This window comes from Vicia villosa, linkage group LG4 (assembly GCF_029867415.1).
Source record: "Vicia villosa cultivar HV-30 ecotype Madison, WI linkage group LG4, Vvil1.0, whole genome shotgun sequence".
Lineage (NCBI taxonomy): Eukaryota > Viridiplantae > Streptophyta > Magnoliopsida > Fabales > Fabaceae > Vicia > Vicia villosa.
The window spans coordinates 115,901,912-116,046,090 of record NC_081183.1 but is presented as its reverse complement, the minus strand read 5'-3'; the positions used below and the strand labels follow the sequence as shown (position 1 = coordinate 116,046,090).

Here is a 144,179-nt window from a genome sequence, read left to right as displayed (position 1 = left end):
ACTCGATTTCCAACATAACATGCCGTACTAACCGCATCCGCCCAAAAATATTTAGGAAGATTTGCATCACTAAGCATTGTTCTTGCAAGTTCCACTAGAAACCTATTTTTCCTTTCGACTACTCCATTTTGTTGTGGAGTTCTTGGTGCTGAAAAATTATGAGAGATACCATGTTCTTCACAAAATTCTTCAAACGATGCATTTTGAAACTCTCCACCATGATCACTTCTTATGGATACAATCTTTAATGATTTTTCATTTTGGATTTGTTTTGCATACTTCTTAAAGGCTCTAAAAGCATCACTTTTCTGCACAAGAAACAAAGTCCAAGAATATCTAGAATAATCATCAACAATAACTAAAGCGTATACATTACCTCCGAAGCTTCTTGTCCTTGATGGACCAAATAGATCCATATGCAACAATTGAAGTGGTCTTGTTGTAGTCACCACATTCTTTGGTTTAAAAGATGATTTGGTTTGCTTTCCCTTTTGACATGCATCACATAGTTTATCTTTGACAAACTTTATCTTAGGTAAGCCAATAACAAGATCATGTTTGGTTAACTTATTTAAATGATCCATATGAATATGGGCTGCTCTTTTATGCCATAACCATGATTCATTATTGTTTACCAAAAGACATTTTACTTTCAAAGATAAATCATTTAAAGAAATCATAAAAATGTTATTAATTCTTGTACCTTTGAGTTTTACCTCATTGGTGACTTCATCGATGATCAAGCATTCTTCCTTAGTGAATTTGATCTTGAAGCCTTTGTCACAAAGTTGGCTAATGCTTAGAAGATTATGCTTTAGTCCTTCAACATAAAGAACATCTTCAATGGATGTGAAAGGTGGTGCACCAACTTTGCCTTTGCCAAGAATTCTTCCCTTATTGTTGTCTCCATAAGTGACAAAACCCTTGGCCTTTAACCTTAGATCTGAAAATTGGTTTAGGTCACCCGTCATATGCTTTGAACAACCACTATCTAGATACCATAGGTTTGAAGTGGTCTTCAAGCATGCCTACAAAACAAATTAAGTTTTATTAGGTACCCAAGTGGCTTTGGGTCCATCATAGTTAGTTCCTTTCTTCACCCATACATAATGTCCACTAGGAACACTAAAGTTCCTTACATAACAAGCATTTGGTGTGTGACCAATAATACCAAAATAAAAACAAGTAGGTTCAAAGTTACTTCTATATCTAGGAGGATAAGATTTCTTCTTAACAAAGTTCTTCCTTTTAGGATAATGTTGCATTACTTTAGGCTTGATCACTTTCTATTGAATTGGTTGGTTACTAGCCTTGACAAAGATAGTCTTGTTGGATCTTGGTTTATCAAATTTAGAGAAACCAAGTCCGCTCTTATCATTGGAGTATCTTTGTGTGCTAAGAACATTTTCCAATCCAATTTGCCCTTTTTCATATCTTTCTAAAACACGTTTTAATTGGACAATTTGGAAGGAAAGTAATTCACAATTCTTGCATGCAACATTATCTTCTTGAACACTAATCATTTTTTCTTTGTCATCTTTATGTTCTACTTCAATTATCTTAACTTTCTCTTCTAAAGATGATATTATTTTCTTTTGAGATGAGATAGTTTTATAGAGAATTTTGCATTCTTTTAATAATTCATCAATTGCACCTTGTGCACCATTATCAAAAAGAGAGTCATCATAACTAACCTCGCCTTCTTCATCGTCGGAGTGGTGTGATGCCATTAGTGCTAGGTTTGCACTTTCGTCACTATCGGAGTCCGATGAGGAACTTACTTCATTATCTTCCCATGCTATGTAGGCCCTTTTCTTTTTGAATTCCTTCTTGCCTTTGAATCCATTCTTCTTAGAAAATTTCGGACACTCCGGCTTTATGTGTCCTTGTTTCCCACATTCATAGCATGTTACTTCTTGTGATGAAGTGGATGCTTCTTTATCCTTATGCTTTGAGAATTTCTTCCTTTTGACAAAGTTAGCATTATCAATATTATTTTTATTACCAAAAAATTTGCCTAACCTTTTTACAAGAAGCAAGAAGTTTTCATCTTCATCCGATGCATCTTTCATTTTGCTTTCTTTTGAATCTACTTTTAATGCAATGCCTTTGGATTTCTTCTCTAAGTTCTCATGCTTTTCCAATCTTCCAAGTTCTGTCTCATATTCTTGAAGTTTTCTAAATAGTGTTGCGGAAGTAAGTTTTGATAAATTCTTCTTTTCGGATATCGCCGTCACTTTTGGTTGCCACTCCCTTGTCAAAGATCTGAGCACTTTAAGATTAAGTTCTTCGGTAGTAAGAGTCTTACCAAGTGCCTTCAAGTGATTTGTCAAATGTACGAATCGTTTTTGCAAATCGAGAATAGTTTCTCCGGGCTTCATTCTAAACAGTTCGTACTCTTGGCTTAAAGTATTCAACCTTGATCTTTTAACTTCAGCGGTACATTCATGAGTTTCTACAAGAGTATCCCAAATTTCCTTTGATGTTGTACATGTTGATACTCGGAAGAATTCATCCATACTAAGAGCACCATGAAGAAGACTGATCGCCTTTTTGTCAGCAAGAACCCTTTTTCTATCATTATCATCCCATGACGCTTTAGGTTTCTCGGATCCAACACCATTAACGACCGTTGTAGGAACATGAGGACCTTGTAGGACAGCCTCCCAAACTTCTTCTCCTTGTGCTTCTAGATGAGCCTTCATTTGGATTTTCCAAAAGTCAAAATATTCACCACAAAACAATGGAGGCTTGTTGTTAGAACCACCATCTTTGAAAACCGGTCTTTGATTTGCGGAAGCCATTCTGGATCTTTAGGAACAAGTTACCTATAACTTGCTCTGATGCCAAATGTAAGTATAAGAGTGCGCCTAAGAGGGGGGGGGTGAATTAGGTTTTCAAAATTTTAATGAGAATACTTCTAATAATTTTTGGTTAAGTGTTTGAAGGTTTTTGTAAGGTTCTTTTCTTTTCTTTGGTAATGGTGATGAAAGCGATAAAGTGCGGAAAAGTAAAGAACGCAACGATATATACTGGTTCCCCTCACAATCCGAGAGTACTCCAGTCCCCTTTCAAACACGAAAGAGATTTCACTATAGTTAGAATTATTGTACAAGCCTATGCCTACTATCTAACCTATAGGGTGATCAAAGGTTCTTAACACCTTTAAGATCAATCAACACTAATGTGAATGAAGAACAATCCTCTTCAAACACACCACTTACTTCCAACAATCCTGGATAGTAAGGAGATAATTTTCTTTGAATTTTTACAAGAGATTTAGATGAAGTTTGTATAGCACTATCAATCTTGGATTGATCTTCTTCTTCAAATGAACAATTCTCAAAATGAATATAAGTGTTCACAATGTATGCATGAAACTTTGAATGGATTTCTCAATGAAAATGTGTATAGAAAGTTTCACTTGAAAATAAGATTTGATGAACACTTGGAAATATTGAAAGATGAAGAATATATGGTTTATGAATTGTTAATGAAGAAGGTGAATAATGATTCTGAAATATGTAGTATTTATAATGTGTCAAACACCTCTTTGAATGGTTATTTTTTCATGAAACAATGCAATGATCAAGTGGTAAGAAAATGGATTTGTTTGAATAAGATCATGCAATGAAAAAACACACTGGTTCAGTAGGAACCGGTTCCTACCTGGGACAACCCGGTTCCTGCTGAACGTTACAGCAGAAATTTCAAATTTTGAACTGAGGAACCGGTTCCCACCTAGGGACAACCCGGTTCCCCATAGTAAAACACAGAGAACTGAGAACTGAGAATGTTGGGAACCGGTTCCCCCATAGGGACAACCCGGTTCCTAAAACCTTTATTTTGAAATTTAACTTTGAAAAAAGGTTTTAAATGTTCTTTTGAGGGATGACACTTTGTAGTATGTTTATGATATGCATGAAAATATATTTGTGAACAATTATATGTCAAAGTGAGTATTGTTTATACCTTTGACTTTTTAGCTTGATTCTTGAATCTTCACAATTTCTTCAAGACTTTGAAATGATGTATTTTTGCTTGATACTTGAAATTCTTTTTGCACATCCTTTATAAAAGCTTGATGTCCATATTGTCTTCATCAAAACACACTATGCTTGAGAAGCTTGCATTTACAGATACACCGTAAATACACCGTAGGCCACAACACAGCAACAAATACTTGCACAAAAATCAAAGTTTTAAAAAACTATTAAAAAAATAAAATAAGTATGTTGTACCTATACCAATACGGTGTAGGTGTCAAATATTGGTGTACAAATATCTTTTTTCATATATATATATATATATATATATATATATATATATATATATATATATATATATATATATATATAATAGTGACTGACTGACATAAAATGATTTTTTTACCTACCTGCCACTATTCTGAAATAATAATACCAATATGCCCCATGTTAAAATTAAAACACCAAAATGCCACACTTTTAGTTCACGTCCGTCCAGGGGTTGGCCGGACCGGTGAAGACTTTTTTTCCCCAGTTGGGGTCCGGCCAGGGGTTGGCCGGACTCTAACTGACCCTTTTTTTTTCGTTTTTTTTTTAAAAAAATGATTTAAATCAATTAAAATAAAAAAAATAAAAAAAACAAAAAAAAGGCTCAGTTAGAGTCCGGCCAACCCCTGGACGGACCCCAACAGGGGAAAAAAAGTCTTCACCGGTCCGGCCAACCCCTGGACAGACGTGAACTAAAAGTGTGGCATTTGAGTATTTTTTTTTTCATTTCATGGCATTTTGGTATTATCTTTTCATTATTGGGGCAGGTAGGTAAAAAAATCACATAAAATTAGGATTAATCCAGTTAACTAATATTTTTCTGTTAACTTTCCTGAACTGTATTCAGTTTCTGATTGTACTCATAGAGTACAATTTATTTTTGAAAAGTCTTTAAACGAAAAAAATAGTAATGATAATTGAGAAAGCACTATTTGAAATAACTTTGACCAGTTAAATAATAAGGAGGCATATGGGTCCTCACGTAGTCACATTAATCTGATCCTTGCAAAGATTCGAAGAATGATGAAAAATTAATCATTGTAAACTTTACCTTTAATTTTACTATTTTTTAATAATAAAAAGGAATATAGAAAAAATTTAAAGGTTTGTGGGAGAGCTTGATCTTGGATGCATATATATGTAGCGTAGATTTCGAGGCTAGTATTAGCCTCTTCTTAGATTTAAGGTATAGATTGAAGATGAATAGAGGGGAAAGGTGATTATTATTCTACATTATTCAAATTCTACTGCATATAAAGGGCCAAAAGAATATGCTAATTAAGATATATCAAAGAAGTTGTTTGTATACAGGTAGTGTATTCATGGTATAAAATAGTTTTTCATCATCATCTAATAGAATTTTATCATTCAGCTATTTATGTCAATATTTATATAAAAGAATTGTGATTGGCAAGATACACGTTTATCATTGGTTAACAACATAAAAATATTTTACACTGTTAGTCCTCTTTTTTTTTCTCTTGTAGAGATTGAAAATAGTGCATTGACGGTATAAAATAGTTTTACACCATCACTTAATAGGATTTTATCATTTATCTATGTCATATTATTATTTTAAAAATAAAAATGTGATTTGACAGAATACTTATTATTTATTAATTAACAATATAAAAATATTTTACACTAATGCACTTTTTTTTTTTTTAAAGATTAAAATTAGTATAATGAAACAATAAAATTAGTTTTACACAATAAAACAATTTTCTTTGTGATTACTATCACGGTGACAATATAATTGATAGGTGGTTATTGTTAGGAAACTGTGATTAACTTTTTCATGGTCAAATTTTTGAAAGAGCAAAGAATAATAATGTATAAACATATAAATTTAATAAAAAGTAAAATTTATAAAAAGATTAACATCTCATAAAAAAAACCTCAGAATTCAGTTGCACAAAATATTTATTGGAACTTTTGCTCTGTTCTATTACAAATAAAAACAATTATGACTTTAATCAATAAAATAAGAAAAATGAATGGTTATGATTTAACATGTCCTCAAAGTTTTCATAACTTTTCTTATTTCAATTTACTATTTTTTATCTCTTTTGTTTATCCTTCTTTTCTCTCTTCTTATTGATCAACATTCTCTCACTTAAAGACATCTAATTTCAATCAGTTTTCATATCTTGGTCATACAACAACCTTTCTTAATCTGTTATTCTAGCAGGTCAACTGAAGTTAGGCACAACTTTAATTTGGCGATTGTCGCCACCTTTATTAACATGTCTACTGGATTCTCACTTCCTTGAATATTGTTCAATGTTAACACCTCATCCTCCAGCAAAAATCTGATGAAGTGATAATGAAGAGCAATGTGTTTTGTTCTCGAATAAAATGTTGAATTATTTGCTAGATCTATTGCATCCTGACTATCAATATACAAAACACTCTTCTCTTGTATAAAACTCAACTATGTTAACATTCCTTGAAGCCATATCAACTCTTTGTTGGCTTTGTTTTTGCTACATACTCGACCTCTATAGTGGATAAAGAAACAATACTTTGTATCCTCGATATCCAACTAACTACTCCAGTACCAACAACAAATATATAGTCGGGTGTACTTTTTTGGCGATCAACATCACCAGCAAAGTCTGCATCAACATAACCTTGTACTTTTATTTCTCATTTGCCAAATTACAAGCATTTCTTAGTAGTGCCTTATAGATACCTTAAAATCCACTTAACTGATTCCCAACGAGCTTTACTTGGATTTGGCATAAACTTGCTAACAACTCCTAGTGCATGGCCAATGTCTAACCTCATACATATTATTGCATACATAAAACTTCCAATGGTTGAAGCATACTGAATCTTAGCCATAAATTCTCTTTCTTCCTTAGTCTTAGGTGATTGATCCTTAGATATGCGAAAATGACTTGTCAAAGGTGCGCTAACTGGTTTGGCATTGGCAATGTTAAATCTTTACAAAACACGACTGATATGCTCTAATTGAGATAACTACAAAACTCTTTTTGCATATCTCTCTTGATTTGCATACTAATGATCCTTTTGAAGGACCTAAATCCTTCATGTCAAACTCTTTTGACAATTACATCTTTAAGCTTCTGACTCGTTCACATTTGTATCTACTACCAACATATCATTGACATAAAGTAACAAATTGATATAATTGGACTTATATATCTTGAAGAAACAACAATGGTCAGGATATAATTTCTTGAAACCTTCCTTGTGCATGAAGCTTTCAAACTTCATATTCCATTTTCTTGGAGCTTGTTCTAGGCCATATAGGCTCTTCCAAAAATCCTTCAGGTTGGCACGCCAATTTCTCTTTCCCTTCTTCTAAAAATCCTTCAGGTTGGTGCATGTATATCTCCTCAACTAAGTCTCCATGAATATGTGCGGTCTTCAAGTCTAATTGCTCAATATGGAGATTTTCACTAGCAAAAATACTTAACACATACGTGATAGTATTGAGCTTTTACCATCAAAGCTGAAATTTTAGTGTAGTTAATTCCTTCCTTTTGCTCGAATCCTTTTACTACTAGTCGAACTTTGTAACGCCTAGAGACATCATGGTCCTCCTTTACTCAATACACCCATCATGGTACTTCATATTTCCTTTCATCGCAAGCCCCCACTTACTAGCATTTGTAGTCTAACATGCTTCTTTATAATTTTCAGGCTCACCTCCATCAGTCATCAACATGTAGTCCATGTATCTCTTATTGGGAACATAAGGTCGAGTAGACCTTCTCGATATAGGAGTAAGAGTTAGGTGCTCTTGTATGTTTGACGGTTGTGTGATACTTAATTTTATTGATTCCTCTAACTGGGAACTTTCAACATCGAGACTTTCAAGAACATCGGCCACCTCTACATACGTAGAGTCACCTAATTTTAAGTTATTGGTGGTTGTGTTGTGTCTATCTTTGTACACAACTCTTTCATTTAAGATCACGTCTGTAGCATCCTAATTTTTTCCGGGTATTTTAATTTTTCAAAAAAATAGCATGTTTCCTCATTTTATTTCAAAGTATCAAGTCTGACTAATTTTGCATAAACGGTTAAACCGAGTTGTTTGTGAATTTTTATTTATTGTGAAGTTGATAAGTATTGTGTTTGGTTAGCTGTCATTGCACGTATCATCGCAATATTCTCGTTTTTCTATTTTATTTGTTCTATCTGTGCTTGTACGTTAGGACATTCCCAGTCAACTTACTTATTTTCATTATTAATTGATCCCAACAACATATTAATTTTAATCTTGCATTGTTTAGTATTATTTATTAATATATGGATTTAAAAAAGAATGGGTGTTTTTATTTGATTTTTAGTTTTTTGTTGTTTTCAACTCATCACAAAAGGAAAAAAGAAAAAAAAAAGCGTCCCTCTTTCATCCCTCTCTCTCTCTCTCACGTTTCTCACCTTCACCATCTTTCACATTTACCCATTTCCTCCACTACCTCCACTAATTCACCATTACACACTACATACACAACTTGACAGCAAAGGCAAAAATTGTCTGACAACGAAAAATCCTAATGCTTTGGTATAAAATCAACATTATCATTCATAGTGAGGGGGATTTTGATAGAAAAATAGGCTGCCAAAAACTGGAGAGAAAAAGGAAAACAAAAAGAACCAACTACGCAGAAGAAAAAAATTGTTATTGCAAATCATCTTTTTATTTTCATCATCCCATAGTCGATAGCCAAATCCATCCTTAACATAACCAATGAAAAATCACTTCTTTGATTCAGTATCGAGTTTATTTTTGCCTTTATCACTAATGTGACATATGCTAAGCAACTGAAAACTCTAAGATGTGAGAGTTATAGCTCTTTTCCACTCTATACCTCTTCTAGTATATGTGCTCCAATGGAATCAATGGACCTTGGTTGATGAAGTAAGCTGACTTATTGACTATTTATGCCCAAAATTGTATGCTTATAGCTATCTCAGCCACTGTTTTATTCATATGCCCCGCTAAACCACCGTGTTAGGGAGTTTTTGGCATAGTTCTTTCCATTTTGATCTTATACTCATAACATAACTTCTTGAATCCTATGTCTTCATATTCACCACCACTGTCGATTATGAGATTTTTTATCTTCAATCTTGTCTCATTCTTTACCATGGTTTTAATCTCTTGAAAGCCTCAAATACTCCAGACTTATGTTTCAAAAATTATACTCATACCTTCCTAGAGTGATCATCAATAAAAGTCATGAAGTAATTATTTCCACCAATTGATGAGATAGTTGTTGGAACCTAAACATCATAGTGAATAAGTTGAGCCTCTTTTTTTTAGGGGTTCCTCCAGTTGTTTGAAAGTTGACTCTTTTCTACCTTCCAAGTAAATAGTCTTCACACATGTCAATTTCTATTGAATGAAGACTTGGTAGTTTTCTTTTTGAGTCATTAAGCTTCGTCTATTCCTTACTCATATGTCCTAATCTTTGTCATTATAGATTAGTGCTTTCATTTTTTGCCATTCCAATCAAATGGCATGCTTTTTCTATCTTGAAAAGAGTGCCACTCTTCTTACCTCGAGCAATCGTCACTTCACCCTTTAAAATTATCATCATGGAAGATATTGTGTAGCATTCCCTTGCCAACTGGCCTACGAAGATTAAGTTCTTTGTCAAGTCAGAGTAATGTCTAACATTTTCAATTTCCCATACAGGCCCATTTAACTTAATCTTTACTTCACCTTTGCCCACAATCTCACAACATTTTTCATTATCAAGGTAAACTTTTCTAAGGTTTCCAGAGACATAATTCTTAAAAATTCTTTCTGGGAAGTAGCATGGAAGAATTCGCCAAAGTCTAATAAATGAGACTCTTCCTTATTCTCCAAAGGACATATCAAAGCATCACCTCTTCCTGAGGTTGAAGTAACATTTGCTTCATCTTTTGCCTCTTGATTCTTTGATGGGATTCTACACTAATTTTTGCAGTTCCCCTCTTTTCCATAATTCCAACATTTGATAGTCTTCAAATTATGGAAACTACAATGATTTTTAGATTTGGATCGTTGGTCCTTTGATTTACCATGTCCATATCATCTGTTGAATTTCTTCCTCTCGTCTGTATATGTAATGCTTAAAAGGGTGATGATTCGCCCAATTCTATTTTTGTCGGATCTCTTCATGGAGAACCAAATCATGAACATCATCAAATTTCATCTTTGTACTTCCCAACAAGCTACTCATATCTGGTACAATAGCAATCCAACTATCTGGTAGGGAAGACAACAATATCAATTCTCATACATCATTGTCAAATTTGACTCCATCTAATCTCAGTTGGATTGTGACAATATTGAGTTCATTGATATGTTGTGCAATTGACGCGTCTTTTGTCATCCGAAGTGTAAACAACATTTTCATCAAATGAACTTTCAAGATAACGACAATTGGCTTTTTATATGTTGAAGGCTTTTTATACATGATAGAAATAGCCTTCATAAGACTAGTGGTGGTATTCTCCTTTTCAATGTTATAAGCAACATTCAAGATAACAACAATTGGCTAACCCCATCTTCCTTTATTGAATTTGGCTCTTTTCCATGAGAGGTTGATGTAGTTTTTTCTCATACACAAAATCATGATCTACATCTTCCAAATGGTAAAGTCTACACCATCGAACTTTTTTATTTTCACTTTTCCTTCTTGTGCAACCATATATTACTCCAAATCGAATCTGTCTTTCTCATGATCATCTTTGAATTTTTTTTTGCAAATTTATGTTTTTAAGAACACCTCTGTCAAAAATTGGTAACGCCGACCAAATCTTGCACTATTCACAAAAAAGTTACTACTCATGTGAATAATACATTCATTAGAAAAAATTAGCAAAAATAACAAAATGGCTCTGATACTAGTTGTTACGATACTATAGAGAATTTTTCCATGGTTGGATTTATGGAAGAGCAAAGAATAAGATAGAACCACACAAAATTAATAAAAAGTGAAATCTTTAAAGGGATTAACCTATCCTCGCACACCAAAAAAAATCTCACAACTTAATTAAACTAAAATACTTATTGGAATTTTTCTCCATGTTTCTCTCTTCCTTATTGACCAACAATATTTTATGAGATACTTCTACTTTATGCTAATAATAAGAATTACTTAAATTCAAGTAAGTATTATGGCGGGATTGGAAAATGTTTATCATAGAGTTCGGGGTGTAAATGTGAGGATTGTTCGTAATGATGCAATTGAGTTTATTTAGTAATTTTATTTATTATAGGTGAAGTGCTACTTGTGGATGTTCTATCAATGAATTATGTTCCATTTCCGGTCACTAGTGCTTGCGGTACCCCAAATTGGGTGAGCACGTTCCGTTTATAAATGCGGAGGATCTTGTAGGTTGCGATCTTGGCGAGGGCCTCGATTTTGATCCACTTTATGAAGTAGTCGACGACGACAATCATGTATTTATTTTGGTATGAACCTATAGGGAAATGTCCAAGGATATCCATCCCCCACCAGGTGAAGGGCCACAGTGAAGAAAGCGACCTGAGCTCGTGGGGGTGTGCTAAATGCATGTCCGCGTGGCGCTGACATCTGTCGCATTTCTGGATGAGGGCTTTGGCGTCTTGCTGCATCATCGGCTAGTAATATCCTACCCGAAGAGATTTCTGTGCTAAGTATCGTCCCCCCAAATGTTGGACGTTGATTCCTTTGTGTACTTCCCGTAAGATGCAGGGGCTTTGGATGCGTCGGCACATTTTAGCAACAGAATCGAGAAATCCTCGTCGGTAGAGTTTGTCTTCGACTAGAATGTATGAGCAGGCTCTCTGTTTGGTCGGGGCAGCCTCCTTTTGGTCGGAGGGTAGTTCTCCCTTTGTGAGGAAGTTGTAGACTGGGGTCATCCAACAATCGCTATCCCCTACTGTGTGCACATCAAGTGGGGCGATGGCTTTCTTGAAGCTTGGTCGAGGAAGGGTTTCTTGGATCACATACTTGTTCCCTTCATTCTTCCTTGTACTTGCGTGTTTGAATAAGATATCAGCCTTGATGTTATGCTCGCGAGGGACGTGTTCGACCTTGGCTCGGTTGAATTTTCTCATGCGTTCTTTGACCAGTTCCAGGTACTCAATGAGGGTGTCGTATTTCGCTAGGTATTCTCCTTTAACTTGGGAGGCGAAGAGCTAGGAATCAGTAAAGATTACTTCCCGAGCGCCAAGGTCTTCGGCGAGGCGAAGCCCTGCTAGGAGAGCTTCGTACTCGGCCTAGTTGTTGAATGTTGGGAAAGACAGGATGAGGGACACTTCGATTACGATACCCTCTTTGTTCTCAAGTATGATGCCTGCCCCGATCCTTGTCGAGCTAGAAGCTCCGTCGACGAAGATGGTCCATACGTTGACTCCCGTGGTCGAGAGGTCGATCAATTTCATTTCAACGACGAAATCGGCCAAGACTTGTGCTTTGAGGGCTTTTCTGCTCTCGTATTGGATGTCGAACTCTGATAGTTTCAACGATGTATTCTTTCGGCTATATCTGGTCGGGCCAGGAGTTATTATATTGGTTGGTCGGTCCGGACGATGATGGTGTGAGCGAGGAAGTAATATCTTATTCTTCTTGCTGCATTGATAAATGCTAATGCCACTTTCTTGATCTATTGGTACCTGACCTATGGTCCTTGAAGAGCTTTGCTCTTGAAATATACAGGCTTCTACCCGTCAGGGGTTTCTCGAATGAGAGATGCGCTGATGGCTTTGGCCGAGACGGTTAGATAGAGATATAGCGTTTCCCCATTCTCTGGTTGTGACAAAGCTGGTGACTGCGAGAGATATTTTTTGAGATGGAGGAGAGCTTGTTCACACTCGTCGGCCCATTTAAACGTATCTTCTTTGTACAAGAGCTTAAAGAATGGGAGTGCAAGCTAGGCTGATTTTACCACGTAGCGAGATAACGATGTGAGCATCCCATTAAGAGTTTGGATTGACTTTTTTGTGCTCGGAGTGGGGAATTCGAAAGATGCTCATCATTTATCGAGGTTGGCTTCGATTCCTCGTTCTGTTAGATAAAACCCGAGGAACTTGCCTGCCCGTACCCCGAAGGTGCATTTTTTCGGGTTGAACCTCATTTTGTACTTCCTCGCCTGATCGAAAACTCAATTGAGGTGAGCCGTGTGGTTGACCTCTTCTCGTGATTTCACGATCAGGTCGTCCATATAGACCTCGAGGGTGTCCTCGATCTCGTCGTGGAATACTTTGTTCATCATTCGTTGATAAGTTGCCCCGACATTTTTCAGACCGAAGGGCATCACATTATAGTAGTAATTACCCGACTCAGTCATGAAAGTCGTGCATTGTTTGTCACTTTTTGCAATGTGTATTTGATTGTAACTTGAATATGCATTCATAAATGATAAAAGTTTATAGCCAGTCGAGTTGTCGACCAGCCTATCAATTTTAGATAACAGATATGCATTTTTGGGACATGCCAGGTTAAGATCAGTATAATCAACACACATACGCCATTTTCCATTATTCTTTTTGACAAGTACAATATTTGAGAGCCAAGTTGAATACTTGGCCTCAGAAATAAAATTTGCCTCTAGGAGGTCTTTTACAGCTTTTCGGTAGCCTCCACTTTCTCGGGAGACTGCCTACACCTATATTCAAATACTACCCTAGCGGCAGAATTGATGGTCGGTTAATGGCAGGCGACCTCGAGGTCGAGTCCAGGCATCTCAGCTACACACCATGAGGTCGAGTCCCCGTCAGGAATGGGGCGAGTAGGATGAATGGGCTTCTCGAACCCAGCAGATGGTCGGACCTCTTCTCCTTCCTTCTAGTTCTTCCGTTCGTCATTGGTGAAGCGTGTGTCGAGGTCGACTGATCCAACATGAGGGAGAGGCTTCTGCTCCTCCTGTACCTGTTTGTTAGTTGGTTGGGGGTGCTTGCTGGTGGAGATCGAGTGGAGCCCCTTAATTATTGCATCAAAACATCTTCTCATAGTTTCGATGTCGCTCTGCACAGTGATAACATGGCCACTCTTGTTGTAGTACTTCATCTTGAGGTGGACCGTAGAGGGTACTGTGGTCATCTCCACTAATGTTGGTCGGCCCAGGATGCAGTTGTACAGAGATGGTCAATTGATGACTAGGAAACGAATCTTGACTTGTCTTGCTATTTCCTTCTCCCCGAAGGTGACGAGCAATTCGACATAGCCCCAAGGTTTGGTAGTGGTACCGTTGAAGCCTTGGAGATCGGATCCCACGTAGGGGGTCAGGTGAGAGTCATCCAGCTGGAGAGTCTTGAACAGTAGGGAGTACATGATGTCAACGGAGCTGCCTTGATCGACTAAGATCCGACGAAATCAAAATTTTCCATTCTAGCCCGATCGAGCAGCGGGATGTTAGAATTAGGGGATCCCCCGGGAAGCTCCTCGAGGTAGAAAGTGATGGGCTTGGACATTCCCCAGAACTTTCTGAGGGTAGGGCCTAGGTTTGAGCTGACGTCGATCAACTCATAGAATTTTCTTTTTACCGACCCAACTGTCAGCTGACCGGTGAAGCTTCCCCCTAAAATGACCATTGCTGAGGGGAAGTTCTCTCAGGGGCTAACTGCAAGAAATAAAATTACTTAAGAGACATTATATAAAGATATATATATTAAAGTTACTTTTCTCTATCTTTTATAATTCAAAAATTATTTAAGATAAATATATATTGTTATATAAGTTGTAAGCAAATAATATACTTCAAAATTATAAAATAGTTCAGTTAATATATTTTTGCTTTTCCCAAGGTACAAACTCATGAACTCAATAAAAAAATATTACGTTATTTGACCTTATGATAAATAAAGATGAGTTTTTGGAGGTATCACATAAAAATAATGGTGATGTGGCAAATATTGAATATGTGGCATATGATGTGTGGTGATATAACCTGCCGCTTCAGATTTAAAATATTATATAGATATAGATAATAGAATAATGGACTTGTAAAAAAATTATTTGTTTTTGTCGCTTCTTTCATTTTAAATATGAGTGCTATTGTTATTTTTTTAACCATCAGTTCCGATCCACATAGTAAATCGACTAATCTAGTTTCATGGTTCGGAGGAATGACTTACTGGCCAAGTCTTGTTTCTACCAAGAATCGAATTCGGGTAGTACCCGAATGATTCGTCCTTAGTGGAAGCTTCTTTCCCACTAGAGCCCGAGTACTTTGGGAGAGTTCAAACCTGTGATCTGTAATAAAGAACACATATTGTATTTAACATTTTTAAATGTAAAAATTAATTTTAGGATGTGCCACATGAGAGTTTTAAATGATGTGACACAAGTAAAATAGAAATTGTAGCAGGAGAATATGAGCTTCTGCTTTTATATATTATAATAGATATTATTTATAAATGTCTCCCGTACTTTTCCACTTTGTAACATATGTCTTCTACTAAATACACAATTGATACCACTAAGATTGATATAATCATATGTTAAATCTATCTGCCTGTCTTTAGATTTATCAATTTTATTTTCAAATTAAAATGTTCTATAATATTTTTTTTTTACTCTCTTGATAATGTATTGTTAAGTGATTGTGTTGAAACTAAAAAGAGTAAAATTTCAACTACTCTTTTATAGAATCAAAGTGACTTAAGAAAATTAATAAACTTAAGGGTCTTGCTAACTAGTGCCCTCAGAGCAATGGTTAAGCATTCCAAAAAAAGAAAATATTTTATAGAAAATGTAATATTTCAATTTTCGAGGCATTAAATATGCAAATTATCGAGATAAATTTACTATTTTTAAAGTCTTAACCATTGCCCTGAGGGCAGTGGTTAGCATTTCCCTAAACTTAATTAACAAGTTCAATAATAACCTCTTACTTTGATCATTTGTAATAAATTTTCACATTATTTTTTTTATAATTGCATGTTCGCTCATCTCATAAAAAAACTGCATGCCTTTTCTCTCTTTCATATGCTATTCACTTTTATAAAAATAATTTAAGTAGTTAAAAACGATAACAACCTCAAAAAAATACAACTATAAAAATATGATCCAACCTATCCTATCAATCACTGAACATGAGTAGCCAATGTTATTCCAACGAACTATTTACATGTTGAGTTTATCATTTGAAATATAGTGTGTGTGATCTTCTAATTGGTATATTGTGATATGATCATGTAATTTGAAATAATTTTTACACTAACTATCAGGGATGTATTTCCTCACAATATTAGCATGATGTTGCTATATAAATAGTATTTGTATTATTCCATATGTATATCTATATAATTATTTTAATGTTATATAAAATTATTAGAGTTGTTGATTTTACAATGGATAAAATATTTCAGGAAATTAAATAGTTAAATTTATTACAAAATATAATTATTTGCAATACAAATAAGAAAATATCAAATTAAGTTGATCAATGTTTGCAAACAAACTCTCTCCCAATTTTACAAACCCTCTATATTTCTCTTCTCACATCATAAGCTAAATGTTAGTTTATTGTTTGAAATTATTGTAGCCTAATTCTTTGCAAAACTTTGTCTTAGTGTTTTTTTTATAACATATTGAATCGTAATAATTTATTTTGCATAAGCTTAAAAAACATGAATTTGGTTGTAGGGAATAAATTCCTTCTTTTTCTTAAACATAACATGTATTTTTTTGAGATACAACAAGGTCAAGGTCCAAAGAAAATAAACTAGATACTAGAAGAAATAACATAAGAGTAGTATATATAGGATTGAAGCGTCATACTCAACTCAGTAGGATGGTATTTGTTTAACAAATGTTTTGTTCTATGAAGCAAACTGCTGCTCAATCCCATTCTACCATCATCTTTGAGGAGAATACTGTAAACTTCTTTATTATCAATATGGAGTTCCACCTTTTAAAAACTTTTTTACAAAGTTAAATGCAAACCTTCATATACACTCCACAATTCTATAACACAATGCTCAGCTAAAATTATTAGGATCTTCCAACCATCTTGCTCATAATGTCTTAGCTTATGTTGCAAGTTATAGTGTATTGAGTCTTGAGGATTAGTATTAAAAATCTCCCCATAGTACTCAGTTAAAATTGTTAAGATCCACGTACTTTTAATTATATCACATTCTCTTAATACATGAATAATGGTTTGTAAAATACCTGAACAATCCTGTTTTTTAATTGAATCACTTGTATGTCTCATGTTTTTTAATTGAGCCACTTGTAGCCAAAAACATTTTTACAATATCTTCACTCTCTAAGTATTATTTTTATTTAGTATTATTTTTATTTATGTCATTATAAATCATATTATATATACTCTTCGACAAAATTTTGAAGGCATGATATATTTTGTTATGAAATTTGGTGTGGTTTACTTTTTCTAGTTTTTAAAAAGTCAATAATTTATATATAAAGGGATATATAAATAATTAATTCAAATTTTTATAAAGTAATAAAAATACCATATTACTCTAAGTAGTAATTAGTATTAAATTCACTATCTTTTTCTTTATAAAAATTATTTCATTAATTTCTTGCATTACTAAAAAAAATATTTCACATGAAAAATTCATGTTCAACTTTCCACTAAAAAAAAGTCTTATTGGTGACAAGATTGCATAGTAAATTGTATGCTTCATTGGTTGAGTATGATTTGAAATACATATAGTCTTATTTTTTACATATACCTATTTATAATTTTCAACATATAAAAACATTATTAGCACCTTCAAACAACACACGTTTATTTTTATTTTTGAAAATGTACATACCTTTATCTCTAACTTTATATATTATTATGGCTTAAATAGTCTTTTGGTTTCAGTAAGTTGGCGTATTTTTGTTTTTCGTCCATGTATTTTTATTTTTGGGGATAAAGTTCTCAAATGTTAAATTTCATTTGATTTTAGTTCCAAAAGTGAAAATCTGCAGGAAAATTTGCAAGTTTCATGCGGATTTCAATTTTAAGGACGAAAACAAAAAGGATTTTAACATTCAGGAATCATTTCCAAGAAAAATAAGATACAGGAACGAAAATAAAAAACACGCCAACTTACAGGGACCAAAAGACTATTTAAGCCTATTATAATTATTATTTTTATTATATATATATATATATATATATATATATATATATATATATATATATATATATATATATATATATATATATATATATATATATATATATATATATATATATATATATATATATATATATATATATATATATATATATATATATATATGGTTATTATTAGTTTGATGTCACACTTATAATATATTTTAAACATCATTTTTCATTTAATAACTTCAAGCCACATGGTTATAAATATTTAAAATTAAACTAAGAAAATATAATTATACATGTGCGCACTAAAAAAATGCAGACAGATAAATACAATTTTTAACATAAAAACTATTTTTATTTTCTCATTCCAACTAACATGAACGAACCTACTTAAGAGGATTCTTCAACCTTTTAACAATCATATTAGAATTTCTGTCAATCAAAATAACCATGAATTCATTCTTGAGTTCAATGATAATTTTGGACAAGATTTCAAATAATTGACTCCTTTTTTCCCGGGAAACAAAGTGTTGCTGCTGGACATGAAGTTCTCAATCTTCAAAATGCCTTGAGAGTTGACGTCATTGTAGCGGTGAAAAATTAAGACTAAGCCATTGGTTGACTTAACTCGTATTTTAGGGAAAGTCGCAACTGCGCTTTATTATTTCTAAAGGAAATGGAAAAAGAGCGAAATAAAATCCAAAGAAGTTTTTAAAACAAAACTAATAAAACAAACAGAATGGGGAGGTGAGAAAAGGGATTGTATTAGCACCCTAAACATCTAGGGTACTCCATAGGAACCTCTTTGAAAATGTATGTATTTGGTTTAAAGTTTATTGTTGTTATTTTGTTTATAAAAAGAATGGGGAGGTGAGAAAATAATTGCTTGGAAAGATTTCAAAGAATCTTATGCTTACGTACATTCTTTGTGCTTTGAATAATCAAAGCGTCATAATTCCCTTAGAAAAAGGTTTTTAAAAGATAAAGCCAAAGTGGCAAAAAAAGGTTTTTGAATGCTAAGTTTTAGAATTACAAAGCATAGTTTTAGATTGTTAAGTTTTAGAAATACAAAACATAGTTTTAAACTACTAAGTTTTAGAAATACAAAGCATGTTTTAGAATTGTTTAGTTTTAAAAATACAAATCATATAAGAAAGTTTAAATAAGTAAATATAAGAGGGTGAGTACCTTGACAATGTTAGTCAATACCATCTCATTCCTTTAAATTAAAAACACAAGCAACATCAATGTGGGATCAAGAAAGCATGTGAACATCTCAAGCAACATCATGTTAATCATTAGGATCATACAAGAGATAGGTTATATGGTATCATAATTAAAATAAAAACATGTCAAGCATACGCATCAAGATCAAATCAAAAAGCTATTAGGATTTCATGAGATTAGGGTTTTCAAAGCAAAGTGCACATTTTAACATGCTTTAAAAATTTGAAGAATCAAACAACTCATGGTGTGAACACACAAGGATCAAGATATCATGGTATATGAGACATCATTCAATGATTCAAAATAAAAGACTAGAGATCACACAAGAGAACTAGGTTTAAAAAAGACATGTTTTTTCTGATTTTTTGAATAAGAGAAATGTATTTATTAAAAATAGATAAATATTAAAATAAATAAAAATATTTTTGATCATTTTTATGTTAAAGGATAAATTAATCAACCAATGAACATTAAGGAAAGAAATAAAACTAATAATTTAAAAAAAATAAGGAAATAAATAAATAAACATAGAGGGTGCAAAACCGAAATAGAGTATAAAAATTAAAAAGATGAGTCAGGCCCAAGGCCAAGTCATGCCTACTCAGGGGGGCTCCAAACAAAAAAACACAATGGGAAAAAAAGAAGAAAAATAAGAAAAATAAGAAACAGGGGTTTGGGGCGAGGGGGATTCGAACCCCATACCTCTCGCTTCACACAAACACTTAAAACCAGCACATGACCACTAGGTACAATGCCATTGAAGTTTAAAAACAAATCCAATAAAATTAATATTAAAAACATCATGAATATTTGAAATTTTGCGCAAACAGCTTCATCATCTTCCTCGTGAAAGCTCAAAAATCATCAATGGAGGTTTAGAATTTTTGGCAAACAAACATGGCATAAGTGTACACTTCCTAAGCGAATATTCACAAGTATTTCAAATATGGCATTCAATTTAATTAATACTCAAAGAATAAATCACAATCATGCAAAATCCGTATGAACCCTAAAAAGCAATTTTGAAATTAAACATCCTACACAATCAATCAATGTCCCAAATCTTAGGGTTTTCATTCCTCACATTGAAACAAGCATGAATGGCACAAGAATAATTAAAAATTATGCTCATATGTTAGAGTTCCAAGTCAAGAAAATCATACCTTGTATGGAGAAATGGATACCTTGATTCAAGCAATCCCAATGGTGAAAAATGATCCCTCTAACACCCTTGATGCTCCAGGAATGTAATGTAATTGATAACTTGCATTGAAACCTTCGCAATTGCTCTGACCAACTCAACTTGCAATGGCCAACATGTGAGACCTGGATGGATCAATCTAGTGATTATAGATGCTATCTAATGCATATAGTAATCTCTATATGTTATATGAATGGCATTTCAATGCAAAAGTTGCAAGAAACTTGGGAGAAATGAGAGAATCAAAAACTTGGTTTTCAAGGTATGAAAATGGAGTTTTGGAAGGATTTTGGTGTTTGTTGTGTATTGAGATTCTGAGGCTTAATCTCTATTTATATAGGCCTTGAGAATGCTTACTAATGAAGCAAGAATCAAAAGCAAGAGCTTTATGGAGAGTTGATTTTATCTTGGCTCAAAATTCGGTTAAAGGTATATTGTGGTTCCAATGGTGTAGCTTGGCTTTTTAGAGTGGTTGTTAGGGTTGAGGGAGCAAGAAAGAGAGCTTCTTCAGGTTCAAGATGGAGTTTGATCAGATCAAAACCCTTTTATAAGGCTCCAAGCAAGATTCTTTGATTAAAGTGCTTCGTTTTCAAAATGGCAATGGTGACTTTAGTTAATAAATGGAATGAAACTTAAACAAAGCCTTATACACTTGGGTAATGCACCATGGACTCTTGTAAAACATCAATTATGTTAAGATTTAGAAGAAACATGGCTTGTGAAAGCAAGATTACATGTTTAGATTTGGTTTTTGAACATGGAAATGAATGTGGAATTGGGCATACAAACCACTCTAACATGGCTAATTCATCTCTTCGAAACTTGGTGCTCAAGTAAGATAAATTCATGCTCTTGGGGTCTTTGGAAAGATGAGATCACCCTCTACAACTTTCATGTTGAACACTTGAAGATATTCAACTTGTATCTTGGAGAAAACTAGCCATCAAAATTGAAGAAATAAGTTGTTTGACACTTAGAAATTTTCTAAGTATTTGACATTTCACAACTTTGAGACACCAACTTAATCACTTCATAACTTCAAATTCTTATGAGACTTTTTATTGATTATTTCCATAATATTGAAGTATGAAATTTCATCTTTAAGTACATCCCTTGGGCATGAAAAATGGTTTCTTGAGGAAGGAGTTACATGCTTGTAAAGTAAGCTAGATGAACATGGAAATTTTGTACTCAGAGAAATTTTCAAAACCCTAATTTCTCATCTTTGATTCTTTTTCTTGATTTTATTGATTAAATTTAATCAAATGAATCCACAAACCATATTTTAAGGATTCTTGACTTGAGAAGTCCATTGTTGACCAAATATCTTAAAAGTCAAACTTTGATTTTGGGCAGTTGACTTTTCATCTGATGAATTCCAAACCTTCCAATATCAATGGATCAAGCTTCTTTAGTCAATTGAGACATATGAGTGGGCTATAAGAAAGCATATACGAACTTTGAATCCTGTTTTAAACCATTAGATCATGTCATGGTAAAAAATTCAACATTCCACTAATTTTGGTCAAAACCCTAATTTGGTGCACCAAATGAATTAGAGGTTGATGATCTTGAATTGAAGCACGCTTGAACTTGAATATTGGTGAGGGGAAATCACTTGTTCATACTTAGAGGTTTGAATCATTTTGAAAGACACCACACCCTGATTAAATCAATTACTTTAGCTCCTTGATCCAACACACCTACCTTGTGAAAGAAGCAAACAAACAACACATATCTTTTGTATTTTGAGGTTAGTGATATGAAATGATGCATGTGGATATCTTGATGCTTTGATGAACGCGATTATTGTAACACCCCGAATTTAATTAATTATTTAATTAAATTATTAAGGATTTATTTATTGGAATTTAGTTGAAATTGGATTTGTCGGTATTATTTTAAGAGGCTAATTGGATTGATATGTTGATCGGAATTATTAAGTTAAATTTGGATTATTTAGTCGGTTAATCGAAGAATTAATAAGTTGATTTTGTCGAGGAAATAATATTAGTAATAATATTATTATTTAATTTAGTTTAGTTGTGGTGTGGTATATATAACGATGTGGAAGTGTACGATTAGTAGGCCCATTAAGAAATAATAGTAATGATATTATTATTTGATTTATTGGATTAAAAGGAAAAATATATTAGGTTTTGCTGAGCACAAAGAAAAAAGGGTTTTGGGAAGTTGTTGGAAACAGATCGTAAAACGAAGTTGCCGACAAAGAGGAACGAGGTTTTGAACGGAAGAGGAATCGACCGAGGATTTGCTGGGAAAAGGCAAAGAGGGAAAAGGCTTGCACTCGATCGAATATTAGATGTGATCTCCAATCCAAGGTAAGGGTGGGGTTTGATTACTATAATCGGGTGTATGATAATTTTTATGTGGGATTTAGGGTTGTATGAACTTGCTGTCAATTCTGTGTTTTTGCGATGAAAATTGTGATTCTGTGAATATCTGATGATGTATCGGTCAATTGGAATTTTGTTGTTTTGTTGTTTCTATTGCCATGTGAATCGATCGAATTAAATTTATCCTTCACTGTGTTGAAATACAAGTAATAGAAGTTCTGGGTTAGAAGAAAATTATAAGAACAAAACCAAGTTGAGGAAGATGAACAGGATAGGAGGCGGGGACCTCCAAAATTTTGGAACACCCCTAACAAGGAGGAGGAGGGAGCTTCAGGGGTCCTAGGGGTGGGGGCGGGCGTCTCCCTTGCCTTGGGCCCACCTAGTTGCTTTTTATGTTGGGTTCTGGCACGTGTTTTGGTCATTAGGATTATAACTCTTATAATTAAGTATTTTTTTTTGTCATGGTTTCCTGATAATTTTGTGATACAAGACTTATAATTAGGAATCATTAAGAATATAATTCAAGATCATGAAATTAGAAGTTGATTTAGCAGGGTGTGGGTTAGCAGAATAAATGGAATCAGTAGTTTCAACACCAGGTATATATTAATTATATCAGGAACAAAAATACTCAGTTTAATAATAGTGATGGGTAAAAATATATATATATATATATATATATATATATATATATATATATATATATATATATATATATATATATATATATATATATCATAAGAGTAACTAGTGGTAATTTTGGTGATGAATTGCTTAGAAAACAGAGATCATTATTTGGCAGTATAAGTATCAGAAGAGTTGCTAGTATCAGGAAGTTGGATTCTAACATAAGGAAATAATGCAAGAAATAGTTTTATTAGTAGAATAGTAGTCTAGCAGAATTATTGGTCTGTAATAATTAATTAGTGGTAGAGATAATTAGCAGAAGGCTAAGATAAATATTTGTGGTAGTAGAAGGTTGAAAACAGTCCCGAATTAGCCGAATAGCCGAAATAGGCGGTATAATTAGTTGTCCGAAATTTAATGAACATTGACGGGGTAACTAAGATTAATTAGTAGATAATTGTGGTTGTATTGCTTTGTCGAAATTATATGGAATATGCTGACTTACATGTACTGCTGGGTAAGTTGATTCGTCTGGTTTATGGACATTGTTGATTATAGGTCCTATGATCAATGTTGTGTTGTTTGTGTTGATTGGTTCAGTGGGTAGCCTTATGGCATGAATCCTGGTGAATATATGGTGAATATGTCATTGCTATGAATTGTTGTTAAATTGTGTTAAGATGTTGTTGTTATGTAGTTATTGTTGTGTTGTTGTTGATTAAGTTGTAGGCCTCTGGCCAGTGTTGAAGCGACGTCAAGTACCCTTTTTATTGGTACAGTGTTGATAAGTTGCTGTGTAGTGATGTGGATTGTTGTTGTTGTTGTGATTGTTGCATTCATTGCATTTGCATACTAAGTTGTCCTGGATTGACAATTTTTAAGTTGGAGCTATGCTCACCACGTTGGCCTGGACTAACAAAATTAAGTTGAAGGCTTATGCCTTGTTGATGCCTCGATAACCTGGCATGTTTTAAGTTGGGAGTTCTGCTCCAATGGATCCACATGCATATGCACAGTTGAGTCGCATTCGAGTTGTATATGTGTAATTGTTGTTGTTATTGCGTTGTTGATTGAAATTAGTGTTTCTATTAAAGTTGTTGTGGTTGCTATGTTGTTGTGATTATCAAGCAGTTGTCTTGTTGCCGTTACTAAGTCGATGTAATTATTAAGTTGTCATTTTGTTATTGTTGCGAAGCGGTGCATATTTGTATGATTATTATCTAATATATTGATTATCATACTTTTCATTGTATTTTTCGATGTCTCACCCCTTTTACTGATGTTTCCCCTACCATGGAAAATGGACAGGTACTCAAGTATAGCTGTGGATGTTGAAGTATTTTTATGAAGTCGTTAGGTTGCCGTTTGATAAGTCAAAAGGGTCTTGCTCTGATACGTAGCACTCGGGGGGATGAATGTTGTTATTAATTGCTGTCGTTGCTTAAGTCGCTGAAGTTTATGAATAATGTGAATACTTGATTAAGTCATTAATAATAATATTTGAAATTGTTTCCGTTGAGTTAAGAAGTAAAGTTGTTACTGTTAAAAATATGTTTCCGCCGTTTAGTTGATTCAATTGGTTTAATTGAAATACGTTGTTATGAGTTCATCCATGATCTAAGTGTTATGTATCTATATAATTGTGACTCATGTATGTTGTTTAGGTGAAGTAAATGTGACATCTCTTGTATGATTAAAATTTTCCGCATTATGATTTTATTAACATTCGATGGGTAGATTTGGGGTGTTACAATGATGATGATGATAAATTCATCCTTTGGGAGACAAGTTTTTCCCAAATCACAAGAAATACATGATTAAACTCTTTTGAATTCAATGGAAATGAAGTGGGATCTTAGGATCAACAATTGGGATATGACAGTCACAAATAAAACTATTTGAAATATATCAAGATAAATTATCAATCTATTTATTATAGTTATAATTAATTAAATATTATTTAACTAATTTTAATTAAAATAATTTGATTTAAAATTTAATTGTTCCTAATTTCATTAATTTTTTGTGTTAAAAATTAATTCTATATATGTTAAAAATTAAATCTTATTCTGTTAAAAATTAAATAGAAAGTAAACTCATGACTCAAATTGACTTAGATACCTCATCAAATAAATATTATAATACTTTCCTAATAAAGTCATTCATTATTGAAGATGTATTGTAAGCTTTACAATGATACCTTCATATTGAGATTCTTCTTGTGAATTTTGTCTCATTTGTTAATGAGATAAAAATGTAGTAGCAATATCATCTTAGCTTATAATTCCATCCTAAAGGTAAGATTGGTCAACAAATGATTGTATTGATGGAGAAACAAGTGTGAGTTGTGTAAGTTGCACATTGCTTAAAAAAATGAAGGTTGAATACTTTATAAGCACTACTATAAAATACACATTTAACCTTGGACGTGAAATTGATTTAACCTCGGTTACAGAGACGAGGTAACGAATGATGTCATACTAACTTGTTATTTAACCCCTCAATTTTTTAATAACCAAGGGGATAGTTGAAATGGTCATAGGTTCGATCCCCAGTAAATGCATTCTCTCGATTTATGACTAAAACCGAGGAGAATATATATATATAAATTACATTGTTACACAGAATATTAATAAAATAATTTGTTTAGAAACTACATTGTTTACACAAAATATTAAAGTAAAATAAACTGTCAATGAAGAACAAATTTTGATTCCTCGTTTAATATAAATCTTGAGGAAGATCAAATGTTGGATGGAAGTATATTTTAAGTTTGAAAATTTTCATGTTAAATGTTTCATTATCAATTTTTGATATTGAGAATGATTTTATAACAAACGTCTTTTAGAATTCACGCAGATCATTAATGACAGTCTTGAGCGTTGATACTCATTAAACGAACAACAAAGATTTGTGTAAAGACGATGAAGAAACTCAATAAACACACTTATATATCCTCTCGGTTATGAGTCAAAATTAAGGTAAAATGTGTTACATTTAAAATAAAAATACAATGAAATATATTTCATCCCAAACGCCACATTCTTCTCGGTTTATATTAAAAACCAAAGGGAAAAGCTTTTTTTATTTTTAAAATTTCATTGTTCACACAAAATGTAAAAATACTTTGTTTATAATAAATCCATATTTTGACAAATTCGATTCATCATCGTCGTTTTTATTCTTGGAGAACAAAAAATCTTTTTTGTTATCCAAATTTTGTTGCGTACCCCTTGCGTGCACATTCTTTTAAAGTTCAATGGATTGCATGCATCCAACTTCAAATAAGTTATCCGTTCCAACCATTGAAAAATTCTTTTTCTACACTTGCAATCTATCCCAGCAAACTTTTTCAAGCATCTTTAAGTTCTAAGATTTCATTATCTTTAACAAATGTTTTGATGGGAAAAAATTTCACAAGAAAGAGAACAAGATATATAGCGGTGGATGTAGATAGTTTCTTGTGGACTGATGTCTTGACAATATCTTAAGTGTTGTTACTTTATGAATGTAGGCATAGATTCATTGTTATAGCAGTGTAACAAAACCCCTCGGTTCTATTTTAAAATTGAGGGAAAAGGTTTTTCTTTTTTAATTAAAAAATAAAATAAGGAAACCCCTCAGTTTTACTAAAAAACCGAGGTAATATGTTTCAAGAAAAAAAATGTGAATGATAAAAAATTGAAAGTAACATGCCATGTTTCCATTTCAATTTTTTACCATTCATCATTTTTTTTATGCTTGCAATAAAAAGCATGTTTAAGAATAAATTTTTCAATGTTGTCAAAACCGAGGAAAGCAATGTTGTTTTCTTTGATTGACAACATAGGAAGGTTATTCCAAAAATACAACAACAACAACAATATTATGCGAGATAGATTGCAAGGAAAAAAATGTTTGGTTCAAGATAGAAGAACACATAACATTGAAGATTTTTCTATTTTGTTTTCCATTTCAATGAATGATGCGTACAAGTTTGGGGCGGCTGCATATAAGTTAGGTTTAGGGGAAAATCTGTTTAACGAGTATTTTTTTTAAATATGATTATTTAATCCCTCGGTCATAATGGGAACCGAAGGAATATATCATTTAGTTACAAATAAAAAAGAATGTCACCACCTTTAAAGAAATAAAAACATAACATGCATTAGCTAGGATTCAGAGCATGTCTTGAATTTTTTTCTCCTCAGTTATAATCAGAAATCGAGGGAATATTCTAGTTTTTATTTTTAGGGTTAAATATACAAAACTCCCTTTAATGTTAGCGAGTTTTGTTTTAAGCCCCTGTAAAAAAAAGTTTTAGATTTCCCCATGTAATGTTAAGAATCCATGTCTTTAGCCCCTCTGTTGACCAAATGGCATGAAATCATCAATTTTGCTTACTTGGCATATCCACGTGGATTTTCTTTTATTATTTATTTATTTTTTAAAATTCACGTGAAAATTATTAAAAAAAATTGAATTTTTTTATAAATAATTTTATTATTATTTTTATTATGAGAGGTAAATCAAAATTCGCTAATATTGTAGTGGGAAAATAACTTTTTTGTTTTGAATATAAAAATAATTATTATTTGAATTTTTTAATTAAATTACATTTTTGGATATAAAATATTGTTCTTGTTTTGAATTTATGCGTTTGTACTGCCTGCTGGCACTCTCTATTCTTGGTTGTCTTATTAAACCCCATAATATTCCATGAAATTATCATTTATTCAGTAAGGGATCCTTTGAAAGGTCATCACAAACCCCCAAGGAGCCAAATCCATTAGAACATGTTATCTGGTAATTTCGTCCTTCTTCCATAATTCGCTTGCGTGTGTCTCTCACCCCCTGTTAACTACAATCCATTTGCTTGCATCATGTGGCTTCCATTCCTTGATAGGCTGCTTCTTCTCTTTATGGAATTTATGACTTACCCTTTAACATTTATCACAATATTGGGGCCTCCATTCATACTCCACCTTTTGCTGAATTTTCTTTCCATTAATGTCCTTGATGGTGATCGTTTTACACAGCTCCTGTGTCACATCCACTTCCACCAAGATTTAGACATAGGTTACTCTTAGCTTACCCATTGTGCACTCATCTGTGAACATAGGCACTACGCCAAAAAGAGTTTTAGGCAGCGCCCCATAGACAACGTTTATTTCCAAAAGCGTTGCTATAAGTTAAAAAAACACGGAACGTATATACGAAATTAGTGCAAAAGCGTTGCTAAAAGGCCCACCTTAGAAAGCGCTTTCTTAAAGCGCTGCTAAAAGGCCCACTTTAGAAAGCGCTTTACCAAAGCGCTGCTAAAGGCCCACGTTAGAAAGCGCTTTCCCAAAGCACTACTAAAGGCCCACTTAGAAAGCTCTGCTAAAGCCCAACTAGAAAGTGAAAGCGCTGCTAAATCTATACTTTAGAAAGCGCTTTACAGAAGCGCTGCCTAAACTCAATTAAAATTAAAATTAAAAAAAAAAGATTATAATCAGTATCGTTACGTTCTAATCTCCATGTTATCGTTCTTCTTCTCTAAAACGATAAACCCTAGCATTTTGAATCCACGAATTTGTTCTGTACCTTAGCTTCTAAATCCACGAACCCTTCTGAATCCCACGAAACTTGCGAATTTCTTCTTTCTTCTCACAAAAATACCTTTAGCAAATTCGAAGAACCCTAATTGGACCCACGACACTGATTTTCATCTTCTGCAAAATGAAACTGCAATCTTCTGGATTTATATCTTCTTCTTCTTCGGCATTAGAGGTATGTCTCCTTTCTTCTGGGTTTATATCTCCTTTCTTATGTTTTCTTCTGCGTTCTTCTGGGTTTAGGCAATCTTCTGCAATCTTCTGGATTTATATCTTCTGCAAAACCAAGTTTTGTTCATTGTGTGAAATTCGGTTGCTCACAATTTGATCTCTAACTTATTATTTTGTATTTTTTGATATTTTTATTGTAAATTTTTCGTTTTTGAGTTGTTTTTTCTGCTTATGGTGAACATTGATTTTAGTTCTTCTGATTGTTTGAATTATTGAATAACGCTGTTTTGACTTTTTGACTTGAAATTTTCAATGAATTGTAATTGTATTTCTACTATTAATTGTTAATTTCTTTTGAGTTGGAGTCATGCCGAAACGTTAGAATAAAAAAGTGTATTTTGAAGTTTATACTTAATTCTTCATTTAGATATAGATGTAAAAACTTGTTTTTTACACTTGCATGTATGATTAAATTGTTTACCTTTTTATGTTGGTTATCTTGGTTTTATATTACATGGTTATTATGTGATGTTAAAAGTAGTTGATCACTGAATTTGATTACCTCTGTTTCGAGACATTCACAAATTTTGTGCATGCACTATTTAACCCTAAAAGGGTTGTTTTGTCTCCTTTTGGATTAACCATGCAAAGTTACGCCTTATATTTATTGGCTTGTTGTTTACTGTTGTATGATGTAAGCTCCGTTATGGACTTGATTGAATCTTTCGTGAGGTTGTTTTATTCGTTAAAGAATATTCATTTTGAACCTTTAGTGAAGTGATAATCATATTCAACTTATCTGTACATTGGTAATTGGACTTGAAATTTAATGTATCATTGACATTGTGCTTTGCAGGTTGTATATGGATGAAATTATCTTTGTAATCATGTTGTAAACGATAGTTGATTCGATTACTTATTTATGCTTAAGATACATGACTTGTTCTGACTAGTTATATTATATCCATATGAAAATCATAAAGTGAGCTCTTGTGGTAATTAGTTGTTCTTTTTCTATAGTTACATGACTAATTAGTGTTTTTGTTTTGCAGTTTCCCGGATACTAATAGCATGATAAAACCATGGTTTAATTCTTGTTTTTGCCACTTTTGAACATAATTGGAATATACCATGAACTTGTTCATAATTGATTATTGGTTTTGATGTTGTGTTTTGTTGATTAAGTTATTTTGAAGGAGATTTGGATGAAATTATTGAACAATTTGTTTTGAATGCGAAAGCTTAACTTATTTTTGGCATCTCTTTGTTTCCGAGTTTATGTTTGATTGTTTAAAAAGAATTCTATCGACTAGTAAGGGTTCGTGTAGTGGCTGCCCGGGTTTTGGTTTGTGTGATTATGTCTTGTTGTGAACTTGGTTTAACATGTTTCAAATTTTAATTAAACAATGGCATGAGTTTTGGTTTGAGTTAATATACTAAAATGTTATATATTCCGTCATTCAATAAAATTATATATTTGTCATTTTATATACTCAATTGATTATGGAATTAGATATTTGGAATTATATATTTGTCATTAGATACATATGTTTTTTTATTACAGGTTAGATGGCTAGTAATGAGGATCACCCACTTGATGATGAGAATCATTCGTGAAAGAGATAGAGGAATAAAATATGATGTGTATTGGAATGAGAATGACCAACTAATTGAGCCTAACAGTTCTCAATTGACAAGTTACACATTGGTGTATTTGTAAGGAGAGAAGTTTCAATTACTTGTGATAATTGGAGAAACAAGGAGTTGGATGACGCTAAAGACAAAATGTGGAGTGAGATACGGGTACCATATTTGATGTTATTTATTTTTTTATTATGATTACGTCTTTAAATTACTTATACTAACGCACTCTGTGTATGTTTTTCATAGAGGTCTTTCAACATTGATGATACCAGAAAATATTATTGTCTTCCATTGGCCGGAAAAAGACTAAGAGGGTTTAGATCTTTTTTATCAAACAGGTATCTTAGAGATGCCGAAAAAAAATTGTTGATGCAAAGCATCCAGATATATATGCAAATTTGATTTCACTTGAAGAATGGGATACTTTTAAATCCAAATGAAAAGATCCATTTTTTAAGAGCATAAGTGACATACATCACCAACGAGTATCAAGTCCCGCGTTTTCATACAAAAAAGGGCGTATGGGATATGCACGCTTACAACAAAAATAGTAAGTATCTATAAATTGCAATAAAATACTTGTTCATCATGAGTTATAATTGATCTTATTTTTTGTCTTAATGTGTAGTTAACAGAGGAGAATAGTTCTGAAACATCTGTTCTGGAACATGTTTTGTGGAAGGATGCCCGTATGGGTAAGGATGGAGTTGTGAAAGAAGATGTTCAACAAATTTTTGAGAAATGTGTAAGTATAACATGAATTATTTAATTAAATCAAAAGTTTATTAACATATAATATTCATGCTTTTTCGATATTCATATGAATTTCAGGAGAACCTGTCTAAGTCTATATCTCCAGATGAAAGCAATGATTTCAGGAGCATACGTAGTCGAGCATTAGATGTTCGTGAGTATTCCAGTCGAATGAGGGGTATGGGACATGGGTCACTCCAACATCCTTGAAAAAGATAAAATCTAAAGACAAAATCTCCTAGCAATAAAGAACTGCAGGCAAAGTTGCAAGCATTAGAAGCTGAAGTTCGCGAATTGAGAAAGGAAAAAGAAAGAGATCAATCAGAAAGGGAAGCTTCAGGTTTTAAAGATACTAGTGACAAAGCTAGTATTAATTGTAATGTTCAACCGAATATTCCCGAGGTAATTATATATATTATTATGAAATTAAATTAGTGTAATTTATTTAATTGACATATATATATATATATATACACACACACACACATTAACAATGTCATATTTATTATTGGTTTTAGGGCATTTCACCCTGTCAACTCTATTTATCGTCACCGACTTATCGGATGGTTGGCAAGGGAAAAGTGCATAACACTTTGGGAGAAGTACATCACCACCAACCGCTCCCTGCTGGATATTTAAAAGTATCAATTGATATTACTTTAGAGGGAGGTGTGTTATTACCAATACCAGACGATGTTTCAGATACAACATTGATGGGAGAGGCAATAGGTGTGTATGTTACATGGCCGTCAAGCCTCATTCGCGTAGATGATGAGGTATGCTTAAAACCATTATGAACCTTTAGGTATTCAAAGTTTTTACGAGAATTTTACGCGCATTTTTTACATGGTAATGTTAGACTCCTGCAAAACCCAAATCAAAAGATAAGGGGATTACGCGGCAAACTGAGTCATTTGCATCAAAAAAAGAGGTATAACACAATTATATGATATTTATGCATAGAAAATATTAATTATTGATCTTATACTTCACCTAACTAATTATATGATATTCAGATTCATGCTAAAGAGATTGAACAAGTCAGTAGGGGTAAGGAGCCTGAAATTAGCAACATTTCCACACAAAAAAAGCTTGTAGCTAAGAAGACCGTGGCTAGCAAAAAACCTACTTTTTCAGTATAGGTCATGTCTTCAGACATTATTAGGAATAACAGATATTCCGGATGGTGGTACTCTTCTTATACCTATGAAGGCATACATTTTTGGTTTTGAATACATGAAAGCAGTTGGTAAAGAGGATATGAATCAAGTTTTTAAACATTTGGAATTAGACCTCGGTGTTATCGATACATACATCAGGTATACTCCGATCAACTTTGTTTAATTAAATGAACAATTTATTTACTCATTTCAATGAATATAGTCTAATGTTAATGATATTTTTATTTAAGGTTTCTATATGACAAAGTGATGCGCCCGCGTGGATTGGAAGAAAGATTCGCTTTCTTAGCTCCAAACACTGTCAATGTAGGTTTATCAAAACAAAACCAGATGATGTCATAGTGTATGTACTCGATTTATTTGTGGCCAACAAAGATATAGAAAAGTTGTTCCTTTTACCATATAATACTGGCAACGGGTTAGATTTTCAACCTAACTTCATCTATTATAATTTTTTCGTTTTTTGACGTTGTGTAGAAACTTTCCATCTAACCTTTGCTTAATATTACAGTGGACACTGATTATTGGTTGCGATTGATCCTTTAAGTTAAATTGTATATTATTTGGATTCATTAGACAATGATTGGACAACATACTCAGATTTGAAGATGATGATTGATACATAAGTGAGACTTTTCTAAATATTTTTGTGTATATTTATTTATCTATGTGAGATTGTTCTAAATAGTCGTTTACATGTTATTATAGCGTTCTGCAAGCTTTTCGATCACAAAGAGATATTCAAGTACCAAAGAGTAGAGCCAACAACATTACATGGATTAGAGTGCAGGTATATTTTCACAATTTTGATTATATTAGTGATAATACTTGATAAAACAAGTTAAGGGGTATATCCTGATATATATCCGTATTTTCTTTCCATGTGTAGTGTCCTAGTCAGCGTAATGGTATAATTTGTGGTTATTTCACCTTGAGGTTTATGAAAGAAAATCTTCTTTGGATCGAATAGAGATTCCATCCACGGTATGGATTTCTAACATAGGAATTATTTTAATATTTCTCATAAAATGGTATAGTGTTTTAACTAAATCATATACTATGTTATATTATTATGTAATACTTTGACGAATTCAAGTGTGCCCATTACTCAAAAGATCAATTGAATAAACTTATGGAGGAATGGTGTCAATTCATTATAGAGTTGAGAATTTTATAAGGTATATTGTCTTTCCTTCATTGATGAGAATTTTGAGTATAATTTTCGAGTTTTGAGTATAAATTCGAATAAAGTTTTGTTTTATCATGGTATGAATTTCAATCTTTTGGTTTTGTTTCAGGTTATAGGTGCAGATGTAGAAGATAGAGCTAACAAGTTCATTGTTGTTGTTTTTTTAGAAATTCTCGAAGATATAATATGTAGATTTAACATCAATTTAGCATTTTAGAATTTCCAAGTTGTATCATCAATTTTCAAGTTGTTGTTGTATATATCATCAATTATATATATATATATGTAGATTTTTTGTATATGCAAATTTGGTGCATATTTATTGGATTGAAGCTACCAAATCTGGTGCAAAATGTGGTGAAAACCTGGTGTAAAATATGGTGAAAATATATTGTATATATTGGACAGCACTTTCTGTAAGTGAAAATAAGTTTTATATTTAAAAATTTCGTGAACATTAGACAACGTTTAAAGAGAAAAGCGCTGTCTGAAGTGGGAAAAAGCGCTGCCTAAAGTGGGGAAAAGCGCTGCCTAAAGTGGGGAATAGATAGCGCTTTTAAAGAAAAGCGTTGTCTAAAGCGATGCCTAAAAGATAACCAAAAGCGCTGCTAAAGGGGTACTTTCCAAAGCGTTGCTAAAGGGGTGCATAAGAGAGCGCTTTTTAAGTCAAAATGCTGCTTAAAGGGAACATATAGCAGCGCTTTTATATTAATCTAAAACGCTGCCTTTACTTATAGCAGCGCTTTAAAGCGCTGTCTATGCCCAAAAAGGCGCTGTCTATGTGCTTGTTTGGCATAGTGAGGGTTACCAATAACGCTTTCTATCTTTCCCAAGCTCTAAGCTCCCCACAAATGGAGAGGCAAACATGTTAGTTTATCCATATTGGGAGAGCACACATCATATCTCTTTCCAAAGATAACTCAGGCTTCCACTCCATCAATATCATATGCATATTATAAATTGTATAAGGGCCCTTCATCATTGCTGCATCCATTTCTTACGTCGTTTTAAATTTGAGGATGAAATATCCTTCCTCGTTGTAGTACATATCAAACATTTGGACGAAATTCCAGTATTTATGCATATAATTCTTCACAGCACTCAAACTCAAGGAAGGCTCAATGACGTACATAATCAGTGAGGTTTCTCAGAATAGCAACTATGAATAAACGATAATTTGATAAAATATTAGGGGGTTTAATAAGACAATCAAGAATAGAGAGTGACAGCAAGCACTGCAAACGCAAAAATTCAAAACAAGAACATTATTTTATATCCAAAAATGTAATTTAGTTAAAAAATTAAAATAGATGATTTTTTTTAAATCCAAAACAAACAAAAAAAAAATTTTTACCCCCTGCAATGTTAGCGAATTTTGATTTACCCCCTCATAATAAAAAAATTATAAAATTGAAGATTTCATGCCACTTGGTCAACTGAGGGGATAAAGACATGGAATTTTAACATTACAATGGGGGAATTCAATTTTTTTTTAGAGGAAATAAAATCAAAACTCGCTAACATTTCAGGAGAATTTTATATATTTAACCCTTATTTTTAAAACAAATAAAATGTGGCACGCCTTGACAACATACCTTAGTTTTTTGTCGAGTAGGGTGAAAGGTTTGTACTGAAATGTATTATTTGTAGTAGTGAAGTGAGAGGATTCATACACCCATTGCTTTAAGGTTTTAGGTGAGTATGTGGCCTTCCTCCCTCACTTGTTTGGTTAAGTCTTTGAATTCTAGGTAAGTGTTTGACATAATGTGAATGTTTTCCCATCAAGATGATCCATCAGTGGTATCAAAGCTAACGACGTGTCCTGTAGAAGTGTCTGTGACCTGGTAAGGGTCTTTGTCAACGATGATACAAATATGTGAATGAAAGAACTTTCGCTTGATGGGAAGCATATGTGATATCTTTTTTATTTGCTTGGGTGAGTCTTTGATCTTTAAGTAAGTGATTGACCCAATGTAAATGCTTTCTTCTCATGATGATCCATTATTATTAACTCGTAACAAACACAACATAGTAATTGGTTTGTCTTCGTTGGTAATCACCTCCGTTTCAAGTCTCATCAGATGAATAATTATTTTGTGGAAAATATTTGCATATCAAGATCAATAATGTTTCATGTCCATTTATCATTTTTAACTTTCCAATTCAAAGATGCCTATAGTGACATGTTGATGAGATACACACCCAGTTACTTGTGTATGTCTAAAAACTCTCGTCCAATGTTTAACTAGAAATGTCTTATTAAAAAAATTGCACACAATCAGTTTAATAATGTGCATTGCAAAGGACCAATACCCTCAACAATACAAGAATATATTAGTGCATTTTTAGGGTGTGGGATCCTCGATAATGCATTGAACATGTTACTTATTAAACATTCCCTTTCAAAGTATAATGTCTCTTGTCGTTTACACATGCCTCATGATTGAAAGCTTCACAAATACATGATGATGAAGACTCCTTAGAGTGAAAAGATAAAAAGCTAAAACACTTATCTATGTCATCATGTGTGATCAAGTGGGGGCACTAATGTTTGTTCTTTGATCAATCTTTTTATCTTTTTCTCATGATTAAAAAAATTTAATATATCTAAGTAGATAATTACTTGCTCATTTTGGGGTCATCATATGGACATCCTTTAAGAAAAGGATGAGGTTTTGATTAGAAGGAAGGGTGCCCCCAAAATCATTGGAAAATTATATGGAAAGTAGTGAAGACAAAATAGAGTTCTCTCCTTAGAAGAAAAGGATCACTTTGTGTATTAAATGTGAATGTAAAGTTTTCTCAATGTGACAAAAAATTAATCTTGATATAACTTTGAACTTGATTCAATGATTTGGTTTGCAAATTCCTTATCAAATTTTCAACAAAGCAGGAAAGTGAAAACTTGATGTTTTTCATTAGACTAATTAAAAAGACAATTAATTTTAAAACGTTTTTACCATGTAAGACAAACATTAAGCAATTCAACATTTAATTTGAAAGCTACACTAATTCACAATTTCAAGTATGTGAAAGAAAAAAAGAGTGGGGCAAAATTCACATTTTTCAAAAAAGGGGAAAATAAAAAGTAACACTTTTGTGTATAAAATCACTATCTTAATCTTATTTACACAAACCACGGGTATATTCCAGCAAATCTGTGTACGCTGTAAAGTGAAGTTGGAAAAAAAATAGTATACGGATAATTGCAAAAATCAAATCAAAGAATCTTTGAAGATCGACGAATAAATCAAACCATCAATAGAGAACACAATGACGACAACAAATAATAATAATTATTTCGAGCCAAAAAATTTAAAGTCAACATGAAAGATAGACTCAGAAAATAATATAAAAAAAACATGGCCATAGTTTAAATTACAGCCACAATAAAACTATGTTAACGCTATCACAATCATAATCGTGATTACATCGAAATATACAAGTTCGTATCTTAATCGTAACCGTAACTGCAATTTAATTAAATTAAAAGAATGCATGCTCAAATTATATTTGATCAAAAGCTAGCACTTGAAGATGACATTTGTTGACCACCAATGCCAAAAAGTCAAGTTTATTTCTAAACTATATATCAATAGAAAAATACCTAAAACATTTGATCATAGACAAATTGGTAATTCTTCATAATTTATCACATTAATTAATAGATCATGGATGATCTTTAGATTTTCACAGTCAAAGGATGAAATCTGATCAAAAAAGAAAAACTGAGAAGCTCAAATATCAAGATAAGATTAGATAAGCATGCATGGTTTGATTTCATATTTCTGGATTTTTACATTATTTTAAATATTTATGTCAGTCTACAAATATGACTAATCCTAGAATGAGAAAAGAATATTAAAGTTGAATTATATTGGTACAAAAAAAATATATTATGGGGACGTAGTTTGTTGAATGGAGCAAAAGTGTATGATACTGTATCTTCAAAATACATGCGCGTGAGAATAAGAATAAGATCTCTACGCATTATGTTGTAATCAGTTTAATTCTGAAAAAGTGAAAAATACATACATTTTATAATTTATAATGCTAATGTGACACGTTTATAAATAAATAGTGAAACTTTTATTTTTATTTTTTATTTATTTTTTGCTTTTTTTTTTCCTTCGTATAAGTATGACACAAGTTGAACTTAATTTTTCCATAAAGAGAAGGAAGTGAACTTATTTAGGTACATTAAAGAGAAGTTGGGGATGATCAATTAATCTTATTATACTTGATTAATGTTAAATAATAAACACTATGCCATATATGTAGACACATAATCTCTTGTGTTGTAGTGCAGTGATTAACACTACTATAGGATATAAGTGTGAGTGCTTTGGTTTAAAGTGATGACATTCTATCATCCTTCTTTTTATTTGTTACTACACCCATAGATAGAAATAGGCTCTGCCATAGGCTAGACTACCTGTGAGAGGTCTATAAAACTCAGTTTGATTTATCTCGTTGATAAAAATATAAGACAGATTCAAACGTTTTAAAAAGTCTGTTCTCTCCGCCTAAGTGTTTTATTTGAGATTTGCGCGGTTTTTAAGAAAATAATTAGATTTATTGATTTTAATGTTAAAGTTAATATCATTTATAAATTACTAAAGTATCTTTATTTATTATAGGTAGTGAAATTGTTAAAAAATGTGAAAGTTAATATATAAGAGTATAATAGTGGAAAAAAAATAATAAATATTGCATTGATATTTTAAAAAGACATAGAAAAAGGGCAAATAAGCGACTTATTATGATAATTTAAATATGCTGGTGTAAGGCTGATAGAAAAATTTAAAGGCCTATCAACCTATTTATATATAATTTTATATATTATATTAATTTATAAATTAAATTTACACAATTAATTTTGTAAAATATTAAAAGGTATATAAAAATTATAAACAATCATACTTGATGATTTCAAACTAATAATATAAAAAAAAGATTAATCTTTTTAAATAAGTATACAAATTAATTTTTATGAAATTTTAAAAGATATATGAGAATCATAAATAATTTTACTATATGACTTAAAACAATAATATTTGAAAGAAAAAAGAAATCTTTTCAATTTAGTGTACTTATTATTTTTTTTATAAAATTTTAAAAGATATATAAAAAATTGTAATCAATCATGATTTTGATGATTTAAAAACAATAATTAAAAAGAAAAAGAGATGAATCTTTTTAAATAAAATTATTTATAATATATGTATATAATAAAATTGAAAGTGATTAGTGAATTTATTTATAAAAAAATTTTGAAAAATATCACTAAAAATAACTAGGTTTATTAAAATAAAGTAATATTTCTAGCTTTTAAAAAAAATATAAAATCTAAAAGTAATTAAAATTTTAAATAGAATCTTTAAATATGCTTTTAAATAGGTTAATAAGTCAAATAGACTTTTAAAAAAGCTCAAAATAAAATCTTTAAATATAATATATCAAGTTTTAATTTTTTTTAGGTATGACCTATTTAAGTAAAGTTCGACCCAATCCGATTTATTTCCGCCCTTATTACACCCTAATATTTTATGTACCGATAAATATAATTTCTTGTTTACATGTATTTTTTGGATACCTCATTAATAATATAAAATTTTAATTAATTTAATTTTTTATAATAAAATATATCAATACATCCAAATTTAGTCTCAACTAAATTTATATAATTATTTTAACACACCTTATAAAATATAAATTTATATATTAAATTAACAACAATTTTAATTATAAATTAAAGAAATTAAAATAATTATTTGTTCAACTGAATTAATCACATTTGTATGCATAATTACATGTCACACATGTATATGAAATATTTAGCTATTGATTATTATGGATTATAGAAAGTGAAATGATATAACAGTGTGTATGACAAACAAGTGATCATGTATGAAAAAGGCTGATATACGGAGGATATTAATGCATTAGTCATTCATATATAAACTACTGTACAACATGACCTCCAACTTTCTAAGTGGGAATGTGAGAAAAACAGAAGAGAATGTTAAGAGGGTCCCATCCATTTAAAAATATAATTTTCAACAATTTCCAAGTCACACCTCACTGAAAAAAAGTGAAAATAGGGAAATTTTTGGGGGAGAGTAAAGATGGGTAGCGTGCTACTTTATACAATAAATGTCCCCAGAAACACATACTATGCTTTTCTCTCTTGTTCTTTCAGTCCTTTGCTTTTTTCTATTACAGTTTTTTTCACACTCTTTTTTACGTACTCACTCACACTCACCATATCATTCCAAACCAAACCCCCTTTTTTTCTTGGGGAATGTAACTTTTAATACTCCACTTATTTTAGTTTATGAATTTAGTAATCACTATTACTACTCATCATCAAGAGTTACTGGTTGTTTGCTCCTGAATATATTTACACATGTAAAATGTGTTAATGGTTTTGCATGAGCTCATTGCACCTAAATCTCAATTTTCATGAAGTTTTTGGGACATATATGTTTTTCTAGTTCTTATTATCCAAGGCACACAATATTGATTCACTTAGAGAAATGAAGCCACAATAATTGATAACAAGATTCAACTCAATTTTCATAATATGTTGAGCTAAAGTTCATTGATATAGAGAAATTACAATGATGGTTAACATTTTTTTAGGAAGAATATAACTCTTCGGGAGATCCTTCCTTTTTACTTAAGTCACTTTCGAAGTAGCTATAAACACAATTTCTTTATTTTTCATCTTAGGATTGAATAACTTTTTAATGAGGCGCCAAAATGAAGACCCGTCATCAAGACTCTTTATTCTTTCTATTGGTATCAAACAATTCATTCAACTATCATTCCTTAATTTCACTTCTTTTTCATTTCATCTCATAAAAATTCTATCAGGTAATTAGTAGAGGTTATGGATATAAAACTTAGATCCTAGAACATGCATCTTCCAACTATAGACTTAAAAAATTTATATATAACAATAACAATCTGGAAAACATATACTTTTAAGAGGAATGCTATTATGACACTAAAATTGTGACATTGCAGACTTACACCGTATTATTGAAGAGTAATTCAGTATTCAGAAGATGAGCATCAGAAGTTCTGATGTGGGCTGATCTTCTGATGGTTACTCAGAAGATGTTGTTGACCAGAAGATGTTATCTTCTGGGTCCCATTAGCTTAGCTGTTTATTAGTAAGGGTATTTTAGTATTTTGTAGTATTGTACTGTTTGTACTTTAAACTTGTTCACTAAGTTTAGTCTGTTAGGGCATACGTGGCAAGAATTTTCTTTTGTATAAATAGCATTGTAGTAGCTATCATTTATTATCAACAACTTTATTCTCTCTCATTAATCTTTGCGCCGTTATTTCTTTTGTTTATTCTCTTTGTCACCATCTTTATTCATTGTGCACTAACAATTAGTATCTAGAGCTCCGGTTACAAACACAGGGAAACACGAGCGAACGTGAGTTTGTGTGACTGTGTGATTGATTTTGTTTCTAGGAAACAAAGTTGTGTTGAATCACATTTTTCTTGGTTGTTTGTGGATTGGGAAACACTGTGAGTGTGAGTGAAATCTGATTTTTCTGCACAAGTTTAAAGATGAGTGGAAGCAACTTGAATACCAAACTTCCAGTTCTTGATGGTAAAAACTGGAATAGATGGATGATTCAAATGCGTGTATTATTTGGTGCTCAAGATGTTCTAGATCTTGTCACTGGAGGATATGTTCCGGTTGCAGCGGATGCAACGAAAGAACAAAGAGAAGCGCAGAGAGAGACGAAGAAGAGAGGTCAAAAGGCGTTGTTCTTCATCCATCAGTGTGTGGATGTGAATGTGTTTGAGAAGATTGCTGATTCTATGACGTCAAAGGAGGCGTGGGATATACTGGTCAGGTGTTACGGTGGTGACGTATCAGTGAAGAAGGTGAAGCTTCAATCCCTGAGAAAGCAATATGAGAATCTCAACATGAAGAACAATGAGAAAGTCTCTGAGTATATCTCTAGAGTGATTGTGATCACTAATGAGATGAAGGCTTGTGGAGAAACCCTTTCTGAACAAGTAATCAAAGAGAAGATATTGAGGTCGCTTACTCCTCAATTTGATTATATTGTTGTATCTATTGAACATTCTAAAGATCTGGAATCCATGAGAATAGAAGAGTTGCAAAGCAGTTTAGAAGCACAAGAGTTGCGTCTGACTGAGAGAACTTCTGAGAGAGAAGTTGAGCAAGCTCTGAAGGCTTCATTGAGAAAGGTTTCTCAGTTTTTATGAAGAACAACTTCTTGAAGTTGTATGATTCCAATCAGAAGTTGATTATGCAATCTGAACAGGGAATCAACAGAACATTCAAGGTGAATGTAGAAACAGCTGAAACGGGGTGTCTGAGTGCTGAAGACTCAGAAGGAGATAGTAAGCTGTGGCATAAGAGGTTGGGGCACTTGAACTATAGAAGCCTGGGGCATCTAAGTTCTAAGAAGCTCGTACGTGGCATTCCAAAGATTGTGAAGCCTGAGAAGTCATGTGAGGTATGCATGAAAGGCAAACAACCCAGATTGCCATTTGTATCAGAAGTTGCTCCAAGAGTAAAGCATGCTCTGGGAGTAGTGCACTCTGATGTGTGTGGACCATTTCCAGAACCTTCACCTGGAGGAAATAGGTATTTTGTGTCTTTTGTGGATGAGTTCACAAGAATGACGTAGGTAACACTTATCAAGTTTAAGACTGAGGTGTTCACAGAATTCCAGAAGTTCAAGGTGAAGGCTGAGAAGCAGAGTGGTCAGAAGATAAAGATTCTCAGAACGGATGGTGGAGGTGAGTATAACTCTACAGAATTCCAGAAGTTCTGTGATGATAATGGAATTGAGCATGAGGTTACTGCTCCCTATACTCCTCAACACAATGGTCTTGCTGAACGTAGAAACCGTACTTTGCTTGATATGACGAGAAGTATGCTAAAAGAGAATAAGCTTCCTCATAATCTATGGGGAGAAGCTGTTGCTGCTGCAGCATATGTACTCAACAGGTGTCCAACAAAGAGGCTGAAGGAAATTGTTCCTTTAGAGAAGTGGACTAAGGAGAAGCAGAGTGTTAGTCATCTGAAGGTTTTTGGTTCTGTGTGTTACAAACACGTTCCAGAAGCTAGAAGGAAGAAGCTGGATGATAGGAGCAAAGTGATGTTATTGGTGGGGTACCACAGTACAGGTGCATACAAGCTCTATTGTCCAGAAACTAACAAAGTTGAAGTCAGCAGAGACGTTATTGTGAAGGAATCAGAAGTTTGGGATTGGAGAGAGTCTCAACCAACTTGTGATGTAGAGATAACTTTTGAAGAAAAGTTAGAGTCAGAAGATGAAGAATCTTCTGAAGACGAGTCAGAAGATGAAGCATCTTCTGAAGATGAGTCAGATGGTGAATTTGATTCTGATCCAGATTCTGATGATGACCTAGAATCTGGTGGTAGTCATGATTCTGGAAGGGAAAACTCTGAAGACGTAGAGTCTGGAGGACAAGCTTTTGGAGATGATAATGAAGGCGGAGACTCTGGAGGTGGTGACTCTAGAGTAGTTGACTCTGAAGTAGCTCAACGGCCACAAAGAGTCAGAACAATATCTAGAAGGTTTGCAGATTTTGACATGTTGCAAGACACAGAAGTTGACTCAGAAGGAGATGTCAGTCAGTGTGCCATGTTAGTATATTTTGAACCAGTAAGTATTGAAGAAGCGCTCAAGAAGAAGGTTTGGTTGAATGCCATGAAAGAAGAACTTGAGGCTAAAGAAAGAAACAAGACTTGGAAGCTGACAGAACTTCCAAAGAAGAAGAAAGCCATCAACGTAAGATGGGTTTTCAAGGTAAAGCTGAAGCCAGATGGATCAGTTGGTAAACACAAAGCGAGGCTAGTGGCGAGAGGTTTTCTTCAGAAACCTGGACTAGATTACTTTGAGGTGTTTGCTCCTGTAGCTAGACATGAAACAATCAGAGTGGTGATTGTGTTAGCTGCAAACAGAGGTTGGTCCTTGATGCATCTGGATGTAAAGTCTGCATTTCTGAATGGTCCATTACAAGAGGAGGTATATGTGTCACAACCCTCTGGCTTTGTGAAAAAGAATAAGGAAGGGATGGTGTACAAATTACACAAAGCTCTGTATGGATTGAAGCAAGCGCCCAGAGCTTGGAATTTGAAGATTGATTCATTTTTCAAGAAGCAAGGGTTTTAGAAGTGTGAGATGGAATATGGAGTTTATGTGCAACATTCTGGAAGCAATATGATTCTATTGTGTCTGTATGTTGATGACATATTGCTTACGGGGAGTTGTCTAGAAGATCTGATGAAGTTCAAGAAGGTGCTGATGAATGAGTTTGAGATTACAGACCTTGGGAAAATGTCATATTTTCTAGGGATGGAGATTCTGTACTCAGAAGATGGTATCATTCTGCATCAGCTGAAGTATGAGTTAGAACTTCTGAAGAAATTCAAACTGGAGAATTGCAAAGCTGCTGTTACACCGTCAGAAACGAATCAGAAGTTGGACTCTGATTCTGAAGGTGAAGATGTTGATGCTACGATATTCAAACAGCTGGTTGGTTCTCTAAGGTATTTGTGTAATATCAGGCCTGATATATGCTATGCAGTTGGATTAGTTAGTAGGTTCATGAGTAAACCTAAGTGGTCCTATTACCAAGCTGCTGTCAGAATCTTGAGATATGTCAAGGGAACTCTGAAGTTTGGCATATTGTTTCCTTCTGGGAGAAAGGAAGAATCAGAATTATTGAGTTATTCTGATTCTGATTGGTGTGGAGACAGAGTTGATAGAAGGAGTACTTCTGAATATTTGTTCATGTTTCTGGGAGGTCCTATTTCTTGGAGTTCCAAGAAGCAACATGTTGTTGCTCTATCAACCTGTGAAGCTGAGTACATCGCAGGCGCTGTAGCTGCATGTCAAGCTGTGTGGCTTCTGAACTTATTAGAAGATCTGAAGATTAAGGTGAAGAAGCCTCTGAAGCTGATGATTGATAACAAGTCTGCAATCAATCTTGCCAAGAATTCGGTGTTACACGGAAGAAGCAAGCATATTGAGACTAAGTATCATTTCTTGAGAAGCCAAGTCCAGAATGGAACATTAGAAGTTGTGCACCGTAGCACTCAGAAGCAGATGGCAGATGTTCTGACGAAGGCGATCAAGACGGATCAATTTCTGCTCTTAAGGTATGGAATTGGCGTTGTCAGCTTTGATTGAAGAATATGAATTAAGGGATGGTATTGAAGAGTAATTCAGTATTCAGAAGATGAGCATCAGAAGTTCTGATGTGGGCTGATCTTCTGATGGTTACTCAGAAGATGTTATTGACCAGAAGATGTTATCTTCTGGGTCCCATTAGCTTATCTGTTTATTAGTAAGGTTACTTTAGTATTTTGTAGTATTGTACTGTTTGTACTTTAAACTTGTTCACTAAGTTTAGTCTGTTAGGGCCTACATGGCAAGAATTTTCTTTTGTATAAATAGCCTTGTAGTAGCTATCATTTATTATCAACAACTTTATTCTCTCTCATTAATCTTTGTGCCGTTATTCCTTTTGTCTATTCTCTTTGTCACCATCTTTATTCATTGTGCACTAACACGTATTTGATAAGGTTCATTTCTTCCTTGGCATAAATTTCAAGTTATATAAAAATTATAAATAAATGATAAAAAGTAGATTGCAACGTATAATTATACGGTGTAGAGGTAAGACTGAATGTAAGCATATCATTTCTCTACTTTTAAACATCAAGGTTGTAGTTTGATTTAGGGTAAGAGTAATGTTATTCATACACCTAATATCTACACCAATATTTACACCAAACACTGTTCACCGTATTTATACGCTAAACAGTATTTTTTTAATTAAAAAATATTTTCATGAACAGTGACATGTACGTGAACAGTAACAAGTTGGTTAATGAAATATAAAAAATTGGTTAATGAAGTGACCAAGTTGGTTAATAAACCAAAATGTTAAAAATAATTCAATAGTAAAACAAAGTTGGTTAATGAAAAGTAAAAAGTTGGTTAATAAAGTGATGAAGTTGGTTAATAAACGTCAGAATATTAAAATAATTTTTAATAGTAAGACAAAGTTGGTTAATGAAGTATAAAATGTTGGTTAATGAAGTTATGAAGTTGGTTATTAAACACTCAGATATTAAAAAAAAATAGTAATAAAACAAAGTTGATTAATAAAATATAAAATGTTGGTTAATGAAGTTATGAAATTGGTTAATGACACAATTTGTATCAAAATCTTTTAATCTAAACAAATTTTAAAAAATAAAAAAATTATTTATTATTATAATAATATTTTACTGTTCACGTTACTGTTCAAAAATATATTTTTTATTTTAAAAAACACTATTCACCGTATAAATACAGTGAATAGTATTGGATGTAAGTATTGGTGTAAGAATTAGGTGTGTTAATAGCATTACTCTGAAGGTAAAGGTAGAAACTTTTTACATGATGTGTCTTAGCAACACACTCTATATTATACATCCTCTGTTTTCCTCACCTAGGAGGGAGGCAGTTTGGCATTTGTTCTAGCTGAAATTTGGTGCTGCCTCATCTACGAAAAAAATTATGTGCGACACACGTGTTAATCAAATTATTCCAAATATAAGGAGGAGAGGAGGAGAGGGAGAGTTAGTTTTGTTAGTTGAAAAATGTTGTCCAATTATAAAATTTTGTTTATAGAAAATACTTAAATTAATTTTATTTATTAAAAAGAGTTTGAGAAAGATAATAGAAGAAATAAATAAAGAAGAGGAGATGAAGAGAAAGAGATAAAGTGTAAATTAAAAGTACCGGAGAAAAAGAGATAAGAGAAATAGAGCATGCACCAAATATTCATACATGTTTGACCAAACATTTTAGTTTATTTATGTCCTCAAGAGTTTTCTCTTGAGAGTTCCACTAAAAATGTGAGTTTTTTCCAAGTTATTGCCCGTGAACGTGCCAAGAGATTTTGAAAAACTAATCTTCAAACCAAGCAAAGCTTTTGACTTATTGACCTTGCAAGAAAATAGATATTTTAATTGGATGATCTCAAGAACCAAATATTAATTTTCATCAGTTAATCTCAAGAACCAAACAAACACTTCCTTTAACGATATTACACAAAGAAAAAAATATCATCTTAAGTGTATACTAGTGCAAGAAAAAATAAGTATTTTAACAATCCAACAACACCAGAGCTACTCTCACAGATATTTTTCACTCATAAATAACTAAGATAACTTCGTTAAGAAATAGATAAAAAAATAAAGTAGAGGAGAGTAGAAAGTAAAAAAGAATAGCTATAGATTCAATTTCTGGTGTTACAAAACAATAAGGAGAATCTCTCTATTTATAGAAGAAAAGTTGGCTCAAATGGACAGAGAACTATGGGCTTTATAATGACCTAATTGATTAACCCAAGGGTCTAATTGATTTAGAGCTTCAAAATAATGATAATCGTAATCTACAAGTGAAATTCCTAGAATGGTTATGTGACTTAATTGATAAGGAGTATTTCTAATCGACTAAGAAGCCTTTTGCCTTCCTCTAATCGATTAGACTAAGTCCTTAATTGATTAGGCAATGTACAAATGCTTCCAAAATGATTTGAAACACACTTGGTCAATTCCACACGAACCTTGACAGGTTTCCAAAGGTTTAAAGGTATTTTAGCAAATTCAAATAGGTTAAAAGTATTTTCAAGTGTATGTGTGAGTTGTCTTAGTAATTTGATATTTACTTTTATACCTTTAAATTTAATTGATCACCCAGACATAGAACTAGGAGAGCTTTCACATATCCTTTCTTCACAACCTTGAAGCTTTAATATCTATTTCTTGATTAACACTCCATTTGAGACTTGAATCTTCTAACTGATGAGGCTTGATATAGCTTATTTTATAGACACCATCATTAGAGGATAACTGAGAATAGATCATTAAGGAATTCACTGAACGATGATTGACCTTAAGTGTTATCACCATAGGATTTGTCTTTGACAATTTGATCTTATAAAGAATATCTTGACCATTGCTTCTTCTTGATAGATGAACACTTTACTTCATGTTGTTTGACATATAGTGTTGTCATTATCAAAATCATCATGAACATAATATCCATATCATGCACATAGTTGTAACTACAAGCACATATATCCATATTCTCTCGCGTTTTAATGATGACAATGCATATCTCAAATAGGTGGAAAAAACATAAAGAGAAGGGTAAAAGTTTGGAATGATTAAACTCCTTCTCACGAATATAGAGAGTATACATTACTCCATTGAGATTATACTTCTTTCCCTTTGATATTATCACAAAGAAGAGAAAAGACCAAATATATAAAAGGTAGGAAACAAATTCAAGCACATAGAACATAAATAATAAAACACTAATTTAGTATTAAATTTTAAAGACTCGGATACAAGAAACAATATGAATGAAAAATTAAGACACTTAAAAGTAGGAGACAAGACATGGAGAAAGACATCTATAACTACCATCATCATTCAATATTATTTTCCCCATTGCATGCTTCTTGAGAAAGGCAATCTCTTTTGATATTTTTTTGAAGAGAAATAGAGTTTTGTTGAGAGATTGAAATAAGTGTTGAGATCGACCTTTGAGAAGACACCTCTTCAGGAACTTCAACATCACCTACTTCTGTCTTTGTTGAAATATACTCCATTACTTTATCAACACCTTAAATCTTTATCTCTTTTAGAGACTCAAGTCCAAAGGAAACTGAGGAAGAATCATAAGGTTCATTTATCGTATTAAATCTAAATTTATCCAATATCTTAATGGTCAACTTCCCATACAATAGCCATGCTAAGTTTCTCTTGTTGATGTTAATAATGTGACACATCACTCTATATACCCAATTGGTTGAATAATTCAGAGTTAGCATCCACAATGTCTTCCTTTACGAGCTCTTCCATATGGTTTTGCCTTGGGAAAAGAATGTAAGTTATTAAGTGGTGTGCAACACAACACTCTTCCTTTAGCATTTTCACTTTGATAGGAAGCCTAAGATCTCCCAATGGTTTAATAAGGAAGCTTGGATAGCAATGGAGAGATCAAAATTTTAAGAGGCAAAAGCAGAGTTAATGGTGAAGGTTCTTCCATATCAAAGTAAATTCCACGATTTTCCAAGGAGTTCCATGGTGAATAAAATCTTATTCTTGCAAACTTCATATGAGATAGACCAATCTTCGAGCTTGAGATTAACAAAGAAAATTTTGACAAGTCTTTCATAAGAAGGTTATAGTTCTTAGGAATACATTTTTTTGAGCAGGCTTTGACAAACAACATCGTAAAAGATGAGTCCTTTAAAATATTATGCATCAAATTATATGGGGTTAAGAATATTAGGATTATGGAATTTTTTGTTGAAGCCTTCTTCTTGAGACTTGGATAAGAACTTCCTTGAAGAATGGACAGTTGATGAGGAGTTTCCAACAAGAAAGGATCTTGATGAGGCCATGATAATGATACTAAAAAGATAATATCAACTCTTACACAAGAAAGAAAAATTCATAACGAGTAAGGATGAGACCAAAGTGTACCTTTATATAACTTTATGTGAATTTATTTGCATTATTATTATATAATTGTTATTGTAATTTGCTTAGAATAATATGTTGTATTTGTATTCATTTGCTTCGAATATTTTAGTCTTTATACCTTTAAGAAACCTCCAAATTTATTGACTTAGTGTTGTATTCCATGTTTCTGTCTCCCTTTGAGCCTAGAAATTGGTTTTATGTCAAAATAACAAGTGTTTCTTGAATCACAAGTTATAACACTTGAATCAAGGCTGTAAGGATGTATGATTTGAGTCATATATATGTGTGACTCAAATCATAGAGCATCATGAAAGGTGGGATTCGCCTCTACCTCATTTGATTCGAATCAAAGATAAGTGGGAGTTGCCTCTGCCTCATTTGAATCAAATCAAGGATAAGTGATATTCAAATCATAACTTCTTTAACTTGAATCATGAGGCATACATGACTCCAGTCATAACTCTTTCCCCTTTTCCCAACCTTTGATTCAAGTAAATTATATCTTTGATTTGAATCATTACTTCATGATTTTGATAAAAACCTCTTGTCTTAGTTTTGTGGAGAGTAGAAATTTTAAGAATAATGTATCAACCCTCTTGCACGAATTTTAATATTTCTCCTTTTTCAATGTGAGAGTGTGTATCACTAATGAGATAAAAAATTTTAAAAAAAGTGTGAGGAATCACATCTCAAGAATCATTGTTGTTCTTGGGTTCTTTTTGAAGACCATGAAACCTATAGAAACTAAATAGATTGATCAATTAATTGACAGAATTTTATGAATCTTATAACAATCACAAAAGAACCTAGAAACCCATTTTTACCAAGAATATTGATATAACCTAGAGAGTGTTCTTCATTCACGGACAACTAATTCCTTGTTAATACCTTTTGATTAACCTCCTAGAATTTGGATCTTGTGAATTTTAGTTTTGTGTCCGAGACTCTTTAGATACTATTCATCATCTTTAACCTTTGTCAAAAACCATAGTTGCGGACCTTCAACTCCAAAGATTGAGTATGAGAGGTAGAAAGAAGGTACATTAGGGAAATCTAATGTTTTTCTTTGAAGTTATGTTTTGTGTATCGTGTGGAAGAATTGTTTCTTGGATATGGATATTGGTTGTGTTGTTCGTAAAGAGATAAGAGTGTCTCTATACTTCACTGAAGACTTTGGTGAAACCATGTGAAGGTTATCGTAGAACAAAGTTGGGAGTTATCCAATTAATCGAGGCTAATGGCAATGACTCATACAAGTCTTTGTATATTTGAGGGAAGAATACCTGCAGAAAGGAAGCTTGGAGCAGGTTATTGTGGATAACAATATTATATGATCAAGATAATTGAGGATATTATGTGTAGTAGTTGACTATCTGCATCAAGGGAAGGAATTGTCATTGGATTCATGTGTAGGCTAATGTAGTGTTGCTATTAGCATTCGGACTAATAATTGTTCGTTGTATCAAAATACTTGTATAATAACTCATGAAAATAGTGGAAGACTTGATTATTTTTACCAATGGTTTCAAACCATTGAAGAATGGAGTAGGCATAGCAAGGTCGATTTCTGAACGACTATATATCTTTGTGTACTTTCTTCCTCCCATATCTCCCTTTAATTTTTGTTGATCATCATGTAGTAGTTAAATTATAGCTTAACTTGTATGTCATTTAGGTTAGGTCTTGCTTGTATAGATTTAGTTTATAAGTATAGGTTTGTGTTGCATCAAACCTATTGAATCATGCTTAAGTTGATTGTGCTAAATAACATGTCTAAGTTGAGATATTAAATTGCTTAGATTGACAACTTGAACTGTTCTAGCTGACTCAAGTAATTGTTTAATCACTCTCTTAGTGATAACATTGTAATACATTGGTTAGTATTCTTAATGATGAGATCTTATGCTTCCATTCTTTGTTGCTTTAGTTTCCGCTCAAACTCTGGTTTTTGTATTGAAAGTTTTTGAAATGTTTATAAATAGGGATTGTTCTATTCACCCCTTTCTAGTATTTCATAATTATATTCGAAACCAACACTTTTGTCCCTAAGAATTATTCTAGAGAGTATCCAATAAACTTGAGAGATTTTAGAAGGATGTGCCTACAAACCTCCTTATACAAGTAAATTAAGTTTTAATGCTAACATCCAACCAGACAACATACAAGGATTTTGTGGTGATCCTCCAAACCAAATAGACATTTTCCACGAGTTGATCTCGAACCAAGATGAAATTTTGAGTTTTCTATCCTCCGAACTAAATCAAGTTTTAAATAAAATGACCACATACCAAGGTGAGATTTTATATTGGATAATATCGAACCGACTACGTTTTTACCAGGATGAACTCGAGAACCAATTATGTTTTAACCGGGCTAATCTCGAACAGACTGAGCTTTTACCAGGGTGGACTCAAAAACCAAGTGAGATTTTAACCGGATTGATCTCGAACCGTTGGAGATTTTAATCACCAAGAACCTTTGTGGAAAATTTTGATGGATAATTTTCACAAACCAAAAGAGAGCTTTTTCTTCAAGGTAAAACTTACGAACCAAACTAAGACTTCCTAAGACAATCCCCAAACTAAAAGAGAGCTTTTGTCAGCAGAAGATGTTAAGACATTTGTCTTGACATTGTTGTTTGAGTTGAGATATTATTCTCAACCTATGATTATGATGATTATCATTCTGTGTGCAAAAGTATCAGGTGAATGATATGGTTCTGTATTAGGATTAGATGTTATAATATCTGTCTTGATGTCATGTTCTGATGTTGGAATATCAGTATCGACATGTATTTATCACTGTACCATAGAAATTTTAATACTACAGAAGGGGAATAGGAAGAAGGGATGCTGCTGAGATATCACTAGTTGTTTACATTATGGCTAAAAAGGGGGATAAATAATGTGATTTGGTTTGATTTATTTTGACGTGTATTTATGGATCTGTCCTTGAGGGGGAGTTTTAACCATGTGTGACATGTGGAGTATGATATTTAGGGGGAGTATGGTGCTGGTGTGCTAAGAGTTTATTTTTATCCCTTGTGGGACTGTGGTGTGGTACTGTGTTGTTGTTACTGTGATGTCAGGCCAAATTTAATAACATATGTGTTATGGAGTTTATTTTGGTCTGTGTATGGCTGTGTGTGAGACTGAGTCTCTCTGTAATTTTAATGCGTGTGGCTATGATCTGTTTGTGCTTATATATCAAGTATGCACATAATATATGTATCTTGTGTTTTGTGGTTGTTTGCTGCTATATTTTTTCCAGCTTCAAGGGGGATATTGTGAGGTCTCTAGTTTTATTGTTGGCAGCAATTTTGGTAAAACATGTATCACAACAAAATATTGTGCAAGATGTCTTGACATGGTGGTTAGACATCAATGCTGACAGATGTTACACACGATGTCATGACATGTTATACTTGACAAAGGTGCAAGTTTAGGGTTTACTTCTTAGAAGATTTGATTTATTTAATGAGAGATTCTCTGCTATTTTATCTCTCTTATTTTTGTTGTACGTGAAGGATTTATTTTTGAACAATCATTTCTTTCCAGCTGTTCACTTGTTTCATAAAATAGGATGTTGAGACATTTAGGAAACATACGATGTTTGTTTCTTATTTTAAGGAGAAGATTATGCAGAAGATTTGCAACTGATGTTTTGGATATTTTGAATGAAGAAAATGAAGCCCATGTTTTTGGAAGTCTATTTAAAAGAACAACCAAAACTTAATGTGTAACTAAGTTGTGCGATTGAAGTTTTTGTTTTAGGGTTTTAGTTTGTTCATTGTTCATTGTAATCCACTCTCTTATCACCTTGATATTAGAGTTAGATTCATTTTGAGTTGTATTTTGTCAATCACTCACAAGCTTTTAAGAAAGAGTGGATTGTGTGTCAAGTTATATTGTTTCATCAGTCATAAGCTTTTAAGCAGAACTGATTGGTTGTCTTTGAAAAGTGTCTTCTATCTTTTGTCTATCATTGTTAGGTTGTCACTTGTTTGTGACTGAAGGGAAGTGAGAGGGGTCTCATATCTAGGAGTTTCTTAGATATAAATAGCACGGATAATGATCAAGTGAGAAGTTTGTAAAATAAGGGTTGTTTAGAACTTCAAACTAATATTATTATAGTGGATTTCCTCCCTGGCTTGGATGCCCACAAAGTAGGCGATGTTGCACCGAACTGGATTAACAATTACCTGTGTTATTTATTTTAAGCAATTTATTCTATCTGCATAATTTTTATTGTTGTTGTGACTGATATGATATCAGTGTCGTGACATCTGATTTGACATCTGGTATTTGTGTACCAGAATTTCACCACCCATTGCCCGCTTTCTATGTTATACAACTCTTATACCACAAACAATCTTGCAAACTTAATACATCCATCACACAATGATTATGCATAATTTTGCTGACTCTCAAACATTTTAAAACAATCATGAAGATTTTTTCTTTTACATTCGCAAACTCTTTGACTCAATCTAATTCATATGCACCTTTTTCAAAATTATTTAGCAGATCTCTAATATTCCCTCTGGTCCTATTTTATAAGAAAAATTTCATTTTTTAGATACATTGAATGATTAATGTATCTAGACAATATATTGTCCAAATACATTAGTTATTCAATGTATCTAAAAAGTGGACTTTTTTCTTATAAATAAAATCGGAAATAGTATATCTAATTAAATTAGCAAACCTAATTTTTTTTCCACATTGAACTGCCCAAAATGTTATGTTAAGTGTTTATCAATTTGATGATTTCATATTAAATAGTTTTATAAGTCATCCACACTCACATTTGTATAACAACAATCTAAATAAAGATATATGATCTTACTAGTGTCTTATGCATGAGCAATAACATACCTAAATAATATTGTGAAAGATAGAGAAGATGAGTTTTAGGCTTTTATATTTAAATTTATCTTGGCACTTCAATTTAGCATATATATACTTTATTTCCTTTCCATACATTAAAAACAAGAGTAGTACCCAATAGCTTGCAAATAGTACTTGTAGTAGAAAGAAAACAGAAGAAGGGAGAACAAAAGTAGAGTAAAAGAAAAATGAGGAGTAAGCTTTTGTTACTGAATTCTAAGAGAGTGATTAAAGTTTGTGACCATAATGCCAAGAAAGTAAAAGAAACATCAAAAAAGAGAAAGTTATGAAAACATCTTTTCTCCCTCTACCCATCTTTCTATATTGCATGCAAAACGATGCCAACTTAAACCATCATTGCTGCCACTCTCTTTGGTCACTAATCCCCATAAAAATGTAGTCATTGATCACTTTTTTTCTTTAATACTAACATATGGATACCCCTTTTGTCAAGGACACATAGATCAATAATCAAAGTGGTGTTATTTAATTTGAAAAGCTGTTCATAAAATAAGAATCTAGAAAGAATGGAGATTTCTTGGTGAGATGCACACAACTATATGGTGGAATATTACTTTCCTCTTTCCATTTTGTCTCTACGTCAGTGGATTAAAATTAAAAATTAAACTATCAAAAGCATTTATATTTTATTGATCGAGGTATAAAAAGAGGTTCAACAATTTCTTTCTATTAATTACATAAAGACAAAAGATTACCTTTTTGAAGATGAATCTTTGGCGATTCTTTATATTAAATTAATTTAATAAGGAAAAATAACAATCAACTTATCAGCTATCAGTCTCAACTATCAGCTATAAGTTATAAGTTATTAGTCATCAGCCATTAGTCATAAATTATAAGTTATCAGCTAACTTATCAGTCAATTATTATTTTTATCAAACAGATCCTAAAATAAATTCGAAAATACATCTCCGAAATCTTTTTAAGGTATTCTCAAACATAAACAAACACCTTCTTGATTACGGTACTTAGATGTTAACCAGTTTGACTTAAGCTATAAGAAGAAGTTTATTGCTTTGATCTAATAAGAAACTATGGATTTAATTTAAATCAATTACAACTTATTAAATCATTATAAATACTTGACTTTTATCATTTACCAATAAAATGGTTTTAATAAATAGTGAAGGTGAAAAATAAAAAGGTGGGGAATTTGAATTGTCCATACGATTTAATATTTTTGCTTGATTCATTTTAAATGAAGCTCAAATAAATTAAATAAAGCAAAATGATAAAGAGATTAAAAAAATCTAAAAGAAAAAGTTTAACACACAAAACTAATCTAGATTCACCCCATAATTGAGACATACATTTAGTCACCTCTCATTTTGATATTTTTACTATAATCAAATAGATTATAATATCAATAAAATATTTTATGATCCAACTGACACATATCTTCGATTTTCAAATGCAAAGAATTGATTTCAACTGAATTTCTTTCACACCACGAAGAATTTGGCCAACACTTAACTTTTAAGAAAATTATAATAAATTAAATAGATAATTAATTTATAAATATCACTCAACAAATGATGCAAATAAAACTAAATATAATTATAAATTTTAAATCATTAAACATAAAGCGTATACAATGAAATCACTTACTTGTTTCTATGTTTTTTCTTCCTTTCTTTTAGTAGAGCTTTTTTTTTTTTTATATGTTATTTCTTTGAAAATTATTTTCTTTTCTTGAATTGATTTTTTAAAGTTTATTCACAAAGTTGTTTTAATATTGTTTAGTGTGATGAATAAAAAAGTGAGAAGTTGAGCCTTTATATATCTTCCTTTTTCATGACAATTAGTTGATCTTGATCTTTGTTATCGTTGTTCGTCGCGATGATTGGTGTAAATCAAAAAAGTTTTGATTAATTTGGGAATCTTTTATTGTGACGCCTTTGAGAGACTTCGCTTGAACACAGATGACCTAAACCCTTCCAATAATCGCTTGTCGGATTTCTAGGCAAGTGGGTAAGGGTAAGGGACTACGTAACACTAGAGACCACCTTTAGGGCATAAGAAAGCTCCAATATGATCAAGGTAAGATATCAAGTAATTGAAGCTCCATCATCGTATAATATACACTACAACAACTAATGTTTTTCATGACGAAGATTTCACGTCATCCAGAAAAAAAACCGAGGTTTTATTCCAAGGCGTGTCATATATATATATATATATATATATATATATATATATATATATATATATATATATATATATATATATATATATATATATATATATATATATATATATATATATATGTGTGTGTGTGTGTGTTTTTATTTGTTAACAATCCTAAAATAAATGATTTAACCCTTCGATTTCTTTGGAAACCTGTAACACCCCAAATTCTACCCGAAATTATAATGCAGAAAATATCAGAGTATTTAAAATTTCAAACAACAGATTGGAGTATCACATATCAACTTAAAACTTCAACTTGTATGTCATTTAACAATGATACATAGCATTCAAATAACAGTCAACTATGAGCTTTATTCGACTCAAACAACTTGGAAGTATAACAAGTACTTCGTATTATTCAACTTGGATTCAACGGTTATAATAACAACAACTAAAACATTAACAACATAGAACAACAACGTAAACAACCCCCCGAGTGCTACGTATCAGAGCACACACCAACAAGACTCGATGAAGCAATAAACTTCCACAGCTATACTTGAGTACCTGCCCATTTTCCATGGTAGGGGAAACATCAGCAGAAAGGGTGAGATATCAAACTATATAAATAGGATCATGATAAATCATATATTAGGTAAAGAATATAAATGAATCACTGCCTCACACAACATCAACATAAACAACACAAAGAACATCATCAATGAATAGTCATAATACCGACATATAAACATATTCAACAGGTCATCATATAAGCATCATCAACAAGTCAACACATAGGCATCTTTATTATATATTAGAAATTAGACATATTCAGTTAATCGCATTCACAAGTATTAATATCATCATTCTATTCATTAAATCATAAATTCACATCTTCACATAATTCCATCATTTAATAAGTCACAAAAATACAATCATTATATAGTCACAAAACGTCACAACTATGAATCACCAAAGACACATGGGACATGACTCATGTATATGCATGTGGTACCAATCGGAGCTTCAGCCCCCGTCACCAATTGCCCAATTCAGAGGCACAAGGCATAAGCCTTTGTCACTAATTTGCCAATCCAGGCCGTCACAATATATATGCAAATGTATGCGACTCGATGAACCGAACATCACACAACATCATCATCATCATCATCATTTACTTCACAAAATATTCGTCACAAGGCATACGCCTATATCACAATTATTACCGATTATTAAAGGTAATAACACTTCACACATATTACAACAACTTCATATAAATAACGAAACAATACCGATAATTCACCTAATCAACGGTCGATACCATTAACAAATAATCACAAAGATATTCATAACCAATCCGTTAGATAAAATCGTTGTTATTATAACCGTTGCAGAGACGTCCACCGTGTAGAGACGTCCATTGTTGATGCTACATATCCTGACTTTATTCACAATCATCATTCGATCCACTACCTTAAGGGTCGAGCAATTCTTGCTTCTACATTAGAAAATGTGGACGAAATAAACAATCATATCCTTGACTTAATGCCAGGTATACATCTTTCTCAACAACCTTTAAAAACATCAACTCTTCATATTTATTTCACGTAACTCATTATATTCTTCATATAGGAGACATGCGGGATTACTATAGCTCCAATTCTGTTGATAAGTCTGAAATCAATGACGACATGGTGGTAAATATCCTAACTCCAGAATTTCTTAGTTCGCTCCGTACATCTGGTTTGCCTACCCATCATTTAAAGTTAAAGGTTGGAACACCAATTATGCTCATGAGGAATATTGATCAGTCTGAAGGACTATGTAATGGAACAAGGTTGATAGTAACAAAATTGGGAACACATGTTATTGAAGCTTCAATAATAGCTGGAAAGAACTGTGGCAATCAGGTTTACATCCCACGAATGGATATGTCACCTTCATAATCACCATGGTTGTTCAAGCTCAATAGAAGACAGTTCCCCATTATAGTGTCATGTGCTATGACAATTAACAAATCCCAAGGACAGTCTTTGGATACTGTTGGTCTATACCTACCAAGGGATGTTTTTACCCGTGGACAAATATATGTTGCACTATCAAGAGTGACAACAAAATAAGGAATCAAAATATTAATACATGATCAACACGCAAAAATTAAAACAACAACTACAAATGTAGTTTACAAGGAGATCTTCAACAATATATAATTCCTCTATTTGTACCATATCTGAATCCATTCACATTGGTTTCACATCAGGTTGCTTTTATTATACTGTTTCTTAAATTTCATTAATTTGATTTCTATTAAAACGTAAACTCGACGCAATCTTTTAAGGTTTACTTATAAGTAAACACTAAAAAACATCAAAAACAATTATAGTGACATCTTCCAGTTACGGCAATATATTAACTTGGAAACCTATAAACATAACATATTGCACAACGACATCTGACATCAACTCGAAATACAATACATTCACCTGCATCAATTATATGACATCTACAAAAAATATCCCACCCAGGACCTATGTAACGCCCGAAAATTCGATTATTCGCTTAATCTAGACGTTCAGAGTGTTTAGTGAAGTTTTCGTATTTTGAGACGATTTAGTCGGTATTAGTTCGGGATAGCGGATTGATATTTAATCAAGAGTTTTGATATTTTCAGTATTAGAAATATTATTGGAATAATATTTGAAGTTTTGGGAATTTTCTCAGTAATTAAGATTAGACCAGAAATATGATATATTGGTCGAATTTGGATTGTCAGTGTTATTTTAAGAAGCGTATTTGAATTTATTAAGTTAAAAGTCGGATTTTAGTCGGACGGTCAAAGAATAATATTATTTACAAGTCGGAATTTATTATATCATTGGAAAATTATTTAAAGTGATATATTGGTTATTTTGAGTTTTCAATCTTATTGGGCCTAAATTGGTTGTGAAGAAGAGGTGTTAAAATATAAGCCCAATTAGAATGATAAAAGTAGGATTTTAGAGATTGAGAAGTAAGTGTATCATTTTGGGAGAGAACAAAGTTTGAAGAGAAAGAGGCAAGCCAAGAGGAGCAAAACTTAGAAACTTCCATCCATGGTGCAATCGGAGACTTCACATTGAATAAGGTAAGGGTGGAGTTCTCTTCCTATAATGGGGCCTATGAGCAATTGTATGTTGGGGTTAGGGATTTATGGTTTTGTTATTGCTGTGTTAATTGTCCCAAAATCTGGAATTCTGTATTTTGCCATTGCTGTTTGTTGTCGATTATGTTACTGTTGTGCGAAAGAAGAAACAAGGGAATACTGGTGGCCATGACGGAAGGCAAGCTATACGCATTGACGGACGACAACCTTCTTGGCATGAAGAGCCCATGACTAGTGGCATGTGATAATATAATATGATAATATATTAGTTACATATGATAATATATGTATAGAAAGAATATAATGGAAACAGTAGATAATATATTTTTGAAACAATAGGAATTATAGAATTAATAAACTGTTCCGTTTGATCGAAATAGCCGAATTAAGCGGTATAATTAGTTGTCCGGAATTTGATGAAATTTGACGGGGTAGCTAAGTTTAATTAGTACATTAACGTGGTGGTGTTATTTTGTCGAAATTGTGATATTAATCGGTCGATTAAATTAATGGTTGAATTAATTTTCAATAAGCCTATTTAATTAGAAAATGCTTAGACTTAGATTAACTATTCGGTTTGTCGGTAAATAACGGTATCTTGAGAATTTACCCGAACGAATCGAATAACCGGTAAAGAATAGAATTGTATCCAAACTAACTGGTAGAGCTATGTTTTGTGACTTGGGAGTATAACCCGGAAATTCGTAAAGTCGTGAATATTAAGGATTTAACCGAAAATTAGATAACCGGTAGTGACGTAGGATATATTGATTAATTAGAGATTATTAGGTGAATAATTTTGATTAATTGATAATGGATTAGCGAATTAATTTAAAAACTAACCTATGGAGGATTATAAGACTAATTTGACTTGACTTAAAGTGTCTATTTGTTGTAATGATTTCGTTAATATGTGAAGTTATATGTTTGTCATGACGTGTTGAATCATGACGATGTTTGTGATGATTGGTAGTACGTGATGTTGTATATATTTGTGATGACAATTTTATGACTAAGTGAAGATGAAATATTATGGTGACGTGAATTACCTCGTATAATGGTAAATGATTGTGATATAGGCTCATGCCTCGTGAAGATATGTGATTGTGATAAGTATGTTGTGTTGTATTGTTTGTCGAGTCACATTTCATATGCATACTCTGTGACGGCCTGAAAACTATGGCAAACATGACGGCCTGAAAACTATGGCAAACATGACGGGCCAAATGGCAATTGGTGATGGGGGCTAAAGCTCCGATTGGTACCACATGCATATACATGAGTCATGTCCCATGTGTCTTATGTGATTCATAGTTGTGACGTTTTGTGACTATATCGTAATTGTATTCCATGACTTGTTAAATGATGGATGTATGTGAATTGACGACTTTGTGAATAGAATGATGATATCAATACTTGTGAATACAATTAACTGAATATGTCTGTGTGACTTATATGTGATGTTTCGTGACTAAATGTATGACTTATATGTGATGTTTCGTGACTAAATGTATGACTTATATGTGATGTTTCGTGACTAAATGTATGGCTTATATGCGGTGATGTTTTGGGACTATAATTGTGTTTTATACTTGTGATGTATCGTGAATTAGCTTGTAAAGTAAATGAGGGAGATATGTAATTGATGAGAATATGATTTATTGTGAGATGTAAAGTATGTGAGATTTATGAGTTAGTGAATGCATGAAGTGTATAGCAATGTTAATACTTGCGATGTGATAACTATATATGTCTGGATCCTAATATACAATTTATCATGCGCCCACTTATATGATTTGATATCTCACCCTTTTCTCTTGTTTCGCCATTGCCTTTATATTGGTAACGTGCAGGTGTTCGAGTATGAAGATTTAGTTGCTATTTATCGAGTCGGTTGTCGCTCTGATACGTAGCACTCGGGGGGATTGATTTATGATGTTTATCATATTTTTGTTTATTGTTTTATCTTAGCTGAATAATATGTTATTGACTCAAAGATTGAGAACTATGATTCCGCCATGTTTTAATAAATGAAGTTATTCCGTTTTGAAAAGTATTATATGCTGAGTATTGGTTTAGTTGGTTAAATAAAGTGCTATGTATCCGCTAAATGCGATGAAGTGATTTGTTTTGAAATGAATATGTGACGCCTCATTCGTTTGTTGAGAAATTTTGAAACTCTGATTCTTGCATATATTTGTCAGGTAGAAATGGGGTGTTACATTAGTGGTATCAGAGCAGGTCGGCCTATCCGGCCAAGTTGTCGAGTCTGTTGAGTTTGTGCAATAGTTGAATGCTGTGAGTGTTTTATCCTGTGGTACGTGACATGTGTGTGAAGTACTGTTGGTACTTATTTGTTTTGTTGCAGGAAGTAGTTTGACGATAAGTGGGGGAGAAGCCTTGCTTCTCGAAGAGGTTTCTATTGTAGGAGAAAGTCTGGTATGCTGTCGATAAGCGACTGCGTAAGTGTTGTTGAGAGCTTTGGATGTTTGCCAGATTCGAAGGTGACGTGAAGTTAAGAATGATTTTGAGAGAAGGAATTTAGAAAGTTGCGATGTTCAGCATGATAGAGGACTGTGAAGTTGTCGATGCGGGTAACCTTTGTGTGAAATGCCAATGTTTGAAGAGTAAGAGAGAAATGAAGTTGCAGTGGACTTTATGTTGGACTCGCATAAGTGATTGTTGGATGTAGTCGATGCGTGAAGTGTTGTGAATCGCGAGTTCAAGTTGGAAACTCGAAGATGCGCGTAATTGTAAAAAGAATGGTTGTCTCGGTGATATCAAGACTGGAACTTCGATGAAAGAATGCACCTCTCGAGTTATAAAGGGTTTAAAGATGAGGATTTATGCTAGGGGATGTTTGGAACATGCTTAATTCAAAGAAAAGTGAGTTTCGGAGTGAGATCCCCGTAAGCAAGTCGCCGAAAATTCAGAATCATTGTGAAACTTTAAAAAAATTCATAACTTGAGTTCCGGACATCCGATTTGAGTTCCGTTTGAAGCGTCGGAAAGATAACGAAATGAATTGTAACATAAGAAGGATTGTAGAGAATTTTTATCACCAATTTGACGTGAGGAGGAATTTGGTTGAGATGAGTTGAATTGCGAAGTACGGGTATATAAGTAATTTTGAAGATGGAAAGACGTGTGACGATTGTGTGGTGCTAAGTGACTATGAAGCGGATTCTGTAAGATATTGGACGTTGGTGTCCCATCAACGAGATATAATGAATAGGAAGTTGTGGGGATTGCAAAAACCCAAGGTGAATTATTGGATTATGACGTAATATTAGATTTGAGTGAAAAATTCAGAAATGACACTATTATGAAGTAACGACGGTTTATACTCCATTATGGTTGTCGAATACTAATTGACAAATTGGGGAACTGATCACCCTTAATCCATTGTTAATGGTAGACGAAAATCGTGTTGGATGCTATAGCTTTGTCTTGCTATGTTAATAGTAGAGAAAGAGTATTGATGTTACATCGTGAAGGTAGTCGCTCACCAGTTTGTGTAACTTGATAAGAGGAGTGGTTGAGTAAGAGTTTGACGAAATGAATAATTCGGAGTAGTGAGTATTGTACAAGCGAATGTCGCAAGGCAAAGATTTGGAAGTAACAATGAAACAACGATGTGAAAATGAGTATTAAGGAAAGTCTGCATTGGATTGAAAAATTTGTGAACCATACAGTTGACGGAATTTTAACAAGGATAGGGACTTAAAGAAGGATTATCAGAGTTGCGCAGCGAAAGTATTATGAGACACTGTTGTTATACGACTTGTAAGAAGTGAAGGACTATATGTCAGAAGTCTGTGAAGTGAAATTATCTTGATGTTTGGATTGATAGACTGTTGGAATAAGTGCGATGAGCCAGGATGCTGCATTGGATCGTAGATTATTGCGAATCTTGTAAGAATAGTAATGTGTTTGTGTTCTTGTGGAATCGTTGTTGTGCCGAAGAAGTAGTAATTGAAGTGTTATCAAACGCGATTTGGATATTTGAGAATTGGATACGAAATTTGGTTGTGATGGTGTTGTTAAGTAGATTTTCGAGGACGAAAATATTCTAAGTAGGGGAGAGTTGTAACGCCCGAAAATTCGATTATTCGCTTAATCTAGACGTTCAGAGTGTTTAGTGAAGTTTTTGTGTTTTGAGACGATTTAGTCGGTATTAGTTCGGGATAGCGGATTGATATTTAAGCAAGAGTTTTGATATTTTCAGTATTAGAAATATTATTGGAATAATATTTGAAGTTTTGGGAATTTTCTCAGTAATTAAGATTAGATCAGAAATATGATATATTGGTCGAATTTGGATTGTCAGTGTTATTTTAAGAAGCGTATTTGAATATATTAAGTTAAAAGTCGGATTTTAGTCGGACGGTCAAAGAATAATATTATTTACAAGTCGGAATTTATTATATCATTGGAAAATTATTTAAAGTGATATATTGGTTATTTTGAGTTTTCAATCTTATTGGGCCTAAATTGGTTGTGAAGAAGAGGTGTTAAAATCTAAGCCCAATTAGAATGATAAAAGTAGGGTTTTAGAGATTGAGAAGTAAGTGTATCATTTTGGGAGAGAACAAAGTTTGAAGAGAAAGAGGCAAGCCAAGAGGAGCAAAACTTAGAAACTTCCATCCATGGTGCAATCGGAGACTTCACATTGAATAAGGTAAGGGTGGGGTTCTCTTCCTATAATGGGGCCTATGAGCAATTGTATGTTGGGGTTAGGGATTTATGGTTTTGTTATTGCTGTGTTAATTGTCCCAAAATCTGGAATTCTGTATTTTGCCATTGCTGTTTGTTGTCGATTATGTTACTGTTGTGCGAAAGAAGAAACAAGGGAATACTGGTGGCCATGACGGAAGGCAAGCTATACGCATTGACGGACGACAACCTTCTTGGCATGAAGAGCCCATGACTAGTGGCATGTGATAATATAATATGATAATATATTAGTTACATATGATAATATATGTATAGAAAGAATATAATGAAAACAGTAGATAATATATTTTTGAAACAATAGGAATTATAGAATTAATAAACTGTTCCGTTTGATCGAAATAGCTGAATTAAGCGGTATAATTAGTTGTCCGGAATTTGATGAAATTTGACGGGGTAGCTAAGTTTAATTAGTACATTAACGTGGTGGTGTTATTTTGTCGAAATTGTGATATTAATCGGTCGATTAAATTAATGGTTGAATTAATTTTCAATAAGCCTATTTAATTAGAAAATGCTTAGACTTAGATTAACTATTCGGTTTGTCGGTAAATAACGGTATCTTGAGAATTTACCCGAACGAATCGAATAACCGGTAAAGAATAGAATTGTATCCAAACTAACTGGTAGAGCTATGTTTTGTGACTTGGGAGTATAACCCGGAAATTCGTAAAGTCGTGAATATTAAGGATTTAACCGAAAATTAGATAACTGGTAGTGACGTAGGATATATTGATTAATTAGAAATTATTAGGTGAATAATTTTGATTAATTGATAATGGATTAGCGAATTAATTTAAAAACTAACCTATGGAGGATTATAAGACTAATTTGACTTGACTTAAAGTGTCTATTTGTTGTAATGATTTCGTTAATATGTGAAGTTATATGTTTGTCGTGACGTGTTGAATCATGACGATGTTTGTGATGATTGGTAGTACGTGATGTTGTATATATTTGTGATGATAATTTTATGACTAAGTGAAGATGAAATATTATGGTGACGTGAATTACCTCGTATAATGGTAATTGATTGTGATATAGGCTCATGCCTCGTGACGATATGTGATTGTGATAAGTATGTTGTGTTGTCTTGTTTGTCGAGTCACATTTTGTTGTGAAAAACGATACCAATAACAAAGTATAATAGGGAATTAGGGAACAGAAGAAGAACACAAGAATTGGTTATAACTGCTATTCTTTTACTTTCTCTTAAAACAAGATTACAAGTTTACAAGAATAACAAATAACCTCTCTCACCCTAAATTAGGATTTGCAGCTTAGCAATGATGAGAGACTAGTATGCTATTTATAATAAAACCTAACATACTAACTAATGGGCTTTTTCAGCAAGGCCCATTATACAAGCCAACTTAATAAACAGGCTAACTTAACAAATTAGGGTTTAAACACTAAAACCTAATTTAACATGCTAACAACCCTAGCATCTTCGACATCTGCATGCTAGACCCATCTTCGACTACAGCATGCACACTTCGACACCAGCATGTGAACAATCCTTCGACTTCATGCTTAACTCTGTCGAACTGTCGAACCAAGAAGCTATCCTTCGACAATACTAGAGTTTGATCTAATATCTCACAAATCTCCACCTTGGACCTAACTCTACAACGTCAAGGAACAGACTAGCTTTCTTCATGCAGCTTTATCAACTGCATACAGTGGAAAAACTTGCAACTCGGCAATGTCTTGGTGATCATATCAGCAGCATTGTCTTCAGTCGAAACCTTCAGCACTTGGACTTCTCCACGCTCGATTACTCCTCTGACGAAATGCAGCCTCACATCAATGTGCTTAGTTCGCTCATGATAGGCTGAATTCTTCGACAGGTGTATTGCACTTTGACTATCACATTTAACAGTGATACCTCGACCTTGAAGTTTCAGCTCCTTCGCAAAACCTTCAAGCCACAATGCTTCTTTCACAGCTTCAGTTAGGGCAATATACTCCGCTTCAGTGGTTGATAGAGCAACAACCTTCTGAAGTGTTGCTTTCCAACTAATTGCAGTGCCAAACATAGTGAAAACATATCCAGAAATAGATTTTCTGGAATCCATACAACCTGCATAATCAGAGTCGACATATCCTTCTATTACTGCTTTACTATCTTCACCCAAGGCTCCACCATAAATTAGGACTCTATTCAGAGACCCATTTATGTACCTTAAAATCCACTTCAATGCTTGCCAGTGAGCCTTTCCAGGGTTCGCCATATACCTTCTTACAAGACTTACTGCATATGCTATGTCGGGTCTAGTACAGACCATAGCATACATCAAAGAACCAACTATATTAGCATATGGGATGCTATTCATATAGGCTCTTTCGACATCAGTACTGGGACATTGATCAATACTCAGCTTGAATTGAGGGTTTGTTGGAGTCACAACTGATTTCGAATTCGACATACCAAACTTTTCAAGAATCTTCCGTAGGTATGCATCTTGAGATAAACATAACTTAGACTTCTTTCTATCTCTTCGAATGTCAATTCCAAGAATCCTGGAAGCAGCTCCCAGATCCTTCATATCGAACTCCTTATTGAGTTCAGCCTTCACCCTCATCACATCTTCAACATTGTTGCTTGCTATGAGAATATCATCCACATAAAGCAACAAAATAACAAATGAATTACCAGGTCGAAATCTGAAGTAAACACAGTGGTCGAACTGACTTCTAATGAAACTTATGCGTGCCATGAACTTGTCGAATCTCCTATTCCACTGTCGAGGAGATTGTTTCAGCCCATACAAAGATCTCTTTAACTTGCACACATAATCTTCCTTCCCCTTTTCGACATACCCTTCAGGTTGCCTCATCAGGATCGTTTCATCTAGATCACCATACAAGAACGCAGTCTTCACATCCATCTGTTCCAGTTCAAGATCGAACTGTGCCACCATGGCAAGCAACATTCAAATGGACCTATGCTTCACAACAGGAGAAAACACATCATTGAAGTCGACACCTTCTTTCTGAGTGAAACCCCTTGCAACTAACCTTGCCTTGTATCTTTTCGACGTCACTCCTTCAATTCCTTCCTTAACTTTGAAAATCCATTTACAGCTGACTAACCTTGCCCCATCAGGTTTCTTGATCAGTTCCCAAGTATGATTATCATGAAGAGATTTCATCTCATCATCCATGGCCTTCAGCCATTCAGTCTTATTTCGACTCCTCATAACTTCCTTATAGTCTCTAGGTTCTTCGTCTAGAACCTCACTTGCAGAGATTAAGGCATAAGTTATAAGATCTGCATATCCAAGTCTTTGAGGTGGCTTGATGACTCTTCTCGACCTATCTCTCGACAATAGGTAGTCATCGTCAGTTTCCTCAACTTCAGCATCTTCTGCTTCTTCTTCGACTTCATCTGGGATATGCAATTCAGCATCAACATGCTCCACCTCAACAGGAATCTCTACCTGTTCCAGCTCTTCGTCAGATGTTTCTGTACTTCGACCAACATCATCAATTTTCTTAAAAGCCATTTCAGCTTCATTGAAAACTACATATCGACTGGTGATACACCTCCTGTGACCTGGCTCTAGGCACCATAGCCTATAAGCTTTGACTCCTTCAGGGTATCCCATGAACATGCATTTCAGAGCTCTAGGTTCGACCTTGTCTTGCCTAATGTGAGCATAGGCTATGCAGCCAAATATTCTCAGTTTGTCGAGATCTGATGGATGTCCCGACCAAACTTCTTCAGGTGTCTTCATATCTAACGCTGTCGAAGGACGTCTGTTTATCAGATATGTTGCTGTCGAAACAGCCTCAGCCCAGAACACCTTCTTTAAACCGGCACTAGTCAACATGCATCTGACTCTCTCCAAAATAGTTCGATTAAACCTTTCAGCCAAACCATTTTGCTGTGGAGTACCTGCAGTAGTTCTATGCCTTGCAATACCAGAGGCAGCACAAAAACTGTCGAATGCCTCATTGCAAAATTCAAGGCCATTGTCGGTTCTCAACCTCTTGACTTTTCTGCCAGTCTGATTTTCAACCAGAGTCTTCCAACTTTTGAAATTCTCAAAAGTTTCATCCTTAGTCTTCTGGATGAATACCCATAATTTTCTGGAATAATCATCTACTATGGATAGAAAATACCTTGCTCCTGAGTGTGATGGACACCTTTCAGGCCCCCAAAGATCAGCATGGATGTAATCAAGGGATCCATGTGTTCTTTGTTTGCCTTTGTTGAACTTCACTCTGCAAGATTTTCCAAGTACACAGGGTTCACAAAACTTCAGCTTTTCGATTTTGTCTCCACCAAGCAGATTTGGTTTCCCTAATTCGACCAGACCCCTTTCACTGACATGACCCAATCTCATGTGCCAGATTTCTGTTTTCGACAAAGGTTTCGTGGATGCAACATTTGTCGAACCACTTACAACTTCAGCCTCAAGGGTATACAAGCCTTGTTTCTTCACGCCTCTCAAGACTTCCTTCGAACCCTTCATGACTCTTAGGATACTTTTCTCTCCTTGGAAAACATATCCTTTCTTGTCGAATTCACCAAGAGAAAGCAGATTTCTCTTCAAATCAGGAACATACCTGACTTCAGTCAACAACCTTATTGACTCATCATGGAGCTTGAATCTCACAGATCCAACACCTGCAATCTTGCAAGCCTTGTTGTTTCCCAGCAATACTGATCCACCATCTTGATCACATAATTCCTCGAACAAGTCTTTGTTTGGAGTCATGTGCCAAGTGCAACCTGAATCCATAATCCACTCCTTCTTAGAGTCACTGCTTGAAACCACAAGAACATCAGATGATTCGAAATCATCTTGAACAATGGCAGCGTTGCCATTATCCTTACCTCCATGATATTTCAAGCGTTCAGGGCACACCTTTCTTGTGTGACCCTCCTTCTTACAATGGTAGCATCAAATGCCAGATGCTTCGCCACTGTAAGTCTTCGACTGGCTTTTGCCTTTCTTCTTGTCGAACTTACCATCCTTTCGTAAGAGTTTTCCTTTAACGGCCAAACCTTCGCCAACAGTCGAAGGTTTATGCTCCTTTCGTTCATTCAAGTCCTTAGAGTACAAGGCTGATTGAACTTCTTCAAACGTCAGGGACTCCCTTCCATACAAGAGAGTTTCTTTGAAGTGAGCATGTTATCGAGGCAAAGAACACAATAGTAACAGCGATTGATCTTCATCATCGATCTTCACATCAATATTTTCAAGATCAAGAATCAGCTTGTTGAACATATCCAACTGCTCAGCCAATACTTTATCTTCAATCATCTTGAATGAATACAAAGCTTGCTTCAGGTAGAGTCGATTTACCAGCGATTTGGTCATATACAAACTTTCAAGTTTCACCCATAACCCTGATGCCGTCGTCTCCTTTGATACCTGCCGGAGAACCTTATCACCAAGGCTCAACAAAATTGCGCTGTGTGCTTTCTCGATCATATTTGTCTTCTCCGCTGCCGTCAATTCTGCATTCATGGCTGCCTCTCCCTTCAACGCTTCCAAACAACCCTGCTGAACCAGTAGGGCTTTCATCTTCAAGCGCCACAGACCGAAATCATTCACTCCGGTGAACTTTTCAATCTCATACTTTGTTGAAGGCATCTTCTCCACGCTCACCGCACCAATTTGTTGTGAAAAACGATACCAATAACAAAGTATAATAGGGAATTAGGTAACAGAAGAAGAACACAAGAATTGGTTATAACTGCTATTCTTTTACTTTCTCTTAAAACAAGATTACAAGTTTACAAGAATAACAAATAACCTCTCTCACCCTAAATTAGGATTTGCAGCTTAGCAATGATGAGAGACTAGTATGCTATTTATAATAAAACCTAACATACTAACTAATGGGCTTTTTCAGCAAGGCCCATTATACAAGCCAACTTAATAAACAGGCTAACTTAACAAATTAGGGTTTAAACACTAAAACCTAATTTAACATGCTAACAACCCTAGCATCTTCGACATCTGCATGCTAGACCCATCTTCGACTACAACATGCACACTTCGACACCAGCATGTGAACAATCCTTCGACTTCGTGCTTAACTCTGTCGAACTGTCGAACCAAGAAGCTATCCTTCGACAATACTAGAGTTCGATCCAATATCTCACACATTTCATATGCATACTCTGTGATGGCCTGAAAACTATGGCAAACATGACGGCCTGAAAACTATGGCAAACATGACGGGCCAAATGGCAATTGGTGACGGGGGCTAAAGCTCCGATTGGTACCACATGCATATACATGAGTCATGTCCCATGTGTCTTATGTGATTCATAGTTGTGACGTTTTGTGACTATATCGTAATTGTATTCCATGACTTGTTAAATGATGGATGTATGTGAATTGACGACTTTGTGAATAGAATGATGATATCAATACTTGTGAATACAATTAACTGAATATGTCTGTGTGACTTATATGTGATGTTTCGTGACTAAATGTATGACTTATATGTGATGTTTCGTGACTAAATGTATGACTTATATGTGATGTTTCGTGACTAAATGTATGGCTTATATGCGGTGATGTTTTGGGACTATAACTGTGTTTTATACTTGTGATGTATCGTGAATTAGCTTGTAAAGTAAATGAGGGAGATATGTAATTGATGAGAATATGATTTGTTGTGAGATGTAAAGTATGTGAGATTTATGAGTTAGTGAATGCATGAAGTGTATAGCAATGTTAATACTTGCGATGTGATAACTATATATGTCTGGATCCTAATATACAATTTATCATGAGCCCACTTATATGATTTGATATCTCACCCTTTTCTCTTGTTTCGCCGTTGCCTTTATATTGGTAACGTGCAGGTGTTCGAGTATGAAGATTTAGTTGCTATTTATCGAGTCGGTTGTCGCTCTGATACGTAGCACTCGGGGGGATTGATTTATGATGTTTATCATATTTTTGTTTATTGTTTTATCTTAGCTGAATAATATGTTATTGACTCAAAGATTGAGAACTATGATTCCGCCATGTTTTAATAAATGAAGTTATTCCGTTTTGAAAAGTATTATATGCTGAGTATTGGTTTAGTTGGTTAAATAAAGTGCTATGTATCCGCTAAATGCGATGAAGTGATTTGTTTTGAAATGAATATGTGACGCCTCATTCGTTTGTTGAGAAATTTTGAAACTCTGATTCTTGCATATATTTGTCGGGTAGAAATGGGGTGTTACAACCTAACTCTGTATTGTAAGGATCATGAATGTTTGATAGTTTCATTGTTGTTGACATACCGCTGTCCCCACACAAAACAAGAGCTTTATACCCACAACTTCCCAAGATTCTTGCAGTATTTAACCCCAACTTCTGCAATACAAATATAAACTGTTAATTCACACTATTACTTAATTAAACCTTAACAAAAAAAAACTGAATAGTATGAACAGCAGTTACTAAACTAATTTTCCTTCAATTAATGAAGACTGAGAAACTATAACAACAATCGAATGAATGTTGTCATCAGATGTGTATCGGCTGTGAAAGTACGGTAAATCCACCCAATCTGCCACCTCTTTAAACCAGTTAATTCCAAAATTATTGTCCCCATAATAACCAAATTCCACGATAACGTCCGCAGGAAAAGCATAATATGCTTCCAACAAGCACCACCCACTTATTATCATCGGATGATCACCAACTTTATTAAAGATCAACTCATGGTGGACACCTTGGTTGTTGAGCACTGTCCAACCTTTGTTTAATTCGTCATCGTAATTCAGTGTGAATTCTGGATCTATTTCAGGATACATCTTCAAATTTACAATAGTTAATTTATGAGTGGAGATAATTTTATCATATACAACAACTTAACACCAATGATTAACTCTTTACGCAAGAAACTGTTGTACATACCTGTGAACATACTTTGGCAATTAAAAAACAATCAATCTGTCTAGAATGAATGAGAATTCCTGTTTTATCCATTTATTATAAACCAACAACACAACTTGCTTTTGTATGAAACTTAAAATACAGACAACTATTTCTGTTTCAATCAGGTTTTATGTCTATTTATATAACCAAACACACTGACAAACATATATAGTATCAATATTGTAACATTCACATTTAATTTCAGTTATAAACATTCAATATAAAATATCTTATAAAACACATCTATTAATATTATAACCACACAATAAAAATAATATTTCATTAAACATATTAAAAAACGTATCCAACAACTAACATGAAACATAAACAACCATGTTAAAATTACATCAACCTTCTGCAACCAAAAAACAAACACAACACCACAGCTAATATATACCTATTGCAACACACTTATTACTAAAACTCTCATTACATAACACACTCATATTTCCACTACCATCTTTGCCTTTAATTTAACCAAAATCATCCACACCTGGATCTGTTGACCACTGCCACAACTACCATTTGTGTTCCAGGTTCCACTGATGTACAAGGTTTGTCGCGGATTATGAATCTCAGCCGGTCGCCATCTTGGATGCATCCTTCCTTCACAAATTCGCACCAACCCTTTCAAAGATATCTCTCAAGACAATACTCTATCTTGGAATAATGAAGCTCACACTTGAATACCCTTTTGAAGTCAGAATCACGAAACAAGACGCGCGTATAGCGCTTGTCCAAGCAGTTGCGAATGACTTCTTGAGGAAATTGCTGCAAGGATGCCATATAATGTATCATCTATAACCATACAACTTAAATTGAAGTAGTGGAAATTCAAAGAACTGAATGTTCGACAAAACTTAACCCAAACTTAACTAAGTTAATATACTTACAAGCACATTTTCAGAAGCTACCTTGACAGAATCTATAACCTTACACCAGGAATAGTATTTGTGCCCATCCTCTTCCTTGGTATCGACGGATTCCACCCTCCTGCTCCTCTTTTCTTTTTCATTCATAATTGGTGAAGACCTCCTGTCAGCCACATCTCCACTCGCCAAACTGTTATCACGTTGCCCCTCAGTGGAACTTTCAACAACAACATCTTTCCCAGTTATTTTCCTCCATAAACGAGCACTTCTTCTACGGCCACTGCCAGGCGTCCCGTTAACCTCACTCCCAATGTTCAACATTTCCCAAGTTCTCTTCCATTCTTTCTGAATCCGCCTCTCATCCAACACCCTCTTTATGAAAACCTCCTTTTTCAGCCTATCCCATGTTTCTTCAAATTCCATCTTCACTGCATTCCTGCTAAACAAACACTTTTAATAATCAGTATATAATTTCTAAAAAAACCGTGAATCATCGAATAAACATGCAAATAGAAATACACCATCATGTATCAGCATTTGCTGACCATCCCATGAACATGACAAAACAAATTTACACAGAGAAAATCACCTTCCACCAGAAATCATTGAAGTGTTGTCACCTATTTCAGTCAGACCTCCACCAAACTTCTGAAAACGTAGTCGTAATACCTTTGAGGGCATAAACCTTATATTAAAAAACGAACAAATGTAACGTATCCAAACCAACAAAATGTTTCCTACGTCATATGAAGTAATATATTCGTTTGTTCAACAGTAATGACACTAAAAGCCTATTACTACTTACACCTGACCATTCATCTATTACAACCACCGAATTTCTTAATTTGGTCATTCTTTTCATTAGTAACTTAATTCAAAACGTTTACCGTTATCTTACAACTAATAAACACACATACTAAATAACTCCAACAATATAAACACTAAACTTCAATTTAAATTAAACACATTAAATTATATACCAACAAGCACATACTAAAGTTCACAAAAAACCACATAACCTTTGGAACATAAAAATAATTGAACTATTTGAGACTTAATAAAAATGACAGCCCAACCTAACAAATTATCTTTCCCAGTTTTATGTCAATGTTAAAATCACCATATAAATGTAACCTTATTATTAGAACTTCTTTATAAATTATTCAAGAACAATAACCTATGGCAACTTGAGTCAATAATAAAATTCATTCAAAACAAAAAGACTTTCATAAGGATCACACAGGTATCTTATAATTTAATACAAATGAAACTGCATTCACAATTCTTATAAAATTGTTCACATGACCATAAAAAAAAACCTTAACTTCACCCTGCATCACTCAAAAACTTAACAACAAACATTTCTTGTCTAAAACCAACCAGAGTATTCATACCATACATATTATAAAAACCAAAACAAATTTAATATTACACATTCAAATCCAAACCACCCTAATCCTAGATCAACGTAACATACAAACGTCTCGGAGGGGTCTCTATTGTGAACCACACGACATCTCCATTTCGGACATTCCGGTTCTTCGCATACTCGTGCCATCCTCCAGCCATAAATTTTTCCTTCTTAAACACCTTTTTCGTTTCGCCTTGTGCAGCCAATCTCCACATAATAGCTATTCCGAGTATCTTCGTCTATAAGCTCAATGCCTCTTTGATTCCACAACAGATAGTGTTTGGTAACACAGGCAGGAAAATGCTGCAACCAAAACAGATAAAATGTAAAATCACTGTCCATATGTTTTATATCCTAACACATATAATGACTGTCACAGTACTAAAGAATTACCTGCACATTAGTCTGCATGCTATGTCCATCTTTAACCTCGACCTTCCAAATATAATACACACTGTATCCTTCATCCCTTGAGTCATCCCCGTCCGAATCAGAGCTGCGATCATCCATAGAAGGATCCTTCAATAATTTGACAACTCGCATCTCATTTACACTATATTTTTCAAACAGCCCTTCATATTCATCATCTGAGCTAGCATATCTGGTGTATCATCAAAAACATTACAAACTGTCTTTCAAATAAACAAAATACATGCCCTAAAAACAGAATACTTACACAAATTTAGCCTTCGCAGATTTTCCCTTCACGCCCTCTCCAGCAACAGTCACACCACTTCCCTTCCCACCATCAAATTCTAAACAACTGCATATGAAAAACAATCACAATAACATAAAAACAATATCAAAACATACACACATGCAAAAAATAGAAAGACCTTAAATTGAAAACATTTCTTGCACACAACTATATAATATATCAAAATATTACAGACTTTATAAACTTAGAACATACTGACTAATTTAAAATGTTTTACCATTTGAAATCATCGGGTACAGATGTTTGCATGACTGATTTTTCAGGAACAACAACAGCTTCTCCTTTCTTATTCATTCGTATGTCATCAACCCCATCCTTAATATTATCAACACCAACTGGTTCCACCATATAGCAAAAGTCTTCAAAGGATATCAGCTTACACTTCTTCCCAGTCTTCTCCTCATGCTCTTCCTCAGCGTAAAGGTAGTCAGCATATAGCTCTTTTAGCTTTGAATCATAGATACTGACAACCTTCTTAGATGAACAACTGCATGCATACCGAAAATTATTAGCAACTAGACGTTTGCCCGTGCGATGCACGGAATAGTAATATATAATTTCATGTTATGAAATAGTTGTACATAATTACATATATGAATTCGCTAAAATTATTTTTAATATAATAAAATATTTTCTAAAATTGATATTTAATTTTATACAAACAGAAAGTAATACGATTAAAAAAAAGTATAATTTTATGTATTTTATGCATTATATTCATGCATTAGAAATTAAAATACATCTTTAAAATACCAAAAAAAATTATATACTCTTATTAATAAAAAAGTTGTCTAAAATTAATATTTAATTTAATACTAAGAAACAAAACCAAGAAAATATGCATGCATTAGAAGTTAGAAAATCAAAAGTGAAATATTAATTGGGTGCTATAGTGGATATGCAAAGAATATGTTAATTAATAAAAATAGTAAAGACTATAATGGCATTAGTGGGTTTTAATATTTTTTTAGACTACAATTTTTTAAAAATGAAAAAAAATTATAACATTGGACATAGATTAATAATAATATAATTATATTTAAAATCTAAAATTTTAAATAATTAACTACTAAAATTTTCTAAATAACTAAAAATAAATAATTTTGGTTAGTAATAAAAATTAGTTTTAGAAATAACAAATGAAGTAAAATTAAAATGAATATAAAACTACTAAAATAATAAATAAATAATATAAAGTTAGTGGGAGAAATTTAAAAGTTAGTTGAAGAAAATTTATTTTTAATAAATAAGTAATAAAATAAAATCAAATAAAAATATACAATTACTAAAACAACCTTAATTTTGACTAATAAAATAAAAATGCAATAATATTAATAGTTAATATAGTTTGAAAAATAAATTAAAAATATGTGTTAAATAAAATTTAGTTATGTATTTAATTTAAAATAAAAGTTAAAATGAATATAATTAATAAATAAGAAAAATTAACTATCTATATGTAATACATGGGGCCTTCTCAATTGAATAATAAAAGAAGTAAAAAATATATAGAATTTTGAAATTATAATTGAAAAAAATACAAAAATAATTTAAAAATAAAAGATAAATAATAAATTTTTAGAGGCCAAAAAATAAATTACAGTGAAATAAGTTGCAAGCTAATAGTAAATTTAAAGGTATAGAATAAGTTGCAACATATAGATATAAAATTAATTTGGGTAACTTTTAATTTACTCGACATCTAGATATGAGTTAAATTTCATGAGCCTAACTCAAGGTCATGCAAAAATTTATTAAGACATCAATTTCTTTATTAGAAATATTGTGTAAGGATTTATCAAATTTTATTTAGATTTAAAATCATAAAATTAATATCTATTAAGAATAAAATATGAATAATAAAAGCTAAACACAACCATTTTAAAACGTGTAATTTGTTTCAATACCACATTTCAACAATTTTTTAAAAACTAAATTTTGTGATTTTTCAAGGTATTTACAATTTTTTTTAAAAATTAATAAAAATAAATAGAATTGAATAAGAAGTAAAACGCTATAAAGTTAAATGATAAAAAGAAAATAAGAATGATAAAAATTAAACAAAATTTTAAATCTTGTACATACCTTTTGTGCTGCTTTCAAATTTATACCTGTAATTTTTCAACAAACATCAACAAAATTAAAAATAAAACGGTATAAGATTACTAATTAGAAGAAATTAAGAATAGTAAAATCAATAAAGAATGAAGATATAGAATTTAGATGTATTTGTAAACTTCCAAATGTTGCACCTATAACAAAAATCACAATTACTCAACATCAATAAAATTAGAAAAAACAATATATTTAAAAAAAATTAAAAAAACATAAAGAAGAAGATGTAGAATTTAGATAAAATTGCAAAAGAGAAACATACAAACAAAAGCTCTTATATACTAAAGAGAATATATATACGGAATGAAAAGAGAAGTAAGTTGGAAAAATGAAGTTGCTATAAATATAGATGGAGATTTTATGAGATAATGGTTTAGTGGAATTATTAAAAAGAGTGAGTGGATTTCTAAAACATGGAATGATGGGGTTAGTTAGTTAACAAAAGAAGAATTAGTAATTGTGAAAATTAGTAATTGTGAAAATGAAAAGAAAACTACGTGTCCCATATTTTTAGTCATAAAAATTTAATAAGTGGTTGAGTGGATTTTTTAAATCAATTTATTGTTTATTTATTATTTACGTTTTAAGATTACTAATTAGAAGAAATTAAGAATAGTAAAATCAATAAAGAATGAAGATATAGAATTTAGATGTATTTGTAGACTTCCAAATGTTGCACCTATAACAAAAATCACAATTACTCAACATCAATAAAATTAGAAAAAACAATATATTTAAAAAATATTAAAAAAACATAAAGAAGAAGATGTAGAATTTAGATAAAATTGCAAAAGAGAAACATACAAACAAAAGCTCTTATATACTAAAGAGAATATATATACGGAATGAAAAGAGAAGTAAGTTGGAAAAATGAAGTTGCTATAAATATAGATGGAGATTTTATGAGATAATGGTTTAGTGGAATTATTAAAAAGAGTGAGTGGATTTCTAAAACATGGAATGATGGGGTTAGTTAGTTAACAAAAGAAGAATTAGTAATTGTGAAAATTAGTAATTGTGAAAATGAAAAGAAAACTACGTGTCCCATATTTTTAGTCATAAAAATTTAATAAGTGGTTGAGTGGATTTTTTAAATCAATTTATTGTTTATTTATTATTTACGTTTTTAAAATAAAACTAAAGAGGAGAGAGAAATTGGAGAAAAAAGTTAATAAGTGGGTGATTGGTTTGTTTTAATTAATTTATTATTTATTTATTTAATTAATTTATTATTTATTTATTATCTAATTTAATTTATTTATTATTTATTATAAAATTTGGCGGGAAGTTTTGGTGGGAAGAACTTTTAGGATTATAATTTAGTATGATATGATGTGGCTCAATAAATTAGATAATGTTTAAATCTACACGATCAAGAGAACCACACAAATGGGTACCAAACAACAACAATGCATGAACAACTACAATATTCTACTACCGATTATATATCACAACAGCCCTATGAACTCCATATCTACAATACTACAGACTTCTTTCTAAAACAAACGGCAACCACAAAATCGTGGCCGAAAAACACCCATGCAAGAAGAAATATACAGTGTCACTAATACAAATGAAAATCACACCATAGACATACCTTTCATCTTCCACTTTCCGGTCGGACCTCGCCATTGTTGTGCTCTGCGAAGTAGTAAGCAAACCAGTTTCCGAAATGACCAAAAACCTAGGAAACTTCTATTTCGAAAGTACTTCTAAAGTCTGTAAACGAAAGAGACAAAATGCAGTGTACCACTACTGACTCTTGGTATCCTATTATGTTTCCAAAAACTTTCTATAACTGTTGGGATTCATTAAAAATATTATTTAATTATTATAACACACGTGATATATTTGTGATGTATGGACCCTTCATCATGTAGTACCTTTTTATGCATTTCATTTTATTAAATACAACAAATTTACATTTTTGTTATTGGAAAATAAATCAATATTACCAGGATTAAACATTACATATTTTACACAATTTCTTTTACTTCTAATATTACACATATTATTACATACTTTACATACTGTCGCAAAAACATACACAATTAGGCAAGACTTGAATGTTAATTGGTTTGCATACTTAAAATAAATAAAAAAATATTATTTATCATACACACACCTATTTACAAAACTTTTAATTAGACAAAAAAAATATTAATTAAACAAAATGACCCGGCATCACAGGTACCCGTGCGCATGCACTGGTATCGCACTAGTCCTTTATATGATAACATTGTAATTGTAATTTATGTAAATTCTAATAAAAACTCTTTATATGGCCACTTGTATATAGATGACCATTTTCTTTGATTTTCAAATTCCTTTATATAAAATAAATTATAAAAAAAAATATTCATCGAATTACATTATAAATTCTACATCAATAAATTAGACAACTTACAAAATACAAACTCTAGACTCAAACATTAATTGACAACAACAGTTACTGACCAAACGGAAATTATTTTAAGGACTTTTCTCTAAATAAAAGAATTATGTATGACCACACGAAGATCTAATTAAAAGAATATAATAAGATTGAATTTAAAAAAAAAAAAATGAGACACACCTGTTTAAAACTAACAAATCATATTATTTAAATAATAATCATCAACTAAAAGAAAAATACAAAAAAAAGAATATCCATTTTTATTAAATAAAAAATAAAATAAATATTTTCTATTAATATATAATATAAAATTAATTATTGGAGGTGTTATTATATAAGAATGAGAGGGTAGTAAAATAGAAGGGAGGCTTAAGCATGCAGAAAATTATAGTGGGTGAAATGTGAAGGTTTTTTTCTTTTTTTAGGTGATATTATATGAGAGGGAGAGGGTAGTAAAATGAAGGGGAGGCTTAAACATAGAAATTATAGAGGAAGAAATGCGAATTTTTATAGAGAAGTGGGTCAATTAAATAAAAAATATTTAATTAATTAATTAATTAAAAAATTAGTGGAAGAAAGTTAGTTTTTATTAAAATTTTGTTTTTATTAAAATAATAAAGATAGTAAGGTAGTTAGTGTCTAGGTTTATAATAAATAATTAAAATAAATAATATTGAAATTAATTTTAAAAAAGGTAGTTAAATTAAATTTCAAAAAATGCGGATAACTTTTATATTTAAGAGGGTAGTTAATGTTTAAATAAATGGGTTATGTTTGTTTTAATAAATAATTAAAATAAATATTAATAAATTAAAGAAAAAAGGATAGTAATAACATTAATAATAATGAATTAACAAATTAATAAAAAATCATAAATATGAAACTATAAAGTCAATCTTAACTTTAGCGCTAAAATTTTGCGAGAGATAAAATTATAATAGTTTTAAAGTTGAATACCCTGTTTAAAAAAACTAATTATATTATTAGATAAATTTTTATATAATATACTAATAGAATATGAAATTCATAATAATATAAATCTTAAATTATTGTAACTTAAGGTGTCAAATTTTAATGAATAATAGTTTGTAACATTATCTTATTATAGATTTATATGAGTAAACAATTAGCAATAATATTGATTGCTATAATACAATATAAAATACTAAACATATAATTATGTTGGTAAGTCAATTTCATTAGTTCTTTTGAAAAAAACGTAATAGTTCGCTAATTCTATCAAAAATATGTTTTTGAATGCTTCAATATATAACTAAGGATTAGAATCAGCAACAAATTTAAAATAGAAAAAAATAAAAATAAAATAATGGAAGGTAAACAGAAAACAAAATAGAAGTAGAATGCTAGAGAAAAATTAATAATCATTGATTTGTAGAAATAAAAAATAGAAGAATATAGGTATAGAAAAACTAAAAGTTAAAAAACCAAAAATAGAAGAAAATGAAAATAAATAATATAAAAATAAATAATTTTTTTAAAAAAATTTATACAAAAATTAATAAATAATTAAAAACCAATAATTAAGATTAAAAATGAAAGAAAATATAAGGTGAACAATCTCTTGACTAAAAAGTACACTTTTCGCTTTTTTTAATGCACCAAAAAAATATATAATAAAAAAGTCAAAAATAAAATAGAAGAAAATGAGTTTGGAAAAACAAAATTTGAAGAAAGAAAAAAAACAGAATATTATAATTGATCTTACCGAGCGGATCAGATGGCCAGCAACAATGAAGGCTTGAAGTTCGGAACGATTGAGAGGGGAAAAGGGTTGTACCTGCAAGGCACTCTGATGCCAAAGTAAGTATGTGTTCCACAATGTACAACGAAGTAAGGGAATTTTGGGGTAAGAAAAGATTACCTTGCCCTCTGTGGCGAGAGGGCTATTCATAGGTGTCCTTATGCGGAATTGACTCCTCCTTCTAAGGCGGAGATTTAGGTAACACGCGAGCTGGCTGCTTACCGGGCACGAGGCTCTCTCGTGGTCGGTTGTCCTGGATGTTTGCCCGGAGCGGTCCGGGGAGGCTGCCACGCGTGGTCTAAGGTGCCTTGGGCCGAAGGTTGGATAGGCCCAATTAGAATGATTGGGTCAGTCCATAACAGGAGCCCCCAAGTCGTTGCTCCTGCTCATGGGAGTGACGACTTAGAGGAAGTTTGATCCAGGGGATCTTCCGGGGACATGTGCCCTGAGCATCCGAGGGGGATGGGCCTGAAGCTTCCGGGGAGAGGAAGGGTTAGGCCGGGAGTCAGGAAGTGTGTCGTTACAGGAAAGTTAGTTGGGGGACGTGTCGCATTTAATGTGACGTGATGGCTACCCTATTCCTAGGCTGCTAGGATTAATGATGACCATTCCGTTTCACAGAGTTGCACGTGCGGCGCATGTGACATCTTCAACAGCCTATAAATATCAGGGTTCGCCATTTTCCCCAAACTTTTCAAATTCCTTTCTTTCGTTCTCCCTTCTCTGCTGCCGACCGAGAGCTTTGCTGTGGGGATCTTCTTCCTGTTCTTCGTTTCTTCCGCGAAAATCCTACTTGTAAGTTCGTTTTTGGCCTTGTTTATGACTTTTCATGCTTTGATGTTTGTTAGGAATCGTTTGCATGTGGTTAGGACAGGTTTTTTAGGAATGATTTTTGATGAAGATATAGGGTGAAACTAGCGGTAGGTGGCGGAGACGGAGGATTTCTCCACCGCTGACGGCTGTGTGTGGTTGAATCTCTCGCTGGAGGATACCATTCAGCCTGTTGATAGCGGTTTGGGAGTAGCGTGTTTCTTTTCCCTTTCCTTTGGTGCGTGTCTCCCTTTTGCTCGAATTCTGTTTTTCTGGACAGGGGCAAGGTCGCGGGCCGTTCAGTCCTTGGACCGTTGGTGCGCCCTTTCACTCTGAACGGTGGTGGAAGGGTGGATTTTATTTAACTGTCAAATTCACTGTTCTCCCCTGTGTTTCAGGTGAAATATGGCCGAAGTGGGGCGTCTGTCAGCCTCGGGCTCGTCGTCCTCTACTCCCCCGGCCCGGCAGGAGGTGCCTCTGTCGGCCTGAATGGTCCAGGAAGCGCTTGACGTCGAGAGTTATTTTGTGGAGGATGACTCAGATATTTTCACGGAGATTGGGGGTCACGTGGATCCTGCCGGGGACACCTCCAGGAATGGGTGGTCGGTTCTTATCCCGGCTGAGGGGAATCGTATTTGTGACGTATATACTCCCGATTTTCTCCCCATGTACGAGGTAGTCTTCCGGGAGATGAGGTTCCGCGTGCCTTTTTCAGAGTTTCAGATGGCCGTTCTTAACCACCTGGAGGTGGCCCCTGCGCAGCTTCACCCTAATTCGATCGCTTTCATCCGGGCGTTCGAGCTGGTCTGCTCTCACCTGAAGATAGGGGCGACAATCCCTTTGTTCTTTTATATATTTTGTGTGCAACGCACGGTGAGGGACGGTCACTTTGGATGGGTTTCTTTGAAGCAGTCTAAGAAAATTTTCAAGTCTTACTCGGATTCCTTGAAGGGTTATAAGCCCCGCTTCTTCCTCATCCGTCCTCAGTCTCGGGAGGCCCGTGATAGTGTCTTCGCTAGGGTTCCGACCGTGGATGTCAACGGTCGTCCAGTACTTAATGATATTGGGGAGCCAGTTACTACTCGGAGGCATAAATTTAGATTTTTCTGGTCTCGGGATCATTTTGAGTATGGTACTGACCAGTATATCACTAAACTTTCGGATTTGGATGAGGATGCTCGGGGGGACTATGCTCTCCTTCAGAACTTCGTGCAGGGCCTTCCTACGGTCGCCTAAATGGACCGTTCGGGGATGCCTGTTGTGGACGAAGATGGGGAGATCGTTAGGGAATCGGGCGTGATCAGTATAAAGGAACTCCTTGCTAGTGGGACTGATGAGGGCGCATTTGCCTATCTGGGTATCTGCCCCTCTCCCCTTTGTTTTGTTATTTTGACTTGTCATTTTGTTGCTGTAGCTTTTGGTAGTGATCTTATGACGGACTGATCCTCACGTTTTTATTTTTCTTTGCAGAGTCTATGGATCGGGCGCGTCATGAACGGATGCTCAGACAGGCGAGCAAGGCCAAGGGGATTGTCAAGAAGAGTGCTGGCCCTAGGTTGACTGCGGTGCAGAGGTCTCCGGCGACGGGCTTAGGCACTTCCTCCTCCTCCCCAGCTGCTGTCGGTTCCCCATTGTGGGCTTTTGACCAGGGTGAATCCCTAAGGCCAGTCACGGTGCTTCCTTCCCCTCTTCGTCAGCAGCCGGATCCGGATGCATTGGTCCGTCACAAACGGCAGAGGATCGAGGCCGTGGATCTGACTCAGGAGGAGGCCGGCGATATCTTTACCATCCCTTCATGCTTCCTCCAGCCCCGGTTCTTTGAGGGAGGGCCCTCTTTGACCATTCCTCATGCCAAGTCTCTCCACATCGAGGGTTTGGAGCCCTCTGTTCGTCAAAGGTTCTTGGTGCAAGATGCCTCAGCCGTGGTTCGGGTCCTTGAGCTGACTACCCTTTACGCTCGTTTGGCGCCCTTGTCTGCGGAGGCAGTGAGGTTGCTTGAGGAGGACGTTAAGGTGAAGACGTCTGCTCTGGCGGAACGAGACCAGATGCTGAAGGAGTAGGGCGAGGAACTGGTGCTCGTGAAGGCTCGGCTGAGCACGAAGGAAGATGCCTTGGCGGACGTGCAGGGTCAGTACACTTTGCTCTCTCGGACTCTGTATGGGGCGATGTTATCTTCCTCGGTGAAGGAGGCTTTTCTTCGCCGATCTCAGGTTCCTGCCGAGGACGAGACGGAGGAGGAGAGGGCTCTCTTGATCCGGGCGGATTTGATCCAGTACATCAGAGTCTTGGGGGGCGATTGTGTTGTTGCTGCCGAGGACACCTATAATTCCACCGTGGCCCAGCTTAAGTTGAAGAATCTTGGGGTGGAATTGGTGACCGAGGGCACCGGGCCGTACCATCGTGTGGAGGGTGACCAGATTTTCTCTCCGGTCTTCGGGGAAGAGCCAGCGACTCAGGAAGCCGAGGAAGTTCAGATGGAGGAAGGTGCTTGAGGGTTTTCTATGTTTAAGTGTTTAAGTGTTGGGCCTGCCAGCCTCTTGTTTTGTACTACTATTCCGGGGGGTATGCCCCCCGTTTTGATTTTGTAAGTATATTACCAGCTCAGTCTTCATGGCCGTAGTTGGGCACATTTCCGGGCTTTTTGCCCGTTTTAATTAAGGAATGCTTAGTTTTTAACGTTTATCGTTTCACGTGACCGTTTCTTGGAGTCTGTGTGCATGTGTTTTGACTCTTTTGACAGCGTGACATTGGTTTCCAACGTCTTTTTCCTTTAATTACTTTTTATGTTTCCCAGGCGTTTCTATCCCTTTTCTTCTTCTATAAAAGGAGGTCTCATGGACCTTTCTTTCTTCATTTTTATGCAGGGATGGGTGGCGCTAAGGGAGGAAAGGTTTCTTCAACCTCGTGCCCTCGTGGAGTGAAGAAGGTGAATGAGAAGAAGAAGGTTTTGACCGGCTCTACTTCTCGTTCCCAGGGGGCCCGGGGCCCGGATGCTCGAGCTCAGCTATCTGGCGTGAGAGTCGTGGTTGATGCTGACTGCTCTGAGACCGAGTGGGATGAAGATTGGTATCAGTATCTTCATTCGGAGGAATTTGCCCGTCGGGCGGAGCAAATCATTTTCTTTTTATGTGATGTCTGTTTTGTAACTCCCGTGAATGATGAATAAAGTATTTTTGTTGTGTTTTCCGTGTGCTTATCTGTTTTTTATTTTGCTTATTTGGAAGATTTGCTCGACTGTAATGTATTGATCGCCAAGTGTGTGGAACTGTGGTCGATTACCGGGGACATGTGCCTGGCGGGGGTGAGTCTCGGATTTTGTTGTGCTGAGTTCCGAGGCTCATGGCGTGAACGGTTCCCTCGCGAGCGGGGTGTTCTGCCGACATGGTACTTGTTTACGACGGGAGTGCTCAGTATTCGTGCCCCCCGAAGGACAAAGAGTCCGCTCGATTAAGAGAGCGGACTTCTGTCTTTTTGTTTTATTTCTTTAGGTGCTCAGCGTGTACCCGAGCCGCACCTGTGTTTTTAGCTGTAGTACTGTTTGAGCTTTTCAGCGTTCCAAGGTCGAGCGAGTTCTTCTCCTTGCAGGTTTTCCAGATAATACGCCCCGTTTTCGGTCTTTGCTCGGACGCGGTAGGGGCCCTCCCAGTTGGCGGCCAGTTTTCCCTCCCGGGAGTCTTTGTGGTTTTTTTTAGTACTAGGCTGTCTACCTCGAATTCTCGTTTAATGACCTTTGCATCGTGTCGTAGGGCAATTTTTTGTTTGAGCGAGGCTTCGCGCAGTGCGGTGGGGTGTGGGGTGGTACGATAGGCCTAGAGGACGCTGTGTAGTTCCTCGACCCATCCCTTCTTGCTCTCGTCTAGTCTTCTTCTAATGCCCCTCAGGATTACTCTGTTGGCGGGCTCGGCTTGCCCGTTTGTCTGGGGGTGTTCGACTCACGCGAAGTGTTGTTTGGTCCCTAATTTCGTGACGAACTCTTGAAAGCGCCCATCGGTGAACTGGGTACCGTTGTCGGAGATGATGGCCAGAGGTATGCCGAACCGTGCGAGGATGTTCCTTTTGTAGAAACGGAGCACGTTTAGAGATGTGATTTTGGCCAATGGTTCAGCTTCGATCCATTTGGTGAAGTAGTCGACCGCGACTATGAGGTATTTATTCTGATTGCTCGCGGTCACGAACGGACCAAGGAGATCCATGCCCCACCAGGCGAATGGCCAGGGAGATGACAAAGACTTGAGTTCGTTGGGGTTTTGAGGTGCATGTCCCTAAAACGCTGGCATTTTTCATATCTCTTTACGTATTCTTTGGCGTCGTGTTGCATGGTGGGCCAATAGTATCCGGCCCGGAGTACTTTCCGAGCGAGGGATCTCCCTCCTAGGTGTTGGGAGTTGATTCCCTCGTGTATTTCTCAGAGTATGTGGGGGGCCGTGCCCTCGTCGATACATTTAAGGAGAGGTATGGAGAATCCTCGTCTGTAGAGTCGATTCTCGATCAAGACGTATGAGCAGGCTCTCCTTCGGATTACGGAGGCCTCTTTTAGATCGGCGGGCAGAAGGTCGCTTGTTAAATAGTTGTATACGGGGGTCATCCAGCAGGACGCGTCTCCTATTGCGTTTACGAGCGCTAGCCCAGACGAAGATTCGGTGCTGGGTTTTGGTAGTATTTCCTGGATCACGGATTTGTTGCCCCCCTTCTTCCTCGTGCTGGTTAGTTTTGACAGGACATCCGCTCGAGAATTATGTTCTCTTGGGATATGTTTTACTTTGGCGCTCCTGAATCGGGCCAGTCTTCCGCGCACGAGGGTTAAGTACTCGGCGAGGGTCTCGATTTTGACTTGATATTCGCCCGAGATGTGGGAAGTGACCAGTTGGGAGTCAGTGGACACCTCGATTTCTTCGGCTTCTAGGTCGTTTGCAAGGCGCAATACGGCGAGCAGAGCTTCGTATTCGGCCTGATTGTTGGATGTTGGGAATGAGAGGGAGATGGATACCTTTATGAGAGTCCCTTCCCCGTTTTCTAGGATAAATCCTGCCCCGCTCCCAGATGAGCTCGATGCCCCATCTACGTACAGGATCCATCTTCGGGCATCGTTGTTTGTTGTTACGGGGAAAGCCATTTCGGCCACAAAATCCGCTAGGACCTGTGCTTTGAGGGCCTTTCTTCCCTCGTACTTTATGTCGAATTCTGCGAGTTCTAGTGACCAGCGGAGCATCCTCCCGGCCATGTCTGGACGCCAAGCAATTGTTTTATGGGTTGCTCGGTTCGCACGATTATAGTATGGGCAAGGAAGTAGTGCCTGAGTCTTCTTGCTGCAGTCACTAGTGCGAGCCCGACTTTTTCGATCTGCTGGTATCTAGCTTCGGGTCCTTGGAGCATTTTTCTCGTGAAATAAATGGGTCTCTGGCCTTCTGGGGTTTCTCGTATTAAGGCTACATTGACAGCCTCGGCGGCCACGACGAGGTAGAGATACAAGGTCTCTCCAGCTTCGGGTCGCGATAAGACTAGTGGGCTTGAGAGGGCTCGCTTAAGATGGGAGAGAGCGCGCTCACATTCCTCCGTCCATTCGAAGGCGGTTTCTTTACGCAGGAGTTTGAATAGGGGCAAGGCATGTTGAGCGGATTTGGCGACAAACCTGGATAAAGACGTGAGCATGCCGTTTAGTGTTTGGATTGATTTCTTCGAGTCCGGAGTGGGTATGTCCGAGAAGGCCCTGCATTTGTCTGGATTCGCCTCGATTCCTCTTTCGGTCAGGTAGAAACCGATGAATTTTCCCGCTCGGACGCCGAAAGTGCACTTCTCGGGGTTGAACCTCATTTTGCACTTTTGGGCTTGTTCGAAGACCTTTTTGAGGTGAGCGGCATGATCGGTTTCCTTTTGGGATTTGACGATCATGTCTTCCATGTAGACTTCGAGCATATTGCCAATTTCGGCCTGGAACACTTTGTTCATCATGCGTTGGTACGTTGCGCCGGCGTTCTTCAGACCGAAGGGCATTACATTGTAGTAATAGTTGCCCGATTCGGTCATGAAGGCCGTGTATTTTTTGTCAGTTTTGGACATGGGTATTTGGTTATACCTGGAATATGCGTCCATAAATGATAGTAATTTAAAACCGGCCGAATTATCAACTAGTTTATCTATATTTGGCAGGGGATACACGTCTTTTGGGCAAGCCCTATTAAGGTCGGTGTAGTCAATGCACATGCGCCACTTTCCATTTGATTTTTTAACAAGTACAACATTGGAGAGCCAAGTGGTGTACTTGGCCTCTAATATAAATTTCGCCTCTAAGAGGTCTTTTCAGCTAGTTCGGCCGCGACCGTTTTCTCTGGTGATTGCTTTCTCCTCCTCTGAGCGACAGCCTTGCATGCGGGGTCGATGGTCAGGTGATGGCAAGCCACCTCTGGGTCGAGTCCGGGCATCTCGGCTGCGCTCCAGGCGAACAGGTCGGCATTCTCGCGGAGGCAAGCTTTGAGTTGTCTTTTGGCGAGTTCCGGCAGGTCTGCTCCGATCTTGACTCCTCTGGTCGGATCCTCCCCGAGGGTTACGAGCTCGAAATCTTCGTCTGGAATCGGCCGGAAGCCCTCCTCTGATGTACCCGAGTGGGTGCTCTGCTCGGGTTCTTTAAGGAAGCGGCTGTCTAGGTCGACAGTGTCGATGCGCGAGATAGGTTTGTTGGGTTCGGAGATGGCGATGGTCGCTGTTTTGTCTTGAGGGGCTGTCTTTATCGAACTTAAACCTTTGGCGGAGGCTTCGAAGCACCTTCTGGCTGCTTCGATGTCGCCGTTGAGTGTCGCGACATATCCTTTGGCCGTGTAGTATTTGAGTTTGAGGTGCACGGTTGAGGGGACCGCGATTAGTTCGGCGAGGGTCGGGCGTCCTAAGATGCACTGGTAGATTGAGGGGCAGTCAATGACCAGGAACTGGACTTTGACGGCCCTTGTGGTTTCCGCCGACCCAATGGAAACGATGAGCTCGACGAACCCCCATGGTTTTGTCACAGTCCGTTGAAACCTTGTAGGTCTGATCCTACATAGGGGGTGAGGTGGCTATCGTTAAGCTGCAGTGTTCTGAACAGTTGGGAGTACATGATGTCCACTGAGCTCCCTTAGTCGACTAGTATGCGTCGTACATCAAAGTTGGCCATCTGAGCCCGGATGAGGAGGGGGATGGTCGCATTGGGCGCTCCGCCGGGCAGTTCCTCTTTGTAGAAATATATAGAGGATGGGCTGCCTTAGGCGTGGTCGAGAGCGGCGGCTTTGCTTGAACTGGCAGAGAGTAGTTCGTCGAACTTTTGTTTTACGGATCCAACGGTGAATTTGCTGAATCCCTCGCCGGATATGGCCATGGCGGAGAGGAACGTTTCCCATGAGCTGTGAGGAGACGGGGCGGTTGCCGATCAGGCCCAATCAGGGAGGTAAAAGTCTTCTGGCCTGGTGATGCTCATGGCTACTTGCATGGCGGGCGTGTCCTCCGTCGGCTTTTCCTCGGTGATCGGTTTGGCCTCTTTTGCAGCTTCTTGCTTCTTCGCGTATTGCTTCAGGTGCCCCTCCCGGATTAATATTTCTATGGCGTCCTTCAGGTGGATGCAGTCCTTAGTGTTATGCCCGTGGCCCTTGTGGAATCGGCAGAACTTCGATTTATCCACGTTTGGTCGCGCCGACATGGTCTTAGGGAAGCGGACCTTGCCCGTCTGAAATTCGGCGTTCGCGCATTCGTTTAGGATGCGTTCCCTCGAAGCATTGAGCGGGGTGTACCTCGAAACTTCCCGGCTGGGGCTTTGTAGTCCTTGGGATCTCGGCCCTTGTCGTCTTTCTTTTTGTCAGTTCTCCGACGGGAATCGTCTTGACGGCCATTTTTACTTCTTTCTTCTTGCCTGGAGTTACGGACTGCATGAGCAGCTTCCTTTTCCTCATACTGCATGTATGTCTGGGCTTTGAGGAAGAATTCGTCCAGAATGGCCGGTGTTTTGATCCCGACGGCTTTGGCGAAGTCTGAGCGTGGCCGGAGGCGTCGCTCGAGCAAGAATTTCTTCATATGGGCAGTTGTGGATACCTGCACGGCTTCCTTGTTGAATCTTTCTAAATAAGCCCTTAGTGACTCGTCTTTTCCTTGGATGATGGCTTCCAAGGAGGCTTCTGACTTAGGGTGTCTTCGGGAGGCCGTGAAGTGTTTGGAAAAAAGTTTCCTGAGTACCTTCCACGAGGTGATGGACTCATAGGGCAATACCAAGTCATGGCTCCTTTGTGCAGGGTGGTAGGGAACAAACGGCATTTGATGGCACCGGGCACCCCTCTGTAATCTAGAAGGGCATCGATGTTCTCTATGTGCTCGTCTGGATCGGTGGTCCCGTCGTATGTGCCCAACGGCGGGTGTTTTTCAAGACCGGCCGACAGGGGCGCTTCAAAGATTGAGTGGGACAGAGGGCCCCTGCGCTCCTCTTCGTTGTCACTGGCGGAAGGAGTGGAGGATCGGCTGCGACTACGCCTGTGTCGCCTCCGGTTATCGTCGTGCTTTATCGGAGGTGATCGGGACCTTCTTTTTGGTCGAGGGGAATGTGATTGACGTCGGGAGCGGTGGTCGCCTGACCCTTTCTTAGAGGAGGGACCTGCGTTCTCCCTGGGGGAGGGTGAATGAGGGCGTTTCTTGGGTACCATGTCGCGCTGAGAGCGATGCTTGTGACCAGGGGGAGTCTTGGAACGACGTTTTTGCTCGAGCGCCCCGATCCTGTCGTTTTGCTGCTGAATGAGTGTGTTGTTCTGGGCAAGAGCGGCCAGAACGACGGTCATGGTCTGGTCCTGGGGAGTCTGACCTTTGGAGGGGATGGCGTTGCCCAGAATCTCTTCGTGGTTGTCCTTTCCGCCCGTATTCTCGAGACGTTGGAGTGCATCGTCTTGGAGATCTCTTGGGGAAGGAGATGTTGTGGCACCGTCGCGAGGGACGGTGTTCCTGGATGGAGGTATGACGACGGAGATGTCGTTTCTGGTGAGTATCGTAGCGTCTAATAAAGAGGAGTCTTCATTATTTCCAGCCATGAGTAATAGTTGATTTGAGCTTTGGTTCTTGGGTTCTTGCAGGAGGCAATAATAGATCAAGAAGGTGCAAGAAGAGGAACGGGGGAGATGGATTTTCCCACAGACGGCGCCACTGATCTTACCAAGCAGATCAGATGGCCAGCAACAATGAAGGCTTGAAGTTCGGAACGATTGAGAGGGGAAAAAGGGTTGTACCTGCAAGGCACTCCGATGCCAAAGTAAGTATGTGTTCCACAAGGTACAACGAAGTAAGGGAATTTTGGGGTAAGAAAATATTTCCTTACCCTCTGTGGCGAGAGGGCTATTTATAGGTGTCCTTATGCGGAATTGACTCCTCCTTCTAAGGCGGAGATTTAGGTAACGCGCGAGCTGGCTGCTTACCGGGCACGAGGCTCTCTTGTGGTCGGTTGTCCTGGACGTTTTCCCGGAGCGGTCCAGGGGAGGCTGCCACGCGTGGTCTAAGGCGCCTTGGGCCGAAGGTTGGATAGGCCCAATTAGAATGATTGGGTCGGTCCAGAACAATAATAATAAAGTTGATGTTTGAAAGAATAAAATAATACAACTTTCTTCAAAGCACCTACAAAAATACAAAAATAAGAAATTAAAAACAACAATAGAATAAAATTAAGAATAGAAGAATATAAATATAAAAAAAATTAGAATAACTTTCTACCAAAGAGTGACAAAGACCAAGCAATCAAGAAGCATCATTTCTGTTCTGAAACATGGCAATCAAACATTCCAGGATCCGGTTCCCATTGCGAACCACGCGGTTGGTTTTTTCACTAATCTTTTCTGTTTTTTCAGATAATCCGCAAGGGCTGGAGATGGTAGACGATTTGATCCCTAATTTGATTACTGATGATATGAACAAAATGTTATCTTCTATTCCAGCAGATGATGAGATCAAGGCTGCAGTGTTCAGTCTCAACAAGTCTAGTGCTCCTGGGCCAGACGATTTTGGCGGTGCTTTCTACCACAAATACTAGAAGATTATCAAAGTGGATGTGTGCAATGCGGTAACTCAATTCTTTCGCAGTGGCTGGATCCTCCCCAACTATAACTCCAACTCCATCATTCTTGTGCCTAAAGTCAAAGATGCGGATTCCATGATTAACTTTTGTCCGATAGCACTTGCCAATTTCAAATTTAAAATCATCACCAAGATTCTTGCGGACAGACTTGCTATCCCTCCATTGTTTCGCTGGAGCAAAGAGCTTTTATTCTCGGAAGATGTCTTAGAGACTGTGTTTGCATTGCCTCTGAAGCGGTTAACCTTTTGGATAATAAATCTTTTGGTGGGAATATGGCTTTGAAAGTGGATATTACTAAAGCTTTTGATACCCTGTCTTGGAAGTTCCTTCTTAGAGTGCTCAAATCTTTTGGCTTTGGAAATGTTTTATGCTCTTGGATTCACAGTATTTTGGTTTCAGCTCAGCTTTCTATTAATATTAATGGCTCTCAGCACGGTTTTTTCAATTGCACAAGAGGAGTCCGTCAAGGTGATCTGCTCTCTCCCTTACTATTCTGCTTAGCCCAAGATGTTCTTAGTCGTGGATTATCTAATCTTGTCAATCAAGACTCTCTCTCACTTATCAAGGCCTCTGATATCTATAGTATTCCTTCGTATATCATGTATGCCGACGACATCCTCCTTCTTTGTAAAGGCAATATTAGAAACATCAATCTGCTTAAGGAGGTTTTCCTTTCTTATTTTATGGCTTCCGGGCAGCTGGTTAATCCTAATAAATCCTTTGTTTATGCGGGTGCTATTCCTTCGAATGTCCTTCAAAGTATTTTGGATTTGACTGGTTTCTCTCAAGCTTCCTTCCCTTTCACATATCATGGAGTTCCTCTTTTTAAAGGTAGAGTGAAGGAGGCTTTCTTACAACCCGTGGCGGATAAAATAGTGTCCAAGCTTGCTGCTTGGAAAGGCTCGGTGCTCTCTATAGCTGGTAGAACTACTTTGGTTAAATCGGTTGTTTATGGTATGCTCTCTCACATTATGTCCATCTACTCCTGGCCTATTGCTCTTCTCAAATATCTGGAAAAATGTATCCGCAATTTTATATGGATTGGCTCGGTCGAAAACAGGAAGCTTCTTCAAGTGGCTTGGAAAAAGATCTGTAAACCTTATTCTAATGGTGGCTTAGGTCTCAGATCTTTAGTCAAGCTTAATGAAGCTTGTAATCTTAAATTGGCTTGGGATATGATTGTCGGTAAGGAGTAGTGGGTCTGTCTGTTAAAGAGTAGAGTCCTTAAGCATTATGGCCCGATTAAGTTCCACATTTTCTCATCTCTTTGGACTTCAATCAAAGCGGAGGTTCTTCTTATAAAAAACATAGGTGTTTAGTCTGTTGGAAATGGTGCAGACATTAACTTTTGGCTGGACAGCTGGTGCGGGCAGCCGCTAATTGACAAATTTTCTCGTGATTTTCTCCGTTCCAACGACATTGACACTTCGTCTAAGGTTGCTGATTTTTTCCTTAATGGTCAGTGGAGGTTTCCGGCTGGCTGGGGTCTTATTATCCCTCTTCTTATTCTACGAAATTTTCCTATTCTGTCTCCTACAGAAGTGGATATCTTACATTGTCCACATACTGCTTCAGGTGAGATTTCTTTAAAAGATGCATACTGCTACAAAGATCCTTCTACTCCTATTTCTTTGACTAAATCGGTTTGGTCCAGAGATGTTCCTCCGGCAGAATCCATGGTGGTTTGGAAGCTCATGCTTGATAATATTCCTTCAGACGATAAGCTAAAGCTCATAGGCTTACGGTTTGCATCTATGTGTTCGCTTTGTAATAACTATGAGGAAACTTCCAATCATCTTTTCTTCGAATGCTCCTTTGCTTGTCATGTTTGGACATGGTTTTACAAGTCCATAAAGATTTCTAATCTGTCGTCGACTTTGGAAGATTGGCGGTCTCGGTGCTCTTCTTGGTCAAAACAGTGTGCGGTGGTTCTTAAGGCAGCCATTATTTATATTATCTATTTTGTTTGGGAGGCTAAGAATTGGGTTCGGTTCAAAAACATCCATCCCAACCTTCGGGTCACTATTCAGGAGATCCGTAGTCAGACCCATTTAACAGGTTTGTCTACTTCTGTGGCTTCCTCTTCTTCTATGGAATATTTTTGTATCCTCAAACAGTTTAATATCAAAATTCGGCCTCCGGATGCTTCTCGAATCATTGAATTTTTTTGGCATCCTCCTCCTATTCGATGGGTGAAATGCAACACGGATGGAGCTTACCTTCCTAATTCCATGGCTGCGGGCTGTTGTGGCCTCTTTCGGGATCACTTAGTTAATTTCCTTTTAACGTTCGCTAAATTTGTCCCTTGGCCTTCGTCTACTATAACGGAGTTTGTAACACCCGTTGATCCGCTGTCGCACGCGGGTCAAAAACGAGTTAATCTGTAAAACTGTAGTAACGATGGTAACGTAACTCGTGTATCGTCTCTCAAGGACTCTTGGGTTTTACTAACCGAAATCGAAATGGGGGGGGGGGGGGGTTGGTTTGGTAGTCGAAAAAGTGATTATCAAAAGCGATTCTAAAATAATCTGTTTTGAAATATTGATTATGGAAATAAGTCAATCTACCGATTCAGTTCCTACCAATCATCGATTATTAAAATCTCACTATCCTAAGCGGATTCCTTTCCCGTTCGATTACAATATAATCAACAAGCGCAACAATATTATACGAATTATATTTTTCGTTTGCCGAATTAAGCATTCGGTTAAGCGATAAGCGGGTTAACGATTAAGCATACGATAAACACGCAGATAAATTGAAAAACATAAATCAATCGAACCAAACAATATATATTACGAATATCAAATTAAGCAAAAGATAAACAAAATATATAATTGAAGGAAAGGAATTTTATTGCAAAACTTATAATAATCTCATAGTTTCGGAACCTGAATTCGGTAGATCAACCAAAAGTGATTAGTTCTCCAAGGCCATTCGTACAAGCTCTCAAAATTTCGTGAATAGTGTATGAAATGCTACAGTACCGCGGCTGCCACCCTAAGGGGAAAGAGTACAACCCGTTTTACAATCCAACTGGGTCAAACATACGACCCAGACCCAAAACTAATTGACCCGAAACTTAACTAAAACTAGTGCTACAACTTCAACGAATTTTCTGGCCCTTCAACAGTCCGATTCTGACTTCGACTCCAACATAAGAATTGTAGCTCTTTCTCCTAGCTTTCCGTCGATTATTAGAACGCCTCAATCGGACTCCTGGAACTCCAGTTATGATCGTTTCCGTGTAAACTGCTAAAGCTGAAAATTAAATACGAAAATCAAATAACAATAAAAATGAATTAAAATATAAAAACATTATAAAATACAAAAATAAGACAAGCAAACCATGGAAATGTATAAGTACAACCGTAGAGGAATGTGCATCAAAATGCACTGATCACCCGTATATTTTAATTTTAATTTAATTGAGAAATTGAATTAATAATTAGAATTATTTTGGATTTTATGAAAATAATGGGAAAAAGGATGGTTTATGACATTTGGGCCATGAGTGAGATTAGTAAGTAAAGGGGGTGTGGTGTAGTAAAGCATTACTAATTTTAATATTATTTTTCATAAAATAATTAGAATTGGGAAAAGAAAGGAAGAACGTGAAAAGAGAGACTGAAGGTTTGGAACACGAAGAACGTGAAAGAGAACTGAAGAGGGAGAGACCAATCAAGAACTCTTGGCTAAGGTAAGGGGGACTCTCCATTTAATCTCTATTATCGTGTTATGAATGATGATGTTGATTAGGAATATTGTTTAGATCAATAGGTTATGTATTCTGATTTTGCTGTTGTTCATCATTGGATTGAAATCTTGTTGGCTGGGGATTTCGTTTGGAAAGAATATCCTTTGAAGAGTTACAAATCGAAGGAAGATGGTTACTGATGACCATTTCTGAGTTTAAAAATGGTTACTGACGGCCATGTTTCGAGGATGTTGGTTTGAGTTGGAATAAAGATGGTTAGACTTGGAGCTAATTCGATGAGGAATATCTTTAAAAGACTTTTTTTGCGAAATACGTAAAGTACTGAGACTGCACGTGTCTTCGTGGCATTCTCGATTCTGGTTGCGTTGCCATGTGTCAAAAGAAGATTCAGGCGGGATGATTTGAATTTCGAAGTAGTTTGTGTAACCGCACAAAGACAGATGGCATCCCAGGGTTTCTTGTGGGCAACGTGGCGTTAGATTAGTATAGGACCGTTAGGGTCGAAATTAGTATAAATAAGGGTCTTAATGTTAGGATTCCGGGTGTTCATTTTGTACAAATCACTCACAAATCACTCAAGTATCAAGTGTTTAGAGAACGAGTTCGCTGAGAAATGTACGTATGACACCAACATCAATTTAAATACATTTGTGTTTTTCCTTTATTCAAGTATCTTTTCATTATTACTGCTTCCATTTACTTCCTGTTATTTATCTTCTTGCATTTCTTTCGTTGCGTCTAAACTTTCATTTCGAGGCACTTTACATTCCTGCATTTTACATTACTGCATGTTATATTTCTGCACTTTACTTCTTATGCAATTTACATGCTTTTATTTATGTTTCTTTGAAAGTTGTATTAACTCGTATGACCAGTGTTGTTTCAAGTGAACATTCATAAGATCGAATCACAAAACAAGTTTTCTCGAAGTCAGAACAGGCAAACATAAATCGAATCCTTTCAAAAGACATTTGTTTGACTATGTCCTAGGATCAATCTAGTCGATCCTGCGAGTAACCAAAGTATATTTTATAGTTTGGAGGACTAGCGGTTGTTTACCGGAAATCACCGTAAACAAATTGGCACACCCGGTGGGACAGTGTCAAACAGATTGTTATTAATTGATTGTTTTGTTTTGTCTAGAAAATATCAAGACCTTGTATGAACCTTAGGAACGGTAAATTAACCAACAGTGCACAACCGATTCCTAAACGAAGGTACAACAAGAAAATGGTCAATGCGGCCAGTGGAGGGGGAAATCAAGATCCCCCACAAGGGTCAGGAACAGTAGCGACAAATTCTACGCACGTTTCGACTTCTACTCAAGAGGCGCAGGCTATACTAGTTTCGACAAGATCTGAACCCATAAGTAGTTCCCAGGCGATACCCGAAAATACTACAGGGACAACAGGGACTGTACCAGTTTCGAGTTCGACCACCGCGCCTCCATTCATCAGCGCAAGCGAGATACCACCTTTCTCGACAAACGCTGCAAGTCAGTTATTTTCCCCAGGACCATCATTGACTTTCGAAGGTTGGAGACCCAACAATCCATATGGAATGCCATATTCATATATGACAGGATTACGAGGATCAGGGCCTACATACACAACAACTAACCCGACGGCATTTTCGCCGAATGTCAGTTCGATAGGTCGAAGCGCACAGAATACTGGCTTCTCTGCCCAAGTACCCCCTTTTACCACAAATAGTCAAGCAGCATTTCGATAGGAAATGGATGCAAGTAACCATGATATGTTAGGAACTCTTGCCAAAGAATTGGGCTCCATCTTGAATCCGTTAGCAACAAACATTGCTAGGACTAACCAGGATAATGTGGAAACTTTCCAAAAAATATCATCTCAAATAAATCGAATGGCAGATTTTTTAGGAGTTCCACAAAATAGATGAAGGAACAACCAATCAACTTATCAGGAAGGGGAACCCATTCTAGAACAAGTTCGAGCCACAGCACCGCCACCTAGACCAACACCAGTCGAACAAAACCAAGTGATAGACTTAGAAACTCGAAGTCAAACGACTAACGTTGGGCAACAAACAGTTGCCCAGCAACAGCCTAATCTAGTTGTAGTAAGAAGAAATGAACATCCTGACGAAGTGGTCCATAGGGTTAGTGTAATACGGTGAACTGACTTTTATAATCGAAATGTGCGGTAAAGCAAGAGTCGCCACCGGATTTTATTTTATCCAATTTTAGGAAAGGCTAAAAGAACAGGAAAAACCTTTTAAATAAAATAGGGTTCGGGGGGTAATTTATGCAAAGGGAAGGTGTAAGGCACCCTTTGCATCCATGGTTTTCCATGGGCTCTTAATTGCTTTGCTCGTTTTGAAACCAAAAGTTTAGAAATGTATAGAAGATGAAGAAACAAGGACTTTAGCTCGTAAATGAGCGTAGCCTTGAAAGTGTTTAGAAAAGAAAAAGTTGATAAAAGACATTTTAGCCAGAGCAAGGCAATTAGGGGCAATTACCTTATAATTTGAAAAAAAGAGTTCTTTTAGCCTTTCAGGGTGAAAGGGTCTATCCATGCCATAGAGGGCAGGAAGCCTTTCATTTGGAGGTAAACGGGTCATCGAAATATCCTTCGCCATAAGACTGACCCATACCATAGAGAGGCAGGTAGTCTAAGGGAAAGACCAGAACAACCTTATTCGTAGGCAACCAGAGGATACCTCAGCCTTTTCCGTAGGCAACTTTCGAGGGTCGAGGTCATATAGTTTATCGAAGGCAACATCATTAGGGTCGTATGACCTTTATTTATCGAGGCAGCATGGCTGAGGTATCCTCGTATTCGAGGGACATGGCTTATTCTGCAAAAAACACAAGGCAACAGGCAACAAGGCAACAAGGCAACGGAGAGGTTACCCCAAAAGCGTGCGTGTGTGCAACAATCACGTGGTTCAATTCGAAATATATTATCTTGTAATTTAATGACTCTAGTTCAGTTCAGAGTTGCACTCCCTAAGATTACTAACCACGCAGTTTAACATAAAGCAGTAATAATAGCAATATGGGGAAGGGGAAAATGAAACCAGCGGATCCCCCAATAGGGTTTGGCATAAGTAATAATAAAAGGCAGAAATATCAGGGTTAAGGTTTAGGGTTACCAATACTCGTGGCTTTGGCAATTGACAAACCCTGAAGATTTGGAAAAGGAAGAATAAACAGAAAAATGGGTGAGTGCATTTATCAGTTCAGAGGCAAACGAAATTAACCCTAAAATAAGAAGGTAAAAAGAAATTAAAATAATAAGGTATATAAACAAAGGTACTTAGCTCTGATTTGATCTGATATGGTTGGCGGTCGGAGGAAACCTCGGGGTAACCCTGAAAAATGGCAAAGGCAAAAGAGAATGAAGGCAAGACAAACCCTGATTTTAAAAGGAAACAAAATAGACTTTGAATAAATAGAATACTTAGCTTCGTTTTTTATGAAGGTTGATGGTCGGGGGTTGCCTGAAGCATTGACTCTGACCCTCGGAGAATTGACAGAAAAATAACAGGAAGCAGTGAGTGTATGGCTAATTCAATGGTAATTAAATTTAACCCTAATTTGATAAAAAAACAAAATAAAATGATTATTTAAAATGATTATTTAAAATAAATACGAAATAAGACTTAGCTTTTGGCTTGACGTGGCGCGTAGTCGGAATGCATGAAAAGTCAACCCTGAAAAAGGTACAGAAAGGAAATATTTAGTGTAGGCATGATCTTCGCAAACTCTGATGAGGGTACAAGTTAACCATGGTTAATAGAGCAAATAAAATTAATTTAATCAATTATTGGTATTCTACCTAATTAATTAAATCGATAAAAAAGGGGTTTTGATTAAATCTTAATCCTAATATCAATGAATAAGAAGTTAATTATAATTAAATTAAGTAATTTTAAGTAAATTAAATTAATTTAAACAATTAAGAACTAATTATTAAAACAAACAAACATTTTGTTTTTTTATGTTTTTTATGAAAAAAAGGAATTTTTGAGAAGTCTTTTATAAAGGTTAATAAAATATAAACTAAACAATATATAAACAAATTATATATAAAAGAAATTAAAAAGAAACTCAGCTTGGCTTGAGTGTGGTGGTTGCTGAAGACCATGGCATATTCCCTCACTCCTGGCCTGTTGGATCTGGAAGAAGAGATATCGTGCGGCTGAGAATCGAGGGAGTATCAAGTGTTTGGTGAGGAGTGCAGCGTAGGATCCACCTGCAAGCTTTTAACAAAGGGATAAACCAAAAATAATGAAGGAGTGAGGCCACTAGGGATCGATCCCAGGTTCCCCATGTAACAGCCCCTCGCCTCTTACCATTCCAACCAAGCAAGGCGTGTGTTTAGAGCATGTGCACAAACAATTATTAATGAAATTAAACCCCATGAAAAATTGCGCGCGCCAGATTTTGAACCGGCCAGTAATGCATGGACACCTCACCGTCTTCTTCGTCAAACCTGCAACATAGCTTTTACACCGCATGTTTACAGTAAGCTGTAAAAGCCTATAGTTATCACACCTGTCAACGGTTAAAACCTCATACACGCACCAAAAACAAAAAACGAAAGCATAGTTTCGCTCGGTTTGACCATACGAATCTAAAGGTACATGCATCCGGCCCTAATTCATGCTAAATCGAAAAGCCCTATTTTAAAGCTCGCAAACCCTAACATGGCAATTAGTCGCAAAAGTACATAGAAACGCAATCAAACTTCCAGATCGTACCAGTGCATCACCATGAACAAGAATATGTAGCCAAAACGTGTAAACAACGCGTATATAATTGCAATTATTGGAATTCGAGTTTGAGATTTTTCTTCACCTTGGAGCTCGGTTTTGGTCCTTCAAAACTGCAGAAATTGTGAACCCTTGCACCTTGGACTTGTTATGTACTTATAGGAGAGTGATTAGGGTTAATAGAATTGGAGAAAATCTTGATGAATCTTTGTTTTGCAACTTTGGAAAATTTGATTGAAATATGATTTTTCAATCTTTCTAAATTTGCCAAATTCCAATATTTTTCAATAAATCATGGGGAGCACGAAATTATATGGATTATGAAGCATATTTGATGATCAAAATAGATCCAAATCATATCTCTTGCCATATATTTGATTTTCTTTTGATTTATGTGATTTTAATTCTTTTTATTGAAATAAAAAATCAAAATAAATCAAATAAATCATATATTTTCATGGCAAAAAGATTTTGGGCTCTTGGATACTTGGGGATCAAGATTAGATTAAAAGAACTTGGGCCCATTTGCAAAAATATTCAAATTCCTTCACATCTTTCCCTCCAAAATAGCTCATCTTTGACAAGGCCTATCTCTCTCAATTTTTGGGATATGGAAGTGTTCTAAGACTTTTTAGAAACCTCAAGGAGTCCTCTAACCAGTGTCTTTGGTCTCATATCAAAATCATTTTCCATGCTCCTTGTGTGTCTTTTTAAAAAAAAATGACTTTTTGTTGACTTTTGAAAATGACCTATAATGTTTTAGTCCATATCTCTCAAATGAAGCATTTTTAGACATGGCATGTGAGAGACAAAATTGTAGAGAATCAAATTTCCTTCAAAATGAGCTTTGGATGGAAATTTTCTGATGTTCCATGTGAGAGTTATGGCTGGTCAAAGTCCAGTTGACTTTTCCTATACAAAACCCTAATTTAGAAACTTTTTGAATTGTTGATTTTTTTTGTCTTTCTTTGATGAACCATGATCAATTCTTGATCAAATGGTGAATAATACTTCAATATGAGGATCTTGACAAAAAAATCAGGAGTTTTGACTTTGCTTTGACCACAGTTGACTTTTTAGGTCAATTAGTAGACTGTTGACTTTCTGAACACTTGAGGGGCCAGAACTTTGAGATAGGCCTTGATACTTGTCATGGAGGTAATGTAGGATATGTTGAGCCATATGATATGTCTTGGAACCATTGATTTACTGATTTTCCTTTGAATGAACCCAACCCTAGTTCAGAGCCTTTGTATAGGAGAAAGTGTCTATGAGGCTTTGAACTTTGATTTGCATTTGTACAAGAGAAATAGTATGGGCAAATTTTGGGGTATGACAGTTAGGAGAGACAATTTGGCAACAGAGAACAATCTCACTGCCATGATAGAGAGAATAATGGCTAACAATGGCCTTAATACCGGGCTTCGACGCCCAAATTATACATCCCCAATAGCAGAATATATCATGCAAACAGAATTGCCAAGGGGTACCAAAGTACCAAAATTTACTAAATTTTCAAGGGACACCAATGAGTCTACCGTGGAGCACATAGCCAGATATCTGACGAAAGCAGGGGATCTAGCAGGGAACGAAGACTTAAGGATTAAATACTTCCCTAGTTCGCTAACAAAAAATGATTTTGTTTGGTTCACTACGTTGCCCCAAAATTCCATAGATGCATGGGCACACTTGGAGAGATTATTCCATGAACAATTTTACATGGGTCAAACCAAGATAAGTCTAAAAGAATTGGCTAGCATCAAGAGGAAGTTCACGGAGTCTATAGATGATTACTTAAACAGGTTCCGTTTGTTGAAGTCAAGATGCTTCACGACTGTCCCAGAGCATGAATTAGTTGAAATGGCTGCCGGGGGCCTAAATTATTCAATTCGAAAGAAACTGGATACTCAATACCTAAGAGATATGGCCCAATTGGCAGACAGGGTTCGACAAGTCGAACGATTAAAAGCAGAAAAGGCCAGAGCAAGTAAAAGTTATAAGAAGGAGAGAGTAGCATACGTCGAAGCAGACGACGTTGATGGCGAACCTTTCGAAGATTCATACAGCATGGAAGAGGTCGAAATAGATCTTGCTGAGTTAAAAGAGGCGCCACCTTATTCTTGCAAATTTCTCACCCCTTCTAATGGAAAAAATCCAGTAGAGAATGATAAAAGCGATAGATTTCCTAAGAAAACTTATACATTTGACGTCACTAAATGTGACGAAATATTTGATTTATTAGTAAAAGATGGCCAGATGATAGTACCTCCCAATTCAAAAGTTCCTCCGTTAGAACAACGGAAGAAGCGAGGTTTTTGCAACTATCACGGTTTTTTAGGCCATAAAACTTCACAATGTTTTCTTTTCAGGGATCTAATTCAGAATGCTATCAAGGATGGACGTCTGAAATTCACTGACAAAACCAAGAACCATATGAAGGTTGACACAGATCCTTTGAGTGTGGCTGACACTAACTTGTGTGAACCACTTGACGCCAACATGGTGGAAGTATCTGAAATTGATGCTGCTGAATCGGAGATAAATTCAGGTGGAAAGTAGGCTACTGAAAGCCTAAATGCCAATTCGATCTTCAATACTGATGTTGAAGAATCCTTTAATGATGAGATGACTGAAGATGTGAAAGGAAAAACAAGTGAGGCCACTGAAGACCTCACAGTGAAGCTTCAGCAGATACGAACTTCTGAGGCTCCTCCGGCAGTTGTTAACATGGTCAATGTTAGACGACCTTTATCTGAAATAGAAGATTTAGAAAAATGGCTGATAAGGGAGAAAGGAAATATTGAAATTCCATCAAGGGGGAACAGTCTGAAGGATTATCTCTGGGATTGTCATGTGAAAAATGGTGGAAAAATGCTGATGTGCCCAAGATGTTCAGTTATGCTAAATCGAAGGGTTCAAGCCAATTTCGAGAGGGCCCTGCGAGAAAGAATGGAGCAGCCTTGGAGAGGAGGAAACTTATTGCTGAAGGTGTACCCAAGGACTGAAGAAAGCTTGGTGGGTTTCTTGGTCAGATGTCACAACGATAACTCTGAGATTGCATTGTGCCCTAGGTGTGGAGCAGTTTATGATGAATTACTAGCAAGATCATTTGAAAGGGTGTATCTCTACATGGGTCGGGAAATTCAGGGACTTCGTCCCAACTTGTATGGGTTCCATATCAGGACCCCATCAAGGAGGCCTAACAGCCCACACCCTAGAGCTCGAAGGGTCACATTCAAAGTTCCTGCCGACATACCCAGGGATAGATGGATGCAAGTTGGTGCCAGAACCAACAAATGGCAAAGTTGGGACCAAGGAGGAAGAACTGCAATGGCATATAGGAAGCAATTCCAGACTTCCAATCGAGAGATGTACAGGTTGGAGAACTACAAAGGCAAAAATCCTATGTCCAGATCCCAATGGAGAAGGCACCAGAGGATGAAGAAAGCCCAAAGGGAATACAAACCAAGGGAGACTGGAGAATCAAGTAGCAATCAAATCCAATGCAGGGGGCAAGGACAAATAAACCTCCAGTGGAGCGTAAGCTGTTCGATTCTGAAAATGAGAAAGAAGAAGAAAAAATGCATTCCAGCCCTTGGAAGGAAGACGATAGGATGACAAATGATTTCGACTCAGACGGAGTATCGTCGATAAACCTAAATTGCAATGTTGTGTCAGTACTCCCTCATGAGTTTAACCAAGAAACAGAAGTTGAAGATTGTGAGGAAGCTGATGAGGAAGAGATGGCAAGACACAGACCTGTGTGTTATTATGTGCTGAACAATGGGGCAGTCGAAGAGCAGAACGCTTTCTTCGAAAGGCCTGATGGAGGTATGAGGAATCATTTGAAACCACTCTACATAAGAGCCAAGATGAGAATGTTGGCATTAACAAAGTCTTAGTAGATGGGGGAGCAGCAGTGAACCTAATGCCCCAATACATGTTGAAGAGAATTGGTATGTTCGATACTGATATAAGACCACATAACATGGTTCTGTCCAACTATGAAGGCAAGATAGGGCAAACGTTAGGAGTAATTCAAGTGAATTTAACTGTGGGTTTCGTCACCAGGCCAACGATGTTCATGGTGATACCAGCAAAGGCTAATTACAATCTTTTGCTTGGAAGAGAGTGGATCCATGGAGTGGCGGCTGTGCCTTCGACGATGCATCAAAGACTAACCATTTGAGAGAATATGGCATAGTAGAGAACATCGAAGGAAATCAAAGTTACTACATGGCTGAAGTCAATCAGGTCAATAAAACTAGTTTCAACAGGAATTTGGCGAACATAGGACCTTGCCATGCTGCTGAAGATATTTACACTCCAAACAGAAATGCTTTATACTATTTGTCTTTACATCCTAATGGATTCCAATGGAATAGAGAGATAATGGACGGTCCAAAAGATACCCCACCGGTGGAGCATTTACCAACAATACGGCCAACAGGCTGGGATGACGACGTTGGTCATGTCTGAAGCATCTTTTTTCCGAAAAGATTTCGGCTTACATAGCCGAGAACAAAAGAAACATGGCTCTCGAAGCCGAGTTATCACACATGACAGTCAGTACGGTTCAAAGAGAAGTAGAAACAAGGGATTCTGGAATACATCCTACCCCCCAGTTCCTCGAAGATCCAGTTCAAGCCAAAGAAATCTCAGGAGAGGAGATGAGTCAAAGGCTGGATGCAATCTACGAAGAAGAACCTTTGGGATTCGAGAAAGACCCAATGGGGGCGAATATCAAAATGTTAGCCCAAGACCCACTCGAAGAAGTAAATCTCGGAGATGGAGATCAGAAGAGGGTAACATACATCAGTGCGAAACTGGCGCCAATGCTGAAGTCAAAAGTCATCACGTTGTTGAAGGAGAACAAAGATTGCTTCGCATGGGATTACGACGAGATGCCTGGTTTAGGGCGAGATTTGGTCGAATTAAAGCTGCCCATAAAGGAAGGGAAAAAGCCCATCAAGCAAACTCCTAGGAGGTTCGCACCAGAAATTCATTCGAAGATCAAAGCAGAGGTCGAAAGACTTCTACGATGTAAGTTCATCAGAACCACGAGGTATGTCGAATGGATTGCTAATATTGTGTCGGTTATTAAAAAGAACGGTTCATTAAGAGTATGCATAGATTTTCGTGATCTTAATACAGCGACGCCTAAGGATGAATATCCCATGCCTGTGGCAGAAATGTTAGTAGATTCAGTCGTAGGTTTCGAATATCTGAGTATGTTGGATGGATATTCTGGGTATAACCAAATCTTCATTGCAGAAGAGGATGTGTCTAAAACAGCTTTTCGTTGCCCAGGGGCCATAGGCACCTACGAATGGGTTGTAATGCCTTTTGGTCTAAAAAATGCTGGGGCAACTTATCAAAGAGCAATGAATTCTATATTTCATGATTTTATAGAAACTTTCATGCAAATATACATAGATGACATTGTGGTGAAATCTATTTCGGATAATAGTCATCTGGACCATCTGAGCCAATCGCTCGAGAGAATGAGAAAACATGGCTTGAAGATGAACCCCCTTAAGTGTGCTTTCTTTGTGCAGGCTGGAGATTTCCTGGGCTTCGTGGTCCACAAAAAGGGGATAGAAATTAATCAAAATAAAACAAAGGCTATTATGGAAACGAAGCCTCCATCCACGAAGAAAGAATTACAGTCTTTACTGGGAAAGGTAAACTTCTTGAGAAGATTCATCTCTAACTTGAGTGGGCGCACGCAAGATTTTTCTCCCTTACTTCGACTAAAGCAAGGAAAGTTCGAATGGCGTGCCGAACATCAAGAAGCTTTCGAGAAGATAAAGCAATACTTGATGCATCCACCAATTTTATCTCCCCCAAATGGGAAGAAACACATGCGCCTGTATATTTTAGCGTCAGATAATACAATAGGTAGCATGTTAGCTCAAGAAGACGATAATGGCATCGAAAGAGCCATTTATTACTTAAGTAGAGTACTCAACGATGCAAAGACTAGGTATAGTGCAATAGAAAAACTCTGCCTTTGTCTATATTTCTCTTGTATCAAACTAAAGTATTATATAAAGCCAGTTTATGTTTTGTCTCATTGTGATGTGATTAAACACATGCTATCAAAGCCTATATTGCATAGTCGAATTGGCAAATGGGCGTTGGCCCTTACTGAGTACTCTTTGATATTTCAACCCCTTAAAGCAATGAAAGGTCAGATCGTATCAGATTTCATTGTTGACCATGCAGTGGTTGAAAACCCTCAACAATACGTAGAATTGAAGCCTTGGAAGCTATACTTCGATGGTTCAACCCATAAAGAAGGAACTGGCGTTGGAGTACTAATAATTTCTCTTGATGTAATTCCAACAAAGCTCAAGTACAAAATTGAAGGTCCCTTATGCTCCAACAACGAAGCTGAATACGAAGCACTGATTGCTGGACTTGAAGCTTTGTTAGAATTGGGGGCAACTAGAGTCGAAATTAAAGGAGACTCTGAACTAGTGATTAAGCAGTTGACGAAAGAATACAAGTGTATCAAAGAAAATTTGATCATGTATTTTGTCATAGTAAATAGGCTGCTCAAAAAATTCGAGTACGTGGATTTAAATCACGTTTCAAGGTTGAAAAATCAAGAAGCGAATCATTTGGCACAGTTAGCTTCAGGATACAGGGTATCAAAAGAAAAACTAGAAGAGCTGATCGAAGTAAGAGGCAAGGCAATGGCTACCAGGCTCTCCCCAAGTGACTTGGAGAACTCACAATTAGGTTTTGCCAACAAACAAGAGTTTGAAGTTTTGAATATAGACTCTTTAGCATATACAGATTGGAGAATTCCAATTGTGAACTATTTAAAAGATCCTTCGACAGACACGGATAGAAAGGTAAAATATCGAGCTTTATCATACTTTTTAATGGGAAATGAATTGTTTAAGAAAACTCCCGAAGGAGTTTTATTAAAGTGTCTGGGCGAAGCAGAAGCATATTTGGCTCTCTCAAATGTACATAGCGGAGCATGTGGTGCGCACCAAGCGGGGCACAAAATGAAATGGCTTTTGTTTCGATATGGAATGTATTGGCCTTCTATGTTGAAAGATTGCATAGAATTTGCAAAGGGTTGTCAGGAATGTCAAGAACATGCAGGTATTCAACATGCTCCTGGAAACGAGTTAAGTTCAATAATAAAACCATGGCCTTTTAGAGGTTGGGCATTAGATTTAATCGGAGAAATTCACCCCAAGTCTTCTAGAGGTCAAAGATATATTTTGGTAGGAATAGACTACTTCACAAAATGGGTCGAAGCGATACCACTTGCGAATGTGGATCAGGAGGCTGTGATTGAGTTTATTCAAAAACACATCATATACAGGTTCGGAATCCTAGAAAGTATAACCACAGACCAAGGATCTGTGTTCACTGGGCGAAAGATGCAAGATTTCGCCAAAGATATGGGGTTCAAGTTGTTTACCTCTACACCTTACTATGCTCAGGAAAATGGACAAGTCGAAGCAGCAAATAAGATAATAATTGGTCTTATAAAGAAACATGTAGGGAAAAAACCCAAGAATTGGCATAAAACTTTGGACCAAGCGCTTTGGGCTTGTCGAACATCGCCAAAAGAAGCTACAAACACAACACCTTTCCATTTGACGTTTGGACACGGCGCGGTGCTTCCAGTCGAAATATACCTGCAATCAGTCAGAATCCAAAGGCAATCAGAAATTCCTCCAAACACTTACTGGGAATTGATGATGAATGAATTAGTAGATTTGGACGAAGACAGACTTCGAGCATTGGAGATGATAAAAAGACAAAAAGAAAGAGTGTCCAGAGCATACAATAAAAAGGTGAAAGGTAAAACGCTTATAAGTAATGACTTAGTTTGGAAAGCTATTTTACCTATAGATCGAAAGAATCAGGCGTTAGGTAAATGGTCCCCACATTGGGAAGGCCCTTTTCGAATCTTGAAAGTGTTCTCAAATAACGCTTATGAGATAGAAGCATTGGCAAAAGATCGTAGAATTTTAAGGGTAAATGGAAAGTATCTGAAAAGATACAAACCAAGCATGCACGAAGTTAAAGTTGCAAAAACGTAGATATTCAAAGGATTCTACGTAGGCCAAAATGGTTGAACAAGCACCAAAATGGCCTTATGTTCAAAAGTGTTATGTGGTAAGTAAAGTAAACACAGACAAAGAAGTATCAAAATGCATTTCATTAAGATTGGGGGAATACATTACATTTCTGGAAAAGATTATGTTTCCAATAACAAAAGGGACTACAGAAAAGAAATATACTAGAGGTTAACAAAAAAAAAAGCATCCAAAATAAAACCAAGGCCTATAACGCCTTCATCTAAGCCTCAAACAAAGCACCCTCTAGTTAATCCTTTGCTCTAAGCCTTCCAAGAATAGTAGGGGCAAGCTTTCTGCTTCGAACATGTCTAGAGACCCCGAATTGCGCATTCTTCTCACTATGCCCTTTTTGAGGAACATATAGGACAAGAATCTTCCATAAGGAAGACACGTGACCACACCTTGGCGAGAAGAAGCCATGGAAATAGCTTCAACAAGCCCTTTGAAGATTAGCAACGGAAAGTTTATCTTCTTTCCCCGGAGGGCACAGAGTATAAACTCCATATCCTCCATCATGATGTTGTCTAGGTTATGGCTTCGTGGGCGGAAGTTGCCCACCAAAAGCTGGTGCCAAATCTTGATGACTTTATTACTAAAAGGGTCCTTTTCCATGAGGGTCCTCAACATGCGATAGGTGGTCATGTTGATGGTGTTGTCATCAAAAGCTTCTCCAAAATTTTCGCATCTCAGCAAGTCAGAGATTGTGGAAGGAGTGATGGTAATGTGAGCCCTTCAAACCTCAGATACGATAGTGGTCCTCCCTTCCGGATCTATGCGCAGAGACGCAAACATCCAGAAATCTGCTAACATATTGGGATAAACAGATCCCTCCAGGATTTTAGGATAGAACTGAAGATGTTGGTTAGCAAAGAGTGCGTTGAAGCTGATATGGTTTTCATCAAACTCCTCCTCAGAAAGTTTGAACTCTTTCTTGATACAAGCTCTGATGGTATTGTAGGTTAAGGGTTGCGCCATTTGAGAAAGAAAAAGATTTTTTTAAACTCTGTGTTTGAGAGGATGCAAGAGGAAGAGAGCAAAATATTGACAAGAGTTTAGTGAAAGTGTGAAGAAAGGAGTAGAACGCTAACGCCTTATATAGACTATGTTGGCAGAAGGAACGGTTTATGTCTTGATTATTGATTGGACTGCGTTTGGTATCCCCAAGAGAAGTTATGGCCTCCGCCGTTTCCCGCCTTGGAAGTTGAAAAGTAATCATGATTGAAAACTGATGCACGCACGTCTCAAATAGACGTTTTGAAAAAGGTGATGTCATCATTTAATGATGGTTATGGCTAAGGGAAGTGGAAACGTCAAGTCTAGGTTCAAGGGGCTGCGAAGGGTAATCATGTCACGTGGTTACATTTATTAAAATCACTGTGACAAATAAAAATATATTTTGGCAAATTTTAAGAATTGCTAAAATACTATTCATGACAACTGCAAAATTAGATGTGCGAAAGATAAAATTGCATATAGATTTTGGAGGAAGTTCGATTACAAAATAAACTAAGTACGGAATAGAAGAAGAGTAATCTAAGGTCCAAAGTGGCTAATTAAAATCTTTGGGAAGATTATCTTTTATCTTCGAGTACTGGATCTCCCATAAGGAAATATGACGTTCGATCAATGCCTGTTGTCTTTTCAGTTCTTCGATCTCTGGCACTAGCTTCTGTGTCGTCTCGAAGTGTCGAATCCCCGACTGCGCCACTTCAGTTAATTCATCTTGATTGGTTTTTTGGATTTCTACCTGACGAGACTGGGCATCCTTTATCTTCCCTTTGAGTTGCTCAATTTCTTGTTTCCAGGCTTTGATATTCGCCTCACACTCTTCATATTCTTGCTGGTTCTTCGAACGCTCGAGCTTAAGGGTGTCAGCCTTCTTCGTTGCATTGTTAGCAGCTTCCCATGAAGAACTGTGAGAAGTCATTTTTGCTGTGAGTTGTCCGTCAATATCCCGTTTTCGAAGGAGATTAGATTGGAGTTGTTCAATCAGAGAACTCAATAAAACAATTACTTCTGAGACTTCCACTGGAACAAGAAGTATGTCCACTTTCTTCAGAAGGTTGTTTAGACCATAATATTTGGTGGAATCCTTGCTGAGAGCTTCGACGAGGTTGGTTTCAAAGAACCTCTCCCTTATCTGATGAAGGAGTTTAGGACTATCATCCTTGTCACCAGCACCTGTAAAATGTGAACTTAATCATTAGAATTAGAGTGTAAAGAAATGGTTAAATTGTGAAACCCAAAATACCTTGGTCGGAATGTTGTCTAGACTGGAGTTATGACTCTCCACAATGGGGATAGTGCTAGCATCCTTCAAGGGTGAGTCCTTAGAAGATACCTTTTCACTCGAAGAAGTGAGCTTCGAAGTTCCAGATCCTTGTCCTTTGACTGAAGGGGTGGCAGCTTTCTGGTTTTTCTTTATTGCTTGTCTAGTACGAGGAGGAGATTTATCCTCATCGTCTGAATCGGTTGTTTGAGGAACTTTTCGCTTCGAAGACGTTGGAGGTTTCGAGCTCAGAAGTACATATTAAAACCAAGTGAGTGATATTCATTAAATTTCACAAGTTAAAATATAAGGTATCCATGTACCGTAGGCTTCTTGCCAGTGGTGACAGAGTCACTCCCACTCGCCCTGGTGTTCCTCGAAGTTCCAAAACCCTTTTGTACAGGGGCTTCCTTGATTTGTCTCTTTCGAGCAACAACTGTGAACAAAATATAAATCAGTATTTCAATGAAAAAGGAAAAATTAGTCGAAGGATTGTATAAACCCCAACCTTCAGGTATTGGAGTCAAAATGCGAACATGCTCAAGATCTATATGAAGATGTCCTTTGAAAGTATCCAAGGTATGCTTAGTCGGGACCACTCGTTCAGCGCGTTTTTTAGATTCTTCCTGAAGAATTTTTATGAGATACCCACACACAAACCAGTCTGGGAAAGGAGGGCTTAAGGCCACGCCAAAATCAGCACTAGGAAGTGGAGGAAATTTTGGAGGATGAAGTTCAAAAGCCACTTTATAACGTAGTTCAGGTCGAACAGACGTAGGCAATTTCAACTTATCCAGTTTAGCAGAAAACTTTTCACGTAAAGTAACCGCAGCCTCACGAACGGTCCGACTAAGGTCTTCAGGCCTGTAGATAGTTTCAAAGAACTTTTGAAATGCTTGGATTTCTTTAATATGAGTCGAAGTACCTTTCTGGAAATTCTCCTGCACATCAGCAAAAGCTTCAGTTAGTTCCCGAGTAAGGCTTTCAACATCGAAGATTTGCGTAGAATAATATTCTGTCCACCATTGATGAAAATCTATGGTAGAATAAAAAGCAGGCTCGAAAGAAACGGGAGACAAAGTGGTGATGCCAACATATCGGGAGATTTTTAATTCATAGTCATCTTCTGCCAGATGCGAAGTGTGTAGACACATGTGATTCCTTTTTTCATACAAACACTTTGGTTTGAGTTGAACCAACCCAAATTGTCTTGAAACCAGATTGGGTTGATAGCAGAGGAGACAGCAGTGACTTTTTGAAGATCGAAGTCGGTGATATAACATCTTTGGGGTGAGGAAAGCTTCCCAGAGGGCCATAGATTCACCTTGTTGATCAGGAGAAGTTGCTGGAAACTCTCGAGTAAACCATTCGGGACCCACCTTACGTTGTACGAATGGAGCCATCGAAGGAGTGAATTGATAACGTTTAGCGAACATCATTATGAATTCCAGGAAGGTTTCACGAAGTTTGCCACTTTCTTCCTTTGCAGTTAGGTAAGCCAATCTGGTTCCTTCCACTGTTCGATCCTTTATGGCTGCACTTTCTTCATCCACAACATTTTTATATGGGAGGTGAGCCTCAAAAGTGGCATTAAGCCATAGTTGCAACAGCCAGAAAGGACCAGCGAAAAGAAGAGATCCTGTTTTGTAGTTCTTAACAAGGTCCGTTGCTTCACCAAGATTCTCATAAAGAAATCCTAGAATTAACGGGCCTAGGTTTAACTTTATCCCAGCATTTAGCTGGTTAGCCATGCAAAGATATCTTTTTGCTACTTGTATGGACCTAGAGCAAAAGACGCATCTCGAGAGCCAAAGTGCTAGAAATGCTATGTGTTCTTCGTCAGAAACGTCTGGGTCCGTTTCGTTGTGGTATTGTTGAATGAAGGCGGTATAGGTGACTGTTGCTTCATTAAAATTGATGGTGTCAGTATCCATGAAATTAGGGTCGAAGGTTTCCCCAGTTCGTCGAAGCCCTGTAATGGCAGCTACATCGAAGAGGGTAGGGGTAACCATCCCGCATGGAAGGTGAAAAGTATTGTGAGAAGCATCCCAGAAGTAAACTGACGCTACTAACATGGTTTGGTTATATTCTAAACCTGTTTTGGATAATTGGATTAAATCATAAATCCCTAGTTGTTTCCAGAAAGGCACTTTTTGCTTTTCTACCTTCGTTAGCCAAGCATAATACAGTTCAGGATCCTTTACTAAAGGGATTGACCTAAAGACTTTCACAAAATTTGTTACATAGTTTAACCTAATTTTCTCTAAGACCAAAGGAGTTTCAGTTGAGGTCTCTTTTGGTCTATCAGGGTTAGCTGAGACTGGGTGACCTTCATCATCTATCTTATTCTTGCTAACTAAGGGCCTAGTTTTGTAATAGGCAGGGAAGAATTTACTCAAAGAGGGGTTATTTCCTCCTGGTAACGGACCCATGAAAGCATGAGTTTTTCCAGAAAGTTCAAAAGGGATGATTACCTGAGAAGCGTAGATAGCGCTCGCCTCTGCGTCATTTGGGTCTGGAAGGTGTTCTTGATTCTTTATGTGTAGGACGTTGGAATTTTTGAATGGGTTGAAGAGCATTTGAAGAAGACGCCATGAGTGAATTTGATTTGAGAAATAGGTTAGAAGAGGACAAAGAAAATAGAAGTGGAAGTTATGCAAGGGTAGAAGTTCAAGTATTTAAAGGTTTAACGGAAACCCTTTAAAATCTTTTGGGTAAAAGTCAAAGACACGCGGCAGATGTTAATTTAATCCAACGGTGGTCGAATAATTATTAGCTTTACTCCTAGTATATAGGAGTAATGATCATGAGGTAATGACAGAATGTGGGAATGTAAGTTCTGAGAGGACATCTTTGAAAATGACAAGACGTTTTGAAAGTAGAGCCATAAATGATTATGACGTTAGTCAGTTGTCTTGGAACTCTCAGAAGTGAGTAAAACGAAATCTCATTATAACAAGAAACGCCTATTTCTCTTGTTTTTCGAAACAGGCACTTATTGGGGGCAATTTGTTGGTTGGGAATTTCGTTTAGAAAGAATATCCTTTGAAGAGTTACAAATCGAAGGAAGATGGTTACTGATGACCATTTATGAGTTTAAAAATGGCTACTGACGGCCATGTTTCGAGGATGTTGGTTTGAGTTGGAATAAAGATGGTTAGACTTGGAGCTAATTCGAAGAGGAATATCTTTAAAAGACTTATATGTTTTTGTGAAATACGTAAAGTACTGAGGCTGAACGTGTCTTCGTGGCATTCTCGATTCTGGTTGCGTTGCCACGTGTCGAAAGAACATTCAGGCGGGATGATTTGAATTTCGAAGTAGTTTGTGTAACCGCACAAAGACAGATGGCATCCCAGGGTTTCTTGTGGGCAACGTGGCGTTAGATTAGTATAGGGCCGTTAGGGTCGAAATTAGTATAAATAAGGGTCTTAATGTTAGGATTCCGGGTGTTCATTTTGTACAAATCACTCATAAATCACTCAAGTATCAAGTGTTTAGAGAATGAGTTACCTAAGAAATGTACGTATAACACCAACATCAATTTAAATACATTTGTGTTTTCCTTTATTCAAGTATCTTTTCATTATTACTGCTTCCATTTACTTCCTGTTATTTATCTTCTTGCATTTCTTTCGTTACGTCTAAACTTTCATTTCGAGGCACTTTACATTCCTGCATTTTACATTACTGCATGTTATATTTCTGCACTTTACTTTTTTATGCAATTTACATGCTTTTATTTATGTTTCTTTGAAAGTTGTATTAACTCGTATGACCAGTGTTGTTTCAAGTGAACATTCATAAGATCGAATCACAAAACAAGTTTTCTCGAAGTCAGAACAGGCAAACATGAATCGAATCCTTTCAAAAGACATTTGTTTGACTATGTCCTAGGATCAATCTAGTCGATCCTGCGAGTAACCAAAGTATATTTTATAGTTTGGAGGACTAGCGGTTGTTTACCGGAAATCACCGTAAACAAATCTATGAATGTGAATCCCTAATAAATTGAGTAGAATTAGGTTGTGATGAGTAAAATCGAATATAGAATCATATACTATTGATGTTGGATGAATCCTAGGCTGTTAAGAGTGTGGAATTTCTAGTTTTAGATCCAAATCGCAGGCTGTAACAGATGGATTCGCGAGGAAGACGAATGGGTAAGTTGCAGGTTTCGGGAACTTCTGCCCATTCACGTATGGTACGCGTATGAGGGGGTGGTACGCGTATGGTACGCTCCCCATTGTGCACCAGAATGCGTCCTTCTGCCGGTACGCGTATGGTACGTGTATGGCCAGGTGTGGGTACGCGTATGAACTTGTGATACGCGTATGGGTGTGTTTTATGTGGGAATATGGTTCTGTTCATACGCGTATGATACGCGTATGGTGTGTGTCTGTGGATTTTTGGCCCTGTTGGTACGCATATGGCCAGCGTGAAATGCAGATTTTTGCTGTTTTGTGAATTGATGATCTGTTTGGAATGATGTTTGGATTATGATGAGCAGAATGAGATAATCTGTATGATTAATTGATCTATGATTTTATTTGAATGATGTTAATGTATATATGAACATGCTTGTTAATGATGATGATGATGATGATGATGATGAAATGAGTATAAGGTGATGCTACTCATAGAATGATGATGATGAAAGTATGTTGTATATATGTTTGCATGCATTCATAACCATTGTTGAGGGCTGAATCCTGATGATGTGGGGATTCAGTGAGGGGTACAATTCCCATTGTGTGGAATTGTACTGGCAGGGCCGTATCTTGATGAGGTTAGATCGGTCGGTGGGTTTTCCCATTGATGATGTTGGTACCACATGCATAGTGTCAGTTTCATACATATGCATAACTTTTATAACATGAATGATGTATTCTGTGTTATGACTTGATAATTGATGAAGGTGTGTATGATGGAATGTCTGAATATGAAACGATTGGGTGAATGATATAACTATGATATATTGTTGTTTATGATGCAATAACATTGGTTAATTGTGAGGAGACTCACCCTTACCTGTTGTCATTTTCAGATTGAGGTTAGCGACTTGACTTGGTGAGGATTAGCTCATAAGTCGGTTTAGTAGTTGTGTCAGGTGTCATGCTCTAATAGATGTAACACTGGGAACGCGATGTTTGGAGTTCTAGATGATAACTCTATTTGTTTTAAATTATTTTGAAGTCTGATACATTAATGATGTGATGTTGATTTGATGATTTAATTCCGCTGTGTAAACATGATCTTTTAAATTATAAGTTATAATCAGATGTTCTTGGTGAATGCATGACATATGACGAATGAGGTTTTCTTTATTATGAATTGTGACACCCTTATTACATGTTACTCTGATTTATTTTATAATTGCCGCGGGAAATAGAGGGGTGTTACAATAGTGGTATCAGAGGATAGTCTGTCGTTGTGACCAGAGTCTTAGTGTTAGTCTGTACTGTGTATGCGACTGGTAAGAGTTAACTTGTCGATGATGCTATCGCTGAGGCTCTGGGCATGATTGCTGGTGTGCTTACAGGAAATGCTGGAGAAGTAGGGATTGGTGCTGATAGGCAACTGGGGAATTTTCAAAGGAACAATCCTCCATTGTTCAATGGTACGCATGATCCCGAAGGTGCTCAGAAATGGCTTAAAGAGATTGAGAGGATTTTCAGAGTCATCGATTGTGCTGAGAATCTCAAGGTGAGGTATGGCACACATATGCTGTCGGAAGAAGCTAATGACTGGTGGATGGCAACCAGGGCTGAACTGGATGCTAATGGTATAGAAGTTACTTGGGTTGTGTTCAAAAGAGATTTTTTGAGAAGGTACTTCCCTGAGGATGTTAGGGGCAGAAAAGAAATTGAATTTCTGGAGCTGGTTCAAGGTAATATGACAGTACCGGAGTATGCTTCGAAGTTTGTTGAGTTGGCAAGGTACTATGTTCACTACAACAATGATGAAGCTAGTGAGTTCTCAAAATGTGTGAAATTTGAGAATGGCCATCGTGATGAGATCAAGCAAGGCATTAGATATCAGAGGATTCGGAGGTTTGTCGATTTAGTGGACTGTGGCAGGATTTTTGAAGAGGATAACATTAAGATGAAGTCATCTCACTCTCGCGAGTTAGTTGACAGAAAGGGTAAGAAGCCTATGGATAAAGGTAAACCATACGGTAGAGGTAAATCTGCTGATTGGAAGAAACCGAGTGGAGGAGATTCCAGTGCTCGTGTCAGATGCTACAATTGTGGTGAGATGGGACATCGTACACATGAATGCAAGCTTGATCAGAAAAAGTGTTTCAAGTGTGACCAAGTAGGCCATATTGCTGCAGACTGTAAGAAGAAAGTTGTGACTTGTTACAACTGTGGCGAAGAGGGTCATATAAGTCCGAATTGTACCAAACCAGAGAAGAACATATCGGGAGGAAAGGTTTTTGCTTTGACCGGGTCAGAGACTAATCCAGAAGATAGATTGATTAAAGGTACGTGTTTCATACATGGCACACCTTTGGTTGCGATTATTGATACTGGGGCAACTCATTCTTTTATTTCTTTGGATTGTGCTAAGAGGTTGAATTTAGAGATATCTGACATAAATGGAAGTATGGTTATTGACACTCTTGCGTCGGGTTCAGTAACTACTTCATCTACCTGTTTGAATTGTCCGGTTGACATTTTTGGTAGGGAATTCGGGATGGACTTAGTGTGTCTTCCCTTGAAACAACTTGATGTAATCTTGGGAATGAACTGGTTGGAATTCAACCGTGTTCATATAAATTGTTTTGCAAAGACGGTAATTTTTCCTGAAGCTGTCAGTGCCGATGATCTGAACATGACAGCTAGAGAAGTGAATGATGCTATTGAAGACGGTGCAACTGTATTTATGTTGTTTGCGTTGATGGATTTGAAAGAGAAAGTGGCGAGTAGCGAACTACCAGTAGTATGTGAGTTTCCAAAAACTTTTCCGGAAGAGGTGAATGAATTACCACCAGAGAGAGAAGTAGGATTTTCTATTGATTTGGTTCCGGGAACTAGTCCAGTGTCAATGGCACCGTATCGTATGTCGCCGTCTGAGTTGGCTGAATTGAAGAAGCAGTTAGAAGAATTGCTTGAGAAGAAATTCATTCGTCCTAGTGTTTCTCCGTGGGGTGCGCCTGTGTTGCTAGTAAAGAAGAAAGAGGGTTCGATGAGGCTGTGTGTGGATTACAGACAATTTCACAAAGTTACTATCAAGAATCGATATCCACTGCCGAGGATTGATGATTTGATGGATCAGCTGGTTGGAGCGTGTGTATTTAGTAAAATTGATCTGAGGTCTGGGTATCACCAAATTCATGTGAAAGATGACGATATTCAGAAGACTGCCTTTAGAACGAGTTATGGACATTACGAGTATTCAGTAATACCGTTTGGAGTTACTAATGCACCTGGTGATTTTATGGAGTATATGAACAGGTTCTTTCATCCTTATCTCGATAAGTTTGTGGTGGTGTTTATAGTTGATATCCTGATATATTCTAAGAATGAGGAAGAACATGCAGAACATCTCAGAACGGTGTTAGAGCTGTTAAAAGAGAAGAAACTTTTTGCCAAATTGTCGAAGTGTGAATTTTGGTTGGAGGAAGTCAGTTTTCTAGGACATGTGATTTCTAAGAGTGGTATTGCTGTTGATCCTACAAAGATAGAAGCGGTATCTCAGTGGGAAGCTCCGAAGTCAGTGTCAGAAATTCGTAGTTTTCTTGGTCTTGCAGGTTACTACAGGAAGTTTATAGAAGGCTTTTCAAAGTTAGCATTGCCGTTAACTAAATTAACCAGGAAGGGTCAGGCTTTTATTTGGGATGCAAAATGTGAAGAAGGATTCCAAGAGTTAAAGAGGAGGTTGACTAGTGCTCCTATCTTGATTCTACCGAATCCGACAGAGTCGTTCGTGGTTTATTGTGATGCTTCACTGATGGGTTTAGGAGGTGTGCTGATGCAAAATCAACAAGTAGTCGCATATGCGTCAAGACAACTCAAGGTACATGAAAGGAATTATCCAACTCATGATTTAGAGTTGGCAGCTGTGGTTTTTGTTTTGAAGTTGTGGCGACATTATTTGTATGGTTCGAGATTCGAGGTGTTTAGTGATCATAAGAGTCTGAAGTATCTCTTCGATCAAAAGGAGCTGAATATGAGGCAGAGAAGGTGGTTAGAATTCCTTAAAGACTATGATTTTGGTTTGAATTACCATCCTGGTAAGGCAAACGTAGTTGCTGATGCATTGAGTAGGAAGACTTTGCATATGTCTATGCTAATGGTTAGAGAATTGGATTTAATCGAACAATTCAGAGATTTGAGTTTGGTATGTTAAGGTACTCCTACTAGTGTTAAATTGGGTACGCTAAAGCCGACAAGTGGTATTCTTGAAGAGATTAGAGAGGGTCAGAAGACTGATGTTGGGTTGATTGATAAGATAACTTTGATTAACCAAGGTAAAGGCGGTGAATTCAGGATCGACGAGAATGGTATACTGAGATTTGGTGACAGGGTTTGTGTTCCTGATGATGCTAAACTTCGAAAAAGTATTCTAGAAGAAGGACACCGTAGTGGGTTAACTATTCATCCTGGTGCTACCAAGATGTACCATGATTTGAAAAAGTTGTTTTGGTGGCCTGGAATGAAGAAAGAAATTGTTGAGTTTGTGCATTCTTGTTTGACGTGTCAGAAGTCAAAAATTGAGCATTAGAAGCCATCTGGGTTTATGCAACCGATGTTTATTCCTGAGTGGAAGTGGGATAGCATATCGATGGATTTTGTTTCTGGTTTACCGAGGACTACCAAGAATTGTGAAGCTATCTGGGTCGTGGTGGACAGGTTAACGAAGTCTGCACATTTTATACCGGTAAGAATGGATTATCCGATGGAGAAGCTGGCTCAGTTGTATATTTAGAAGATAGTTAGTCTACAAGGTACTCCTTCAAGTATCGTGTCAGACAGAGATCCGAGGTTTACGTCAAAGTTCTGGGAAGGTTTGCAGAAGGCTTTAGGTACTAAGCTGAGATTGAGTTCTGCTTATCATCCGTAGTCGGATGGACAGACTGAGAGGACGATTCAGTCATTAGAAGATTTGTTGCGTGCTTGTGCGTTGGAAAAAGGAGGTGCTTGGGACAGTTATTTACCTTTGATTGAGTTTACCTACAACAACAGTTTTCATTCGAGTATTGGTATGGCTCCGTTTGAGGCTTTGTATGGTAGAAGATGTAGGACGCCGTTGTGTTGGTACGAATCTGGTTAGAGTGCTGTGATCGGGCCAGAAATTGTACAACAGACTACGGAAAAGATTAGGATGATACAGGAGAAGATGAGGGCTTCTTAGAGTTGACAGAAGAGTTATCATGACAGGAGGAGGAAAAAACTTGATTTCAAGAGGGAGACCATGTGTTTATGAGGGTTACTCCTATGACAGGTATTGGTCGGGCGTTGAAGTCAAAGAAGTTGACACCACGTTTCATCGGTCCGTTCCGAATATTTGAACGAGTAGGGGAAGTGTCCTATCGTATTGCTTTGCCACCGATGCTTGCAAACTTGCATGATGTATTTCATGTGTCTCAGTTGAGGAAATACATTTCGGATCCGTCCCATGTAGTCCAAGTAGATGATGTGCAAGTGAAAGACAACTTGACGGTTGAGACTTTACCTGTGAGGATTGAAGATCGAAGATTGAAGCAATTACGTGGCAAGGAAATAGCTTTGGTCAGAGTAGCTTGGGGAGGACCAGCTGAGGGAAATGTTACCTGGGAGCTAGAGAGCCAGATGAAGGATTCTTATCCGGAACTCTTTACCAGAGGTATGTTTTCGAGGACGAAAACTCTTTTAGTGGGGGAGAGTTGTAACACCCATATATTTTAATTTTAATTTAATTGAGAAATTGAATTAATAATTTGAAAATTATTTTGGATTTTATGAAAATAATGGGAAAAAGGATGGTTTATGACATTTGGGCCATGAGTGAGATTAGTAAGTAAAGGGGGTGTGGTGTAGTAAAGCCTTACTAATTTTAATATTATTTTTCATAAAATAATTATCATTGGGAAAAGAAAGGACAGAACGTGAAAAGAGAGACTGAAGGTTTGGAACACGAAGAACGTGAAAGAGAACTGAGGAGGGAGAGACCAATCAAGAACTCTTGGCTAAGGTAAGGGGAGACTCTCCATTTAATCTCTATTATCGTGTTGTGAATGATGATGTTGATTAGGAATATTGTTTAGATCAATAGGTTATGTATTCTGATTTTGCTGTTGTTCACCATTGGATTGAAATCTATGAATGTGAATCCCTAATAAATTGAGTAGAATTAGGTTGTGATGAGCAAAATCGAATATAGAATCATATACTATTGATGTTGGATGAATCCTAGGCTGTTTAGAGTGTGGAATTTCTGGTTTTAGATCCAAATCGCAGGCTGTAACAGATGGATTCGCGAGGAAGACGAATGGGTAAGTTGCAGATTTTGGGAACTTCTGCCCATTCACGTATGTTACGTGTATGATACGTGTATGGGGGGGTGGTACGCGTATGGTACGCTCCCCATTGTGCACCAGAATGCGTTTTTCTGCTGGTACACGTATGGTACGCGTATGGCCAGGTGTTGGTACGCGTATGAACTTGTGATACGTGTATGGGTGTGTTTTGTGTGGGAATATGGTTGTGTTCATATGCGTATGATACGCGAATGGTGTGTGTCTGTGGATTTTTGGTCCTGTTGATACGCGTATGGTACGCGTACGGCCAGCGTGAAATGAAGATTTTTGCTATTTTGTGAATTGATGATCTGTTTGGGATGATGTTTGGATTATGATGAGCTGAATGAGATAATCTGTATGATTAATTGATGTGTGATTTTATTTGAATGATGTTAATGTATATATGAACATGCTTGTTAATGATGATGATGATGAAATGAGTATAAGGTGATGCTACTCATAGAATGATGATGATGAAAGTATGTTGTATATATGTTTGCATGCATTCATATTCATTGTTGAGGGCTGAATCCTGATGGTGTGGGGATTCAGTGAGGGGTGCAATTCCCATTGTGTGGAATTGTACTGGCAGGGCCGTCTCTTGATGAGGTTAGATCAGTCGATGGGTTTTCCCATTGATGATGTTGGTACCACATGCATAGTGTCAGTTTCATACACATGCATAACTTTTATAACATGAATGATGTATTATGTGTTATGACTTGATAATTGATGAAGGTGTGTATGATGGAATGTCTGAATATGAAACGATTGGGTGAATGATATAACTATGATATATTGTTGTTTATGATGCAATAACATTGGTAAATTGTGAGGAGACTCACCCTTATCTGTTGTCATTTTCAGATTGAGGTTAGCGACTTGACTTGGTGAGGATTAGCTCATAAGTCGGTTTAGTAGTTGTGTCAGGTGTCATGCTCTGATAGATGTAACACTGGGAACGCGATGTTTGGAGTTCTAGATGATAACTCTATTTGTTTTAAATTATTTTGAAGTCGGATACATTAATGATGTGATGTTGATTTGATGATTTAATTCCGCTGTGTAAACATGATCTTTTAAATTATAATTTATAATCAGATGTTCTAGGTGAATGCATGACATATGAAGAATGAGGTTTTCTTTGTTATGAATTGTGACACCCTTATTACATGTTACTCTGATTTATTTTATAATTTCCGCGGGAAATAGAGGGGTGTTACAATAGTGGTATCAGAGGATAGTCGGTCGTTGTGACCAGAGTCTTAGTGTTAGTCTTTACTTTGTATGCGACTGGTAAGAATTAACTTGTCGATACTTTTGTTCTGACTGAATTTTTTGTGATTTAAGCCGAACAATGGCTGGAAGAGGAGGAAGAAACGATGATGCTATCGCTGAGGCTCTGGGCATGATTGTTGGTGTGCTTAGAGGAAATGCCGAAGGAGTAGGAATTGGTGCTGATAGGCAACTGGGGAATTTTCAAAGGAATAATCCTCCATTGTTCAATGGTACGCATGATCCCGAAGGTGCTCAGAAATGGCTTAAAGAGATTGAGAGGATTTTCAGAGTCATCGATTGTGCTGAGAATCTTAAGGTGAGGTATGACACACATATGCTGTCGGAAGAAGCTAATGACTGGTGGATGGCAACCAAAGCTGAACTGGATGCTAATGGTATAGAAGTTACTTGGGCTGTGTTCAAAAGATAATTTTTGAGAAGGTACTTCCCTGAGGATGATCGGGGCAGAAAAGAAATTGAATTTCTAGAGCTGGTTCAAGGTAATATGACGGTACCGGAGTATGCTTCGAAGTTTGTTGAGTTGGCAAGGTACTATGTTCACTACAACAATGATGAAGCTAGTGAGTTCTCAAAATGTGTCAAATTTGAGAATGGCCATCGTGATGAGATCAAGCAAGGCATTAGATATCAGAGGATTCGGAGGTTTGTCGATTTAGTGGACTGTAGCAGGATTTTTGAAGAGGATAACATTAAGCTGAAGTCATCTCACTCTCGCGAGTTAGTTGATAGAAAGGGTAAGAAGCCTATGGATAGAGGTAAACCATACGGTAGAGGTAAATTTGCTGATTGGAAGAAACCGAGTGGAGGAGATTCCAGTGCTCGTGTCAGATGCTACAATTGTGGTGAGATGGGACATCGTAGACATGAATGCAAGCTTGATCAGAAAAAGTGTTTCAAGTGTGACCAAGTAGGCCATATTGCTGCAGACTCTAAGAAGAAAGTTGTGACTTGTTACAACTGTGGCGAAGAGGGTCATATCAGTCCGAATTGTACCAAGCCAAAGAAGAACATATCGAGAGGAAAGGTTTTTGCTTTGACCGGGTCAGAGACTACTCCAGAAGATAGATTGATTAAAGGTACGTGTTTCATACATGGCACACCTTTAGTTGCGATTATTGATACTGGGGCAACTCATTCTTTTATTTCTTTGGATTGTGCTAAGAGGTTGAATTTAGAGATATCTGACATAAATGGAAGTATGGTTATTGACACTCTTGCGTCGGGTTCAGTAACTACTTCATCTACCTGTTTGAATTGTCCGGTTGACATTTTTGGTAGGGAATTCGGGATGGACTTAGTGTGTCTTCCCTTGAAACAGCTTGATGTAATCTTGGGAATGAACTGGTTGGAATTCAACCGTGTTCATATAAATTGTTTTGCAAAGACGGTAATTTTTCCTGAAGCTGTCAGTGCCGATGATCTGAACATGACAGCTAGACAAGTGAATGATGCTATTGAAGACGGTGCAACTGTATTTATGTTGTTTGCATTGATGGATTTGAAAGAGAAAGTGGCGAGTAGCAAACTACCAGTAGTATGTGAGTTTCCAGAAGTTTTTCCGGAAGAGGTGAATGAATTACCACCAGAGAGAGAAGTAGAATTTTCTATTGATTTGGTTCCGGGAACTAGTCCAGTGTCGATGGCACCGTATCGTATGTCGCCGTCTGAGTTGGCTGAATTGAAGAAGTAGTTAGAAGAATTGCTTGAGAAGAAATTCATTCGTCCTAGTGTTTCTCCGTGGGGTGCGCCTGTGTTGCTAGCAAAGAAGAAAGAGGGTTCGATGAGGCTGTGTGTGGATTACAGACAATTTAACAAAGTTACTATCAAGAATCGGTATCCACTACCGAGGATTGACGATTTGATGGATCAGCTGGTTGGAGCGTGTGTATTTAGTAAAATTGATATGAGGTCTGGGTATCACCAAATTCATGTGAAAGATGACGATATTCAGAAGACTGCCTTTAGAACGAGGTATGGACATTACGAGTATTCAGTAATGCCGTTTGGAGTTACTAATGCACCTGGTGTTTTTATGGAGTATATGAACAGGTTCTTTCATCCTTATCTCGATAAGTTTGTGGTGGTGTTTATAGATGATATCCTGATATATTCTAAGAATGAGGAAGAACATGCAGAACATCTCAGAACGGTGTTAGAGCTGTTAAAAGAGAAGAAACCTTTTGCCAAATTGTCGAAGTGTGAATTTTGGTTGGAGGAAGTCAGTTTTCTAGGACATGTGATTTCTAAGAGTGGTATTGTTGTTGATCCAACAAAGATAGAAGCGGTATCTCAGTGGGAAGCTCCGAAGTCAGTGTCAGAAATTCGTAGTTTTCTTGGTCTTGCAGGTTACTACAGGAAGTTTATAGAAGGCTTTTCAAAGTTAGCATTGCCGTTAACTAAATTAACCAGGAAGGGTCAAGCTTTTATTTGGGATGCAAAATGTGAAGAAGGATTCCAAGAGTTAAAGAGGAGGTTGACTAGTGCTCCTATCTTGATTCTGCCGAATCCGACAGAGTCGTTCGTGGTTTATTGTGATGCTTCACTGATGGGTTTAGGAGGTGTGCTGATGCAAAATCAACAAGTAGTCGCATATGCGTCAAGACAACTCAAGGTACATGAAAGGAGTTATCCGACTCATGATTTAAAGTTGGCAGCTGTGGTTTTTGTTTTGAAGTTGTGGCGACATTATTTTTATGGTTTGAGATTCGAGGTGTTTAGTGATCATAAGAGTCTGAAGTATCTCTTCGATCAGAAAAAGCTGAATATGAGGCAGAGAAGGTGGTTAGAATTCCTTAAAGACTATGATTTTGGTTTGAATTACCATCCTGGTAAGGCAAACGTAGTTGCTGATGCATTGAGTAGGAAGACTTTGCATATGTCTATGCTAATGGTTAGAGAATTGGATTTAATCGAACAATTCAGAGATTTGAGTTTGGTATGTTAAGGTACTCCTACTAGTGTTAAATTGGGTATGCTAAAGCTGACAAGTGGTATTCTTGAAGAGATTAGAGAGGGTCAGAAGACTGATGTTGGGTTGATTGATAAGATAACTTTGATTAACCAAGGTAAAGGCGGTGAATTCAGGATCGACGAGAATGGTATACTGAGATTTGGTGACAGGGTTTGTGTTCCTGATGTTGCTAAACTTCAAAAAAGTATTCTAGAAGAAGGACATCGTAGTGGGTTAAGTATTCATCCTGGTGCTACCAAGATGTACCATGATTTGAAAAAGTTGTTTTGGTGGCCTGGAATGAAGAAAGAAATTGTTGAGTTTGTGTATTCTTGTTTGACGTGTCAGAAGTCAAAAATTGAGCATCAGAAGCCATCTGGGTTTATGCAACCGATGTTTATTCCTGAGTGGAAGTGGGATAGAATATCGATGGATTTTGTTTCTGGTTTACCGAGGACTACCAAGAATTGTGAAGCTATCTGGGTCGTGGTGGATAGGTTAACAAAGTCTACACATTTTATACCAGTAAGAATGGATTATCCGATGGAGAAGCTGGCTCAGTTGTATATTTAGAAGATAGTTAGTCTACAAGGTATTCCTTCAAGTATCGTGTCAGACAGAGATCCGAGGTTTACGTCAAAGTTCTGGGAAGGTTTGCAGAAGGCTTTAGGTACCAAGCTGAGATTGAGTTCTGCTTATCATCCGTAGTCGGATGGACAGACTGAGAGGACGATTCAGTCATTAGAAGATTTGTTGCATGCTTGTGTGTTGGAAAAAGGAGGTGCTTGGGACAGTTATTTGCCTTTGATTGAGTTTACCTACAACAACAGTTTTCATTCGAGTATTGGTATGGCTCCGTTTGAGGCTTTGTATGGTAGAAGATGTAGGACGCTGTTGTGTTGGTACGAATCTGGTTAGAGTGCTGTGATCGGGCCGGAAATTGTACAACAGACTACGGAAAAGATTAGGATGATACAGGAGAAGATGAGGGCTTCTTAGAGTTGACAGAAGAGTTATCATGACAGGAGGAGGAAAAAAATTGATTTCAAGAGGGAGACCATGTGTTTATGAGGGTTACTCCTATGACAGGTATTGGTCGGGCGTTGAAGTCAAAGAAGTTGACACCATGTTTCATCGGTCCGTTCCGAATTTCTGAAAGAGTAGGGGAAGTGTCCTATCGTATTGCTTTGCCGTCGATGCTTGCAAACTTGCATGATGTATTTCATGTGTCTCAGTTGAGGAAATACATTTCGGATCCGTCCCATGTAGTCCAAGTAGATGATGTGCAAGTGAAAGACAACTTGACGGTTGAGACTTTACCTGTGAGGATTGAAGATCGAAGACTGAAGCAATTACGTGGAAAGGAAATAGCTTTGGTCAGAGTAGCTTGGGGAGGACCAGCTGAGGGAAATGTTACCTGGGAGCTAGAGAGCCAGATGAAGGATTCTTATCCGGAACTCTTTACCAGAGGTATGTTTTCGAGGACGAAAACTCTTTTAGTGGGGGAGAGTTGTAACACCCATATATTTTAATTTTAATTTAATTGAGAAATTGAATTAATAATTAGAATTATTTTGGATTTTATGAAAATAATGGGAAAAAGGATGGTTTATGACATTTGGGCCATGAGTGAGATTAGTAAGTAAAGGGGGTGTGGTGTAGTAAAGCCTTACTAATTTTAATATTATTTTTCATAAAATAATTAGCATTGGGAAAAGAAAGGACAGAACGTGAAAAGAGAGACTGAAGGTTTGGAACACGAAGAACGTGAAAGAGAACTGAAGAGGGAGAGACCAATCAAGAACTCTTGGCTAAGGTAAGGGGGGACTCTCCATTTAATCTCTATTATCGTGTTATGAATGATGATGTTGATTAGGAATATTGTTTAGATCAATAGGTTATGTATTCTGATTTTGCTGTTGTTCATCATTGGATTGAAATCTATGAATGTGAATCCCTAATAAATTGAGTACAATTAGGTTGTGATGAGTAAAATCGAATATAGAATCATATACTATTGATGTTGGATGAATCCTAGGCTGTTTAGAGTGTGGAATTTCTGGTTTTAGATCCAAATCGCAGGCTGTAACAGATGGATTCGCGAGGAAGACGAATGGGTAAGTTGCAGATTTTGGGAACTTCTGCCCATTCACGTATGGTACGTGTATGATACGTGTATGGGGGGTGGTACGCGTATGGTACGCTCCCCATTGTGCACCAGAATGCGTCCTTCTGCTGGTACGCGTATGGCCAGGTGTTGGTACGCGTATGAACTTGTGATACGTGTATGGGTGTGTTTTGTGTGGGAATATGGTTGTGTTCATACGCGTATGATACGCGTATGGTGTGTGTATGTGGATTTTTGGTCCTGTTGATACGCGTATGGTACGCGTACGGCCAGCGTGAAATGAAGATTTTTGCTATTTTGTGAATTGATGATCTGTTTGGGATGATGTTTGTATTATGATGAGCTGAATGAGATAATCTGTATGATTAATTGATGTATGATTTTATTTGAATGATGTTAATGTATATATGAACATGCTTGTTAATGATGATGATGATGATGATGATGATGAAATGAGTATAAGGTGATGCTACTCATAGAATGATGATGATGAGACTATGCTGTATATATGTTTGCATGCATTCATATTCATTCTTGAGGGTTGAATCCTAATGATGTGGGGATTCAGTGAGGGGTGCAATTCCTATTGTGTGGAATTGTACTGGCAGGGCCGTATCTTGATGAGGTTAGATCAGTCGGTGGGTTTTCCCATTGATGATGTTGGTACCACATGCGTAGTGTCAGTTTCATACATATGCATAAATTTTATAACATGAATGATGTATTCTGTGTTATGACTTGATAATTGATGAAGGTGTGTATGATGGAATGTCTGAATATGAAACGATGGGTGAACGATATAACTATGATATATTGTTGTTTATGATGCAATAACATTGGTTAATTGTGAGGAGACTCATCCTTACTTGTTGTCATTTTCAAGTTGATGATTTAATTCCGCTGTGTAAACATGATCTTTTAAATTATAAGTTATAATCAGATGTTCTTGGTGAATGCATGACATATGACGAATGAGGTTTTCTTTATTATGAATTGTGACACCATTATTACATGTTACTCTGATTTATTTTATAATTGCCGCGGGGAAATAGAGGGGTGTTACAGAGTTCCAGGCTGCTTTGTATGCTATGGAGCTGGCCATGGAGAAAGGTAGAAATAACCTTTGGATAGAGTCGGACTCCAAGCTTGTGGTGCAAGCTTTCTCTAATCCTTCTTTGGTTCCTTGGCAATTCAAAAGGAGATAGAACGTTTGTATCTTGTACTATTACAACAGACATCTTTTTTTCTCCCACATCTACCAGGAAGGTAACACTTGTGCAGATTTCTTAGATAGTGTAGGCTTACCCTTAACACCTCTAACCATTTTTGAGTCCATTCATTTAGATTTAAGGAAGGATTTTGTAAGTAATAGATTAGGTTTGCCTTGTTTTAGATTCTCATCCTGTTGATGGAGTAGGTTTTGTCTCTCCTTCTTTTTTGAGGATGGTTTCCTATTATCTTTTGTATCTTGGGCTCTATTTTATTTCTAATATATGAGGCTTTATTCAAAAAAAAAGTGTAAAACTATTTTACATAGTCCATGCACTGCCTTTAAACTCTAATAAATATATTTAATAGTGTTTAAAAAATAAAATAATATAACAGAAACTATAACAATGAAAAAGTATTAAATGTAGTCTTTTTATTCTAAATAATTGAATATATTATAAGTTACTTTTATGATTTGGTTTAGTTAAGAAAGGAAGGGAGTGTCTTCATTTTGACTATCGATAAAGTTGAGTATTAAAAAAAGTAGAAGATATTGGATGTAAAATGAAAAATTAAGTGTTGAAAGACACATTTAAATAAAACTGGTTTCCATTTACAAAGAAGTTGGGTAGGATATTGGATATGTACCAAGCTTTGAGAAATACTTTTGTCTGATTTCAAGATATGTATGGTTATTGATGTTAAAATTAACATCAGGGAAAACTAATATATGATATATCTCAAAATGAATGTACATTATGGTCTTTAAATAGATATAATAGTAACCGAATTTCCTAAAAGGTAGGAAACAAACTATCTAAACTAAAACTGATAGAGAGAATAAAAAGGTAAAATAAGAATAATAATAATATTATAATGTATGCATATCTAAGACACCCCCACAAGTTGGACGGTAGAGATTGATGAGGCCAAGCTTGGAAATGTGTGTTGCAAAGGTTGGTTGGTAAAGTTGTTTGGTGAGGAACTCTGCAATTTGAAGTCAGGTGTGTATAGGGAAGAGTTTGATAATGTCGGCTTCGATCTTCTCACGAGTGACGTGGCAATCAATCTCTATGTGCTTTGATAGTTCGTGAAAGGAAGGATTGTATGCGAGGTAGATGGCAGAGTTGTTGTCGCAATAAACAGAAGCTAGGTTGGGTGAATGAGTGATTCAAATCCTTGAATAAGTTGTGTAGCCACTGGAGCTCGCAGACTAAACTTGCTAGAGCCTTGTATTCTGCCTCAGAGCTGCTCCGAGAAACAGTGTATTGCTTTTTGGATTTCCATGATATAAGAGAAGCTCCTAAAAAAACCACATAACCTGTGATTGATTTGCGAGAAACATGGCAGGTTGCCCAATCTGAATCTGCAAAACCAGATAAAAGTAAGTTAGAATCAGTGGAATAAAATACACCTGCTGCAGGATCAGCTTTTAAATATTGAAAAACACGGATAACAGCTTTGAAGTGAACAACTTGAGGTTTGGAAACATGTTGGCTAAGTTGTTGGACGACAAAGGAGATATTCGATCTAGTAGTGGTTAAATAAAGGAGCCTGCCGATAATTCTTTTGTATTGGGTTTCATCCTCATAAAGAGGAGAATCGAGACAATTGAGCTTAAGGGAAGGATCATAGGGGGTTTTAGATGGCTTGGTAGCAAGCTGGCCAGATTCTTCGAAAAGCTCTAAGGTGTGTTTTTTTTATTAATTAAAATGCCCTTGGAAGATCTAGCAACTTCAATGCCAAGAAAGTATCTAAGGTTCCCTAAATATTTGATTTTGAAGGAGTCATGAAGAAAAGCTTTAACAAGGGAAATTTCATCAAAATTATCACCAGCCAGCACAATATCATCGACGTATATAAGTAACACAGTAAATGAAGAGGCATTATGCTTAGTAAAAAGGGAGCAGTCGGCAAGGGAATGTTTATAACCTATGGAAAGAAGAGAAGTAGACAGTTTAGCATACCACTGTCTGCTAGTCTGTTTGATTCCATAAAGGGACTTTTGCAGCTTGCAGACTTTGGTACCAGTACAATCATAATTAGTTAAATGAAGATCTTTAGGTAAGGTCGTGTAAACTTCTTCATGTAAAATATCATTATTTACATCTAATTGTTCTAAAAAACAACATTTAATGGAAGCTAGAGCAAGTAAGGATCTTACCGTTGTGAGTTTGACAACCGGAGAAAAAGTGTCAAAGTAATCTATACCTTCTACCTGCGTGTAACCCTTTGCTACAAGGTGCGCTTTGTACCGTTCGATAGAATCATCTGCATTATATTTAATTTTGTAAACCCATTTGCAATCAATAGGTTTTTTGTTAGGGGGTAAATCAACAATGGTCCAGGTATTGGTGGAACTTAGGGCATCAAGTTCAAGTTTCATGGCATGATTCCAACATTTGGATTGACTAGCTTGTTTATAAGTTTTTGGTTCATTAGTTGAAGATATGGAAAGGCAAAAGTTTGTGTATGTAGGAGAGAAGTTGGTATAGGCCAGGTCAGAGGAGATGGGGTAAGGAGGATCATGGGATAGATTGTTGGATATGGGTTAGTTGTGGAGAAGGTTACAGTGGTAGTTTTTGAGGTAACTAGGAGGGCGGGTGGTTCCGGTATATTGTCTCAAAGTGTTAGAAGGAGGTGTAGGAATAGGGTTCACGTCAGGTGTGTTTATGTTGGTTGGATGGAAATGTGGTGGGGGTGTGCGAGGGGGAGAAGGAGGTAAAGGAGTGGGTAAAGGTGGTTGGATGGGACTGATCGGATCTAAGTTAGGGGCTGGTGGGGAAGGATTTGGGTGAGGAGAAACTTGAATAGGTTTGGAATGGAAAGACAAGTCTGTTTCATAAAAAATAACATTTCTAGAAATTAAAAAATTATGAGAACATATATCATATAAGAGATATCCTTTCGTGCCATTACGAAAACCAAGAAAAATAGTTTTGTGTGCACGATTATCAAATTTAGTTCTATGAGCAGTAAGTGTAGAAGCAAAAGCAAGACAACCAAAAGTTTTTTAAATACATTAAAGGAGGAGCCTTATTGTATAAATTCTGAAAGGGAGAAAGGTTTTTCAATAAAGGTGAGGGAAGCCTATTAATTAAATGAACAAAATGTTGGACAGAAAAGTTCCAAAAATGTTTAGGAAGGTTTGCTTGAAAGGAGAGAGCATGAGCTACATTTAGTATATGTTGATGTTTCCTTTCAACCAACCCATTTTGTTGAGGGCATTCGACACAAGATCGTTGATGTAGAATGCCCTTATCATTGAAAAAACCAGTCATTAGAAATCCATTCCCATTATCAGTTCTGAGGCATTTTAAAGAAGTATGAAATTGAGTTTTAATAAAAAAAGTAAAGGTGGAAAGGTGTTGTCTTGTTTCGCTCTTACGTTTCATGAAAATAAGCCAAGTAAAATGACTAAAATCATCTATAAGAGTTAAAAAATAACGATGACCATCAATAGAGGGGGTGGAATATGGCCCCTAAATGTCGGCATGAACAAGTTCAAAAGTGTTATAAGAAGTGCTAGTACTAACAGGGAAAGGTAATCATTTTTGTTTAAAAAAGTGAGAAATGTCACAGGGACCAATTTTATTAAAAGGAATAGAAGGAAACTGAGTGGCAATACTTTTATATACAGAATCAGAAAGGTGTCATAATCTATGATGCCATAAGATGGCATTGCTATCTAAGGAAGAAACATTATGAGAAGCAGAGATAGGAAGGATAGTACGGGATAAAGGCAAAGCATATAAGACATAGAGATCGCCCATTCGCTTAGCTGTACCAATCATTTTCTGGGACAAACTCTGCAAAATTAAGCATTTATCAGCAAAAAAATTGAGGTAACAATTAGAGGAACTTGTTAGTTGAGGAAAAGATACGAGATTAACAGTAAAAGATGGAATGTAATAAACATTCTTTAGGGTAATATTATGTGATATAATAATAGTTCCAGATATTGTGGCATCAGTTGTTTGACCATTAGGCATTTTCATGATAAAAGGCAAGATTTTCTCATATGTCGAGAAATGAGATAAAGAATAAGTTATATGGTGCATAGCACCGGTGTCAATGATCCAAGTTGTGAAATGCTTACCCATAGGAGAAGAGATAGTATTGACATTACCAGTTGAAGAAATGCTAGAGTTGAAATCAGATTCTAGGGGAGTTTGAGTCTTCATAGTAGAATTGTTTAGATGTTGTTGTAGCAAAGAAATAAGCTGACCTCATTGGTCTTGAACAGATGGTGCAGTGGTGGAGGATGTGGAAGTTTCGGCAGATGTGGAGTTGATAGAACAGGCTTTGGAGTGTTGTTGAAAACCCGTAGGGTATCCATACTTGACAAAATAGTTCTCAACTGTGTGATTATTACGACCGTAATTAGTACAAACACGAGAGGTTCCATAGGAATTTCCACCACCACTATAGTTGTTATTGCAACCTCTGCCTCTGTATGAAGAAGGTTGTGAGCCACATCCATTTCCAGTTTGGTGTTGAATGTGAGAGGCAAGGGTTGGAGTTTTCATAAGAGGTTCAGAATTGGTACATGTAGCCAATTGTTTTTCTTGACCTAGAACGAGTGAAAAAGTCTTGTCCAAGTTAGGAAGTGGCTCCATCATCATGATTTGAGAACAAACATTGGAGAATTGGTCGTTGAGTCCTTTCAAGAATTTGAGGACTTTGTCTTGATCACGAAATTTACGAAGATCAGAAACCACTCCACAGGTACAAGGAATGGCACACGTGCAATCTCTAGTAGGACGATATATATCGATTTGCTCCCAAATCGACGTGAGTTGAGTGAAGTAGTTGGAGATATCGAGATAGCCTTGTTGAAGACGAACAAGGTCATCTTGAAGGTCAGAGATACGAGAAATATCGCCCTCAGAGAAGCGATTTCGAAGATTTTCCCATACCGTTGCGGCGTTATCAAACCAAAGAATCGATTGTGCTATAGAATCTGAAACAGAACGTTGAATCCAAGAGAGGACAAGGTTATTGCAACGGATCCAAGGATCAAGAAGAATGTTGTACGCGGTTGGTTTGGGGAAGGATCCATCCGTGAAAAGAACTCAAAACCACCTTCATAGATCGGGCCCAGGAAAGATAGTTCTTGCTATCAAGAGGTGGGGTAACAAGGATAGGGGTGGGATTTTCGTTAGGATGTATGTAGTATGGATTTGAAGGATTTGTGGAAAAATCGAGGTAAGCTTGTTCTGCCATTGAAAAAAGGAAGGAGATTTTAGGGTTTGTAGGAAGAAAAGATTTTAGCGAGGGAAAGGTTTCCAGAAATTGATTCTTGAAGGATTGATTTTGATGGTGAATTTGGGGAAAAGGGATTTTGGTGATGGAAACGGCGGTGAGGGAGAAAGAGAACAAAGAAGTGGAAAGAAGAAGAAAAGCGTGTTTAAACATAATATAATTATTAAATATAATATAAGAGATAGAATTTAATGAAGTGTGACATTTAAACGTGTAACAAAACATCATAAACATTAGTATAATTTTAAGAAGTTATACGGACTACCTGCAGCTCATACATGTCTTTCCTAATGGATAATGACTTTTTATTGTGTGACTAACCCTAAAAAAATTTGGACTCTAATTTTAAGCCCTAAGTCATATGGTGAGACTAACTATAAGAAAATATTATGGTAATCTATATAGAATTACCCATTTTGACGGCTCTAGGGGATTTTCAATTTTCAATTTTTTTTGATTCATTTTAAATGAATTTCAAGTCAAAGAACAATGTTGAATGATAAATAGATAAGGCAAAGAAACATTATCACAAAGTTTATCTTGATTCACCCTCTTAATTGAGAGTTGCGTCTAGTCCCCTTACAACATGTAGAGATTTTCACCATAATTAAATAAATTAGAATATTACTAAAATTAACCTATATCTTAGATTTGATACAAAAAACTTATCTCAAGTGAATATTTTGTCCCATCAAAGAACTGGAACACCCTTTAAACAATTACAATCAAATAAACATTTAATTAATATGATGTTGTTAGCTGAAGATTTCGTTTGGGAAGAATATCCTTTGAAGGTTTGAAATTCGAAGGAAGATGGTTACTGATGACCATCTTTGAGATAAAAAATGGCTACTGATGGCCATGTTCGAGAATGATGGTTTAAGTTAGGACGGAGACAGTTAGCACTGAAGCTAAATTCGAAAAGAATCATCTTTGGGGACTTAAACGTTTTTACGAAATATGTAAAGTACTGAAGCTTAGCGTATTTTCGTGGCATTCTCGATTCTGATTACGTTGCCATGCGTCGAAAGAGGATTCAGGCGGGAGGATTTGAATTTCGAAGTAGTTTGTATAACTGCACAAAGACAGATGGCATCCCAAGGATTCTCGTGAGTAATGTGGCATCAGATTAGTGTAGGACCCTTAGGGTCAAATTTAGTATAAATAAGGGTCTTAATGTTAGGATTTCGTGTGTTCATTTTGTACAAATCACTCACATATTGCTCAAGTATCAAGTGTTAAGAGAACGAGTTTCGCTGAGAAATGTACGTATGACACCAACACAATTTTAAATACATTTGTATCTTTCTTTATTCAAGTCTCTTTTGATATTACTGCATTTCGTTTACTTTCTGTCATTTACGTTCCTGCACTCTTTATCTTCATTCTACTTAGTTTCGAAGCATTTACGTTTCTACACTTTAAGATTCTTGCACTTTACAGTTTTGTCTTATATTTTATCTTTATCTTACCCTTCGCTGATGTTATATTTACGTGTATACCAAGGTGATTGTTAATCTTTATTTCTTTGATTAAGTATTTCTTATTTCGAGACAAGCCAACCATAGACATAATTCGAACTATCATGAATAACAACCTTTTTGACTATGTCCTAGGATCAATCTAGTCGATCATGCGAGTAACCAAATCATATTTATTATAGTTTGGAAGACTAGCGGTTGTTTACCGGAAATCACCGTAAACAAATTGGCACGCCCAGTGGGACAGTGTCAAACAGATTGTTTTGTTTTGTCTAGAAAATATCAAGACCTTGTATGAACCTTAGGAACGGTAAATTAACCAACAGTGCACAACCGATTCCTAAACGAAGGTACAACAAGAAAATGGTCAATGTGGCCAGTGGAGGGGGAAATCAAGATCCCCCACAAGGATCAGGAACAGTAGCGACAAATTCTACGCACGTTTCGACTTCTACTCAAGAGGTGCAGGCTATACCAGTTTCGACAGGATCTGAACCCATAGGTAGTTCCCAGGCGGCACCCGAAAATACTACAGGGACAACAGGGACTATACCAGTTTCGAGTTCGACCACTGCGCCTCCATTCATCAGCGCAAGCGAGATGCCACCCTTCTCGACAAACGTTGCAAGTCAGTTATTTTCCCCAGGACCATCATCGACTTTCGAAGGTTGGAGACCAAACAATCCATATGGAATGCCATATTCATATATGACAGGATTACGAGGACCAGGGCCTACATACACTACAACTAACCCGACGGCATTTTCGCCGAATGTCAGTTCGATAGGTCGAAGCCCACAGAATACTGGCTTCTCTGCCCAAGTACCCCCTTTTACCACAAGTAGTCAAGCAGCATTTCGACAGGAAATGGATGCAAGTAACCATGATATGTTAGGAACTCTTGCCAAAGAATTGGGCTCCATCTTGAATCCGTTAGCAACAAACATTTCTAGGACTAACCAGGATAATGTGGAAACTTTCCAAAAAATATCATCTCAAATAAATCGAATGGCAGATTTTTTAGGAGTTCCACAAAATAGACGAAGGAACAACCAATCAACTTATCAGGAAGGGGAACCCATTCTAGAACAAGTTCGAGCCACAACACCACCATCTAGACCAACACCAGTCAAGCAAAACCAAGTGATAGACTTAGAAACTCGAAGGCAAACGACTAACGTTGGCCAACAGGCAATTGCCCAGCAACAGCCTAATCTGGTGATGGTAAGAAGAAACAAACATCCTAACGAAGTGGTCCATAGGGTTAGGAGAGACAATTTGGCAACAGAGAACAATCTCACTGCCATGATAGAGAGAATAATGGCTAACAATGGCCTTAATACCGGGCTTCGACGCCCAAATTATACATCCCCAATAGCAGAATATATCATGCAAACGGAATTGCCAAGGGGTACCAAAGTACCAAAATTTACTAAATTTTCAGGGGACACCAATGAGTCTACCGTGGAGCACATAGCCAGGTATCTGACGGAAGCAGGGGATCTAGCAGGGAACAAAGATTTAAGGATTAAATACTTCCCTAGTTCACTAACAAAAAATGCTTTTGTTTGGTTCACTACTTTGCCCCCAAATTCCATAGATGCATGGGCACACTTGGAGAGATTATTCCGTGAACAATTCTACATGGGTCAAACCAAGATAATTCTGAAAGAATTGGCTAGCATTGAGAGGAAGTTCACGGAATCTATAGATGATTACTTAAACAGGTTCCATTTGTTGAAGTCAAGATGCTTCACGACTGTCCCAGAGCACGAATTAGTTGAAATGGCTGCAGGTGGCCTAGATTATTCAATTCGAAAGAAACTGGATACTCAATACCTAAGAGATATGGCCCAATTGGCAGACATGGTTCGACAAGTCGAACGATTAAAAGCAGAAAAGGCCAAAGCAAGTAAATGTTATAAGAAGGAGAGAGTAGCATACGTCGAAGCAGACGACGTTGATGGCAAACCTTTCGAAGATTCATACAGTATGGAAGAGGTCGAAATAGATCTTACTGAGTTAAAAGAGGCGCCACCTTATTCTTGCAAATTGCTCACCCCTTCTAATGGAAAAAATCCAGTAGAGAATGATAAAAGCGATAGATTTCCTAAGAAAACTTATACATTTGACGTCACTAAATGTGACGAAATATTTGATTTATTAGTAAAAGATGGCCAGATGATAGTACCTCCCAATTCAAAAGTTCCTCCGTTAGAACAACGGAAGAAGCGAGGTTTTTGCAAATATCACGGTTTTTTAGGCCATAAAACTTCACAATGTTTTCTTTTCAGGGATTTAATTCAGAATGCTATCAAGGATGGACGTCTAAAATTTGCTGACAAAACCAAGAACCATATGAAGGTTGTCACAGATCCTTTGAGTGTGGCTGACACTAACTTGTGTGAACCATTTGACGTCAACATGGTGGAAGTATCTGAAATTGATGCTGCTGAATCGAAGATAAATTCAGGTGGAAAGCAGGCTACTGAAAGCCTAAATACCAATCCGATCTTCAATACTGATGTTGAAGAATCCTTTGACGCTGAGATGACTGAAGATCTGAAAGGAAAAACAAGTGAGGCCACTGAAGACCTCACAGTGAAGCTTCAGCAGATACGAATTTCCGAGGCTCCTCCGGCAGTTGTTAACATGGTCAATGTTAGACGGCCTTTATCTGAAATAGAAGAACTAGAAAAATGGCTGATAAGGGAGAAAGGAAATATTGAAATCCCACCAAGAGGGAACAGTTTGAAGGATTATCTCTGGGATTGTCATGTGAAAAATGGTGGAAAAATGCTGATGTGCCCAAGATGTTCAGTTATGCTGAATCGAAGGGTTCAAGCCAATTTCGAGAGGGCCCTGCGAGAAAGAATGGAGCAGCCTTGGAGAGGAGGAAACTTATTGCTCAAGGTGTACTCAAGGACTGAAGAAAGCTTGGTGGGTTACTTGGTCAGATGTCACAACGATAACTCTGAGATTGCATTGTGCCCTAGGTGTGGAGCAGTTTATGATGAATTTCTAGCAAGATCATTCGAAAGGGTGTATCTCTACATGGGTCGGGAAACCCAAGGACTTCGTCCCAACTTGTATGGGTTCGATATCAGGACCCCATCAAGGAGGCCTGACAGCCCACACCCTAGAGCTCGAAGGGTCACATTCAAAGTTCCTGCCGACATACCCAGGGATAGATGGATGCAAGCTGGTGCCAGAACCAACAAATGGCGAAGTTGGGACCAAGGAGGAAGAACTGCAATGGCATATAGGAAGCAATTCCAGACTTCCAATCGAGAGATGTACAGGTTGGAGAACTACAAAGGCAAAAATCCTATGTCCAGATCACAATGGAGAAGGCACCAGAGGATGAAGAAAGCCCAAAGGGAATACAAACCAAGGGAGACTGGAGAATCAAGTAGCAATCAAATCCCAATGCAGGGGGCAAGGACAAATAAACCTCCAGTGGAGCGTAAGCTGTTTGATTCTGAAAATGAGAAAGAAGAAGAAAAAATGCATTCCAGCCCTTGGAAGGAAGACGATAGGATGACAAATGATTTCGACTCAAATGGAGTATCGTCGATAAAATTAAATTGCAATGTTGTGTCAGTACTCCCTCATGAATTTAATCAAGAAACTGAAGTTGAAGATTGTGAGGAAGCTGATGAGGAAGAGATGGCAAGACACAGACCTGTGTGTTATTATGTGCTGAACAATGGGGCAGTCGAAGAGCAGAACGCTTTCTTCGAAAGGCCTGATGAAGGTATGAGGAATCATTTGAAACCACTCTACATAAGAGCCAAGATTGAGAATGTTGGCATTAACAAAGTCTTAGTAGATGGGGGGGGGCAGCAGTGAACCTAATGCCCCAATACATGTTGAAGAGAATTGGTATGTTCGATACTGATATAAGACCACATAACATGGTTCTGTCCAACTATGAAGGCAAAATAGGGCAAACCTTGGGAGTTGTTCAAGTAAATCTAACAGTGGGTTCAGTCACGAGACCAACGATGTTCATGGTGATACCAGCAAAGGCTAATTACAATCTTTTGCTTGGAAGAGAGTGGATCCACGGAGTGGCGGCTGTGCCTTCGACGATGCATCAAAGACTAACCATTTGGAGAGAAGATGGCATAGTAGAAAACATTGAAGGAGATCAAAGTTACTACATGGCTGAAGTCAATCATGTCAACAAAACTAGTTTCGACAGGAATTTGGCGAACATAGGACCTTGCCATGCTGCTGAAGATATATACACTCCAAACAAAAATGCTTTGTACAATTTGTCTTTACATCCTAATGGATTCCAATGGAATAGAGAAATAATGGACGGTCCAGAAGATACCGCACCAATAGAGCATTATCCAACAATACGGCCAACAGGCTGGGATGATGACGTTGATAATGTCTGAGTCATCCTTCTTCGAAAAGATTTCGGCTTATATAGCCGAGAACAAAAGAAAGACGGCTCTCGAAGCCAAATTATCAAACATGATGGTTAATGCAGTTCCAAGAAAGGAAGAAACGACAGATTCAGGGATACACATGATCCCTCAATCCCTTGAAGATCCAGTTTAAGTCGAAGTGATCTCAGGAGAAGAATCGAGTCAAAGATTAGACGCAATCTACGATGAAGAACCCTTGGGATTCAAGAAAGACCCAATGGGGGAAAATATCAAAATGTTAGCCCAAGACCCACTCAAAGAAGTGAATCTTGGAGATGGAGATCAGAGGAGGATAACATACATCAGTGCAAAACTAGAGCCAACCTTGAAGGCAAAAGTCATCGCGTTGTTGAAGGAGAACAAAGATTTCTTCGCATGGGATTACGATGAGATGCCTGGTCTAGGGCGAGATTTGGTCGAATTAAAGTTGCCCATAAAGGAAGGGAAAAAGCCCATCAAGCAAACTCCTAGAAGGTTCGCACCAGAAATTCATTCGAAGATCAAAGCAGAGGTCGAAAGACTTCTACGATGCAAGTTCATCAGAACTACGAGGTATGTCGAATGGATTGCTAATATTGTGTCGGTTATTAAAAAGAATGGTTCATTAAGAGTATGCATAGATTTTCGTGATCTTAATGCAGCAACGCCTAAGGATGAATATCCCATGCCTGTGGCAAAAATGTTAGTAGATTCAGTCGCAGGCTTCGAATATCTAAGTATGTTGGATGGATATTCTGGGTATAACCAAATCTTCATTGCAGAAGAAGATGTGTCTAAAACAGCTTTTCGTTGCCCAGGGGCCATAGGCACCTACGAATGGGTTGTAATGCCTTTTGGTCTAAAAAATGCTGGGGCAACTTATCAAAGAGCAATGAATTCTATATTCCATGATTTTATAGAAACTTTCATGCAGGTGTACATAGATGACATTGTGGTGAAATCTGTTTCAGATACCAGTCATCTGGACCATCTGAGCCAATCATTCGAGAGAATGAGAAAACATGGCTTAAAGATGAACCCCCTTAAATGTGCTTTCTTTGTGCAGGCTGGAGATTTCCTGGGCTTCGTTGTCCATAAAAAGGGAATAGAAATTAATCAAAATAAAACAAAGGCTATTATGGAAACAGAGCCACCATCCACGAAGAAAGAATTACAGTCTTTACTGGGAAAGATAAACTTCTTGAGAAGATTCATCTCTAACTTGAGTGGACGCACGCAAGCTTTTTCTCCTTTACTTCGACTAAAGCAAGGAAAGTTCGAATGGCGTGCCGAACATCAAGAAGCTTTCGAAAAGATAAAGCAATACTTGATGCATCCACCAATTTTATCTCCCCAAAATGGGAAGAAACACATGCGCCTGTATATTTCAGCGTCAGATAATACAATAGGTAGCATGTTAGTTCAAGAAGATGATAATGGCATCGAAAGAGCCATTTATTACTTAAGTAGAGTACTCAATGATGCAGAGACTAGGTATAGCGCAATAGAAAAACTCTGCCTTTGTCTATATTTCTCTTGTATCAAACTAAAGTATTATATAAAGCCAGTTGATGTTTATGTTTCGTCTCATTGTGATGTGATCAAACACATGCTATCAAAGCCTATATTGCATAGTCAAATTGGCAAATGGGCGTTGGCCCTTACTGAGTACTCTTTGATATTTCAACCCCTTAAAGAAATGAAAGGTCAGATCGTATCAGATTTCATTGTTGACCATGCAGTGGTTGAAAACCCTCAACAATACGTAGAATTGAAGCCTTGGAAGCTATACTTCGATGGTTCAACCCATAAAGAAGGAACTAGCGTTGGAGTACTAATAATTTCTCCTGATGGAATTCCAACAAAGCTCAAATACAAGATTGAAGGTCCCTTATGCTCCAATAACGAAGATGAATACGAAGCACTGATTGCTGGACTTGAAGCTTTGTTAGAATTGGGGGCAACTAGAGTCGAAATTAAAGGAGACTCTGAACTAGTGATTAAGCAGTTGACAAAAGAATACAAGTGTATCAAAGAAAATTTGATCATGTATTTTGTTATAGTAAATAGGCTGCTCAAAAAATTCGAGTACGTGGATTTAAATCACGTTTCAAGGGTAAAAAATCAAGAAGCAAATGATTTGGCACAGTTAGCTTCAGGATACAGGGTATCAAAAGAAAAACTAGAAGAGTTGATCGAAGTAAGAGGCAAGGCAATGGCTACCAGGCTTTCCCCAAGTGACTTGGAGAATTCACAATTAGGTTTTGCCAACAAACAAGAGTTTGAAGTTTTGAATATAGACTCTTTAGCAGACACAGATTGGAGAAGTCTAATTGTGAACTATTTAAAAGATCCTTCGACAGACACGGATAGAAAGGTAAAATATCGAGCTTTATCATACTTTTTAATGGGAAATGAGTTGTTTAAGAAGACTCCCGAAGGAGTTTTATTAAAGTGTCTGGGCGAAGCAGAAGCATATTTGGCTCTCTCAAATGTACATAGCGGAGCATGTGGCGCGCACCAAGCGGGGCACAAAATGAAATGGCTTTTGTTTCGATACGGAATGTATTGGCCTTCTATGTTGAAAGATTGCATAGAATTTGCAAAGGGATGTCAGAAATGTCAAGAACATGCAGGTATTCAACATGCTCCTGCAAACGAGTTAAGTCCAATAATAAAACCATGGCCTTTCAGAGGTTGGGCATTAGATTTAATTGGAGAAATTCACCCCAAGTCTTCTAGAGGTCAAAGATATATTTTGGTAGGAATAGACTACTTCACAAAATGGGTCGAAGCGATACCACTTGCGAATGTGGATCAGGAGGCTGTGATTGAGTTTATTCAAAAACACATCATATACAGGTTCGGAATCCCAGAAAGTATAACCACAGACCAAGGTTCAGTGTTCACTGGGCGAAAGATGCAAGATTTCGCCAAAGATATGGGGTTCAAGTTGTTTACCTCTACACCTTACTATGCTCAGGCAAATGGACAAGTCGAAGCAGCAAATAAGATAATAATTGGTCTTATAAAGAAACATGTAGGGAAAAAACCCAAGAATTGGCATAAAACTTTAGACCAAGCGCTTTGGGCTTGTCGAACATCGCCAAAAGAAGCTACAAACACAACACCTTTCCAATTGACGTTTGGACATGATGCAGTACTCCCAATTGAGATATACCTGCAATCAGTTAGGATCCAAAGGCAAGCAGAAATTCCTCCAAACACTTACTGGGAATTGATGATGAATGAATTAGTAGATTTGGACGAAGACAGACTTCGAGCATTGGAGATGATAAAAAGACAAAAAGAAAGAGTGTCCAGAGCATACAATAAAAAGGTGAAAGGTAAAACGTTTATCAGTAATGACTTAGTTTGGAAAGCTATTTTACCTATAGATCGAAAGAATCAGGCGTTAGGTAAATGGTCCCCACATTGGGAAGGCCCTTTTCGAATCTTGAAAGTGTTCTCAAATAACGCTTATGAGATAGAAGAATTGGCAGAAGATCG

General features: G+C 36.3%; 1 protein-coding gene across 1 annotated transcript; it reads left to right on the top strand.

The window, feature by feature from the left end:
* Positions 1-92,831: 92,831 nt before the first annotated feature.
* On the top strand, positions 92,832-94,946 carry LOC131597717 (uncharacterized). The gene is made up of 2 exons (XM_058870394.1): positions 92,832-93,744; positions 93,898-94,946. Exons 1-2 carry the CDS (start codon positions 92,832-92,834, stop codon positions 94,944-94,946), a joined length of 1,962 nt encoding a protein of 653 aa, XP_058726377.1.
* The last annotated feature ends 49,233 nt before the right edge of the window (positions 94,947-144,179 follow it).

Coding starts and splice junctions, on each gene's coding strand:
- LOC131597717 (XM_058870394.1), top strand. CDS start 92,832: ATGGCTTTGAAAGTGGATATTACTAAAGCTTTTGATACCCTGTCTTGG. Junction 93,745..93,897: donor GGCTTGGGATATGATTGTCG/GTAAGGAGTAGT, acceptor GAAATGGTGCAG/ACATTAACTTTTGGCTGGAC.